The sequence below is a fragment of the Dendrobates tinctorius genome, unplaced genomic scaffold (genome assembly GCF_039654945.1).
Source record: "Dendrobates tinctorius isolate UK_male_01 unplaced genomic scaffold, ASM3965494v1 ptg000026l, whole genome shotgun sequence".
In the NCBI taxonomy this organism is placed as follows: Eukaryota; Metazoa; Chordata; class Amphibia; order Anura; family Dendrobatidae; genus Dendrobates; species Dendrobates tinctorius.
Window position 1 is genome coordinate 8,631,724 of NW_027361694.1, and position 132,265 is coordinate 8,763,988.

General features: G+C 43.9%; 2 protein-coding genes across 2 annotated transcripts; one reads left to right on the forward strand and one right to left on the reverse strand.

Annotated features, from left to right (window-relative positions):
• Positions 1 to 47,880: 47,880 nt before the first annotated feature.
• LOC141084657 (ileal sodium/bile acid cotransporter-like) lies at positions 47,881 to 87,909 on the forward strand. The gene is made up of 6 exons (XM_073569479.1): positions 47,881 to 48,278; positions 58,281 to 58,399; positions 64,726 to 64,814; positions 76,315 to 76,490; positions 79,537 to 79,694; positions 85,704 to 87,909. The coding sequence occupies exons 1-6, from the start codon at positions 47,881 to 47,883 to the stop codon at positions 85,835 to 85,837; spliced, it is 1,074 nt and encodes a 357-aa protein (XP_073425580.1). The 3' UTR covers positions 85,838 to 87,909.
• A 3,727-nt stretch (positions 87,910 to 91,636) lies between these two features.
• Positions 91,637 to 112,287, reverse strand: RMP64 (ribonuclease MRP subunit p64). The gene is made up of 9 exons (XM_073569477.1): positions 111,860 to 112,287; positions 111,396 to 111,550; positions 106,502 to 106,578; positions 104,560 to 104,691; positions 102,231 to 102,308; positions 100,682 to 101,028; positions 93,858 to 93,919; positions 92,579 to 92,829; positions 91,637 to 92,102 (listed from the first exon to the last, which is right to left on the reverse strand). The coding sequence occupies exons 1-9, from the start codon at positions 111,942 to 111,944 to the stop codon at positions 91,757 to 91,759; spliced, it is 1,533 nt and encodes a 510-aa protein (XP_073425578.1). The 5' UTR covers positions 111,945 to 112,287; the 3' UTR covers positions 91,637 to 91,756.
• Positions 112,288 to 132,265: the final 19,978 nt, after the last annotated feature.

Sequence of the window (132,265 nt, forward strand, 5' to 3'; positions counted from 1 at the left end):
TTCCAGTTAAAATATTGAGTTTGGGATATACTCACCATATAAGAATACCCTTCTTCCAACGCACATACGGTAAAAATTAAAAAAAAAAACATTCACTTGAATGGGGGGCCCGAACATCCAGTGTTTGCTGTGCTCTTATGGGCATGACAGCCAGGCAAACACCACTTCTGATCGGCGGATGAGATGGACCCCACACCGTCTTTTAAAATTGTTTATTCAAATAATAAAAAAATACAGTGTGAGGACGCCTCTATTCTTGATAACCATCCTCGCTGAAGCTGACAGCTGAGGGTTGCAGCCCCCAGCTGTGAGTTTTGCCTGGCTGGTTAGCAAAAATGCAGGGGAACCCACGCCGTTTTTTTTTATTATTTATTTACAGCACAGGAGCGACTAATGAATACTCCAATCCAACGCTCCTGCTCTCACTGTTATTAGCGGCAGCAGGTGTCAGATGATGGGAGCTGTAGTCCCATCAGCTCACACCAGTGACCGGAGGTAAACTTTAGTCCTCCGGTCACAGCTGAGCGCTCACGCTGTCTTTTTACAGCATGGGAACCGCGGCTCTGACTGGCAGGGATGATTTCACCACCGATCAGAAGTGGTGTTTTCCACGCTGTCATGCACATGATAGCACAACAAACACCCAGTGTTTGGGCAGCCAAACATGAACAGTACGGAATTTTACTGTTCGGGTTTGCCCATCTCTACTCCTGAGAACTGCAGTGAAGCGGCGCAGGCACGCTTGTGCGAGATCTGAGAGGCAGAGAAGGAGGTAATAGGATACAAGGGTGGGCCAGACAAGTGAAACAGGTGTATTTTTCTGAGCACAGCGTCACTCTCTCTCTTTTTTACATACACCAGGCGTCCCGGACGCCTGTACTTGTTTCACTCACACCTTCACGGTGAGGTGCCCCCTCACCTCGTCATTGGGACCGCTCCCCCAACCATATGCGATGACCGCAGATTGCTCTGCACCCACCCTATAAGACGACCCCCGACTTTTGAGAAAATTTTCAGGGGTTAAAAATTTGTCTTATAAGCAGGAAAATACGGTATATGTATGTAAAGTGGCTGCGGGCAGTGGCCATCACCTAGCTGTTGCTTCACATCACCCCGGCACTTTTGCAGGAAGACAGTGTCCCAGTCCCAGTCTGCTGTCAGGGGTGAGGTGCATCATACTCACTTGTAGGCCGCAGGCCTCTGCTGTCTCCAGGCCTCAGTCTTCAGAAGCCACCACATACAACTCAGGGGACACCAAGTTCATTGCAGCAAGCAAACATTTACTGGTCAGTTCAAGTTCATCAGGTTAACAGCACTCCATATCCCTTACTTTCTTATCATGACATTACTTCAGTGATACCATTCATTCCTCCTGGACTATACCTAAGTCCACTGACTCCGCTGACCCCAGGAATATCCCATTTAGTTATGCAGTGCACCCAGGATCACCCACCTGTCTTTCACACGTTACTGTGTCTATCTTTCCCTGTGGGTCAGAGGACATGATACGCATATCAGCCCCCACGCTGGGCCTTGGGCTTCTGACGTAGCCAGAATGTTGGCAAATCAGTACAGCATTCCATTGCCTTGAACGATTGGCACATGCTAGCCCCCGCAGCCCACTACACTTGAACTTGACCTTGTTACTTTACTTCCCTATCTGATCACTATCAAGAATTGAGTGCCTTTTATAACCTTACTAACCACCTCCCACTGTTTGCTAGCCACAAACAATAAAAGTATCTTATCTTATATCAGTATGTAATAAACCTATTGTTCTTATCTTATGCCTTAAGCCCCCGTCACACATAGCGATCTCGCTAGCGAGATCGCTGCTGAGTCACAATTTTTGTGACGCAACAGCGATCTCACCAGCGAGATCGCTGTGTGTGACACTGACCAGCGACCGGCCCCCCTGCCGGTTATCGCTGATCGCCTGGAATAGCCAGGACATTTTTTTGATTGCTGGTCTCCCGCTGGCCAGCACGCATCGCTGCGTGTGACAGGCGGGAGACCAGCGATCATCGCGCTGGTAACTAGGGTGAACGCAGGGTTTCTAAGCACCGTGCGGTGCTTAGAAACCCGATGTGTACCTTAGTTACCAGCGTGCTGATGCAGGGAGCTGGTAACCAAGGTACACATCGGGTTTGTAAGTGAAGCGCGCTGCTTAGAAACCCGATGTGTACCTTAGTTACCAGCTCCCTGCATCAGCGCGCTGGTAACTAACGTACACAACGACGCCGGGCACTCGGCATCGCTGGTGTTGATCGTATGGTAAAGCTGTCTGTTTGACAGCTCACCAGCGATCATGTAGTGACTCACCAGCGATTCTGACAAGTTGATATTGTTGTCGGGATCGCTGGTGAGCCGCTATGTGTGACAGGGCCCTTAGGTTCTAGATTTACCCTATGCTGTACACGGTCAACATCATACATTGATACACATCATGCATATTATATTTTACATTACCATATTAACAGTACTTATATTACACCGCATCATATTGCACACAAGAAGCATAGAGACAGATGACCCTATTCACTTTACACGATTGTTGTCTTCAGGGATAAGAACAGGACAATTCACACCCTTACATTCCTTCCCTCTTTGAGCATGATTTTCCTCAACCATCCTAGAACATATTAGACAACAACGCATTCCTCAACACATAAAATACGCATAAGATTAATCGTCTGTCTTTCCCAAGTTGTATAATGTTCATTGCTTGAATGCTTGGGAGTATACCAAATCCTTCTCCTGCACAATACTTTAATTAGTGAGTCCTCTCGGTTAGTACTGCAGAATTAATGTTCATCCAAGCCCATGTTTCCTGTAAAACCATGGCCTTAGACCCACACAACAATGGCTCACCAGTCCATGAGCACAGTGTCTGGAAGTCCCTCATCAGTCCTTTAAGACATGGGTACAGTTCACAGAGTCCTGACCCGGCTCGAACATTTGCAAACAACGATCGCTTTACAATACACAATGCCGACCTGGTGTCAGGCTCGTAGTCCCTTGGTGCAAAGTTCATGGAAAAACATGGGCAAAGTTCATGGAGCAAAGGGAGAGAGTCCATAGGGGCAACGTGCACAGTCCACAGGGACAAAAAGAGTTTCGGAATCTTGACAGTCCAAAGTCCTTCCATCCATCAGGAGAATACACAAACATCCGTAAAATAAACTGGGAAGTTGGGGGACACAAAACTTTAGCCGTCATGGCTAACACCGAGGGTTCCCAGTACTTCTAGGGCCTCCTGCCCTTAGGAACACGGAACAGTTTCTTTCCGTGCAACAAGCACAACAGAGTTTACAAATTAGATTTCCCTTCTCTCTCTCCAGTTCAGACATTCGCATTTTCTTCTCCTTCTTCAGAGGCATCTGGGGACTACCTTCACTTGCTTCCTGGAGTTTGGTTCCCAGGTGCCTGGGTTGCAAGTGATCCAGCCTCTGGTAATGCTGGAGCTCCTGACATAATAAATGGGCTACAGCTACCTGCATCACCTGTTCTGTTGCTTGTTCTAGATTATGAGGTGGAGACCCCCCCAGGGACCATTCGATGTCCCGGACGTAGGAGGCCCAACTCAACTTGCCTCCATGGTTCTCGCTCAGGCCCTTTCATTCCACAGTAAGGGTTCATCCAGCTCTCTGCCTTCCTGGAGCATGTCAATGGCGTGCCACCGCTGACGTTCCTCCATCTTCAAGAAGGTGATCTTCGTACCAGCCATCAATTTTTGCAGACTTTGGAGTATATGTTCCGTCTCAACTGCCCTTTGGTCAAAAAGTATATGGTGGTGGGTCCCACATTCTTCTTTAAACCACATTTTATGCTGTGGGTCATAGGTGACAACTTCTCCTAGGGAGTGCAGCTCATGATACCTTGTAGCTAGCGGACCCACTAGCAGGTCCTTGGCTCTGGGTCTGGCCTGTCTCCTCCCTTCTGTCCAGCCCAGCCCACTTAAGTTGCTCACCAACTGCTTAATACGGGCTCTCCCATCCTCAGTCTTCGAGAACCCCAGCGGTGAAGGCAACATCCTCACTTCAGGCCTTGATAGCCCAGTGAAATCTCCCAGTCCCTGTTCGCAAGCTCCTGCCCCTTCTAGTGCTGATCTAACCTGCTCCAGTTCGTCCAGTCTTCTGACCACAATCTCGGAAGTGTCGCTTAATGCCATCATTGTCTCTCCTGTTGCTCCTTTGTTGGCTCACTACCCATGAATGGTGTAGTCTATTCCGGCTTCTGGTCCCCATCATGGTTCCACATCTTCCTGGGTGGAGCTACTTCATGCTCACCTTCCCATTTCTTGTGAGTGCCCACCTACTCGCCAATTATTCACTGTAATGGGTGGGGAGAACTCACCCCAGGCTGGCCTCTTAACGCTTTTTTGATCTCTCGACGCCCACGATGGGTGGAGCTTCTTCCTGGTGCACCACTGTCTGCCATCTTAAACTAAGCTGCAGGTGTCATCTGCAGGTTGTGAAGGTCTTGAGACAGATTGTCATAAGATGTTTTTTGTGTTGGTAATGAGACACCTTTTCATAGGCCATCAGTTGAACCAGCTGATATTGTTTTTCACTAAGTAGCAGGATTGCTTTACAACTACTGATATATTTCAGCTGGTGTCATGACTTTCCATGTCTTTTTGCACCTCTTTCTTCATATGATCAATACTTTTCCCTGTGTAATTTCTCATTCTTACACATAACTTAAAGGGTATATCCAGGACTTTATGAAAAACAAAAAAAGTGCCTAAGCAATCACAGGCAGGTAGTTGCTACCTACCTGCTTGTTGTGCTCAACGCTGTATTTCTGTGACTGCTCTGTGCAGGCGATTTGGCTGCCTCTGCTAACATCACGTTGATAGAGCAGAGGCTTCTTTTCCGCTCCTCGGTTGACAGGGCAGGATTTCTGACGTCATACCGATTAACTATGTTCTGAAAGATCCTAAAAAGGAATATTTATACAAGGAATTTTGACTTATTGCTCTATTTGCAGTGGCTTTAGAAAGTATTTACAGCCCCTAGGCTTTTTTTTACTTATTTTGCTAAATTACTACCCATATTTAAATATTTTTGTAGTTCAATTTGTGTGTGATCAGCACTAGTCTAAGTTGTTAAAGTGAAGTGAAGTGAGAAAGATACATGCATAATTTAAATGTATGGGCTCATATAACTAAAAATTGGCATGTGCATATGTATTCACCCATTTTGCCATGAAGCCCCTAAAAAATTTTGATGCAAGCAATTACCTTCGTAAGTCACATGCTTAGTGAAAGGAAGTCCACTAAGTGTAACAAGGTCTGTCAGTACATACACCTTTTCTGAAAAGTCACAGAGGCTGCAACACCATTAAGCAAGAGGTACCATTAACCAAATAACTCCATTAAACTAAGAAGATCTCCAAACAAGTCAGGGACAAAGTGGTTGAGAAGTACAAGTCAGGGTTGGGTAGTAAAAAAATTTCCCAATCTCTGATGATCCCCTGGAGCAATATCAAATGCATTATTATCAAATGGAAAGAACATGGTACCATAACAAACCTCCTGAGAGAGGCCCAGCAAAACTCTCAGCCTGGGCAAGGAGGGCATTAATCAGAGAGGCAGCACAGAGAGCGAAGTTAACCCTGAATGAGCTGCAGTTTCCAAGCAGAGACTGGAGTATGTGTCCATATGACCACAATAAGCATTGCACTCCATAGAGGTAGCCTTTCTGAAAGAGTGGGCAAAAAAGCCTTGTTTTGAGTTTGTCAAAAGACATGTGGGAGACTCCTCAAATGTATGGAGGAAGGTGCTGTGATCAGATGAGACCAAAATGTACTGTTTGGCCACCAAGGTAAACGCAATGTTTGGTGCCAAACCAACACAGCTCAGCACCCCAAAAACACCATCACCACAGCCTGATCCTGCAACCACCATGTTTCACTGTGGGGACGTTTTTCAGCAGCAGAAACAGGGAAAATGGTCTGAGTCAAGGGGAAGATGGCTGGTGTGAAATACAACGATATTCTTGAGCAAAACCTGTTTTAGCCTGTCAGTGATTTGAGACTGGGATAGAGGTTCACCTTCTGACAAGACAATGACCCAAAGTATACTGCTAAAGCAACACTCGAGTGGTGTAAGGGGAAACGTGTAAATGTTTTGCAGTGGCCTAATCAAAGCCCAGATCATAATCCAATAGAGAATCTGTGGTCAGACTGTTCACTAGAGGAAACAATCTAAATTGAACGAGATGGAACAGTTTTGCCTTGAAGAATGGTCAAAAATGCCAGTGGCAAGATGGGGAAAGCTCGTAGAGACTTATCAAAAGCGACTTGCAGTGGTAATTACCACAAAAAGAGGCTCTACAAAATAATGGGTGGGTGAACAGTTATGAACACTGAAGTTTTCAGTTATTTTGTCCTATTCGCTGTTTGCCTCATAATAAAAAGAAAACTAAATGTTCATAGTTCTAGGCATGTTCTTTACATAAACTGATGCAAGCCTTCAAAAACAGTGAAATTCCAGGTTGTAAGGTAGCAAAACACAAAAATGCCAAGGGGGTGAATATGTTTGCAAGCCACTGTACCCTATATATTCTGAATTGCACCAGTAAATTGTACAGAACAATGGCAGCTTTTCTGCAAACTGAAAATCAACAAAATATTGGTCTTGCAGCAAAACAACAACTCCAAACAGAGAAGATGCAAAATACCCAAGTCCTTATATCTAAAATAGGTGAAGCTGAAGACATGTCTTGGCTGTTCTGCATCTAATGTTCCAGCCTTATGTCATCAGAACAGGTTCACATGTGAAATCTCATAAGAATCCGTAAGTAATAGTAGTTCTGTATTGTAAAGTGAAATGTAAAGTGGGAATAGTCAAAGTTAACATAATTCTTTATCTGCAGTAATTAATGCCTGAAGAGGTCCCACCAGCTACAGCAAGCATTGCTTCACATACATTTAAGGTGTTTAATGCTGAAGCATTTGATTAGTAAAGATTGGAACGTATGCATTTTTCTCTTATTTGATTTACTGGGCTCTCTTCATATTTGTCATGCCTCTGTCTACATTCATATTGCCCTATTATGGCTGTGTGGAAGAGCTCTATATTTATCACCAAAAATGGTAAATGATCTGATTGTGGGAATGAAGGAAAATGTTTCCTAGTTTTTTTTTGCAGAGAGAGGATTTATTGCTTTCCCGTTATTGTATTCCATCCCATTAATATATAGCTTAAGATGAAATGACTCCGTGTGGAAAGCGAATTTTCACCCCTTGAATACCATTTTGATTTTATAAATGTTTATAAGATATTGCGCCACATATATATTTCTTATATATATTTCTTACGTTTCAAAGGGGGTGCACTCATTTATGCAGAAAAGTAAGATTTCAATCAATATCTCACTAAATACAAGAATAATTTCTAAAATTTTGACAAGCCTGTTTCATAGAATACTTTTTTAACCCATGACATAAAAGTAAGCTAAATAATGTAACGTTTATTACAAAATCTTCAATTTTATGAAAATTAGTGGATGCAAAAATGAAAATATCCCACATCAAAAATTATTGCATCTAGTATTGTGTGTGAATTTCTCATTGAACATAAAGCAGCCCTCTGCAAATTCATGATGCCATCAGTGAAATGTAGCTCCCCGGCACCAGTAGCCCTCGTGCAGCTCCACATAAGGACACTCAGGGCTGCCACTAGGAATTTAGGGGCCCCATACTGGCAAAATTTTCGGGCCCCTGATAGACTCTGCCCAGGCTCCACCCCAGCTCCGTCTCCACCCTCTGAACCTTTCACAGTCTCATCGTTAACTCAAATTCTCTACCACGTCCTCACCAAATAGATATTTACAGTTTCCACCGAACACCAGATCATATTCATAACCAGCAGCTTTTGTTCTGGCCATAAGAATTTTTAAGCCGACACCATGACACGGTAGACTCTTTTTGCCGGAACGTACTCTACTCTAACCTATTAAATATAAATATAGTTGTATGTATTTTTCTTCAAGGGAATGAGTCGCATACTTTTTTTAAAATGACCATTAATACCACATACAAGGGACAAATACCATCACCATCATGACCATACCACATATTACCGCCACATAGTGACCAAATAATACCACATACAAGGAACAAATACCACCACATCAAGACCAGATCACATATTACCACCACATAGTGACATTATACACAGGAGTTCTGTATATAGTGTATAGTTCACAGGTACTATAGGCAGGGTTCCCCAACTCCAGTCCTCAAGGCCCACCAACAGATCATGATACCAAAAATTCTACTTAAGAAGAAATTTTTTCAAAAATAAATGATTATTAAATATATGATTTTTTATTAAGTCACAAAGACACCAACATGATTCCAAATTAAAACGATAAAAAAATTCCTACAGAGGAGGCAGATCAACATGCACAGTAGACAATACTGTATATAAAGTTTCAATCCAAAAAAGGAAAATTTGAAAAGCAGAGAAAAAAAAATACAATTTTATAGATGTTCTATTTAATATACTATGCAATGCATTATTGTATGTAATCAATTATCCCGCTGCTTTTTATCATACTACCAAAAATCCATTCGTTATTATACGGCCAAATTTATCATGATTAATATAAAGAAGCATAAAGTGCATAGTGCATTTTCAACATGAAGTAACTAGGCCATAAAAGTATAGGGTTAATCAAAGACTACCAACCTGGATTCATACTGTGCATGTGAACACCGCCGCCTCACACTCCAACGCACGTTTCACACGTGGTTTCTTCAGGGAGTGATGAGATGGGTGGGCTACATGCTACATTTTATAGTGCAATAGTTTGGCAAGATACCAATCACAAGCGTTCTGCCATACTGATGGCGATCCCGCCGCAAGTCTCGCGGCAGCGTCACCAGAAAGCGCGATAGCGCTGTCCGTGACGTCACAGGCGAGGCTCCTGACTGGACATGCGCCAACAACGGAGGCAGACGATGCGCACAACACTAGTGTAGCCGTTATATTTAAGGGCAAATTTGTGGGCATACACCGTCCAAATGTAAAACGTGAACATAAGTGCAAATTAGTGCTGTGACATGAGGAGGTAATGCAATAAAGTGACGCCTTCAAAAAACAAAGCCATGCTATTGACAATGTGTGACTCAATTAAGTATAATGTATACAATATGTAAATGAGTGATATAATAAGTGACATTTACAAACAGGACTATCCTGTTATTAAATCTAGCACGAATTAGTGAGCATATAAAATGGTGTGTAGTAATAATGAAAAGTGAATATCCAAATCTAATGAGACAAAATAACACAAAAATGTGTTTAAGTGATAAAAAAATAATACATATATATACAAAAGTATATTATATTCCTCAATAAAAAAGTGAAAAAAGTTTATTATTACATATTTTTCTTCCTCAGACTTGAATGATGAATGTCCTCATAATGGCAAAAAAGTTTTTTTTACATCAGGAGAAAAAAAATATATATGATTTTTATAGTTATATATTTTCTTTTGTTCTTAATACTGCAGATTTCTCCACCCATATCAAAGGGAACCATAACGAGCCATTGGAACACTAAATAATAAGAGAGACATATATTATAATATATCATAAAATGTACATTACTCCATAAGAGGAACCCATATCCATTCTAAAAAGACTCACAAGCCCACCATAAAAATTGGAATTAAAATGAAAAAATAAAAAATTATTAAAAACATATTTAATACCAACAGATCATGTTTTCAGGATTTCCTTAGTATTGCTCAGGTGGTAATTGCTTCACTTGTGCAATACAAAGGAAATCCTGAAAACATGACCTGTTGGTGGGCCTTGAGGAGTGGAGTTGGGGAACCCTGCAATAGGGATCACCAGTGACATTATATACTGGAGCTCTGTATATAGTGTATAGTTTACAGGTAATACAAGGATCAGCAGTGACGTTATACACAGAAGCTCTGTATAAAGTGCGTATAGTGTACAGGTAATGCAGGGATCATCGGTGACATTATACACAGGAGCTCTGTATACAGTCTCAGTGTACAGATAATATAGTGATTAGTGATGGGTGAGTAGCATCGCTGCTCGGGTGATGACTGACTATTTTGGCATGCTTGGAGATTTAGTTTTCCTCGTCTCAGCTGCATAATTTGCAGCTGCTAGACAAGCTGAATACATGTGGGAATTCCCTAACAAACAGGCATTCCACACATGTAATCAGCCTGTCTAGCAGTCGCAAATCATGCAGCTGAGACGACAAAAACTAAATCTCTGAGCACGCCAAAATACTTGGAGACCTCCCGAGCATGCTCGGGGAAACCCGAGCAACGAGAATACATGCTCATCACTAATAGTGATCACTGGTGACATTATACAAAGGACCTCTGCATATAGTATAAAGTGTATAATGTCAGTGTACAGGCAGGGTCGGACTGGGGTGTCTAGGGCCCACCAAGGGAATTAATTTTAGGGGCCCACCTACAGTAATGTACAACTCAACATTTAGGCTTTGAGACCGCGGAATTACACCATGGGTTCTTTTGCCGTATATCCCACGCCAAATCTGCATCATTTCAGCATCCTAATTCTACTAAAAGCTGCACTGTTGTTCATATGCTGCAGATCTTTCCGCACTACGATTCATTTAATCCTTTAGGGCCGCAGGCCTGTTTTCACCTTAATGCCCAGGCCATTTTTTGCAAATCTGACCTGTGTTACTTTGAAGTTAAAAAGTGACCCCATTTTGGAATCTACACCCCCAAGGATTGACGTAGGGGGTATAGTGATCACTTTGTCCCAACAAGCGTTCCATGGTAGATGCTACACAGCCCAGCCAATCGAAGCCAATCGAATCTGCAGGGGGGCTAAAATTCGCCCGGACCAGCCAGGCAGCGTTGCTGCCTGCCGGTCTTAGCGGCGAAAGCCTCCCGGTACCCATGCGATTAGCTGCCCCAATAGGCAGCACAGGTCCCCAATAGGCAGCATTGGTCCCTATAGGCAGCACAGGTTCCCAATAGGCAGCACAACTCCCCAATAGGCAGCACAGGTCCCCAAAAGGCAGCACAGGTCCCCAAAAGGCAGCACACATCCCCAATAGGCAGCACACATCCCCAATAGGCAGCACAGGTCCCCAATAGGCAGCATTGGTCCCTATCGGCAGCACAGGTTCCCAATAGGCAGCACAACTCCCCAATAGGCAGCACAACTCCCCAATAGGCAGCACAGGTCCCCAAAAGGCAGCACAGGTCCCCAAAAGGCAGCACACATCCCCAATAGGCAGCACAGGTCCCCAATAGGCAGCACAGGTCCCCAATAGGCAGCATTGGTCCCAAATAGGGAGCAAAGGTCCCCAATAGGCAGCACAGGTCCCCAATAGGCAGCACAGGTCCCCAATAGGCAGCATTGGTCCCCAATAGGCAGCATTGGTCCCCAATAGGGAGCACAGGTCCCCAATAGGCAGCACAGGTCCCAATAGGCAGCACAGGTCCCCAATAGGTAGCATTGTACCCAATAGGCAACACAGGTCCCCAATAGGTAGCATTGTACCCAATAGGCAGCACAGGTCCCCAATAGGTAGCATTGTACCCAATAGGCAGCACAGGTCCCAATAGGCAGCACAGGTCCCCAATAGGCAGCATTGTTCCCTATAGGCAGCATTGGTTCCCAATAGGCAGCACAGGTCCCCAATAGACAGCACAGGTCCCTATACGCAGCACAGGTCCCCAATAGGCAGCACAGGTCCCCAATAGGCAGGCACAGGTCCCTAATAGGCAGCATTGTTCCCTAATAGGCAGCACAGGTCCCCAATAGGCAGGCACAGGTCCCTAGTAGGCAGCACAGGTCCCCAATAGGCAGGCACAGGTCCCTAGTAGGCAGCACAGGTCCCTAATAGGCAGCACAGGTCCCCAATAGGCAGGCACAGGTCCCTAGTAGGCAGCACAGGTCCCCAATACGCAGCACATACAGACAGTAACTCACTGACCTGGCGTTGGCCTGTGTACCAGATACACAGGCGACAGGCTGCGACGCGTCTGACTCTGAAGAAGAAGAAGACTGTCACTGTAATCCCACGGCCGCGGTTGAGGCCTCCTGGATGGCCAGGCCCCGCACCGCCCGTCCTGCTCCTCCGGCCTCCTGGTGTGCGCAAATCACCGGTCTGTCACGCTGCCTGGGCTCAGCTCACATTGACTTGACAAGTCTGGGCAGTGGCGGTGACTCCTCCAGCGAGCTCCAGTTACCCGCCAATGCCGCACTGCGCGCAGGAATCAGTGCGCGGGGCGGGGGCCTCGGGGGTGTGCTGTGCTCTGTCCAGTAGTCAGAGACAGAGCAGAGAACGACCCGACGTATCAATGCGCGGTATCCGGCGTGGCGGGCGGGACTAGGAAGCAGAGCAAGAGTCCTCCTCTGCTCCTGCTCCTTGCCGGCTGCACTGCAGGAACATCAAAGTACCGGATCGCAGCTGTGAATCTCCCCGGTTCGGGGAACTGGCTGCTTTTTTAACAACCGGTTCCACCGAACCGGGGAGAACCCGCTGAATCCCACCCCTGGGCAGGGCCGGCTCCAGGTTTTTGAGGGCCCCGGGCGAAAAAGTCTCAGTTGGCCCCCCCTTAACACATACCACGACTCATGCCGTGTGACATCCGTGGTGACGGCCAAAAACGGACTTCTCTCTGTGTGGATCACACGGACACGCATGTGATCCACACGGACACTCGCTCTGTGGCAAAACACGTTCATGTGATGGAGGCTACTGATTAGTAGTGTACGCATGAAAGAAAGAAGAGAGGGGAAATAAAGAACAGAGAAAGAAAGAGAAAGAATGGAAGGAAGAACAGAGAAAGATACAGAGAGAGAAAGAAAGAAAGAACATAGAAAGAACGAATAGAGAAAGAAAGAAAGAAAGAAAATAAAGAACAGAGAGAAAGAAAGGAAGAACAGAGAGAGAAAGATAAGAACAGAGAGAAAGAGAAAGAAAGAGGGTAAAGAAAGAAAGAACAGATAGAGAAAGAAAAAAGAAAGAAAAAGAACAAAGGGAAAGAAAGAGTGGACAGAAAAAAAGAACAGAGAGAAAGAAAGAAAGAAAGAAAGAAAGAACAGAGAGGGAGAGAAAAAAGGGGAAAGAAAGAACGGAGAGAGAAAAAGAGTTGACAGAAAAAAAGAACAGGGAGAGAGAAAAAGAAGGAGGGGAAAGAAAGAACAGAGAGGTAGAGAGCAAAAGAAAGAGGGGAAAGAACAGAGAGGAAGAGGGGAAAGAAAGAACAGAGAGAGAGAAAGAGAGGAAAGAGAGAACAGACAGAGAGAAAGAACAGAAAGAAAGAAAGAGAACAGAGAGCGAAAGAACAGGGAGAGAGAAAAAAAGATTAGAGAGAAAGAACAGAGAGAGAAAGAAACAGAGAAAGAAAAATTCTATAAAGATACTATAGCAGCCCAGCTCCCATTGTAGTGCCCACCTGAGCCGCCTGGTGCAGGACATATCATGATCCGCTCACATCGCCGACATCCCCGATTCCAAGGCAATCTCGCTGTCCGCTGTCAGAGGAGGACACGGTGATGGATCTGAAGCATTCCCTGAAGTGCCTCCATGGTTCTGTCACAATCTCCTACTGAAATGACCTAATTTCTGGTCAGCTTCCAGCACGTCACTTCCGGTAGAACGTTACGTGCAAGTTTTAAATTGCTCCTTGGGGCTCCGCTGTGTACTCCTGTGTCCCGCGGGGAAAGTAAGCTCCCGGCTGGGGCAGTCTCTCTCTAAAAATCGGGACTGTCTCGCTGGATCCGGGACAGTTGGGACTCGGGAGGTATAAATGCTCCCCACCATACACCTCGTACACGCACGGCTCCGCTTTGTATGCCTCGTACACACACGGCTCCGCTCCGTACACCTTGTACACACGCAGCTTCACTCCGTTCACCCCCGGCTCTGCTCCGCTCCATAAACACACGGCTCAGCTCCGTACACACAGGGCTCCGTTCCGTACATCTCGTACACACACGGCTCTGCTCCATACACCTCGTACACACACGGCTTCGCTCCGTACACCTCATACACACACGGCTCTGCTCCGTACACCTCGTACACACACGGCTCTGCTCCGTACAACTTGTAAACCCCTCCTGACCCCACCCAAGAACACACACGGCTCTGCTACATCCACCTTGTTAAACCCCTCCCTGACCCCACACAAGTACACACACGGCTCTGCTACATCCACCTTGTAAAACCCCTCCCTGACCCCACACAAGTACACACACAGCTCTGCTACATCCACCTTGTAAACCCCTCCTGACCCCACACAAGTACACACACGGCTCTGCTACATCCACCTTGTTAAACCCCTCCCTGACCCCACACAAGTACACACACGGCTCTGCTACATCCACCTTGTAAAACCCCTCCCTGACCCCACACAAGTACACACACGGCTCTGCTACATCCACCTTGTAAAACCCCTCCTGACCCTACACAAGTACACACACGGCTTTGCTACATCCACCTTGTAAAACCCCTCCCTGACCCCACACAAGTACACACACGGCTCTGCTACATCCACCTTGTAAACCCCTCCTGACCCCACACAAGTACACACACGGCTCTGCTACATCCACCTTGTAAACCCCTCCTGACCCCACACAAGTACACACACGGCTCTGCTACATCCACCTTGTAAAACCCCTCCCTGACCCCACGCAAGTACACACATGGCTCTGCTACATCCACCTTGTAAACCCCTCTTGACCCCACACAAGTACACACACAGCTCTGCTACATCCACCTTGTAAACCCCTCCTGACCCCACACAAGTACACACATGGCTCTGCTACATCCACCTTGTAAAACCCCTCCCTGACCCCACACAAGTACACACACGGCTCTGCTACATCCACCTTGTAAAACCCCTCCTGACCCTACACAAGTACACACACGACTCTGCTACATCCACCTTGTAAAACCCCTCCCTGACCCCACACAAGTACACACACGGCTCTGCTACATCCACCTTGTAAACCCCTCCTGACCCCACACAAGTACACACACGGCTCTGCTACATCCACCTTGTAAACCCCTCCTGACCCCACACAAGTACACACACGGCTCTGCTATATCCACCTTGTAAAACCCCTCCCTGACCCCACGCAAGTACACACACGGCTCTGCTACATCCACCTTGTAAACCCCTCCTGACCCCACACAAGTACACACACGGCTCTGCTACATCCACCTTGTAAACCCCTCCTGACCCCACACAAGTACACACACGGCTCTGCTACATCCACCTTGTAAACCCCTCCTGACCCCACACAAGTACACACACGGCTCTGCTACATCCACCTTGTAAAACCCCTCCCTGACCCCACACAAGTACACACACGGCTCTGCTACATCCACCTTGTTAAATCCCTCCCTGACCCCACACAAGTACACACACGGCTCTGCTACATCCACCTTGTAAAACCCCTCCTGACCCCACACAAGTACACACACGGCTCTGCTACATCCACCTTGTTAAACCCCTCCCTGACCCCACACAAGTACACACACGGCTCTGCTACATCCACCTTGTAAACCCCTCCTGACCCCACACAAGTACACAAACGGCTCTGCTACATCCACCTTGTAAACCCCTCCTGACCCCACACAAGTACACACACGGCTCTGCTACATCCACCTTGTTAAATCCCTCCCTGACCCCACACAAGTACACACACGGCTCTGCTACATCCACCTTGTAAAACCCCTCCTGACCCCACACAAGTACACACACGGCTCTGCTACATCCACCTTGTTAAACCCCTCCCTGACCCCACACAAATACACACACGGCTCTGCTACATCCACCTTGTAAACCCCTCCTGACCCCACACAAGTACACACACGACTCTGCTACATCCACCTTGTAAACCCCTCCTGACCCCACACAAGTACACACATGGCTCTGCTACATCCACCTTGTAAAACCCCTCCCTGACCCCACACAAGTACACACATGGCTCTGCTACATCCACCTTGTAAACCCCTCCTGATCCCACACAAGTACACACACGGCTCTGCTGCATCCACCTTGTAAACCCCTCCTGACCCCACACAAGTACACACGGCTCTGCTACATCCACCTTGTTAAATCCCTCCCTGACCCCACACAAGTACACACACGGCTCTGCTACATCCACCTTGTAAACACCTCCTGACCCCACACAAGTACACACACGGCTCTGCTACATCCACCTTGTAAACCCCTCCTGACCCACACACAAGTACACACACAGCTCTGCTACATCCACCTTGTAAACCCCTCCTGACCCCACACAAGTACACACACGGCTCTGCTACATCCACCTTGTAAACCCCTCCTGACCCCACACAAATACACACACGGCTCTGCTACATCCACCTTGTAAACCCCTCCTGACCCCACACAAGTACACACACGGCTCTGCTACATCCACCTTGTAAACCCCTCCTGACCCCACACAAGTACACACATGGCTCTGCTACATCCACCTTGTAAAACCCCTCCCTGACCCCACACAAGTACACACACGGCTCTGCTACATCCACCTTGTAAACCCCTCCTGACCCCACACAAGTACACACACGGCTCTGCTGCATCCACCTTGTAAACCCCTCCTGACCCCACACAAGTACACACGGCTCTGCTACATCCACCTTGTTAAATCCCTCCCTGACCCCACACAAGTACACACACGGCTCTACTACATCCACCTTGTAAAACCCCTCCTGACCCCACACAAGTACACACACGGCTCTGCTACATCCACCTTGTTAAACCCCTCCCTGACCCCACACAAGTACACACACGGCTCTGCTACATCCACCTTGTAAACACCTCCTGACCCCACACAAGTACACACACGGCTCTGCTACATCCACCTTGTAAACCCCTCCTGACCCACACACAAGTACACACACGGCTCTGCTACATCCACCTTGTAAACCCCTCCTGACCCCACACAAGTACACACACGGCTCTGCTACATCCACCTTGTAAAACCCCTCCCTGACCCCACACAAGTACACACACGGCTCTGCTACATCCACCTTGTTAAATCCCTCCCTGACCCCACACAAGTACACATACGGCTCTGCTACATCCACCTTGTAAAACCCCTCCTGACCCCACACAAGTACACACACGGCTCTGCTACATCCACCTTGTTAAACCCCCCCTGATCCCACACAAGTACACACACGGCTCTGCTACATCCACCTTGTAAACCCCTCCTGACCCCACACAAGTACACACATGGCTCTGCTACATCCACCTTGTAAAACCCCTCCCTGACCCCACACAAGTACACACACGGCTCTGCTACATCCACCTTGTAAACCCCTCCTGACCCCACACAAGTACACACACGGCTCTGCTACATCCACCTTGTAAAACCCCTCCCTGACCCCACACAAGTACACACACGGCTCTGCTACATCCACCTTGTAAACCCCTCCTGACCCCACACAAGTACACACACGGCTCTGCTACATCCACCTTGTAAACCCCTCCTGACCCCACACAAGTACACACACGGCTCTGCTGCATCCACCTTGTAAACCCCTCCTGACCCCACACAAGTACACACACGGCTCTGCTACATCCACCTTGTAAAACCCCTCCCTGACCCCACACAAGTACACACACGGCTCTGCTACATCCACCTTGTTAAATCCCTCCCTGACCCCACACAATTACACACATGGCTCTACTACATCCACCTTGTAAAACCCCTCCTGACCCCACACAAGTACACAAACGGCTCTGCTACATCCACCTTGTTAAACCCCTCCCTGACCCCACACAAGTACACACACGGCTCTGCTACATCCACCTTGTAAACCCCTCCCTGACCCCACACAAGTACACACACGGCTCTGCTACATCCACCTTGTAAACCCCTCCTCACCCCACACAAGTACACACATGGCTCTGCTACATCCACCTTGTTAAATCCCTCCCTGACCCCACACAAGTACACACACGGCTCTGCTACATCCACCTTGTAAAACCCCTCCTCACCCCACACAAGTACACACATGGCTCTGCTACATCCACCTTGTTAAACCCCTCCCTGACCCCACACAAGTACACACACGGCTCTGCTACTTCCACCTTGTAAACCCCTCCTGACCCCACACAAGTACACACACGGCTCTGCTACATCCACCTTGTAAACCCCTCCTGACCCTACACAAGTACACACACGGCTCTGCTACATCCACCTTGTTAAACCCCTCCCTGACCCTACACAAGTACACACACGGCTCTACTACATCCACCTTGTTAAACCCCTCCCTGACCCCACACAAGTACATACACGGCTCTGCTACATCCACCTTGTAAAACCCCTCCCTGACCCCACACAAGTACACACACGGCTCTGCTACATCCACCTTGTAAAACCCCTCCTGACCCCACACAAGTACACACACGGCTCTGCTACATCCACCTTGTTAAACCCCTCCTGACCCCACACAAAGTACACACACGGCTCTGCTACATCCACCTTGTAAACCCCTCCCTGACCCCACTGTCCCACACATAAACGTTACCTCATCCATCCAGACCAGTACCATAAAGCGACCAGCACAGCAGAGTCCTGCAGCCGCCCTGATCATGTGACCCCTGACTCCTCCCCTCCTGTGACCTCATCACAGGTCCTGTGCTGACACCGCACACAAGATTACAGCCGAAGGAAGCGATGATCATTGCTGGCTGTAAGGGGCTGCGTCACTGCGTGGGTCCCTCGCGGAGGGCGCAGGATGGGGTAAGTACATGGGGACGTGACGGCGGCCGGCGGGTATCCCAGACAGTGTGAGTGGGCCCTCCCATCTCGCCAGGGCCCTCCCATCTCACCGGGTGCTGACGCCGGCCCTGCCCCTGGGTACGAGCGACCAGTGAGTGACAGTGACATTCGGGGGCGGGGCCCACCGAGGGATCCAACGGTTCCTCGGTGGGCCAGTCCGAGCCTGTGTACAGGTAACACACTGACTCACCAGTGACATCTCTAGTTGAAGTCCTTTATCTTTGCTTTTCTTTTTCATGAAGCACAGACTGCCATCACTTCTTCCTGCCAGGACCTGTTTCTGCATACAATAATACATAGCTACCTAGAGCTTCCAGAGCACATTCCCCACTTTTCCCTTTCTTCTACACTACACATCTGAATACAGATATGCACCCACCATTAATATATAATTGGTTATTATGCAACTCACCATTCCAAATATAAATTATAATCCCCCACTGTGCCCCCACTAACTATACATAGCCACTTTCCCCACCTAATATATACCATATATACTCGTATTTAAGCCGACCCGATTATAAGCTGACCCCCCTAATTTTGCCACAAAAAAACTGGGAAAACTTATTGACTCGCATATAAGCCGAGGGTGGAAAATGCAGCAGCTACTGGTAAATTTCAAAATTAAAAATAGATACTAATAAAAGTAAAATTAATTGAGACATCAGTAGGCTAAATGTTTTTGAATATCCATATTGAATCAGGAGCCCCACATATTGCTCCATACAGTTCATGATGGGCCCCTTAAGATGCTCCATACAAAATATACACCATATAATGCTGCACAAAGGTTAATAATGGCACCATAAGATGCTCCATAGAATAATATGCCCCATATGCTGCTCCATAAAGGTTATGGCCCCATAAGATGCTCCATAGATTTTGCCCCCATAAGATGCTCCATAGATTATGCCCCATATGCTGCCCCATAGATTATTCCCCCATAAGATACTCCATAGATTATGTCCACATAAGATGCTCCATAAATTATGCCCCCATAAAATGCCCCATAGATTATGCCCCCATAATATGCTCCATAGAATATGCCCCCATGAGATGCTCCATAGATTATGCCCCCATAAGATGCTTCATAGATTATGCCCCCATAAGATGCTCCATAGATTATGCCCCCATAAGATGCTCCATAGAATATGCCCCCATAAGCTGCTCCATAGATTATGTCCCCATAAAATGCTCCATAGATTATGCCCCCATAAGATGCTCCATAGATTGTGCCCCTTATTGCTGCTGCAAAAAAAACTGACATACTCACCTCTCATCCCTGGGGGCCAGGTGTCGGGTCCTGAGCAGGCGGAGACACCGGCGCGCTATGGGGGACTGGTGCTGGTGTCGCCACTGGCTCAGGACCTGGCACCTGAGATATTCACCTGTCCTTGGTCCATCGCTGCTGTCTGCCGTGTCCTCTGTCAGTGACTGTTGAGGCAGCAGAGGGCGCGGCGCGCACTAACCACATCATTGCGCCTTCTGCTGCCTAAACGTCACTGACAGAGGACGCGACAGAGCAGCGAGCAGCGATGGACCGGGGACAGGTGAATATTGGATATACTTACCCCCTCCTGGCGTGGTCTCTGCAGCCCCCCCGCTTCTCCCACAGTCTCCCTTCCTTCCTTTCTTCAGCGGTCACGTGGTACCGCTCATTAAAGTCATGAATATGCGCATATTTATGACTTTAATGAGCGGTACCACGTGACCGCTGAAGGAAGGGAGACTGTGGGAGTAGTGGGGAGACTGTGGGAGTAGCGGGGAGGCTGCAGAGACGCATCAGAGGGGTCAGTATGATCCCTGACACCCCCGCTCCCCCGTCGACCCCCAGGTATATGACTCGTGTATAAGCCGAGAGGGGGACATTCAGCCCCAAAAAATGTCTTCTCGGCTTATACACAAGTATATACGGTAAATTAATTAGCACCTGTACTCTTTCCCCCAATTAATTACCAGTCACTGCATTCTCAACGCACCATACAATGTACCTTTCACTCCCACAATTCATTATATTTACATGTTCCTTCCACCCCAATTCATTGTTATGTCTTCTCTCTCTCCCACCCTCTATTCATTATCAATTTCTCTCCCTCCATATTCAATACATCATTTACTCCCCCACCCTCAAAATGTATCATTTGCTTTTTCCCTGATTATCTTTTGCTCTCCCCACCCCCACCTTCAATTCAATTGCTATCCCCAATCCCTCACTCTCAATTCATCATTTGCAGTCCCCCTCACCCCCCCACTTCATCATTTGCAGTTACCCGTCCATTCCCCCACTTTAATTTGCATTTGCAGTCCCCTATTCCCCTCACTTCATCTGCAGTCCCCCTTACTTCATAATTTGCAGCCCCCTATCCCCCCTTATTTCATCATTTGCAGCCCTCCCAGACACACTTCATCATGTGCAGTCCCCCTCACCCCCCACTTCATCATGTGCAGTTCTGTTCCCCCCACTTCATCATATGCAGTCCCCTTCCCCCCACTTCATCATGTGCAGTCCCCTTTAACCCCCACTTCTTCATGTGCAGTCCCCCTCCCCCCACTTCATCATGTGCAGTCCCCCTTACCCCCTCATTTCATGTGCAGTCCCCCTTACCCCTCCACTTCATTATTTGCAACCCCCCTTCCTCCCCACTTCATCATATGCAGTCCTCTTTAACCCCCCACTTCATCATGTGCAGTTCCCCTTACCCCCTACTTCATCATGTGCAGTCCCCCTTTCCCCACTTCACTATGTGCAGTCCCCTTTCCCCCACTTCATCATGTGCAATCCCCCTTACCCCTCACCTAGTGGTGGACAACCCCTTAAGCATCACTCTCCATCCAGCATCCAGGATCTAAAAGAGGTCATTCTTGTAGAATGGATAGATGGACATTGCAATAAGTCCCTAATTTGTTCTTTCCATGCCTAGAACAATTGGTACTGTCCTTAAAAATAATGGAGGTCATACAAAACACTAGATGTAGTAGTTTTTGATTTGGGGTGTATTAATTTTTGCATCAACTAATTTGAGTAAAACTGAAGATTTTGTAATAAAAGTGATATCATTAATCTTACTTTCATGCAATGGTTTAAAAAATGTTCTATAAAATGTAGTCTTGTCAAAATTTTGGAATTTGTTCTTGTATTCCGTGAGATATTGATTAAATTCTTACTTTTCAAAGGGGGTGTACTCATTTATACTGAGTCATATTTTCTGATCAGAGCCTCACATTCCTTGTACAGACTAATATTTAGAGGATGACATTCTACCTGCTAGTCACCACTCCAGGGAGCTCAGTACACTCTATGCAGTTTGTGGTTGGTGCAGGTTTATGTAACTTAATGCTATGTTCACATGTTGCGTTTTTGCAGCTTTTTTTCTGCTTTTTTTAAATTCAAAATTTACGCTGTGTTTTACAGTACCAGCAAAGTCTATGAGATTTCAAAAATCTCATGCACACACATTGGTTTTATTTCCCTGACCTATTTGGAAAACTGCTGGGTTTTTTCAAACTGCATCACATCACTTCTTTCAGCATTTTTTCTGCATATTTGCAGTGTTTTTTCACCCATAGGAAACAATGGGAAAGTGTAAAAGCGCAGCAAAAACACAGCAAGAAGTGCATGTATCAGTTTTTGCTGCGTTTTTGGTGCAAAAACCTAAGGAAGTTAAATCAGGCTTGTTTTGGGCCACTAAACTTTCTCAACATGCACAAGAGACAACAAAAACAGCCATACAAATGCAGCAAAACCTGCTTTTTGTAAGAGACTTAAAGGCGGCTTAAAATTTGCATTAAAAATGCGGCAAAAATGCAACGTAAAAACATAGACTAAAGAGGATTTTGAAAAAAATTTGGGCGAAAGGAAATGTGATCGTTTAAGAAAACAAAAATCACCTATTCAATCCACTGTCACTCTAAGGGGTACTTCATACTAAGCGAGATCGCTGATGCATCACCGATTTTGTGACGCATCTGCGATCTCGCCAGCGATCTCGCTGTGTGTGGCACACATCAGCAACCGCCCCCCCCCCCCCCCGCCGGGTATCGTTGATCGTGAAGGAATGTCCTGGGCCATTTTTTGATCGTTGTTGTCCCGCTGGCCAGCAAGCCGGTCAGCACGTTCAGCCAGCTCCCAGCGCTGTAAGCAGACATTGGGAGCTGGTATCCAGGGTAAACAGCAGGTAACTAAGCGCCGCGCACGCTTAGTTACCCGCTCCCAGCCCGAGCACGCTGGTATCCTAACAGCAGGTAACTAAGCGACGCGCGCGCTTAGTTACCCGCTATTTACCCTGGATACCAGCGTCCTCGCTGGTCCTGATCGCTGGTGAGTCTGCCTGTGTGGCAGCTCACCAGCGATCATGTAGCGATGCAACAGCGATCCTGACCAGGTCGTATCATTGTCGGGATCGCTGGTGCGTTGTTTAGTGTAACGGGACCCTAATTCCAAAGCTTCAATGATCCCAGGCCAGGATAATATTTACTTTCCTTTCTAGTGATAATGTCCCGTACATCACAGTGACTGCTGCAGTTTGGAACATGTGAGTATTGTTATTATATCACATTTCCTGCCATAGTTTTTAAAAGCCCTCTAATGTAATGTAGATATGCAGCTCTTAAGAAAGTTTCAGAAAATCAAACATCCAGCCACTATCAAGATACTAATCAGCACGGAATTGTAGAGCTAAGTATGGGATGGTGCTAAGAGGTGGGCATTTACGAGGTCTGCTGCCATTTCAGGTGTTTGTACACATACTATATGAGATGGATTAATGGGAAGCCAAAGGTTCGAATTCTCGCTCTACATCTGAAAGACAGTGCCCTCTGCATACCTGTATATGTCAGAGATAGAATAGATGGATATAAAACTCAGAACCAGTATCATTGCTGTTCGGTTTATTCTTTAGGTGGTAACCTTAGCACAAAGATAATAAATTAGAAACAATATGCAAACAAGATAAGTGCAAATGTCTTCCAATAAGATCTGTAAACCTTTTACGGCTGGAAATGCCTGCAAAAGTGTATGGATTAAAGGGATAAAGGGAAAACTTATGTGATGCGGAAGTCAGTGTAAATAAACCGAATCCACCTGACATTCAGTTGAAAGGTGAATCACAATATTATATTTACCCATTGCTTACGCCGGATGATTGTCATCTCCTCTGTGTCAGGAGAAGATTACAGAAATATATATATACGTAAACATCTGCACATGAGGCCCGGCCGCTCTATTCTGATTTCTATGCCTGAATCTTCCGAAATTAAGCCCTGCAGGTAACAAAAATAACAGGATTGATTTCTGTTTTTCATTATTTTTTTTTTTTTTTGCAAATTAAATGTAGAAAAAAGAAATGTAAATACCTGGCAATATTCCAGATATCCGGTAAGTCTCTGCCTCTACTCTTGTAGCAGATGTTGGTCCCTCACACAATTTTGCTGTAAAGTATCACTATGTAACATTGTTCAGATAAGTTTATTATTGAAGAACTCATCCAATGAACTTTTTTTTCTCTAAATCTGTGTGCATGTGTGATAATATACTCGCCTATCACATCTTCTCCGGTATCCATCTCTAGTCTGCTTCTAAGTAATGTCACCGCTCTTCAGCTTCTCCAGGTCATGCTGCGTCCCATGTGACCCAGAATTGGCTTTTACAATGTAAGCCTATAGAGCATTAAAACGAGATTCTGTAGACTAACATTGTAAAAGAGACTTCCAGCTCACGCATAGAAGAGTGAGGCCGGGATCACACATGCGAGAAATACGGACGGGTCTCGCATGTTAATACCCGACACTGCCGCCGGCATTCGGATCGGAGCATGCGGCTGCATAGAAATACATGGAGCCACACACTCCGCTCCCGAGTGATGGCGGCAGTGCCGGGTATTAACATGCGATACTCGGCCGTATTCCTCGCATGTGTGAACATACCCATTATTTCACTAAAACCCCATCTAAATGCACAATACCTTCTCTGAAGCCATAGTTCAGTAGGACAGTGTTCAGAAACTATGAGCAGATATATAAATGTTAAGGGCAATTCAAATGTAGCCATAATCGCCAGAACAAACTATTTTTACAAATTATTAATTCCCGATAATTGCCTTTCATAATCCCGCACAAGGGTCAAATGACAACATGCTTACTTGTCGCTGGCCGATCAAATGTTTTATGATAGACTAAAAACTACTGCTTGTCGGCAGCACCTAAGCTCAGGTAAGGAGGTGATGTACTGCTGATAATAATGAGAAGTATAAGACAGAAGGCGGAAACAAATGACCATTGGAACAAACTCATTTCACAATCATTAAACAAAAATGAATGTAAGTGAAAATCATCACTCAATTTTTATGCCCATGTTAGATGAACCTACGGTGGAATGCTCTACATGCTCAGCATTTACATATGAGATACACTATGATGAATCTCAAGCTTGAGATGGATATAAAACAAGGTAAAGAATCAGTGAACTCAAAAGATAAGAATATAAAACATCAAGTCATAGATAGCACTTCATCACCAAAGGGGGTTTTACACATAGCGATATCGCTATCAATATCGCTAAAACGTCACTGGTTTTGTGATGTTATAGCGATATCGCTAGCGATATCGCTATGTGTGATACTTACCTCCGACCTGCTCCCCCGTTGTCCATCGCTGATCGCGCGAGATCGGGCGGCTCCATTTCTCATCGTCAGCTTCCTGCTGGGCTTCCTGCTGTGACGACGAGTGACGCGTGGAGGCGGGCGGGAGGACGTCTGGATCGCTGTGTGTGAAAGGTGAGTATCGTGCGCTGCGTCGCTGCTGCATCGCTGTGAGATCTTTCTGTGTGAAAGCTCACTAGCGATCATTTAGCGATGCACCAGCGATCCTGACCGGGTCGGATCGCTGGTGCATCGCTAAATGTAAAAGGGCCTCAAGTATCATATATTGATTGTCTTCAAGGTACAATGTGATTTTCTGGATTTTATTTTTGATATTCTATCGTTCAATGTTAAAATTAACATACCCTTAAAATTATAGACTGTTCATGCCTTTGTCAATAGGCAAACTTACAAATTCAGCAAGGGATCAAATAATTATTTCTTTCACTGTATTCATGTAATCCCATACAGTCTTGATAATGTTGAGATTCGGGTTATTAGGGAGATCATATTATCACTTCCAGAACTTCTTGTTTTTCTTAACGATGAAAATAATTCTTAATGCCGTTGAATGTACGTTTCGAGTTGTTGTCCTGCTGCAGAATACATTTCAGATGCCTCCCCGATGGTATTGCATGATGGATAAGTATCTCCCTTTATTTCTCAGTAGAAATCAATTCAAGTCGGCACTCAAAATCCGTAGTGCTTGTGTCTAGGGTTGGCATCCCATTGCAAATAAGATAAGAAGACTGGCACTCACTTGTAACTTTGCAGAATTTGTAGATTTTATTCCATGCTCTTCAAAAAACAAACGTCTTCCGCGTTGCGACTTGAACACAAGCTTTTCTCAAGGAGTCTCAAGTCAACAAGAAAAGAGCAACATTGAAAACCATAGATGCAGTGATAGGCCAAGTAAATGTAGAACAGCAGAGGAAATACACATCATGCTTACCGTATATACTCGCGTATAAGCCGAGATTTTCAGCCCATTTTTGGGGGCTGAAAGTCCCCCTCATATGGGGTGTATTTTGCATGGAGCATCTTATGGGGCCATCTTAGACTGTATGGAGCATTATACTGTATGGGGTTCCTGATTCAATACGGATATTCAAAAACATTTAACCTACTGATGTCTCAATTAATTTTACTTTATTGGTATCTATTTTTATTTTTGAAATTTACCAGTAGCTGCTGCATTTTCCACCCTAGGCTTATACGCGAGTCAATAAGTTTTCCTAGTTTTTTTGTGGCTAATTTAGGGGGAGTCGGCTTATACACGGGTCGGCTTATACACGACTATATACGGTACTTACCTTTGAAATCAGAAGAGGTCAAGCAGTGCCATCAGCTTACAGCTAACAAATAATGTTGCACTCTGTAGTGCTATAGCATGCAAACATGAAATATATGAAATTTGAATTACATTTCTGCTCTAGAAAACATGAAAAAAGAGAATACTTAGGACATAAATTGGCCAATTCATGTATACCCAGCTGCCGCGACAAGGCGTTTCTCTTTGCTAGGACCTAATCTAATGTGCACTCTTCTCGGCTCTAGCTGCAGTCTTGTCCTCTCTGTGGTCCTGGAGGACCTGACCCGGAAGTCCCTGTGCTCCTGCCCTATATCAGGCTACCAGGTCCTCTGCCTTGTGCTCTATTCCTGAAATCTGCCTTGTGCTCCATTCCTGTACTCTGCCTTACCGTGCTTCCCAGCATATACTCTGTGCATACACTCTGCTCTGTGTTCTATCATGCTTCATTGCACACACTCTGCCTCTGCTCTGTGCTCTGTCCAAACTTGCACTCAGACATGCTCTCTGCGCATGCTCTGTCTAACTCTGTACTCAGCCGTGCTCCTTTGCACACACCCTGTTTTGTTCGCACCCGGCCGTGCTTGTCTGTGCACGCCATACATGCTCTCATGTACCCGCCTTGCACTATACTGTATCTAGCACTCTCCCGTGTACATGCCTGTACTCAATCAATGTGTGGATGAAGGACCACCACATCAAATCCCTGTCATGGCCAGCCAAATCTCCAGCCCTGAACCCCACTGAAAACCTCTGGAATGTAATCAAGAGGAAGATGGATAGTCACAAGCCAGGAGTGACATAAGGTCACCCAAAAGCAGTGTAAAAGACGGGTGGAAAGCATGCCAAGACATGTGAAAGCTGTAATTAAAAGTCATGGTTATACCACAAAAAATTGATTTCTGACCTCCTCCTGAGTTAAAACATTAGTATTGTTGCTTCTAAATTATTATGAACTTGTTTTCTTAGCATTATTTGAGGTCTGCAAGCACTGCATTTTTTGTTATTTTGACCATTTCTCATCTTCTGAAAATAAAAACAAAATTTAGTGCTTGGAAATTTGAAGACATGTTGTCAGTAGTTTATAGAATAAAACAGTAATTTACATTTTACTCAAAAATATACCTATAAAGAGAAAAATCAGACAAACTGAAAATTTTGCAGTGGTCTCTTAATTTTTGTCAGAGCTGTATATATATATACATATATATATATATATACACTCACTGGCCACTTTATTAGGTACACCTGTCCAACTGTGTGTTAAGACTTAATTTCTAATCAGCCAATCACATGGCGGCAACTCAGTGCATTTAGGCATGTAGACATGGTCAAGACAATCTCCTGCAGTTCAAACCGAGCATCAGTATGGGGAAGAAAGGTGATTTGAGTGCCTTTGAACGTGGCATGATTGTTGGTGCCAGAAGGGCTGGTCTGAGAATTTCAGAAACTGCTGATCTACTGGGATTTTCACGCACAACCATCTCTAGCGTTTACAGAGAATGGTCCGAAAAAGAAAAAAAATCCAGTGAGCGGCAGTTCTGTGGCCGGAAATGCCATGTTGATGCCAGAGGTCAGAGGAGAATGGGCAGACTGGTTCGAGATGATAGAAAGGCAACAGTGACTCAAATTGCCACCCGTTACAACCAAGGTAGGCAGAAGAGCATCTCTGAACGCACAGTGCGTCGAACTTTGAGGCAGATGGGCTACAGCAGCAGAAGACCACACTGGGTACCACTCCTCTCAGCTAAGAACAGGAAACTGAGGCTACAATTTGCACAAGCTCATCGAAATTGGACAGTAGAAGATTGGAAAAACGTTGCCTGGTCTGATGAGTCTCGATTTCTGCTGCGACATTCGGATGGTAGGGTCAGAATTTGGCGTAAACAACATGAAAGCATGGATCCATCCTGCCTTGTATCAACGGTTCAGGCTGGTGGTGGTGGTGTCATGGTGTGGGGAATTTTTTCTGGGCACTCTTTGGGCCCCTTGGTACCAATTGAGCATCGTTGCAACGCCACAGCCTACCTGAGTATTGTTGCTGACCATGTCCATCCCTTTATGACCACAATGTACCCAACATCTGATGGCTACTTTCAGCAGGATAATGCGCCATGTCATAAAGCTCGAATCATCTCAGATTGGTTTCTTGAACATGACAATGAGTTTACTGTACTCAAATGGCCTCCTCAGTCACCAGATCTCAATCCAATAGAGCATCTTTGGGATGTGGTGGAACGGGAGATTCGCATCAGGGATGTGCAGCCGACAAATCTGCGCCAACTGTGTGATGCCATCATGTCAATATGGTCCAAAATCTCTGAGGAATGCTTCCAGCACCTTGTTGAATCTCTGCCACGAAGAATTGAGGCAGTTCTGAAGGCAAAAGGGGGTCCAACCCCTTACTAGCATGGTGTACCTAATAAAGTGGCCAGTGAGTGTATATATATATATATATATATATTATCTTTGTAACAAAGCAGGTAATTTAGAAAAGTAGATCAGCTGTAAAATAAGCAGCAGGTGAGTAAGCAGTCAATTATTATTATCTTCTTCTAGAAGAAAGGCAGAATAGCCTCCAGATGGTCCTTTATCAAGTCAATAATCTGATGTTTACTCCTGTATTACATTGTCATGAAGACAGTATAATAATTCTCTTGGAGAAGACAGTATACATGAATTGACCAATGTATTCTCATTTTTTCTATTTTCTAAAGCAGTAATGCAATTCATATTTCATATATTTCTTGTTTGTATGCTATAGAGATACAGAGTGTAACTTTATTTTTAGTTATATATGGAGATGGCTACTCTTAGTATGCACCTGTACACACCTGTTTTCTGTTTGGAAGTGATGGTCAGTCTTTAGTTAATCAGCTTAGAACTGACAACAACCAGGTGGGACCCAGCTACACCCTCTTACTCTTCGAAAAAGTTTGGTCGAACGTGATCTTTATGGAAGAATTTCAGCCAAAAAGCCGTAGATTTGCCATGGAAAATAGTCAACAATCTCCACTATTCATGAAAATATAGGAAACAGGTAGCAGAGATATGTCAGCGGGTGTACTGGACTGATGAATCAAAATGTGAAATATTTGACGGTAACAGGAAGCAGCTTGTTGGCTGGAGAGTGATAAATGAAAGAAGCTCTCCTCCCATCAAAGTTTTTATTCTCTTTATATACTGCAACCATTACATTATATAGCACTGTGCACCTCCAATTGCTCATTTTGCCTTTCTAACCAGTAAATTCTTCTCTTTTCTCTGCTCTGTGTAGAAACAGGAAGTCTCTAGTCCCTGCAAAAATCATTCCCTTCTTCAACTCCTGACCCTTCCTCCTGCGAGGGACTTTTGCAGTGACTCATGACTCGTGTAGAGAAAATTGACCTCTTGTTTCTACATAGAGCTTAGAAGGATTCAGCTAGTCAGGTTTTAATCACGTTATGTCATAGACCTAATGGAAAAGAGAAGAATTAGATGGGTAGAAAGGTAAAACTGACAATTGTAAGTACACAGTGCTATATAATATGATGATTGCAATATAGTTAGAGAATAAAAAGTTTGATGGGAGGAAGGCTTCTTTAATCAGTGTATGCAGGCAACAGTGGATTTGGTAAAGGATGGATCAGACTGACTCCAATTTTATTCTGCAGCAAGACTATAACTCTAAACAGCGAATATCAATAGGAACTATCTTCAGTATAAAGCAAGCATTCTGTGCCAGTTTTGCAAAGCATGGTGTGTGTGTGCGTGTGTGTGTGTGTGTGTATGTGTGTGTGTGTGTGTATGGGTGTGTGTGTATGTGTGTGTGTGTGTGTGTGTATGTGTGTGTGTGTGTGTGTGTGTGTGTGTGTGTGTGTGTGTGTGTGTGTGTGTGTGTGTGTGTATGTTGTCTTTATAACAAAACAGGTAAATTAGAAAAATAGATTAGCTGGAAAATAAGCAGCAGGTGAGTAAGGAGTCACTTATTATTTTTCTCCTTCTAGAAGAAAAGCAGAATGGGCCCCAGATGGTCCTTTATCAAGTCAATAATCTAATGTTTACTCCTGTATTACATTGTCATGAAGACAGTATAATAATTCTCTTGGAGAGCGCCTTCTATTAAAAAAATAGATTGTCCTGAATGTCGAGAAGAAAACAGAATGACAAATAATCTATCTCTGTTACTTTGGATTCTTTCCATGGCAACATTACAGCAGAAACACACTGAAGAGGCAGAGCTGCGGAGCACGGCTTATACAGTTGTGTTGCTGCCACCTACTGTTTTTTTCCTGCTCAAAGAAGAAGGAATAAAGAAAAATAAACTTTCTAAAAGCCAAAAATCACATTGTTACAATGATTACATATTTGGCAAAAGTTGAAGTCAATCAACTCTGCGGTGATTTGGATTTTTATAAGTATTTCTAAAAAATGTTTAACACAGTTGGCTTTCAACACATTTCTAATCCATTTCTAGTTGGCCTAGATGTTTCCTATTAAGCTCTGGGACGTGGAGAAGGAAAAAGGGCAGTTACCTGGCAGTAAAACATCACTTGTATCCATAGAAATAAGATTTCCACAACAGTGATTTTCCTGCTACATTGGGTCATGATTTACAGATGACCGTGCTGTTTGATCGTAGTGAATGTTGGTTCATATTTTACAAGCTATTCTTCATTCTTCTTCTGGCCCATTGGAAAATAAAATTGGTAATTTTTTTTTTTATATATATATATATATATATATATATATATATATGGACACAAACTAATTAATTTTACCATTACATCCAATTGGCAAAATGTAAAATGCACAAGTAACACATTCTACAAAAATAAAATAATGTAGGAAGTAGGTCATACACATTAGATTTTGACTGGACCAACTAAAAAACTATATCAGCATTACCCAGCAGGATAAAGCAGGCTGCATTTGAATCTTTCCGACTTTACATGTCCCGGGAAGATAAGGACCATCAAAGATACATATCTTCTTCTTCTATTGAAAAATCATGTAAACTTGGCTAAACATTTATTTATTGGGTAAACTGGGATGAATAACAAAAGACTGATCGTCACTTCCAAACAGAAAACTGGTGTGTACAGGTGCAAACTAAGAGTAGCCATCTCTATACCTAATTAACAAATAAAGTTGCACTCTGTAGTGCTATAGCATGTAAACATGAAATAAATGAAATTTGAATTCCATTACTGCTCTACCTAATAAGGAAAAATGGATATTCTTAGCACATAATTTCGCCAATTTATTCCGGCCCAGCAGCCAACGACAAGGCGACCTCCTGTTGCTGAGGACCTTTCTAATGTGAATCCTCTCCTATATTTCATGTTTACGTGCTATACCTCTCCAGGGTGAAACTTTATTTGTTAATAAACTGGGATGAGTCAGTCCTCATAAATCTTGGCCACCTTTCCTCAAAGGGAATGTATCGCGTATTTTCAATTATACTTCAAGAGGACCTTTCCCCAGGTCAAAAGTCACTTTTTCCTCTTGTTTCATTCATATTACTTCCCTAAGTATTTAACATTTTTCTTTTGATTTAGTGCTAGTCATTTTGTCTTTTACTTGTTCATTACGGTTAAACAAAAAGTCATATTCACCCCAAATTAGTACCACTGACAATGTTAACTCGCATGACAGCAAAATAAGCTACAATGAAGATCCAACAACAGAAACAATAAATTAAATTATGCATCTAGTATTGCCATCGTGTAAAGACAAATTATATAGCAACAAAATGTTTTTAATATATACAAAAATTGAAAAATAAAAAAAATCCCATAAATTTGGTATAACCGACTAAATAAAGCAAGCATGGTATTTGTACCACACAGTACATGCTAATAAAACATTGTAATGATTGCTGTAATTTAGTATTGACCCCTTGAAAAATTAATATTATTACCATAATTATATGGATCTAGTGATGAGCGAGTATACTCGTTGCTCGGGTTTTCCCGCGCATGTCCGGGTGTCCTCTGAGTATTTTGGCGTGCTCGGAGATTTAGTTTCTGCATGACTTGCGACTTGTAGACAGACTGAATACATGTGGGAATTCCCTAACAAACAGGCATTTCACGCATGTATTCAAGCTGTCTAGCAGTTGCAAATCATGCAACTGAGGCAATGAAAACTAAATCTCCGAGCAAGCCAAAATACTCGGAGGACACCCGAGCATGCTCGGGAAAACCCGAGCAACAAGTATACTCGCTCATCACTATATGGATCCAAAATGGTGTCACTAAAAAAAAATACTCATACCCCACAAAAAAAACCTTATTAAACACCATAAAATAAAGGGATGGCTTTTTTTCAGCACTGTGATATTGCATTCTACTTTCATTGTCCTATAACTATATCATAACCAGAGTCATGAGATGAGGATTTAATTGTTTTTAAATGTCTTACCTTTTTATCTGGTTTGATAACCTAATAAAATATTGATCTATTTGAGTGTAAGGGCCCGGTCACACATAGCGATCTCGCTAGCGAGATCGCTGCTGAGTCACAAGTTTTGTGACGCAACAGCGATCTCACCAGCGAGATCGCTGTGTGTGACAGCGATCAGTGACTGGCCCCCCCTGCCGGTATCGCTGATCGCTCTTGGAAAGCCCTGGACATTTCTTTGATCGCTGGTCTCCCGCTGGCCCTCACGCATCGCTACGTGTGACAGGCGGGAGACCAGCGATCAGCTGATAACTAAGGTAAACGCAGGGTTTCTAAGCACCGTGCGGTGCCTAGAAACCCTTTGGGCACCTTAGTTACCAGCGCGCTGATGCAGGGAGCTGGTAACTAAGGTACACATCGGGTTTCTAAGTGACGCACATCCCTTAGAAACCCGATGTGTACCTTAGTTACCAGCTCCCTGCATCAGTGCGCTGGTAACTAAAGTACACAGCGACGTCGGGCGACGTCGGGCGCTCGGCGTCGCTGGTGCTGATCGCTGGTGAAGCTGTCTGCTCACTAGCGATCACATAGCGACTCACCAGCAATCCTGACACGTTGATATCGTTGTCGGGATCGCTGGTGAGTCGCTATGTGTGACGGTACCCTAATTGTGTAGTTGCCATCTGATCTATGGTTCTTATCTTATCCCCGGGACCTTCAACTATCTCATGAAAGTGTGATCTCGCACCATTGTGATTGTGGAGGGCCCTGGGCATGCATGTTTCTCTTTTCACTTCTGTGGTAGTACCAGAAATTGTTGAGAGAGTGTTGGATGATTTTCGGTATTTCTTCTCCATTCATAGTTGAATAGGGCAAGGCCTATTCATGAGATAGACTTCAGTCTCAAATGTAAGACCCACCTATCAGATATTTATTCTAGATCTTCTTTTAATTTTAACATACAAGATAACTAAAGAATCATATAAAGATATATTTAAGCCAGTTTTAAATTATCTAGGTGTGACCCAGTTTAAGCTGCTAGCGTGATTGTTACTATTCATTCATTCAGATGTCTGGTTTTTTCACATAGGAGAAAATGGTCCTAGTTTCATACGTGATTTTGTTTAGAGCTTCATTACATTTTCATCAGGGTATCATCTGTGTTTTATCCTGATTTTGTTACATTTTCATCATTTTTTTCAGATGAGAAAAAAAAGTACTCGACCGTCTCCTATTTAGCAGTCTATATATACAAATAAAGTCCGTGGAGCCTCAGTTAAGAGTCTCAAACACAGGACTAGCCAGATCTTCCTCCAGGGAAGGACCCAGCCAAATGGTGGCTCCTTTCAGAAACCACCATTACCACCATATTAAGTGGCCCTTTAAGTCAATATCCAGCTCTTTACGAGTTTACAGATATGACAAGGGAAATACCAAGGCCAGGTATCCATCCACAGACAGCTGTTTCAGGGTGCTGCCCCTCATCAGTGTGGAGTAGGATTCTGGCTAGGTGGGAGCAATGCCTAGTAGACCAACATCACGAAACAATCACTGACCTCAGGGAGACCAGTCAAAGAAAACACTGCGGCAGCCGGCAAAGGCACTCAATCAGTGAAATCCTAGGTGCAATGCTCCCTGGGAAATACAAATGTGCAAATAAAGTCAGTGGAATCTCATTTAAGAGTCTCAAACACGGGACTAGCCAGATCTTCCTCCAGGGAAGGACCCAGCCAAGGGGTGGCTCCTTTCGGAAACCACCATTACCACCATATTAAGTGGCCCTTTAAGTCAATATCCAGCTCTTTACGAGTTTACAGATACGACAATGGAAATACCAAGGCCAGGTATCCACAGACAGCTGTTTCGGGGTGTTGCCCCTCATCAGTGTGGAGTAGGATTCTGGCTAGGTGGGAGCAATGCCTAGTAGACCAACATCACGAAACAATCACTGACCTCAGGGAGACCAGTCAAAGAAAACACTGCGGCAGCCGGCAAAGGCGCTCAATCAGTGAAATCCTAGATTCAATGCTCCATGGGAAATACGAATATGCAAATAAAGTCCGTGGAGCCTCATTTAAGAGTCTCAAACACGGGACTAGCCAGATCTTCCTCCAGGGAAGGACCCAGCCAAGGGGTGGCTCCTTTCGGAAACCACCATTACCACCATATTAAGTGGCGCTTTAAGTCAATATCCAGCTCTTTTCAGGTTTACAGATATGACAAGGGAAATACCAAGGCCAGGTATCCATCCACAGACAGCTGTTTCGGGGTGTTGCCCCTCATCAGTGTGGAGTAGGATTCTGGCTAGGTGGGAGCAATGCCTAGTAGACCAACATCACGAAACAATCACTGACCTCAGGGAGACCAGTCAAAGAAAACACTGCGGCAGCCGGCAAAGGCGCTCAATCAGTGAAATCCTAGGTGCAATGCTCCATGGGAAATACGAATATGCAAATAAAGTCCGTGGAGCCTCATTTAAGAGTCTCAAACACGGGACTAGCCAGATCTTCCCCCAGGGAAGGACCCAGCCAAGGGGTGGCTCCTTTCAGAAACCACCTTTACCACCATATTAAGTGGTCCTTTAAGTCAATATCCAGCTCTTTACGATTTTACAGATATGACAATGGAAATACCAAGGCCAGGTATCCATCCACAGACAGCTGTTTCGGGGTGTTGCCCTTCATCAGTGTGGAGTAGGATTCGGGCGCTCGGCGTCGCTGGTGCTGATCGCTGGTGAAGCTGTCTGTTTGACAGTTCACTAGCGATCACATAGCGACTCACCAGCGATCCTGACACGTTGATATCGTTGTCTGGATCGCTGGTGAGTCGCTATGTGTGACGGTACCCTAATTGTGTAGTTGCCATCTGATCTATGGTTCTTATCTTATCCCCAGGACCTTCAACTATCTCATGAAAGTGTGATCTCGCACCATTGTGATTGTGGAGGGCCCTGGGCATGCATGTTTTCTGTGGTAGTACCAGAAATTGTTGAGAGAGTGTTGGATGATTTTCGGTATTTCTTCTCCATTCATAGTTGAATAGGGCAAAGCCTATTCATGAGATAACCTTCAGTCTCAAATGTAAGACCCACCTATCAGATATTTATTCTAGATCTTCTTTTAATCTTAACATACAAGATAACTAAAGAATCATATAAAAATATATTAAAGCCAGTTTTAAACTATCTAGCTGTGACCCAGCTGCTAGCGTGATTGTTACTATTCATTCATTCAGATGTCTGGTTTTTTTCACATAGGAGGAAGGATGGGAAATCTTGAAAAATGAAATTCTCAAAGCACAATTGTTAACAATTCCGAAAAGAGGGAAGAATAGGAAGCATTTAAGGAAGCCAGGATGGATGAACACAGAACTTAAGCACATGCTAAAAAGAAGAAAAAAAGTTTATAAAATGGAAAGAGGGAGGCATATCTAAAGAAGAATATAATGCTGTCTGCCGAACCTGCAGGGCACAAATCAGATTATCTAAAGCTGACAATGAATCGAGGCTTGCAAGAGATGTCAAAAGCAATAATAAAGGATTTTGGGGATATGTCAAAAGTAAAAGAAAAGTCAAAGATGCTATAGGATTTTTACAGGATGAAAATGATGAAATGGTAAGACAGGATGTTGAGAAGGCCGAACTTTTAAATTCCTATTTTGCATCTGTTTTCTCTCAGAAAGGAAATGTAACATCAACTGTTCTTCACTGTCCTATTAAGGGAATAGAAGAATCCAGGATATCTATAAACAGAAAGATAGTGAGGAAACACTTAGCTAACCTAAATGAATTCAAGTCTCCAGGTCCAGATGAATTACACCCTAGAGTACTGAAGGAGATAGCAGAAGAAATTTTTGAACCCCTCTCCATAATCTTTGAAAATTCTTGGAGAACAGGAGAAGTCCCAGAAGACTGGAGAAGAGCAAATGTTGTTCCTGTCTTCAAAAAGGGGAAGAAGGTGGACCCAGGCAACTATAGGCCGGTGAGTCTGACTTCTATACCAGGAAAGATCTTTGAACAAATTATTAAACAACATGTATGTCAGTACCTGGATAAGAATGAAGTGATTAAACAGAGTCAGCATGGGTTTGTAACTAATAAGTCATGTCAGACTAACTTAATTTCCTTCTATGACGGAATCACTGATTGGGTGGATCAAGGAAATGCTGTAGATATAGTATATCTTGACTTCAGCAAAGCATTTGACAAAGTATCTCATACAATCCTTATTGAAAAAATGACTAAGTATGGAATGGACAAGGCAACTGTTAGGTGGATTCATAACTGGCTTAGTGATCGGACCCAAAGAGTGGTCGTAAATGGCTGCACATCCAGTTGGAAGAATGTCTCTAGTGGGGTACCACAGGGCTCTGTCCTGGGCCCTGTATTGTTCAACATCTTTATCAACGATTTAGATGAAGGAATTGAGGGTAAACTGATTAAATTTGCTGATGACACAAAGCTAGGAGGGATAGCTAATACTAGAGAAGAGAGAGGATCAAAAAGATATAAATAAACTGGAGAAGTGGGCAGCAACTAACAGAATGGTTTTTAACAGGGAAAAATGCAAAGTACTACATCTGGGCAATAAAAATGAAAAAAGCATATACAGAATGGGAGGAATAGGGCTAAGCAACAGCACATGTGAAAAAGACTTGGGTATACTAATAGATCACAGACTGAATATGAGTCAACAGTGTGATGCAGCAGCAAAAAAGGCAAATGCAATTCTAGGATGTATTAACAGAAGCATACAGTCTAGATCACGTGAAGTCATTATTTCCCTCTACTCCTCTTTGGTCAGACCTCATCTGGAATATTGTGTCCAGTTTTGGGCACCACATTTTAAAAAAGACATAAACAAACTGGAGCAAGTTCAGAAAAGAGCGACCAGAATGGTGACCGGTCTGCAATCCCTGTCTTATGAGGAAAGGTTGAAGGATTTGGGAATGTTTAGTTTGCAAAAGAGAAGACTGAGAGGAGACTTAATAGCTGTCTACAAATATCTAAAGGGCTGTCACATTGTAGAAGGATCAACTTTATTCTCATTTGCACAAGGAAAGACTAGAAGCAATGGGATGAAACTGAATGGGAGGAGACACAGATTAGATATTAGAAAAAACTTTTTGACAGTTAGAGTGATCAATGAGTGGAACAAGCTGCCACGAGAAGTGGTGAGTTCTCCTTCAATGGAAGTCTTCAAACAGAGGCTGGACAGACATCTGACTGGGATGATTTAGCGAATCCTGCTTTGAGCAGGGGGTTGGACCAGATGGCCCAGGAGGTCCCTTCCAACTCTACGATTCTATGATTCTATGAAAATGGTCCTAGTTTCATCAGTGATTTTGTTTAGAGCTTCATTACATTTTCATCAGGGTATCATCTGTGTTTTATCCTGATTTTGTTACATTTTCATCATTTTTTTCAGATGAGAAAAAAAAGTACTCGACCGTCTCCTATTTAGCCGTCTGTGAAAAATGTATTCACGAACCCCCAGATTTGTATTGCCGATTTTTGGCCTGATACTTGGAACAATTTTGGTGATGTCAAGTGTTGAGCGTTCCGATACTGCAAATATCGGGTATCGGCCGATATTCGCTGTATCGGAATTCCGATGCCGAGTACCGATATTTTTACAATATCAGATACCGGAATCAGAAGTTCCCATAATGCAATGAGCCAGTGTTGTGGCTGTGATTGGCTGCTGAAATGATGTCATCATGATGCGCGGTCTGTGTGCATCATGATGCGCGGTCTGTGCGGGTCTGCCGGGGGTCTGTGCGGGCCTGCCGGGGGTCTGTGCGGGCCTGCCGGGGGACTACAAGTCCCATCAGGCTATGCCTGCTACAATGACAGTGATTGACACATTAGCCAATGATGGGACAGTAGTAGTCCCATCATCCGGCTAATGTGTTGAATGTAAAAAAAAAACCATACATACATACTACGTACATACTACATACATACTACATATATACAACATTCATACAACATACATACTGTGGGGATGTGGCTCGCTTAGGTGCAGCGGGAGACAAATGTGAGACAGGTTCTTCAACAGTGCTTGCGGTTTATTCACGGCATAAACGCACAAGGCAACGTAATACCAAACAAATAGCCTTTTAGCTCAGGCAAAATAACACAAAATGTGCGTAGTTGTAGACTCAGAGCAGGAGTCTCAGCACACATGGGAGGCTTAGTCCTCCCCACACACAACTCCCTGGTTCAGGAGCAGGCCACATTATAAGGCTGTAGCCACACCCACAAACTCAGCAGCTGACTGGTCACCTGACTGTGACCTCACCACAGGTCCTTCAAACAACCACAATAATAATATCTGGTACGCTTTACTTATGCCTTACATTATAGAGACAAGCCATTTATGAGGCACATATCTCCCATCAATTACACGACCCTTAGCCCTGCCACATACCTCCCCCCTCTGCCTAAAGCCGTGGGGCTTGGCACTTTCACCTACCAGGCAAGGGATTCTGGAGAGGGCATCGGCATTCCCATGTAGCTTCCCGGCCCTATGCTCTACATGGAAGCTGAAGTCTTGTAGGGCTAAGAACCAGCGAGTGACCCTAGCATTCTTGCCCTTTGTTTCCCTCATCCACCTGAGTGGGGCATGGTCGGATATTAATCTAAACTTCCGTCCCACCAGGTAGTACCGTAATGTGTCCACTGCCCATTTTATGGCCAAACACTCCTTCTCTACAACTGAGTAATTTCTCTCACAAGGAGTCAACTTCCTACTCAAGTAGAGAACAGGATGCTCCTCCCCACGTATCTCTTGGGAGAGGACTGCTCCTGTCCCGACATCTGAGGCATCTGTCTGGAGGACAAATTCACGTTTAAAGTCTGGGGCTACCAAAACGGGTTGCTTGCAAAGAGCTCCCTTCATTTCTTGGAAGGCTGACTCTGCTTCTTCGGACCAGCTGACCATCACTGACTTCGTCCCCTTAAGCAGATCAGTTAGAGGTGCAGCCATTGTGGCGAAGTTTGGGATGAACCTCCTGTAATATCCCACAATCCCCAGGAAAGCTTTAACTTGCTTCTTTGACAGAGGTCTCGGCCATGTCTGAATTGCTTCCACTTTATTGATTTGGGGTTTGATCTCGCCACGCCCCACTACATATCCGAGGTACTTGGCTTCTTCTCTCCCCAAGGCACACTTCTTCGGGTTTATTGTAAACCCCGCCTCTCTTAGAGCATCAAACACTGCTTGGACCTTCTCCAGGTGAGTCTCCCAGTCCGGGGTAAAGATGACGATATCATCTAGATATGCGGCAGCATATAGCTTATGAGGCGCAAGGATTCTATCCATCGCCCTCTGGAAGGTTGCTGGAGCTCCCTGTAGGCCAAACGGCATCCGGACATACTGGAAGCACCCGTCTGGTGTGGAGAATGCCGTCTTCTCCTTGGCTTCCTGTGCCATGGGAATCTGCCAATATCCCTTTGTCAGATCCAAAGTGGTTATGTATCTGGCCGGTCCAAGTCTCTCGATGAGCTCATCAACGCGTGGCATGGGATAAGCGTCGAACTTGGAGACCTCATTCAGCTTTCGGTAATCATTGCAGAACCTCCATTCACCATCAGGTTTTGGGACCAGGACAATCGGGCTCGACCAGCCGCTCTTGGATTCCTCAATGACCCCGAGCTTCAACATACGCTGCACAACCTTGGAGATTACCTCTCGCCGGGACTCAGGAATACGATAGGGTTTCACGTTCACCCGCACATGTGGCTCGGTCAGAATTTCGTGCTCCACCACCTTCGTGCTCCCCGGCAACTCTGAGAACAGGTCGCGGTTTTTCTGGAGTAACTCCCGGCACTGCTGTTTCTGGGCCTTCGACAGAGTCTCCGCTATGGTAACGGCTCCAACCTCCCCTTCTAGGTTGCCCAGCAAGCACGGAGTTACCCCTGGCTCTCTATCTTGCCATGGCTTGATAAGGTTAATATGGTAAACCTGGTATGGCTTCCGTCTTCCGGGTTGGTGGATCTTGTAGTTTACGTCTCCCAGCTTCTCCACCACCTCATATGGCCCTTGCCACTTGGCCAAGAACTTACTTTCCACCGTCGGGATTAGCACGAGAACTCGGTCTCCCGGATTGAACTGCCTCACTCTGGCTGACCGGTTGTAGACCCTGGCCTGAGCCTCTTGTGCCTGGCGGAGATATTCTTTAACAATGGGCATCACCTTCGCAACCCTCTGCTGCATCAGTGCCACATGCTCAATGACGCTTCTGTGGGGCGTGACTTCGGCTTCCCAGGTTTCCTTGGCTATATCTAGGAGACCTCGTGGATGCCGGCTGTATAGAAGCTCGAAGGGGGAGAACCCCGTGGAGGCCTGGGGAACTTCACGGATAGAAAACAGTAAATACGGTAGGAGACAATCCCAGTCTCTACCATCTTCCTCTATGACTTTTCTCAGCATGCTCTTCAGTGTCTTGTTAAACCTCTCAACAAGGCCATCTGACTGCGGATGGTACACTGAAGTCCTTAACTGGGAAATTTGCAAGACTCTGCACAATTCTCTCATCACTTTGCTCATAAAAGGTGTCCCCTGGTCGGTCAGGATCTCCTTCGGCAAACCCGTCCGGGAAAACACATGGACCAGCTCACGGGCTATACTCTTCGCGGAGGAGTTTCTCAGGGGAATGGCCTCAGGATAGCGTGTGGCATAGTCCAGGATGACTAATATATACTGATGCCCCCGAGCTGATTTAACTAAGGGACCGACCAAGTCCATGGCAATTCTCTCAAATGGCACCTCAATAATGGGCAGTGGCACAAGAGGGTTCCGAAAATGAGATGTGGGGGCAGTTAACTGACATGTCGGGCAGAACCTGCAATAGTTTACTATTTCCCGGTGACACCAAGGCCAATAGAACCTCTGTACAACCCGTTCCTGGGTTTTTTCCACCCCCAGGTGTCCCCCCAAGATGTGTGAATGGGCCATGTCCAACACTTTTCGTCTATAGGGGCCTGGTACTATTAACTGCTCTGCCACCTCCTCCCTTATTTTCGTGACCCGGTACAACAATTCCCCACTCAACATAAAATGGGGAAACCTTGTGTCTGCTCCTGGCTCTTGTGCAACCCCATTAATGACGGTGACATTGTTAAAGGCTTCCCTTAGTGTGGGGTCCCTATGTTGGGCAGTCCCAAAATTCTCCCCGGCCACCCCTAACTCCGGGATGTCAGGTACAGGGGACCCTTCCTCTTCATCCCCAACAAGGACACATAAAGGAAAGTCGTCTGCCTCTGGTGGTGGCGATACCTCAGTGGGTTGGATTGGTTCCCTGCTCTTGCTAGCACACTCAGAACCCCTCCCCCACAGATCCCAAAACAGACAGAAATCCCGGCCAATAATTATGGGATGCAACAAGTCTCGAACAACACCAACTTCATGCGACTCGGTGCCATGCGCCGTTTCAATCTTCACCCTAGCCATAGGGTAGTCCTTTGCATCGCCATGTATGCACCGAACACCAATCTTTTTACCCGGGAGTATGTTTAGAGGAAAACTGGCCCTCACAAGGGTCACCAAGCTCCAGGAGTCCAGAAGCGCCATTGCTGCTCGACCGTTCACCGTTCAGTAAAAAGTAGTTAGGAGTGTTCAAATCAAGAAAATGATAAGGGTGCCCATACTTTTGCACCGGTCAAATTTTGTTTAAATGCAGATTGCACATTTTCTGTTAGTACAATAAACCTCATTTGAATCCAGAAATATAACTGAGTCCATCAGTTATTAGATATATGAAACTGAAATAGCTGTTGCAAAAACCAAAATTGTTATAAAGAAAAAAGGTTAACATTAATAGGGGTGCCCAAACTTTTACATATGACTGTACATTCATACAACATACATACATACTACATATATACTACATACATACATACTACATACAATACATTCATACATTCATACAACACATACATATAGACATACAGTACATATAACATAGAGTACATACTCACCATCACTTGTCACTTTGATCCCAGAAGCCAGTGTCATCTCACAGTAAAAAATATTAAAATAACAAACAAGCGATATACTCCCTGATCCGCAGAAATCCATGAGTGTCCCACGACGATCTCCTGCACTGCATCACTGAGAGGTTACTATAGTTCACTGGTCTCACTTTATGCAAAAGCTGCGTGGGAACTTTCTCACACAGCAATGCCAAAAGTGAGACTAGGGACTATTTTTTTAACAGTGGTGGAGGAATACAGTGCGGAAGGATACCTACCTCCCGTCATTGTATTCCTGGGGCCCCTAGAGAGCGGTTGCATCAGCTAATGCTGCTGTTCTCCACAGGAGATCGTCGTGGGACACTCGTGGATTTCTGCGGATCAGGGAGTATATCGGTTGTTTGATATTTTAATATTTTTTAAAGATGACACTGGCTTCGGGGATCAAAGTGACACGTGATGGTGAGTATGTACTCTATGTTATATGTGCTGTATGTCTACATGTATGTATTGCATGAATGTATGAATGTATTGTATGTAGTATGTATGTTGTATGTCTGTAGCATGTTTTATGTATGTTGTATGTATGTAGTATGTATGTTGTATGTACTATGTATGTATGTTGTATGAATGTAGTATATATGTAGTATGTATGTTGTATATATGTTGTATGAATGTAGTATATATGTAGTATGTATGTAGCATTTAGTATGTATGCTGTATGAATGTAGTATATATGTAGTATGTATGTTGTATGTATGTTGTATGAATGTAGTATATATGTAGTATGTATGTAGCATGTAGTATGTATGTTGTATGAATGTAGTATATATGAAGTATGTATGTAGTATGTATGTATGTTGTATGAATGTAGTATATATGAAGTATGTATGTAGTATGTATGTACAGTGGGGAAAAAAAGTATTTAGTCAGTCAGCAATAGTGCAAGTTCCACCACTTAAAAAGATGAGAGGCGTCTGTAATTTACATCATAGGTAGACCTCAACTATGGGAGACAAACTGAGAAAAAAAAATCCAGAAAATCACATTGTCTGTTTTTTTTTCATTTTATTTGCATATTATGGTGGAAAATAAGTATTTGGTCAGAAACAAGCAATCAAGATTTCTGGCTCTCACAGACCTGTAACTTCTTCTTTAAGAGTCTCCTCTTTCCTCCACTCATTACCTGTAGTAATGGCACCTGTTTAAACTTGTTATCAGTATAAAAAGACACCTGTGCACACCCTCAAACAGTCTGACTCCAAACTCCACTATGGTGAAGACCAAAGAGCTGTCAAAGGACACCAGAAACAAAATTGCAGCCCTGCACCAGGCTGGGAAGACTGAATCTGCAATAGCCAACCAGCTTGGAGTGAAGAAATCAACTGTGGGAGCAATAATTAGAAAATGGAAGACATACAAGACCACTGATAATCTCCCTCGATCTGGTGCTCCACGCAAAATCCCACCCCGTGGGGTCAGAATGATCACAAGAACGGTGAGCAGAAATCCCAGAAACACGCGGGGGGACCTAGTGAATGAACTGCAGAGAGCTGGGACCAATGTAACAAGGCCTACCATAAGTAACACACTACGCCACCATGGACTCAGATCCTGCAGTGCCAGACGTGTCCCACTGCTTAAGCCTGTACATGTCCGGGCCCGTCTGAAGTTTGCTAGAGAGCATTTGGATGATCCAGAGGAGTTTTGGGAGAATGTCCTATGGTCTGATGAAACCAAACTGGAACTGTTTGGTAGAAACACAACTTGTCGTGTTTGGAGGAAAAAGAATACTGAGTTGCATCCATCAAACACCATACCTACTGTAAAGCATGGTGGTGGAAACATCATGCTTTGGGGCTGTTTCTCTGCAAAGGGTCCAGGACGACTGATCCGGGTACATGAAAGAATGAATGGGGCCATGTATCGTGAGATTTTGAGTGCAAACCTCCTTCCATCAGCAAGGGCATTGAAGATGAAACGTGGCTGGGTCTTTCAACATGACAATGATCCAAAGCACACCACCAGGGCAACGAAGGAGTGGCTTCGTAAGAAGCATTTCAAGGTCCTGGAGTGGCCTAGCCAGTCTCCAGATCTCAACCCTATAGAAAACCTTTGGAGGGAGTTGAAAGTCCGTGTTGCCAAGCGAAAAGCCAAAAACATCATTGCTCTAGAGGAGATCTGCATGGAGGAATGGGCCAACATACCAACAACAGTGTGTGGCAACCTTGTGAAGACTTACAGAAAACGTTTGACCTCTGTCATTGCCAACAAAGGATATATCACAAAGTATTGAGATGAAATTTTGTTTCTGACCAAATACTTATTTTCCACCATAATATGCAAATAAAATGAAAAAAAAACAGACAATGTGATTTTCTGGATTTTTTTTTCTCAGTTTGTCTCCCATAGTTGAGGTCTACCTATGATGTAAATTACAGAGGCCTCTCATCTTTTTAAGTGGTGGAACTTGCACTATTGCTGACTGACTAAATACTTTTTTTCCCCACTGTATGTTGTATGAATGTAGTATATATGTATTGTTGTGAGTTCATTCTCTGGTTTACCAGTTGTGAGTTCTCCTTCCAGACTCCCTCCGAGGCTGATTTGATCGGTGGAGATCAAACACCTGAGAATGAGGATGACGATTGGACCTCAGGAGGCTCAGATTGGATTTAAGACAGCCGACACACTATTCAGTTGCTGGTGATTCCTTCTGATTGTCAGGTCTTGGTTCTCAGCTCAGTTCCAGTCAGCTCAAGCTAAGTTCTCTTCTAATGTTCACACTTGACTTTGTTGTTCTATTCAGTTTTTTGTGTGGTCAGCCAGCCCCGCCTTGGGCTGTGCAGAATTTCCACTCTTATTTATCTGTATTTGCCAATTTGCTTTTTGTCCCTTATTAGATGGGCCTCTTTTTGCTCTGTCTCAGAATATTTCAGAGTGCTGATAGAGTGAGAGAAGTCTAGTGACTTCAGGGTTAATTTTGCTATTAGAAGTGTTGGACATTATTTTGTAGGGTTTTGGGCAGATTGCAGACAGTGTCTTTCCTTTCCTATCCTCTCTAGTTAGTTTGGGCCCCATCATTTGCCTAGCCTATTTTCCTACCTGTGTTTGTGTTTTCATCTTGTTTCACCGTCATTACATGTGTGGGGGCTGTCTATTCCTTTGGGGTCTGCTCTGGGGCAGTTAGTTTTCCCTTTTCTTGCTTTAGGCTTATTTAGTCCTCCGGCCGTGACGAGGCGTCTAGGTTCATCATAGGCACGCTCTACGACTGCTGCTAGTTGTGTGGTAGGATCAGGGATATGCAATCTGCATAGTTACCAACCTCTCTGGTTTTTCTGGGCTTAGCATGTTTAGGTTTTTTCCTCCTCACTGACCCATTCATAACAATGTAGTATGTATGTAGTATGTATGTATGTTGTATGAATGTAGTATATATGAAGTATGTATGTAGTATGTATGTATGTTGTATGAATGTAGTATATATGTAGTATGTATGTTTTTGTTTTTTTTTACATTCGACACATTAGCCGGATGATGGGACTACTACTGTCCCATCATTGGCTAATGTGTCAATCACTATCATTGTAGCAGGCATAGCCCGATGGGACTTGTAGTCCCATCGGACGATGCCTGCACTTACACAACCCCCGGCAGGCCCGTACAGACCCCCGGCAGGCCCGTACAGACCCCCGGCAGGCCTGCACAGACCCCCGACAGCCCGCACAGACCCCCGGCAGGCCCGCACAGACCCCCGACAGCCCGCACAGACCCCCGGCAGGCCCGCACACACCCCCGGCAGCCCGCACAGACCCCCGGCAGGCCCGTACAGACCCCTGACAGCCCGCACAGACCCCCGACAGCCTGCACAGACCCCCGGCAGGCCCGCACAGACCCCCGGCAGCCCGCACAGACCCCTGGCAGGCCCACACAGACCACCGAGAGGCCCGTACAGACCCCACCCGCACACACAGACACGCACAGTGTCCGCCCATGCACCACCCACACTCTTCCCCCCTCCCAAACTGGATGTGCAAGTAAAGAAAGGGTTTTTTTTAATTCCGATATTTCTGTCCCATTGACTTGAATGGGGTTTCCGGTATCGGAATCAGCAATACCCGATACTCTTTGGGTATCGGTCCGATCCAATCCGATACGATACTTCACGATATCGGATGGTATCGCTCAGCATTAGTCATGTCTCAACGATTTTTCACAGACGGCTTGGTCCACAAAAGAAATCAGACATGTGAACAGCCCCATAGATTATCAGAGGCACGAGTGTCATCTTTGAAAAACATGGATAGAACTCATAAGCGAAAAATAGATGTCTGAATGGCCCCAAACATTCAGTTTCAGCAGCCCTCATAGGCTTACTGGGGAAACAAGGACAGCTGGTATGTGTATTATCATTTGTGGAGCCTACAAAGAAAAACATTATGGGAATGGAATTAGTTTGTGACAAAACATTAGCTTGAAGTACAACTCTTTAACCAGCAAAGGTTTCATAAATAATTAAGCTCGAGGTTTCTTGTAAAATTTTACATCAAATATATCTCAAGAAGCTTACCTCTTGGCTCTGGTCTTTCCTGTTCTTCCTGATGCCCCACAGAGAGCTGATCTCATAATACATTTTTGTCACATTTTATTGGATGTAACATGTATATATACACAGGTGATCGGTGATCATGTACGACATGGCTCAGAATTTAGATATGAGCAGTTTCTTGTTCAATAGGTGGAAACTGAATTAAAAAGCCATGGATCTCCTAACATCAGGCAATGACAACATGTCTTATTGTCCAGAAAATGCTACCATTTGCAATGGCACCAGCTGTCTGATGCCCCCTGACAACTTTAATAAGATTCTTAACACTGTATTGTCTACAACAATCACAACATTGCTGGCTCTTGTCATGTTCTCCCTGGGCTGCAGTGTGGAATTTATGAAGTTTTGGAGCCATATTAGATGGCCATGGGGTATCATAGTGGGTTTTCTTTGTCAGTTTGGAATTATGCCAATTGCTGGTTTTGTGCTATCACTTGTATTTAATGTCCATCCTCTTCAAGCTATTGTTATTCTCATCATGGGATGTTGTCCGGGGGGCACTGGTTCCAATATCTTGTCTTACTGGGTGGACGGGGACATGGATTTAAGGTAAGATTGCATTATCTATTATATTTAACTATTTTTGTATGTATTTGTTTGTTCTTTCTTTTTTAACCTGCATTATTCAATTGTTTTCCCTGAGATAAGTGGTAGAGATAACTGATACTATAGCTATATTTTATAGGGGAATCTGGGCTGTAAAACTAGGAAAATAAAATGTTTGTTATTGAATAAGGTCTTTAAATTTAGTTAGAAAGGTAAAAAAAACAACAACATAGATTATAAAAAGAAATACTTTGTGTTTTTCTCCTTTTTGAGTAATGCAAACATTCTTGCTATGAAAATGTAAATCTCAAATTGAGATCAAAGTAATCAGCGGAGCACGGTCATTTTTTACACATGCATGTCCTCATTGCTGTACTCTTTAGAACTACTGTAAATCTACTGGTATGGAGTTTTAAACCTTTTTGTACATCTAATTTTAAGTATTTCCCCCTGTAGGTAGCTCATTATGAAAGGATTTACTGCTGGAATTGCTGTTATCAACTTTTTGTGTTTAGCTGGGAAGTAACTGGGCAGTTGAAAATTTAATTAGCAAAATTGCATTTTTTTTGTTTTTCATTGAAATAGTGGACATTCAATGAATCCATAGAGTCCACCAGTCCTCCAGAGCTGAAACCATCCTGCAGTCTCTCCTCTATGACCAATATTGGGAATCCCTGAATAAGTAAAATAGATAACCTTGTTAAAAAATCTATTAGGGTATGTGCACACGTTAAGTATTTGGTGTAGACATTTCTACACCATTTCTGCATCTTTTGGCAGGAAAAACAGAGTAAAATATGTGCATTTCTGTTGTATTTTTATGCATTTTTTACTTGCGTTTCTCGTGCAGATTTTTCCCCACTCATTATTATGAGTGAAATCTGCAGCAAAAATGCTGAAAGAATTGACAATTCCGCAGATTTAAATCTGCACCCACATCTGAATCAAATCTAGAAATCAAAAACAAGCAACATGTGCATGTCTCCTTCATTTTGCTAGCGTCAGGTTTTGTACCAAACCTGTGGAGTTAAAAAAGTCACAAAATGCAACAAAACTGCAACGTGTGCACAGGCCCGTATACTGCTGCAGCAGTTGGTGACATGATGTCAAGTACCTAAAAAAATTTTAAAAAAATAAAAAGTCGCACTCCATTATTTAAAATTTGCACAAGCAAAATACTTTTGATTTAGTGCATAGTACATAGTTATTAAGGTTGAAGGAAGACTTTAAGTCCATCTAGTTCAACCCATATCTTATCTTAACTTGCCCTAACATGTTGATCCAGAGGAAGGCAAAAAAAACCCATGTGGCAAACAGTAAGCTTCACATTGGGGAAAAAAATTCCATCCCGACTCCACATACGGCAATCAGACTAGCTCCCTGGATCAACACAATATTAAGGAAACTAGTGTATATACCCTTTAATATTATACTTTTCAAGAAAGGCATCCAGTCCCTTCTTAAATTTTATTAGGGAATCACTCCTTACAACATCATATGGCAGAGAGTTCCATAGTCTCACTGCTCTTACAGTAAAGAATCCGCGTTTGTGAGTATGCTTAAACCTTCTTTCCTCCAGAAGTAGAGGATGCCCCCTTGTCCCCGTCACAGGTCTAAGAGTAAAAAGATCACTAGAAAGGTCTTTGTACTGTCCCCGCATATATTTATACATTGTAATAAGATCACCCCTAAGTCTTCGATTTTCCAATCTAAATAACCCCGAGTGTAATAACCTGTCTTGGTATCGCAGACTTCCTAGTTCCCTAATAACCTTGGTCGCTCTTCTCTGCACCCGCTCCAGTTCAGCTATGTCTTTCTTATACACTGGAGACCAGAACTGTACACAGTATTCTAAGTGTGGTCGCACTAGTGACTTATATAGAGGTAAAATTATGTTCTCCTCATGAGCATCTATGCCTCTCTTAATGCATCCCATTATTTTATTTGCCTTTGCAGCAGCTGCCTGACACTGTACACTAAATGTGAGTTTGTCATCCACCCATACACCCAGGTCTTTTTCACTGACAGTTTTGCCCAGTGTTTTACAATTAAGCACATAATTATACATCTTGTTTGTTCCACCCAAGTGCATGACCTTACATTTATCCCCATTAAAGCTCATTTGCCATTTATCAGCCCAAGCTTCTAGTTTACATAAATCCTCCTGTAATATAAAATTGTCCTCCTCTGTATTGATTACCCTGCAGAGTTTAATGTCATCTGCAAATATTGAATTTCTACTCTCTATGCCCCCTACAAGGTCATTAATAAATATGTTAAAAAGAAGCGGGCCCAAAACTGACCCCTGTGGTACCCCACTGCTAACCGTGACCCAGTCCGTGAACCACCCTTTGCTTCCTATCCCTGAACCAGCTCTTAACCCACCTACACATATTTTCCCCTATCCCCATTGTTCTCATTTTATGTATTAACCTTTTGTGTGGCTCCGTATCAAAAGCTTTTGAAAAGTCCATGTACACCACGTCCACTGCATTCCCTTGGTCCAGTCCTGAACTTACCTCTTCATAAAAGCTTATCAGATTAGTCTGACAGGAACGGTCCCTTGTAAACCCATGTTGATATTGGGTCATGAGGTTATTCTTCTCCAGATACTCCAGTATAGTATCTCTTAGAAAACCCTCCAGGATTTTACCCACAGTTGAGGTTAAACTTTCTGGCCTATAATTTCCAAGTTCAGTTTTTGTCCCCTTTTTGAATATTTGCACCACATTTGCTATACGCCAGTCATGTGGTACAGACCCTGCTATTATGGAATCTTTAAAGATTAAAAATAATGGTCTATCTATGACTGTGCTTAATTCCTGCAGTACTCGGGGGTGTATCCCATCCGGGCCCGGGGATTTGTCAATTTTAGTGATTTTTAGATGCCGCCGTACTTCCTGCTGGGTTAAGCAGGTGACATTTAATGGAGAACTTTTATCCCTGATCATGTTATCCGTCATGGGATTTTCTTGTGTAAATACTGTTGAAAAAAAAGTCATTTAGCATATTGGCTTTTTCCTCATCCTCATCCACCATTTCACCCAGACTATTTTTAAGGGGCCCAACACTATCATTTTTTAGCTTCTTACTATTTATGTAGTTAAAGAATATTTTGGGATTATTTTTACTTTCTCTGGCAATGAGTCTCTGTCTCAATCTTTGCTGTCTTGATTTGCTTTTTACAGAATTTATTTAATTTTCTGTATTTAGTTAATGACTCATCACTACCTACTTGCTTTAATTCTCTAAATGCTTTATTTTTATCTCTTATTGCACCCCTTACAGCTCTATTTAGCCATAGTGGTCTCCTCCTATTTCTAGCATGTTTATTCCCATATGGTACAGTGGGGAAAAAAGTATTTAGTCAGTCAGCAATAGTGCAAGTTCCACCACTTAAAAAAGATGAGAGGCGTCTGTAATTTACATCATAGGTAGACCTCAACTATGGGAGACAAACTGAGAAAAAAAAATCCAGAAAATCACATTGTCTGTTTTTTTTTTCATTTTATTTGCATATTATGGTGGAAAATAAGTATTTGGTCAGAAACAAGCAATCAAGATTTCTGGCTCTCACAGACCTGTAACTTCTTCTTTAAGAGTCTCCTCTTTCCTCCACTCATTACCTGTAGTAATGGCACCTGTTTAAACTTGTTATCAGTATAAAAAGACACCTGTGCACACCCTCAAACAGTCTGACTCCAAACTCCACTATGGTGAAGACCAAAGAGCTGTCAAAGGACACCAGAAACAAAATTGTCGCCCTGCACCAGGCTGGGAAGACTAAATCTGCAATAGCCAACCAGCTTGGAGTGAAGAAATCAACTGTGGGAGCAATAATTAGAAAATGGAAGACATACAAGACCACTGATAATCTCCCTCGATCTGGTGCTCCACGCAAAATCCCACCCCGTGGGGTCAGAATGATCACAAGAACGGTGAGCAAAAATCCCTGAACCACGCGGGGGGGACCTAGTGAATGAACTGCAGAGAGCTGGGACCAATGTAACAAGGCCTACCATAAGTAACACACTACGCCACCATGGACTCAGATCCTGCAGTGCCAGATGTGTCCCACTGCTTAAGCCTGTACATGTCCGGGCCCGTCTGAAGTTTGCTAGAGAGCATTTGGATGATCCAGAGGAGTTTTGGGAGAATGTCCTATGGTCTGATGAAACCAAACTGGAACTGTTTGGTAGAAACACAACTTGTCGTGTTTGGAGGAAAAAGAATACTGAGTTGCATCCATCAAACACCATACCTACTGTAAAGCATGGTGGTGGAAACATCATGCTTTGGGGCTGTTTCTCTGCAAAGGGGCCAGGACGACTGATCCGGGTACATGAAAGAATGAATGGGGCCATGTATCGTGAGATTTTGAGTGCAAACCTCCTTCCATCAGCAAGGGCATTGAAGATGAAATGTGGCTGGGTCTTTCAACATGACAATGATCCAAAGCACACCGCCAGGGCAACGAAGGAGTGGCTTCGTAAGAAGCATTTCAAGGTCCTGGAGTGGCCTAGCCAGTCTCCAGATCTCAACCCTATAGAAAACCTTTGGAGGGAGTTGAAAGTCCGTGTTGCCAAGCGAAAAGCCAAAAACATCACTGCTCTAGAGGAGATCTGCATGGAGGAATGGGCCAACATACCAACAACAGTGTGTGGCAACCTTGTGAAGACTTACAGAAAACGTTTGACCTCTGTCATTGCCAACAAAGGATATATCACAAAGTATTGAGATGAAATTTTGTTTCTGACCAAATACTTATTTTCCACCATAATATGCAAATAAAATGAAAAAAAAACAGACAATGTGATTTTCTGGATTTTTTTTCTCAGTTTGTCTCCCATAGTTGAGGTCTACCTATGATGTAAATTACAGACGCCTCTCATCTTTTTAAATGGTGGAACTTGCACTATTGCTGACTGACTAAATACTTTTTTCCCCACTGTATATATTGTGCACAGGTCCTATTCAGGATGCTAATAAACGTCTCCCATTTTCTTTGTGTATTTTTATGTCTCAGGAAATCGTCCCAGTTAATTGCACCAAGATCATCTCTCATCCGTTGGAAATTTGCCTTCCTGAAGTTTAGTGTCCTTGTAACCCCTCTACTACACATCTTATTAAAGGATACATGAAAACATATTAATTTGTGATCACTATTACCCAAGTGACCCTCAACCCTTACTGTTGTGAGTTCATTTTCCCCTCCGTCACTGAGGCCTGGTGAACTCCCTATTCTAGTGAAGGAAGGTAGTGAGCCTGATTATCAGGCACCTGGGACTAATGAAGACGATTGGCTGAGTGGAGTCACTGACTGGATTTAAGGCAGCCTACGCCCTTTCTGCCCTGCGGGTGATTTCTCTGTGGACACTTGGAGACCAGTCTGATTCCTGCTCTCCTAAAGCTAAGTTTTCTGTTTTGCCTTTTGCATCTAAGATTTGTTTTTGTTTTTCTTGCTTTTTGGATTCTGCCACTCCCTGCTGGAGTGTGCAGTGTTCCGTGAGCTCTGTCTTCTGAAAGTACCTGAGTGCTGATTTAGTTTTTGAAGCTTAGTTGCTTCAAGGCCATTTTTATATCAGCTTGTTGGCTTTTGTCTCTGATAGGGTTTTGGCAGATTGCAAACAGCAGCCTTCCTATCCGTTCCTATCTAGGTAGTTTTTGGGCCCCGTCTTTGCTCAGCCTGTCTTTCTGTCTGTGTAAGTGTTTTCATCTTGCTTCACAGTCATTATATGTGGGGGCTGCCATTGCTTTGGGGTCTGCTCTGGGGCAGTTAGATTTCCCCTTTCCTTCTTTAGGCCTATGTATCTCTCCGGCTGTGATCGAGGGGTCTAGGTCATCGTAGGAACCCCCCTCGGCTACTGCTAGTTGTGTTGATAGGTTCAGGGGTCTGCAATCTGATAGTTGCCAACTTCTCTGGTTTTCAGGACTTCGCTAGCATTTCTGTTTTTGCCTCCTATGGTGACTCAATCATAACACCTTACATTTGATATGCGGTCTGGCCTGTTGGTTAATATTAGGTCTAGCAGTGCCCCCCCTCTTGTTGGGTCCTGAACCAGTTGTGAAAGGTAATTGTCTCTCATAGTTGTCAAAAACCTATTACCTTTGCTGGAACTGCAGGTTTCGGTTCCCCAATGTATTTCAGGGTAGTTGAAGTCCTCCTTAATAATGACTTATCCTTGAGTCGCAGCTTCATCTATTTGCTTTATGAGGATATTCTCTGTTGCTTCCATTATTTTTGGAGACTTATAACAAACCCCTATCAGTAATTTATTATTTTCCCCCCTCCCCTTATCTCTACCCACAGGGACTCTACAATTTCATTAGATTCATATATATTATCATGAAGGATGGGTTTTAAGGATGATTTTACATATAACACACGCCTCCCCCTCGTTTATTTGTTCGGTCATTTCTGAAAAGACTATAGCCCTGTAAATTAACCGCCCAGTCATGGCTCTCGTCCAGCCATGTCTCAGATATCCCCACCATGTCATAATTATGTTCCAACAACATTAACTCCAATTCCTCCATTTTGTTGGCGAGGCTTCTGTCATTAGTATACATGCACTTTATGTATCTCTCTGTACCTCTATTCTTTCTAAATTATTAACTGTTCTAACCCCACCCCCCATGCCACCCCCACCCCCAATTTCATTATTTGCGCCCAGGTCTCTATCTGCACTGTATTCCCCTCCTATAAAAGGAATACCCTCCCCCCCGTCCCTAGTTTAAACACTCCTCCAACCTTCTAGCCATTTTCTCCCCCAGCACAGCTGCACCCTCCCCATTTGACTGAAAAATAAATTTAGCTAATAAATGTGGGTATAACTATCAGGATAGTAGGAATAGTAGCTACAATGAATCCGAGAAATTAAGGCGGAATATCGTAACTGTAGATTATAGAAGGTGAGAGTGTCTTTCAGTGATTTGCATTCACTTTAACAAAGGAAAGGAAGAGAATACAGAGCAATTTGAATTTTCATGTTGCACCCATATTTGAAGGTTTTGGGAAAAAATTACACAACAAGGCTGTTTGCCCAATTTGCGCTTTTTAAGCGTTTCTGCCGCGTTTTTGCTGCTGCGGAAATGCTTAAAAAACACATTCCCATGCAATCCTATGGGATTCCGCAGTTGCTGTGCCCATGCTGCGTATTTTCCCGCTGCAGAATCGCATAGTGGTAAAATTCAAAGCATGTCCATTAATTCTGCGGAATCATGGCGATTCCGCCGACATAGGAATGCATTGAAACGCGCACTTTACACATGTGGCTATGCCCACCATGCATAAAGTAAGCGCTTAATTTGAGACTCTCCTTCATGCCCTGGGTACCATATTCCTGTAAAAAATAGAATTAAAATAAAAAATAGAGATATACTCACCCTCTGTCGGCCTCTGGAGTCCTTCCCGCCCTCAGCGACGCTGCCAGCAACTTCCATTCCCAGGGATGCATTGCGTAAATCACCTCTGATGACGTAGCGGTCTCGCGAGACTGCTACATCATCAGAGGTTATTCACGCAATGCATCCCTGGGAAAGTAAGTTGCCGCCAGCGCCGATGAAGACCGGGATCGCCGCTGAGGAGATCGGGGGTCGGCAGGAGGTGAGTATACCCCTATTTTTTATTTTTTTTATTATTTTTAACATTCTATCTTTTACTATTGATGCTGCATTCATTTATATGTGTCCCATCTGCCAAACTCATAGCTAATAAAGCAGGAAAATGGGACACTAGATAAAAGAGAGATGACTTCATAGAGAGAAATATGAAAAAAGCTTAGTTTTCATTAACTTTTATCCCATTTATGTTTTTTTTCCTAAAAAGATTTGCAGTTATATAAAATAAATATATTCAAAGAATTGAAGTGAAATATAAACTTTACATTGAAAAAAATAAAAAATCAATTCAGTTTACATTTTTTAGAGGAATGTATCTATCATAGAAAAATGTGGTAATTGTGCCTAGATTACTGATTTGAGGATTCAATCCATGTTGGGAGTAAATGTTTAACACCTTAAGGTTATATATCTACAACGCAGAACCAACAGTTTTTCAACATTAATACATTTTGCTTTTGAGATATTTAAATATTACTAGGTTTACTAATTTGACTTAGAGGCCTAATCATTCATTTATAGACCTCAGTGGAAAAATGGAACCATTACAAATGGAGGAATTCTGGTTTTTTTTTTTAAAGTACAATATTTGCTCTGAAAATGAGCAATAAGCATTCTGAGACAAGATCTTATCAGAGAAAGTATCTTCTTAGCTGGTATGAGATAAGGCTTGAGATAAGTCCATTTTACCTTATCTACTGCATACATTTAAATCTTCTCATATCTCAGGAGATATGGCGATAAGTGCGCAGGAAGCTTCTCTTCTTCTATCTGTCGTGAATTCACCAGAGAGCAATGGTGCAAACAGAATGGGGATGTCAGAGCCATTGACATGCACTAGATGGGCAAAATTAATGAAAACATCTCTTAAATTCAGGTTTTTTCATTCAGTCCCATCCCGACAACTGTATAAAAGCAGCTAGCCATGCAGGCTGCCTTTACAAACATGTGTAAAAGAATTAATATTATGCCTGCTTATATAGTGGTAACATATTTTTTTTAATTATTTTTTTCTTATTCCAGAGGGTGCTGCCATATGTATTTGATTATTTGGAATGTCTAATAGAAGTACATTTAAACAAAGTAAATGTGGCATACAAAGGGCAGAGGAGTGTAGGGGTGGTCACCCATACTTTGGCCATAATAGTTGTGCACTGCGCACACTCACTGGCATACGCAGATCACAGCTTTTACTTTCCTGGAAGGGAAGCCTGATCATGCTGACCCTATGGTGGCAAGGATTGGTAACAGCAATATAGTTTGTCAGCGCCTGCTTCGAGCAATATGGGTCTTGGTCGGCGCGGATATGGTAGAACCAGAGGATTGTGTTGCTGCTCAAAGGAGCTTGTGAGAAAACTGACCGTCTGGAGGAAATCTCTTGTGTCTGAACACTAAAAAAGGTAGTGGTGGGGTAGAAATCCAGCGGGAAACAAAGTGGTTGTTCCATGAAGCAACAACTGCCAGGGTTCTCCCAAGCTTCAATGAGCAATGTCTCTATCTACAATGCAGGGGAAATCATGGCACTTTGAGTCCAAGCTATATCCTATCCCCTCCTTTTGCCTAGCCAGAAGTCCAGAGGAAACGAGACGTCATATTACAGGGAGCTCAGGGGCGAACATAGACATTAGAGGGTCTGTGCAAGAACAGTATGTTGGCTCTTTGCAGTCCATGTGTCTGCTGCTTTGGAGATGGAATTGGCCTCCCTTGCCTCTCGGTTCCCTGAGCAGCTGCACAGTTTACAATGTTACGTCCACCCCTGAGTGATCTGCCCCGGCCCACGTTTGCAGCAATCATAATGATAGTTTACATCACTATTGCTTTTCTAGGCAAATGTGAGCAGCTGCTCTCAATAGTGGCTAACAATGGATATATTAAATACAAAAAAAAATAATTTTCCAAATTATCTCCAATTTTAAAAATAAAACAACATATTACAAAAAGTGAAAAAAAGGTCTAAAATATAATTAATAATACGTATGTTTATTGTTTTACAACACTTCTGACAGCAGACACTACTACTACTATTTGCTGACAGCTCACTTAAAAACTAATACCGTAATGCTGCGATAAGGAAGCACTGTGACCCTTCAGCATTGACATTGTTTAGGGACAGAAAAACTAATATATCTGTGGCATACCGTTGTGTAAGGGTGGTGGGTTAACCCCTTGCATACAGCCAGACTTGAAGCTACTAGATGATTATCATTTTACTGTATTCAACTTTTAGTAAACATTGACAATTACATTATTGTGAAAGTGACAATAGTTTATTTTTTCAAAACATTTTGTACTAGTCAAAGAATCAAGAAATTTTTAAAGCTAGTATATTTTACTTACTATTACTATTTTATTCACTATCTTACCTGGTATTTGTATTTTTTGCAGTTTAAGCATGACCACTTGTTCAACATTATTTGCACTTGGTATGATGCCACTATGCCTATTTATATACACCAAAAAATGGGTTGATTCCAATGCCATCGTTATACCATACGATAGTATAGGTAAGTAAGAAAATAAAAACTAAAATCTTTTATTTTTCACCTACTCCTGATTTATTCTTTAAAATTGCATTCAATGCTTTGAACAATCAAATTTTTTAGAAGAGTTGCCCAATGAAAACCTGAACACAGGTTTTCCTGTGGGTGAGGTCGAGGCAAAAAAGTGTTCTTTTTTCCTTCAGCACCACTAGAGGAGAAACGAGGCATTACACATTGTCCAATTTTCCAGAGCAGAAATATTTTGGTAACTAATCTGAGTTCTAGGTAATGCATTAGGGTCCAAAGGGAAATCCTCTACTAACTATCCTAATGTAGTATTTAAAATGAGTTTTCTAAACCAATTACTTCCATTTCATGATTCTACCAGGGGCTTCAGGATCAGCAGAGGGAGCAGTAAAATATTTACTAATTCATTCCTTACTGTTTTATCTTTTCTTTGACACGTAAACTCATTGGCTTGGAATTTATTATTTTAAAGTCTTTCCTTGAAAAGTGCAGAGTAATCAGATAACACACTTACATTATTCACATAGTGATTTTTGAGGGCACTGGGATATTGACTTTAGGAAATAGTAGAAGCAAATCAAGCTCAGGTGATAAATAGAATAGATAAAGGTATGTATTATTACAACTGATTAACGCCGGCTTGAGGTTATTGGACAAGGAAAATTAAGTGAGTTGAGAGGTAAGGATACTTTCTCAGCATACTGATCAGTTTCATCTGAAACACAATGTAATGTAAGGTCAAACTTACCAATATAGCAAACATGATGTAAACATTTTTAGCAAATGTGTTAAATCCCATCAATATCAGTAGGGCTTACCCTTGTATATGTGTATGGTGGCCTCCTGACATATGATATCAGGACAGAGAGAAAGAACTAGCTTTTGGAATTTCAAAGACTGACTCTTTTGCTCCAAGTGGAGTTAAGCTGTTGTCAGAGGTGTGGGGGAGGGTGGAGGAGGACAGAAGAGTCTGAAGGACCAAGAAGTCTGAAGGAGGAAAAAGGAGATTGGAGGACAAAAGAGTCTGAAGGAAGATAGAGAAGTCTGTAGAGGCCCCTTTACATTTAGCGATGTACCAGCGATCCGACCACTATACGACCCGGTCAGGATCGCTGGTGCAATGCTAAATGGTCGCTAGTGAGCTGCCAAACAGGCAGATCTCACTAGCGATGTAGCAACGCAGCAGCGGTCGTTACTTACCTTTCACACGCAGCGATGCTGACGTCCTCCCGCCCGAGTCCACAAGTCGCTCGTCGGCACCAGCAGGAAGCGCCCAACGAGAAATGGACCCGGCCGATCTCGCGCGATCAGCGACAGACAGCGGGGGAGCCGGTCGGAGGTAAGTATCACACATAGCGATATTGCTAGCGATACTGCTATGTGTAAAGCCCCCTTAAGAGGACAGAAAACTCTACAAGGACTGAGGGGTCTGGAGAATAAAGGAGTCTAGAAGAGGTTAGAGGAGTCTGGAGGACACAGGAGGTTGGAGGAAGATAGAGGAATCTCAAGGAAGACAGAGGAGTCTGGACGATGAGAGAGGAATTTCTATGACAGAAGAGCCTGACGGAGAAAAGATAAGTCTCTAGGAAAACAAAGGAGTCTGGAGGAGGACAGAGGAGCCTGTATGGGAACAGAGAAGTCTCTAAGGGGACAGAAGAGTCTGAAGGAGGATAGAGGAGTCTGGCAGCATCTCTCTCATAGAGAATACAGGAGAGCTCAGTTGAGCTCTCCTGTGACGCAGATTCTTTACTGTAAGAACAGTGAGGCTATGGAACTCTCTGCCGTATGATGTTGTAATGACTGATTCACTACTAAAAGTTAAGAAGGGACTGAATTCCTTTCTTGAAAAGTATAATGTTACAGGGTATGTATACTAGATTCCTTGATAGGGCGTTGATCCAGGGAACTAGTCTGATTGCCGTATGTGGAGTCGGGAAGGAATTTTTTTCCCCAATTAGGAGATAAGTATTTGCCGCATGTTTTTTTTTTTGCCTTCCTCTGGATCAAAAGGTTAGGCTATGGGTTGAACTAGATGGACTTAAAGTCTCCCTTCTACCTTAAATAATATATGTTACTATGTTACTATGTAATGTGCATAACCAACCTAATGTGCATAACTGGCTTAAGCCCCTGCATGCAATAATTGCCCCACTGAAGATGTAAATACTGAACTATATTGCCGAACAAGCTGCCTTTTAGTCCACGGTGGCATTTTAGCAGATTTTAATTGTATATGGACTGACTTTGTATATTAACATTGCTGTGCAGTGTGGGACTTTCCAACTGTTTTGAAGATATGAGTCTTTATTTTCCAACATGCTTTCATGGCTTCTTGGACCCTATTGCTTAATAACAGCTGGAGAGTGAGATGGTACTGACCATTTTTGTAACGTCATATTCATTTCTACACTTATAATTAGTACTTCAAGTTAGTGCAAAAAAGGTTCAACTTTTACTTTTTGACTATGGCAAGCATTAAAGCACAGGTTTCTCTTGGATTAAGTAATGGTGAAACGACACTTCAATTCTGTTTACAAGTGGGTCCTAAAGGACAGCATTTGTAGTAATCCAAGCATAATAAAGGAGTTGTCTCATAAAGACCACTTGTTTTCAGACTACTGGCCAGTTGCTGGTCAACTTTCATTCAGATTAAGAAATCCTTGGCAATGGGTCGTTATAACCAAAGTAAACTCTATGATGTCCAAATGCCTACTAGGACAACATTCTATCTAAGTGTTGCAAAAGAGACGCGTTTAACCCTTTCCCATTTGACGTACCTATACCTCATGGTCAGAAAGGAGTTCCCAACCGATGACATACAGGTACGTCAAGGCGATCATGCACGTCACAGGAACTATGCCCCCAAAATCAGCTTATTTGATATTTGAGCCCCAGCTCTCACAGCCAGAAGCGGTGTCCGCACCAGGATGTTTAAACCCCTAAATGCTGTGATCGATATCAATCACAACATTTAGGAGGATGGGATAGGACTCCCTCTCCTATCATGACGACCTCTGGGTGTGCCAGATACAGCAAGTCTGTTGAACCATGCTGAGAGCATGGTCTAAGAAGCTTCTGTCAGTTTAACACTGACTGGTATAAAGCATTGGAATGCATTATACCAGCAGTCAGAGTGATAAAAGTTAAAGTCCCATAGAGGGATAAAGTAAAAAAGTAAAAAAAAATTGTAAAAATATATTGCCCTGTTTTTTTATTTGCCTTTTATTTGCAATGCTGTTAATGACCAGAGATGCTTTTCTGCCTTCCGAAAATAATCCTTTGTTGCGGCCTTCAGGAAGCGAGATCATGTTCCCCTCTGATAAATGATGTAAGCCACCATTGTTCGATTGTCCAACAGCATACAAACATGACTACTTTGGGGAGATGCTAGATATTTCTCAGTCGACATTTCACTGCTAGAAGTTCTTCAAGATGGATTAACTTCTCTTCTCATGTTCTGAATAAACACCCTGGAATGCACAGTTTCTCAGATGCGCTGCCCATCAACTTATACTTGCATCTGTAGTTATAACATCCGTAATCTGGTATACCAATAGGACCCCTACTGACAGATTCTCTACACTTAGCCACCTTAAGAGAGCATTGGTTATCACTGAAGAAAGACTTAGCTTTCCTTCCAAGCACCCTCTGGGCTGTCTGTCGCCTATCAGAATCTCTTGCTGCAATTGTCTGGTATGAAATTTGGCCCATAGTACTGCTGGGACACATGAGGTCAAGGTCCTTAACAAAGACATTGCCTTTTTGAGTGTCACGGTAGGATTGTTAACTGCCGCGGATACCAAGGCTACCACACCCTGTATTTTCTTATCTGGTTGGAAATAAATCTGACTTACTGAAGCTAAGATTAGATCTAAAAAGAATGATTTTTTTATTTAGCTTTGATTTTTTTTTTAGGTTTAGAGGCTAACCCAATTCCTCCAAGATGGCTCTGACCCTTGCTAGCTGTAAGTTGCAGTGTCCTACTGATCAGCCAACAATTAGCAAATCACCCAAGTATGGAATTATTAGTGTCCTGCTGCTGAAGATGCGCTGTAATTTCCACTATGATTTTCGAAAATACTGTCGTGGCCATGAGCAGACCGAAGGGCAAGGCCCTGAACTGAAAATTTCTGACTTTTTTGTTTATGAATAGGGCCACCCTTAGGAATTTCTGGTCTCTTCCATGGATCGGGACATTGTGGTATGCATCTTTCAGGTCCAGCACACTCATGTAACAATCTGTAAAGAGATGTTTTATAGCCAATTTTATTGACTCCATCTGGCCTCTTTATAGAAAAGGGGAAATAGAATGCCTTTTTTCCTTCTTCCATTGGTACCTCTATGAGAACTTGTTTCTGAACTAGATTCAAAATTTCTGCATCCAGGGCTCAGATTCCTGGGTTATATTACTGTGACTGTTCACAGAGGAACAGTCTGAAATTCCAACCTCAGGCCTGATTCCACTACACCTAGAATCCAACCATTGGATGAAATTCTTGCTCAGGCAGGGAGGAAGAAGGAAGGCCTTCCCCCTACAGGGGGGAATGGTGTCACTGAGAAAGACTTCCTTCCCCCTATGGAGGGACACCCAACCATGAATCCTCTATTTTTTCCTTTTTTGTCTTCCCATTTTCCTTGATCCCTAGGAGGTCTTTTCCAGCCGTACCTTCTCCTCTGAAAGGACCTTTTATACTCTGGGATGGACAGATTAGGAAATCTCTTCTTTCAATCATCAGCTTTGTCCAGGATGTCAAAGAGATACTCTCCATCATTCAGAATGGAACATGGCTTAGTTTTAGACTGGACATCCTCCAGCCTAAATTTGAGCTATAGTGCCTTACGAGAGGCGTTAAAGAGGCCCGCTGACTTGGCTGCCAGCCTTACCGAGTCTGCTGAGACATATGCAAGAAAGGCTGCTGCTCTCTGCATCAATGGTAGATTGGCCAGAATCTTTTCTCTCTAAACATTATCCATTAGTTTGACATCCAGTTTTTCATCCAGATCATCATAGATCTGGCTGTACAGTTCACCGAGATATCCGGTTTCTGGAGGATTCCCAGGCCTTAGGCATCCATTAACCTTCCTAACCAGTGAGTCTTTCAGGATACTCAAGTCTTCAAAGGGCAACATAGATTTTCTGGACTATTTGGCCACTACTATGTCTATCAGGGCCTTCTCCTCCTCACTAAAGGGGTACCTTTTTCCATTTGAAGACGAGGATAGCGAACGTTTCTTTTCCGTTTTTTTACATTCTTTTTTAATGAGAGCTTGAATTTTCTCATTTATTGGAAATGTACGCATCTTCTTCTGCTCTAATCCCCCAAACATAATATCCTGTACCGATTTGAGGGTTTTAGCATGATACCCATGGTAGACCTTACAGCCTTGTCTGACCTGTCTGTGTCTTCTAAAGGGAAGCACGGTCTACCCCCTATACCGACATCAGAGAATGAAGAAGAAGAATCAGATGCACATTCACATTCTGACATCACTGATTCATCCAAATCAGATTATAATATTCTGGGTTTTTTCTCCCCTCCGTAAGAAGCATTTCAAGTTCTTGGAGTGGCCTAGCCAGTCTCCAGACCTGAACCCAATAGAATGTTGCCCAGCGACAGTCCCATAACCTGAAAGATCTGGAGAAGATCTGTATGGAGGAGTGGGACAAAATCCCTGCTGCAGTGTCAAGAACTACAGGAAACATCGGACCTCTGTAACTGCAAACAAAGTTTCTGCACCAAATATTAAGTTCTGTTTTGCTATTGTATTAAATACTTATTTCATGCAATAAAATGCTAATTAATTATGTAAAAATCATACAATGTGATTTTCTGGGTTTTTTTTAAGATTCAGTCTCTCACAGTTGAAGTGTACCTATGATAAAAATTAGAGAATTCTCCATTCTTTGTAGAGGGGAAAACTTGTACAATCAGCAGTGTATCAAATACTTATTTTCTCCACTGTATGTTGAAGCATTCCAGAGTTATTACCTCATAATGTGACACTGGTCAGAATTGTAAAATTTGGCCTGGTAAGGAGGTGAAAACAGGCTTGGGAGTTGAAGAGGTTAATTAAAATGAGTTTCTGCCATTTATAAATTATCTCATTGAACTCAACTCTATTCTGTTTATTATTTAGCTATTTCTACAACTTTTCTCTGTTAATCAAGCATTTTTCAAAATCATCAATATTGAAAGTTGACCAATGGTATGACAGAGAAAATTACTACTGTACATTTACATATAGAATATCAAGATTTATGCCTGGCAGGGTGAATCTCTCTGACTGTTAATACTTACAACATGATTTTCTCTTTATATTAGGTATTTCTTTGGTAACGCTAGTAGTCCCTGTTGGAATTGGAATGTTTGTAAACTATAAGTGGCCCAAACAAGCAAAGATAATATTAAAGGTATGGAAAGCAATTTTGAAGAATATTGGATGCATACACATACTGTACACCACATACAAGTGGATCCTACATGAGTTAACCTGTTCAGCTGGAACAAGGTCTTTTGATAGAGGTGTGAACACTGCTTGAAAGTGCCCATCATCAGTGGTGTGAATATAGAAATCACATCCTTCAAATTTCCAACAAGCCCAAATACCTGAGGCCCACAGTGCCAAATATCACATCCGTTACTGGAGTAACTACCGGTAGAATAGCTATGAAAATATGGTTTCCATTAGATGAGGCTCCTCCATATAATTGTGCAGTAGGGTCCATTTGACTAGATCCTTATGCAATTCAAAATCAAGACACTTGAGAGTGAATGTAAAATTAAATGTAGGTTTTGGATTTGGGGTCTCTATTAATTTATGGGTCTTTCATGTTATATACAGGATATATTAAGGGGCCAGTTTTATTAATGGGTGGATTTATTACAGAGGATTCAATTGGGAGCCTAAACCACGTTTGAGGATTAAATTTTGATAGTTTGGTCATTTTGGGATCTTTCCGAGTAAACCTTGTCACTCGTGGGATGGCTTTTACACATTTTTTTAATTAAGTACTCAATGTTATTTATGTTCACTATTGCTTTTTACTTACTTACAGCAGGGTATATATTCATTTTATTTCTATCATAGGTTTTGTCTGTTCAATGGCCTGTGTGAACATGCTCCTACATGTTGCATGAATGCCAGCTTGTACTCCAGTTCATTTCTTTTGATTTTGCTTTAGGTTCTTTCACTCAGTGCACACAAGGTCATGGCCTCCCTTTCTTTGAGGTGGGCATTACGTTTATAAAGCTTCCCATGGCTGGGTACCATAATTAGACCCTGGACCCGATCGGCCCTTATTCACATTGAGGTCAATTTTAACACACGGTAAAGTTTTAATACTGAAGGTTAGGACTGTCCAGATTGGGTGCACCTTGGCACTGGTGGGATGGCTTATGCGTGTGACGAGCGTCAGCTTACACTGAGTCGTTTCTTCTTTGTATGAGTGAACCCTCTGGGCCGTGGCACCCACCCACCTAGGGCGAGCTAACCTAGTGAGAACCACCCCCAATACAGGGAGTGTGAGGGGCAAGACCAAGGGGGTGAGCCACCACAGCAGCTGGACCAGACGGCCGGCTCAGGGAAACAAGACAAGGCGAGACGAGACGTTAGTTCAAAGAAACTTCATTTAAGGAAGGCTTCAGGGATAACATCAGGTACAAACATAACCAGAACAGGGACAACATAGCAAAGAGCAAAGGCACGCCAAAGTCCAAGCATGGTACGTGCAGATGGCAGGCGGAGCACGATGACATCAGACTCCGGACAGCAAGCGAAGATCAACCGGGACATCAGGTTCTGAAGCTCTGTAGGCAATCATCAGGATCCGGACATCCGAAAGTCAGCCAGTGTTCCATGCAAGAAAACAAGACAGGGTTAACCACATGATGCGTGTCAACGGACACACCAGGTTCGGGTTCACAGGACGGAGGCCTGCGCATGCCAAGGGACATGCCAGGGACGGGTACAAGGACGGAGACCTGCGTGTGCGAGGGCACGCCAGGGACGGGTTCAATGGCATCGGAATCCGGGGTGCTGGCATCGACCGACAGGGTCCAGGAAGCAGGCTACGGACATCAGCTCCGGACATCAGGCCGCAGTCATCTAAGTCCGGACCTCTGGCAGCGGTTGGCAGGTTACGGAATCCGACAGGCAAACTAGGGTTCAGAGCAGAGCAAAGAGAGCAAAAGACTTTGTGCAAGAGTAGCACGAAAAGGCACAGTGCGAGAACCAGCCTGCGTGCAAGGGAGCACGGACACCACAGCTGGGGGCACCGGCAGATGGTACCAACGATGGCATAAGCAGGCGGGCTCGACTAGAGGCGGCACCGCTGCGGCCACGCAGCCGGAAACCACTATAGCACTGGACGGAGGCACGGCTGAGGCACACAGGCGAGCACGGCTAGAGGCGGCATGGCTGAGGCACACCAGGCAGGCACAAGCGACCAGGCACGTGCACAGAGGCACGGAGCCACAAGACAGGGCTAGGCAAAGGTACAGGACAGAGACGTGTGCGATACCGCACGGCAAAGCCTAGTACCAAAAATGCAAGAGCGCACAAAACATCAAAGGCAAGGCATAGAGTAGTAGACAGGACCCTACGCATGCAAAGGACATGCCAGGGGCAAAGTACAAGGCGAGGCCTGCGCGTACCGAGGGGCACGCCAGTGACAGGGCACAGAACGGAGGTCTGCACGTGTAGACAGACACATCAGGGACAGGGACAGAGTCTAGCAGCGGAGCGTAGGCCGAAGCCCAGAGCCGGGCCAAGGGAGAATCTTGGGACTAGACAGGGTACAGAGCGGAGGCCTGTACGTGCAGAGAGGCATGCCAGGGACAGGGTACAGAGACAAGGCCTGTACATGTAGGCAGACACATCAGGGACAGAGTCTAGCAGCGGAGCGTAGGCCGAAGCCCAGAGCCGGGCCAAGGGAGAACCTTGGGACTAGACAGGGTACAGAGCGGAGGCCTGCACGTGCAGAGAGCCACGCCAGGGACAGGGTACAGAGACGAGGCCTGCACGTGTAGGGAGACACGTCAGGGACAGGGAACGGAGACTGAGGCCTGCACGTGTAGGGAGACACGTCAGGGACAGGGTACAGAGACTGAGGCCTGCACGTGTAGGGAAACACGTCAGGGACAGGGTACAGAGACTGAGGCCTGCACGTGTAGGGAGACACGTCAGGGACAGGGTACAGAGACGAGGCCTGCACGTGTAGGGAGACACGTCAGGGACAGGGTACAGAGACTGAGGCCTGCACGTGTAGGGAGACACGTCAGGGACAGGGTACAGAGAGGGGTACCTGAAGCCACAAAGCAAAGCGAGACAGGAAACATGGAAAGAAACACGGAACAGAATCAGAGCAAGCAAGGACTACAAGGCAAAGCAGGGCAAAGACAAAACATAACAGGGCAAAGACAAAACATAACACGAAGGACAAACACTAGACAAGGCACGAGACAAGAGACGGAATACGAGCACAGAGCGTGTGCAGAGACGCACTACAGAACAGAGTGCAAGGGCACAGAATAGAGGGAGCAACCCCACAGACCAAGCGGCCATGCAGAGAAGCAACACAATACTCAGGCCCTGAGCATAAGATGGGGCGGTCTGATATAGGGCATAGCACCACCACTTCCGGGTCAGGACCAGGGAAGAGCTTCCAGTTCAGATCCTCTAGGATCACAGAGCACAGTCACATGATCAGGATTCCAGACATGCAGGGATGATTGCAGAACCGGACAGTGCAGGATCCCAGGAAAGGTCACATGATCAGGGTTTCAGACATGCAGAAACGATTGCAGAACCGGACAGTGCAGGATCCTAGGAAAGGTCACATGATCAGGGTTTCAGACATGCAGAGACGAATGCAGAACCAGCCTATACTGGAACATACGAAGGACACATGATCAGGGATTCTAGACATGACGATCACAGAAGGCAGAGCAGAAACGCAGGCATCCTGCAGCTCAACAGACATGAGGTGAGTGTGCACACTGCTATAGGGAACATGCAGGATAGCAGACACGAGATGCGCGTGCACACCGCTCCAGGGGTTCTTGAGGCAAAACAGACAAGGCAGACATGGCGGACATGACAATGCGCTTTTTTTTAATCAAATATTAATATGTACTATTGCTTTTTTACTTAGTTTCAGCAGGGTGTATCTTCAGTTTGCTTCTATCATATGCATTGTTTAATTTTGGGATCTAGTCTGGGGTCTGAATACATTTTGACATCTAGAATGGTGTGTTAATTGATTTAGGGGTCTTGAGTTCATTAATTTAGTTTGGTGCGCCTGTATTGTGGCTATCCTAGAATGTCAAAAGAAATCCAAAGCAACCTTTTAATCTCTGATATGTACGACATTATATTAAATAGGAATTTTCTTCTAGAATACATCCACCATCATTGAAGGAGCTGTAAGTTTTTACTACTGGATTTATACATCAGTAGGTAGATAAATTCTCTGCATGCCTCCCTATGAAATCTGTGGCATCTCATGTTATATAGGGCCACATAACATGCTGTGGAAGCTTAGTCTTCTACAACTTGATGTTCACATCTTTATTGGTGGCTCAGTTTGGATTATGTCACTATTTTTCATTGCAAAATAAATGTAATCTTTAGGGAGCACTGGTGTCCATTGTGTGACATATTGTTAGAGCTTAAGCTATAAATACAAAACAACAATCCAAATGTGAACAAAGCCTAATTTATCTATAGTCATGAATTTTTGTTCGTCGGCCCATGGGCCTTTGACAACATGAAATACCAAGTCAATCTATGGCAAGAGAGTTCTGTTAAGCTGTGTTCACAAGTTACTAAAAATGCTATGGATTTGCGAGCTCCATTTCTTGGCAAAAAAAATGCAGCATTTTACAGTAGCAGCAAATTTGATAAGAATTTAAAATTGATAAGATTTTTATATCCACAGAATCTCAATATATGTTGAGAAAAAATGTGAAGTCAAAACCTGAAATAGTCAATGTTTTTAGGGGATTTTGCTAGGGATTTCAACAACAAAATCCTTACGATGTACAATACAAAATAATATTGTGGTATCGTGTTAGCCAGAAAAATAGATGTAAATACTTATGTCCCCCCAAAAAACTGCTTTCAAATATAATTTCTCTGGTTAGCCAATAAATGTATCACTCCTTGAATACTTTTCTCAATTTTTTGGGGGGGACATAAGTATTTACAGCAACAACAAAATCCAAAAGTCCTGAATTTTAAAAAAAAATAATGAAAAGTTAAAAATAATAATAAATAAAACAGAAAAAAACATGTGACTTTTGTCTGCTGATGATGCATCGACTCCTATTTGGCTGTAGCAGTCACATGGGATGCAACATGACTAAAGGAGGCTAGGAAGAACTAAGACGGGCATCAAAACCCTGCAACAAGCAAAGAAATCAGGAGCAGAGGTTCGATACTCAACTAAACAGAAAACAAAAATATAGGTTAGACTACAGTCAAGCCTTCTCACTAGAAGTGTAGCTGGAATTAAAACACATCTAATTTTACTAGTTCATATAAAAAATATTAATAATTCACAATATAATTTAAACGAACCACAACCTACTGAACAGTAAGTTTCCAACTTTTCTGGCGATTAAATGCACAAAATACAAGGAATAATTTATATATAAATCTCAATTATACTCAGAGTAACTATATACAGGTGCTTCTCACAAAATTAGAAATATCATCAAAAAGCTAATTTTAGTTATTCAATACAAAAAGTGAAACTCATATTATATAGAGTCATTATAAACAGAGAGATCGATTTCAAGTGTTTATTTCTGTTAATGTTGATGATTATGGCTTACAGCCAATGAAAACCCAAAAGTCATTATGACGGAGTCAGCTTACGCTGAGTCGTTTTCTTTAGAGTGGACCCTCTGGGTCATGGCACCCACCCACCTAGGGCGAGCTGACCTTGTGAGGAACCACCCCCTATACAGGGAGTGTCAGGGGCAAGACCAAGGGGGTGAGCCACCAAGACAGCTGGACCAAACGGCCAGCTCAGGTAGACACTAAATACGAGTGTCTGATGACAAAGGACGTGCAGGAAACAAGACAAGACGTGAATTCAAGGTATCTTCATTAAGGCAAATTCAGGATAACATTAAGTGCAAAAACCTGATAACAGGCAAACACTGCAAGGTGCGTGCGTGGCACGCCAAGGTCCATGGCTTGGTACGTGCCAGAAGGTAAGCCCGGTTACCGGCAAGGACACGATGGCATCGGACTCCAGACAGCTGGCAAGGATCAGGGCATCAGGCTGCGGACACCAGCTCCGGACATCAGGCCATAGTCTTCATGCTTACGATCTCTGGCAGTGATGGCAGGTTCCGGGAGTCCAGCAGGCAAACCAGGGTACAGGCAAGGAGGCACGACAGATCTCCAGACATGGTGTGTGTTAGGGAATATGCCGAGGTCCAAGGCAAGATTCCAGGCAGGGTGGGTGCTAGGGCACACCAGGTTCCAGGGCAAGGTGCAAGGCAAGGTACGTGTGTAGGGGACACGCCAGGTTCAATGTGCAAAGTACAAGACATGGTGCACGTGTAGGGGACACACCAGGGTTCAAGGTCCAAGATACAAGACAAGGTGCGTGTGTAGAGACACGCCAGGGTCCAAGGCAAGGTCCTGCGTGTGCCGAGGAACACGTCAGGGTCAGGGTTCAAGGCAGAGTCCTGCGCGTGCAGAGGAGCACGCCAGGCTCACGGTTCAAGGCAAGGTCCTGCGCATGCCGAGGGACACGCCAGGGTCAGGTTCGAGTCGGGTGCATGCTAAGAGACACGCCAGGGTTCAGGCTAAGGCAAGGGCCTGCGCGTGCTAGGAGGCATGCCAGGGATCAGGCTAGGGCCGGTGCGTGCAAGAGGGCACGACAGGATACAAGCTAGGGTCTGTGCATGCAAGAGGGCATGACAGGGTATGGGCTAGGGCCTGTGTGTGCTAGAGGGCACGACAGGATACATGGCAAGACCTGCGCGTACTTTTACAGAAGCACGAGGAGGTATGCCAAGGAGCAGGCTAGGACCTGCGTGTGCTATTAGAAAAGTACGCAACGCACAGTGCAGAGACAGCGTGGGTGCAAGGAAGCACAGAGAGCACGGCTGGGGCACTGGCTAGCTGGTCGAGCTGCGGCACAGAAAGACAGGCAAGACTCCAGCGAACCCGGCTGAGGCATAACAGGCGACACAGCTGTCACTGGATGACGAGCACGGCTGAGGCACAAGCAGGCGGGCACGGCTGAGGCACAGGCAGGAGGCTAGGAAGGCCAGGCGCATGTAAAGGGCACATGAAGAAATAAGGCAAAGAATGGCGAGAAACAAGGTAAGACAAGGTACAGGGCAAGGAGCAGACCATAGGCAGAAACACAGAGCCAGGTCAGAGCGGGAACAGAGCTAGCAGCGGAGCGTAGGCCGAAGCCCAGAGCCGGGTCAAGACAGAGCCTTGAGACTAGCCTAGAAATGTGCAAGAGAGCACCTAGGGTCAGAGAGCAGGAATGGTGCGTGTGCCAGGAGGCACAACAGAGCACCATAGGTCAGAGAGGAGGAATGGTGCGTGTGCCAGGAGGCACAACAGAACACCATAGGTCAGAGGAGGAATGGTGCATGTGCCAGGAGGCACAACAGAGCACCATAGGTCAGAACAAGGAAGACCAGGCAAAAACAGGGAAGCGGAAGCAGTACAAGGAAAGCATAGCATAGACAATACCTGGCAAAGCAGGCAAAGGCAGAGACCACAGGAAGGACTACAAGTCCAAGGATAGAAGAGACAAAACATGGCACAAAAGACAACACAAGACATGGCATGAGACAGAAGGCAGAATACAAGCACAGAGCGTGTGCAGAGAAGCACTACAGGGCAGAGTGCAGGGGCACAGAATACAGGGAGTGACCGAGCAGACCAAGCAGCCATGCAGGGAAGCAACACGATACTCAGGCCCCGACCATAGGAAGGGGTGGTCTGATATAGCGCATTAGCACCTGCACTTCCGGGTCAGGACCAGGAGAGGACTTCAGGTTTAGATCCTCCAGGATCATAGAGAGGGTCACATTGGCGAGTCCTCCAAGACCATAGAGAGCATTGCTGGATCAGGCTGTGCTGGAACATAGGAAAGGTCACATGATCAGGGGATCCAGGATCACAGAGAGAATAGCTGGATCAGACAGTGCTGGAACATTGGAAAGGTCACATGATCAGGGGCTCCAGGATCACAGAGAGGATTGCTGCAGGCAGAGCAGAGACGGCTGGTCACACAGCAACGGCGTATAGCCATGAGGTAAAACACACATGAGCACTGGCAATGGCAGGCAGCCATGAGATGAGGCACGTGCGTGCACACTGCTCCAGGCATCTTGCAGCACAACAATCACGAGGTGCGTGCGCACACTGCTTCCAGGGATCTTGCAGCACAAGACATAACGGGCATGAGAGTTCAGTGCACATGCACACTGCTCCAGGAGTCATGCGGCACACCAGACATGGCGGGCATGACAGTTCGGTGCGTGTGCACACTGCTCCAGGGGTCATGCGGCATATAATACATGGCGGACATGACAGTCATTATCTCAGTACATTATAATAATTTAACGAAAAACACCTGCAAAGGCTTTCTAAGCATTTAGAAATGTCTCTTAGTCTGTTTCAGTACATCCACAATCATGGGGAAGACTGCTGACTTGACCAATGTCCAGAAGGCAGTCATTGACACACTCCACAAGGAGGGTAAGCCACAAAAGGTTATTGCTAAATAAGCTGGCTGTTCGCAGAGTGCTGTATCCAAGCATATTAATGGAGAGTTGAGTGTAAGGAAAAAGTGTGGTAGAAAAAAGGTGCATGAGCAATCGGGATAACCACAGCCTTGAAAGGATTGTTAAGAAAATGTCATTCAAAAAATTGAGGGAGATTCACAAGGAGTGGACTGCTGCTGGAGTCATTGCTTCAAGAGCCACCACACACAGACGTTTCCAGGACATAGGCTACAAGTGTCGCATTTCTTGTGTCAAGCCACTCATGACCAATAGACAACGCCAGAAGCGTCTCACCTGTGCCAAGGAGAAAAAGAACTGGACTGTTGCTCAGTGGTCCTAGGTGTTGTTTTCAGATGAAAGTAAATTTTGCATTTCATTTGGAAATCAAGGTCCCAGAGTCTGGAGGAAGAGTAGAGAGACAGATAATTCAAGCTGTGAGGTCTAGTGTGAATTTTCCCCAATCAGTGATGGTTTGAGGAGCCATGTCATCTGCTGGTGTATGTCGACTGTGTTTTGTCAAGACCAAAGTCAGCGGAAATTTTAGAGTACTTCTGCCAACAAGCTTTTTGGAGATGGAAATTTCATTCTCCAGCAGGACTTGGCACCTGTCCACACTGCTAAAAGTACCCATATCTGGTTGAAAAACAACAGTATCACTATGCTTGATTGGCCAGCAAACTCACCTGACCTTAACCCCATTGAGAATCTATGGGATAATGTCAAGAGGAAGATGAGAGACACCAGGCCCAACAATGCAGACGAGCTGAAGGCTGCTCTCAAAGCAACCTGGGCTTCCATAACACCTCAGCAGAGCCACATGCTGATCGCCTCCATGTTATGCTGCATTGATGCAGTAATTGATGCAAAAGGAGCCCGACCAAGTATTGAGTGCATTTACTGAACATGCATTTCAGTAGGCCAACATTTCAGATTTTAAAATCATTTTCAAGCTGGTATTATAAAGTACCGTATATACTCGAGTATAAGCCGACCCGTGTATAAGCCACCTCCCCTAATTTTGCCACAAAAAACTGGGAAAACGTATTGACTCAAGTATAAGCCTAGGGTAGAAAATGCAGCAGCTACTGGTAAATTTAAAAAATAAAAATAGATACCAATAAAAGTAAAATTAATTGAGACATCAGTAGGTTAAATGTTTTTGAATGTCCATATTGAATCGGGAGCCCCACATAATGCTCCATACAGTTCATGATGGCCCCATAAGATGCTCCATACAAAATACGCCCCATATAATGCTGCACAAAGGTTAATAATGCCCCCATAAGATGCTCCATAGAATAATATGCCCCATATGCTGCTCAATAAAGGTTATGGTCCCATAAGATGTTCCATAGATTATGCCCCCATAAGATGCTCCATAGATTATGCCCCCATATGCTGCCCCATAGACTATGCCCCCATAAGATGCTCCATAGATTATGCCCCCATATGCTGTACACATAAGTTGCTCCATAGATTATGCCCCATATGCTGCCCCCATAAGATGCTTCATAGATTATGCCCCCATGTGCTGCCATTGCTGCTGCATTTAAAAATAAAAAATGACATACTCACCTCTCCGTAGCTGGGTGTCAGGTGCCGGTGTCACTGCTGGCACCTGAGATATTCACCTGTCCCCCGGTCCATCGCTGCTTGCTGCTGTCTGGCACGTCATCTGTCAGTGACGTTCAGACTGCAGGGGGCGCGGCGCACACTAACCACGTCACCGTGCCCTCTGCTGTCTGAACGTTGCTGACAGATGACGTGCCAGACAGCAGCAAGCAGCGATGGACCGGGGGACAGGTGAATATCGCTATACTTACCCATCCTGGCACTGTCTCTGCAGCCCCCAGCTTCTCCGCAATCTCCCTTCCTGCCTTCAGCGGTCACGTGGTACCGCTCATTAAACTCATGAATATGCGCATATTCATGAGTTTAATGAGCGGTACCATGTGACCGCTGAAGGCAGGAAGGGAGATTACGGAAAAGCTGGGGGCTGCAGAGACCGTGCCAGGATGGGTAAGTATGACCTGACACCCCCGCCCCCTTCCCCTCCGACCGCCTGGTTTATATGACTCGAATATAAGCCGAGAGGGGGACTTTCAGCCCAAAAAATGGGCAGAAAATCTCGGCTTATATTCGAGTATATACAGTATTCTAATTTACTGAGATAATGACTTTTGGGTTTTCATTGGTTGTAAGCCATAATCATCAACAGAAATAATCACTTGAAATAGATCACTCTGTTTATAATCACTATATATAATATATGAGTTTCACTTTTTGTACTGAAGAACTAAAGCACCTGTATGATGCATTAATCGGCTGTCCATACATTTAAACTGTGTAAATTAGGGATGAGCGAGTATACTCGTTAGGATTCAGTACTCGGCGAGTAATGCGGTACTCGCCGTACTCGAATCCCAGCAAGTAAATTTCACTACTCGCCTTGCAATATTCGGCACAGCCCGCACAGTCCCCACACAGCCCGGCCAGTCCCCGCACAGTCCCACACAGCCCGGCATAGTCCCCGCATAGCCCGGCCAGTCTCCGCACAGCCCAGCACAGTCCCGCACAGCCCGGCACAGTCCCCGCACAGCCCGTCCAGTCCCCGCAGAGCCCAGCACAATCCTGCACAGCCCGGTACAGTCCCGCACAGCCTCTCCAGATGCCTGCGCACTGCAGGACTCTGCTCTGCCCTCAACAGGGCAGAGCAGTGCACTTGCGCCGCAGCCATTACAGGACGGGAGTAGAGGACGTCATCGCATGAAGAAGGGAGGCGTCGGACCGGACCGCAACGCCCACCGGACCGCCCACCCCGGTGAGTATAATATAACGTGTTTTTCTTATCTTTCAGGTTACATCGGAGGCCTATCTACAGCATTACAGAATGCTGTAGATAAGCCCCTGATGTCTATGCCGGCAGCTGCAAGCCGAAAAAAAGGGTGACAGATTCCCTTTAATCCCTTTCTGAGAATTGCAGTGGCTAAGACAATTTTGTTGTCAGGAGACAAGCGACCGAGACCTACAAGCCACATCTACTTTTCAAGCAAAACTGTGGCGACCTCGGTTACAATTGTCATATTTTACATGAAAAAATGATGGCTGAACTTTGAGAATGAGATTTTTTTTCTGTTCTAGGTGGGATCAATAACAGGAGGCATTCTCATTGTCACTGTAGCGGTGATTGGAGGAGTATTGTACAAAGGATCCTGGGTCATCGATCCAAAACTGTGGATTGTAGGAACCATATTCCCTGCTATAGGATTCACAATGGGCTTTTTACTAGCGGTGATGGCAAATTTATCATGGCAAAGGTATGTATTCCTCCCTTATGTGTAATAAATAGAATGTGGCCCATGTGTGATTGGACACCGGTATTGTAGAGAATAATGCTGAACAGTGATATTAAAGGGAATCTGTCAGCAGGTTTTTGAGATTTAATCTGATGGCAGCATAATATAGGGACAGAGACCCTGATTCCAGTGATGTATCACTTAGTTTACTTGGTGAAACAGTTGTGATAAAGTCACATTTTTTTCTGCTGCACATGGAGTCGTCCTCTGAATGCTGGGCTCTGTATAACCCCATCCACACCATGGACTGATATCTTAATGTACACTGTACATTAACAGAAATCTGCTAATCAGTCCAAAGGGTGTCTTTTTACTGAAAGGCACAAGACACCTAGTTCTGTAGTGATAATCTCCTACTGATGAAATAATGATTTAATTGAAACAACACACAGCCTAGTGACACATCACTGGAATCAGTGTGTCAACCTTTCATCATGCTGCACTCAGATAACATAGCAAAAAAAACAAAAGCCTCCTGACAGATAAATGAGGTTTTTGCTATGCAATCTAATAGCACAATAATGTAGGAGCAGAGTCACTGATTACAGTGATTGGTCACTTATTGTTCTGTGTTTTACTGTTTCAATATAATCAACTTAATCAGCAGTACATTATCATTACAGGAAAACTGGCCTCGTGCATTTTAGTCCAACCATGCCCCCAGCAATGGTGATCACTGTATTACCTGTACACTAACCCTATACACTATATACTACGTACAGTTCTCCTGTGTATAATGACACGTATGGTAATATTAGTATTATGTTTTTTATTAATCATCAGTATTGTAGTATTCAGTCACTATGTGGTGGTAAGATGTGATCTGGTCATGGTGTGACGGTATTTGTTCCTTGTATGTGGTATTATTGGTAATTTTAAAAAATGTATGTGATGCATTGCTTTAAAGAAAAAATAAATACTTTAAAGAGTATTGGATATTTTAAGAAATGTTTACAAGGTTAGAGTAGACTAGGGCCCGGCCAAAAGAGGTTACATTTTCATGGTGGTAGCTTACATTTTTTTTGGGCCAAAACAAAAGCTGATAGTGACGTATGTGATATGGTGTTTGATGGGAACTGTTAATGTGTGATTGGTGAAGACATGGTGCAGAAATGGAGTTTTCCCAAGAGTGTGAAGAGGGACTGTGAAAGGCAGAGCTGGGGTGGAGCCTGGGCGGAGTCTTAAGAGGGACCAAAAATTTTACCTCTATGGGGCCCTGAAACTCCTTGTGACAGCTCTGGCCAATGGAATAGGACGAGAGTATAAATTCACACCAACCCTACTTGCGAGACATATCTGCTAATAGCTTACACTTTAGGGTAGGTTTTCATACCCGAACTTGGATCATGATGACCAGCTATTGGTCTCCTCACCCAAACTCGACAGCTTCATAGGTATATACTGTATATACAGCGTGAGGCTACCGAGTTTGGATCAGGAGAGTCACATATCATCTGTGCATCAGTGACCGTAATCTGACCCAGAAACACTGATGTGTGAATATGGCCTACAAACAAAAATATTGTGCATTGAAATCCAACATGCCTGAACCTTTCTTCTCCCTATCGGATGATGAGAGCCAAAACTTCCCCATACACATAAGATAGTCAGCGCGTTCAGCCTGTTTGTGCTGTGTATGAGCACCTATATACTAAAACTAAATAATTAGACTTTAACATGCAAACATGGGGCCCAATAATGGCACAGGCCTCAATTAGTCAACTTCCCCCCTTCTGACGGACCCACCCAGGCTCGGACTGACAAACAGGAGAACAGGAGAATCCTCAACTCGGCCCTTGTCAAGGAGTGCCAATAAGTAGTGCTGTTACACTTGATTCAGAATTTACAGGAAAAGGTATAATGTAGCCATTCATTAAACATACTAGCCAACGCTAAAACTGACCTGCCATTATGATTCTCCAGGACATTACGAATTCATAGACACCAAACATGTCTAGGTTCTTTTTTATTTAAGTGGTGAAAAATAAATTCCAAAGTTTGTTAAAAAAAAAAAAATTATGCCATTTCCTGATACCCGTAGCATCTACATTTTTCGTGATCTCAGCTTGGGTGAGGGCTTATTTTTTGCACACCGAGCTGACGTTTTTAATGATCAAATTTTGGTGCAGATATGATCTTTTGATCGCCCGTTATTGCATTTTAATGCAATGTTGTGGCAACTAAAAAAACAATTCTGGCATTTTGACTTTTTTTTCTCGTTACGCCGTTCAGCGATCAGGTTAATTTTTATCATATTCATAGATTGGGCAATTCTGAAGGCAGTGATACCAAATATGTGTATGTTTAATTTTTTTATTGTTTTATTCTGAATGGGGCGAAAGGGGGTTGATTTGCACGTTTTTATTTTTTATCATTTTTTTAATATTTTTAAAAACAATTTTTTTTACCTGTGGCATACTTCAGTAGTCTCCATGGGAGACCAGAAGCTGCCATAACCTGAATGGCTCTGCTACGTACAGGCGATGATCAATGGGCGGCGCTCATAGCAATCCAGCAGTGACAACCATAGAGGTCTGCTGGAGACCTCTGGTGGTCATGCCAACCCATCGGTGACATGTGATCACGTGCCGGGGTCACCGATGGGTAGGATTTCCGGTGCTCTTGCTGGAGGTGCGAGTTAAATGCTGCTGTTAGAGTTTAATAGCGGCATTTAATGGGCTAACAGCCGCGGGTGGAACGCAATTAGTGGCACATGTCAGCTGTTCAAAACAGCTGAGATGTGCCGGAAAAGATGTTGGCTCACCGCTGGAGCCCACATCAAAGAGAGGGAGTCCAACATCGTCGTACATTTACACCCAATGTCGGAAAGGGGTTAAAGATATTATTCCTTGTTACTTTACTGCATCATAGATAAAAAAATATTTACAATCTTTGCACAGAGGGGAATGCAAAATCATGAAACAGTGGGTTCTATACTGTGTATCATGTATTTCACTTACGTATTACTTGTGTCTCATTTATAACTAATAGTAAATTAAATATTTAGGTGTCGCACTGTGGCGCTAGAGACCGGCCTGCAGAACACGCAGCTATGCTCTACTATTGTGCAGCTCTCATTCACTCCTGAGCAGCTGGGACTGATCTTCACATTTCCCTTAATATACAGTATTTTCCAAATCCTGATTGCCATCCTTTTCCTGATAGGTAAGTCTACCTCTTATTTTTTATTCTTAGAGCGAGATATGAGGATACAGAAGTAGAAATGGAGAATGACAACTACACTGACAATAAAATATCCACTATTAAAGGGAACCTGTCAGCACTTTTTTGGGCTACCTGCTAAAAATATCATTTAATTTAGTGTCACCTATGCATTACGCAACTATTTCTGTTCCCGCCTGACTCCCCATGTATCATCCATGAATACCTTTTTATTCCTCCCGCGCTGTATGTTAATACGTTCTGTCCGGTCCGATGGACGTGTCTTAGTTTCCGTCTCCCCCCCCCCACCTCGCTTGCTCTACGCATTCCTTGCGATGAATTTTGGCGATCGCGTAGAGTTTTTGTGCGTGCGTATTCGAAAGGCATCTTGCGCCGGCAGGGATCACAGAAATGGCAGCAAAATACTTCCAGGCCACATAAAGCAAGCGCGTATGCCAGCGCATGTGCAATACTGCTTTTCTGCTTTGCCCAGTTGGGCAAAGCATATTACAAACGCGCGAGATGCCATTTGAATGCGCACACACAAAAACTGTACGCAATTTGTGATATTCACAGCAAGAAATATGTACAGCAAGCAGAGGGGGGGTGGACACTAAGCCACGCCCATCGGACCGGACAGAATAGATTACCATACAGCGCAGGAGGAATTAAAAAAAAAGGTATTTATGGATGATACATGGGAAGTCAGGGGGTAACAGAAGTAGTTGCGTAATGCATAGGTGACACTAAATTAAATGATATTTTTAGCTGGTAGCCCAAAAAAGTGCTGACAAGTTCCCTTTAACAACTTAATGGTTTATATCAAAGTTAGGCCGGCGTCACACTACCGTAGAATACGGCCGAGTGCTATGTGAGAAAACATCAGACATCAGTGCCATCTGACAGGTCCTGCGAGTTCACAGCCAATGAACTTACTTCAACTTTCTGACATCAGCATGAGCGACACAGGAAAATTTCCCATGGTACTCGTGCCAACATCACATACAATGAGTGCATTGCCCGTGAACTCGCAGGACCTGTCAGATGGCACCATGAGCAGGAGAACTTTCCCACTCTCACAGTGCCCTCAGACAGGGAATAACAGTTCACAGGCAGACACTGAACACACGGTGCTCAGTGTCTGCTGGATGACAGGCTGTATGGAAGCATGATGCATTCATGCAGCCTGCCATCTAGATGTAGCAGAGCTAGACCCGTTGTGGGACAAATGGATTGAAAGCATCTCTGCCGAAAGATGAGGAAAATTGTTGTTGGTCTTTTTACCTCTTTTGCAGATGACGAGGGCATCGGGTGAATAGGCGAGGTCGTAAATATGGTTTAATTAAGACTATTAAAGGAGTCTGTGTCTTTCTTTCAATTAAGGGACTTTTTCTGGGTGTCTGCATTTTCTTACAATGTGACTATGGGGGCATCTTATTGACGCCTCTCCATTACTAACCTCTGGCCTTGATGTCACCTGACAATAAAAAGGTGACATCAACCCAACTATCACCCCACTTACCACCGCTACAAGGCAAGTGGGAAGAGTGAGGCTAAGTGCCAGAATTGGCACATCTCAGAGATGCGTCTTTTCTGGGGCGGCTGAGAGCTGATGTTTTTAGCCTGGGGAGCCAGTATCCATGGCCCCTTCCTAAGCTATTAATATCAGCCTGCAGCTGTCTGTATAGCCTTTGCTGGTTATTAATTATAGGGGGCCTCACATAATTTTTTTAGGTCCCCCATTTAAATAGCCAGTAAAGGCTAATTATACAGCTGTGAGCTGATATTAATAGCCTGGGAAGCTCCATGGCTATTACCACCTTCCCAAGCTATAAACATTGGCCCCCAGCCATCAGCTATTCCTCTGCTGGTTACGAAAATTGCGAGGGAGCCCACGCCATTTTTTTCAGAAAAATAACCTTTTATTAATTAAATACATGTACAGTAAGTTGCACACGCACTGTACTAATTGTATTTGTCACAGACATCTATATGTCTACCTATTCTATTTGTACTTTGTGCATGTATTCCATCTCTTCTATCCTGTCGGCTCCTGCAGTGATTTTACCATACACGGCACATGAATTGCTGGCTTTTCTTCTATGTAATACAGTGTGTTCGTAAAGTCATGGTGCACTTTTGACCAGTCACAGGAAAGTATACAATAACAAAGTCCATAAAAGTCAGGGAGGGTGGGCAGGAACTTAAAAAATTCTTCAGCTGCTCAGCAGTGTGCTCGACAATTACACCTAAGCAAGACTACAGTTCATAAAATGTTAAAGAAATGTCTTACGGGGTACAAATTGCGGCTGTTGCATGCTATCAAACCGGCGGATAGACCCAAATGATGTGCATTTGCTACAGATATGCTGCAAGAGATCAACAATGATGCAAGATTATTGTAGAAGATTGTGTTAAGCGATGAGGCGACCTTCCATATCGGTGGACATGTTCATCGCCATAACGTCCAAATATGGGCTGCTGAACATCCTCAGGCCTACGTTGAGTATGAACATACCACCCCTAAAGTGAGCGTGTGATGTGGCCTGATAAATGATAAGGTGATTGGCCCATTTTTTTTCACGGAGCAGTCAGTGGCGGCAAACACGTATCTTGACATGTTGGAATTGTACGCAGTGCAAACAATTTCCAGATGTCATCTTTCAACAGGACGGCGTTCCTCCACACTACGCCACCATTGTTCGTGAGTTTCTGGATAGAACATTCCCCCGGCGGTAGATTGGCAGGAGTTCTGGAAAACCATGGCCATCACGATCCCCGCATCTGACGCCCTTAGACTTTTGGGGTTATGTGAAGCAACATGTGTACATTGAACGTATAAACAACATTAATCACTTAAAACAGAGAATCAGAGACGTTATTCACTCTGTTAAACCAGACGTCCTTACCCGTGTGTGGCAAGAACTTCACTATCGTTTGGATGTGTGTAGGGCAACACATGGAGCCCACCTCGAACTTCACTGAATATGTATGAAACTGGGAGAGTTTCACTTTTATTTGGAGCAGATTTCACATTTCTATCATTTTTTTGTTGCTTTCCCATGACTGGTCAAAAGTGTACAATGACCTAACGGACACACTGTGTGTGTGTGTGTGTGTGTCACTGACATCTATATATACACTGCTCAAAAAAAAAAAGGGGGAACACTTAAACAACACAATATAACTCCAAGTCAATTACAGTTCTGTGAAATTAACCTGTCCAGTTATGAAGCAACACCGATTGTGAATCTATTTTTCCTGCTGTTGTGCAAATGGAACAGACAACAGGAGGAAATGATCAGCAATTAGGAAGACACCCCCAATAAAGGAGTGGTTCTGCAGGTGGGGACCACAGACCATTTCTCTTTTCTCATCCTTTTTGGCTGTTGCTTTGGTTACTTTTGCATTTTGTCATTGCTCTCATCCTTAGAGGTACTGTACAGTACCATGAGGCAGTGTCTACAACCTACAGAAGTTGCTCAGTTAGTGTAGCTTATCCAGGATGGAACATTAATGCAAGCTGTGGCAAGAAGGGTAGCTATGTCTGTCAGCGTAGTGTCCAGAGGATGGAGGCGCTACCAGGAAACAGGCCAGTACACCAGGAGACGTGGAGGGGGCTGTAGGAGGGCAACAACCCAGCATCAGGACTGCTACCTCTGCCTTTGTGCAAGGAGGAACAGGAGGAGCACTGCCAGAGCCCTACAAAATGGCCTCCAGCAGGCCACAAATGTGCATGTGTCTGTACAAACAGATAGAAACCGACTCCATGAGGATGGCCTGAGCGCCCGATGTCCACAGATGGGGGTTGTGCTTACAGCCCAACACCGTGCAGGACACTTGGCATTTGCCAGAGAACACCAGAATTGGCAAATTCGCTACTGTCGCCCTGTGCTCTTCACAGATGAGCGCAGGTTCACACTCAGAACATGTGACAGAAGTGACAGAGTCTGGAGACTCCGTGAAGAGCGATCCGCTGCCTGCAACATCCTTCATCATGATCGGTTTGGCAGTGGATCAGTAATGGTGTGGGGGTGGCATTTCTTTGAAGGGCCGCATAGCCCTCCATGTGCTTGCCAGAGGTAGCCTGACTGCCATTAGGTACCGAGATGAGATCCTCAGACCCCTTGTGGGACCATATGCTGGTGCGGTTGGCCCTGGGTTCCTCCTAATGCAGGACAATGCCAGACCTCATGTGTCTGGAGTGTGACAGCAGTTCCTTCAAGATGAAGGCATTGAAGCTATGGACTGGCCTGCCCGTTCCCCAGACCTGAATCCGATTGAGCACATCTGGGATATCAAGTCTAACTCCATCCACCAATGTCATGTTGCACCACAAACTTTCCAGGAGTTGACGGATGCTTTAGCACAGGTTTGGGAGATCTCTCAGGAGAACATCTGCAACCTCATCAGGAGCATGCCCAGGCATTGTAGGGAGGTCATACAGGCATGTGGAGGCCACACACAATACTGAGCATCATTTTGACTTGTTTCCACTTTAATTTTGTCTTTTGATTTTCATTTTGACTTGTTTCCACTTCCATTTTGGAGGTCTCTCCAAATCCAGGCCTCCATTGGTTCAAAAAAAATTTGATTTCCATTGGTGATTTTTGTGTGACAGCACATTCAACTTTGTACAGAACAAAGTATTCAATGAGAATATTTCATTCATTTAGAGCTAGGATGTGTTATTTGAGAGTTCCCTTTATTTTTTTGAGCAGTGTATATATGTATTCTATGTGTTTTATATCTATTCTAACCTGTCACGCTGTGATTATACTGTACGCAGCACATGAATTTCCAGCTTTTATTCTACCTATCTAATGTGTGATTTTTGACGAATATTTTGTTTGAAAATGATGTGTAAACGACAGAGAATTGCTGTATGTAAAAGCTCATGTTAAAATCGCATTGCCATTGGATAGCAATTGCACAGCATTCAGATGTATATCGGAAGCTAGGTGTGAAAAATCGGATTGTACCCGCACGACACTCGCATTACACTCCTGCGACTCTCGGCAGGGAGACGTGGACTGATTTTCCATACATGTAGTGTGACTCCAGCCTTACACCGTGTTTTTAACGTTTTATTCATCATAAATCAGTAGTACACAAAAACATTATTTGACAGTGAGGGTGATCAATGAATGCAACAGGCTACCACAGGAGGTGGTGCGTTCTCCTCCATTGGAAGTCTTCAGAGTCTGGACAGGCATCTGTCTGAGATGGTTTCTAGGAATCTTGCATTGGAGCAGGGGGTTGGAGATGATGACCCTGAAGGTCTCTTCCTACTCGAACACTAGGATTCTATAAAAAATAAACTTTGCAACATATTTTACTAGAGAAGTCCATTTCTTACTCCTCTTGAACTGACCATTCAGACTAAAAATTATCAATTGATAGGTAAAAAAAAATCTGTCTTTAGGGAATACAGAATTTCCCATTACTGCGCTAGACAACAGCTAGTGAACATAAAGTTCTATGGAGAATAGCAAATGTTCATATGGCTGTTACTGTTTGCTCTATAAATGTAATTTTAATGCTTTCGATATGTTGCCATTGAAAGGAAGTGACTAATATTTTTATGCTATTTTACCAACTAATTTGGCAAAAACACAACAAAGAAATCAGTTTCAATTGATTTCTGTAGCTTTAATGCGCCTTCTGGCTTTAGTCATTTTTTCTTATACAGACACAATAATCTGCCCCACCGGACTACACACGTCATGCACAACTGCACAGTTTCTTTCATTTACTGTATGAGCAGGGAAGAATACCAGATCCACAATGGATTTTTTTCAGCATTCGTTCTGAGATCCAATTTATCTGAGCCACGATTTCTAGTCCCACTGGCGGTCTCATGTCCTGACCTAACAGCCTTATCGCCATATGATGGTGTCCGTTTGGGTCAGTAGATTCACAGGTCAGGAATCGAGGCACAAACATGGACCATAAAACAAAGATGTGTGACTTAGGTATTTTATCACTAACTTTTTTGCTTTATTCGCCCAGGTTACCAAATTTATAAAAGGCTATGTGGCAAAAAGCTTCAAGTGGATGATTTCCCCGTATCTCCCTATGGACAGACAAATGATGGCTTTGTTCTCGATGAAAAACCAAATCTTGATGAAAAAACAAAGATCTGATACTCAGCATCATGAAAAGAAGAGGAAATATACCTGGCACATCATGGACTACAGCCAGGACGCAAAAATTCATTCAGGATGTTGGATAAAATTGGTTGCTGAAAGCGATAATTCACTTGGGATTGGGATCTATAAGAGAAATCCAACATCAAGAACCAAGAAAAACCCCAAAAACTGAGCTACTTGTGTAATGAAATACAGTAGATCCTCAGGCTTTCTTATATACCGATAAGATATCGAGGTGCCTTATTATAATGGGGAATATTGAAATGTAATATATTGGTCAACTAGTCTTTCTCACAATACTCTGCACAGCTAATTTCTTTATACTGGAACACGATAATACACATGACTTTCAAGCAGGAGTCATCAAGGCATGAGCAAATTTCCACTGCTGAAGTCTACAGGAACAAGAACTTCAATACTCATTCGCTATTCCACTGGATCTCTGCCACCACCGAAGAGCAGAGGATTGCTATTTGCAATCACTGATCACCATCGCATCTATTGCGTAGTGCACAGATGCAGCAGAATGAGTCATCCTAGGGAGGTACTTCTAGTTTCTCCATCTGCAATTTTTTAAGTCATATACGTGGCAGAGCTCAATGTGTAACTCCTTAAAGGGAAGTGGTCACCAAAAAAAAACACAACCTGTAGAGATGGAGTTAATACTGTTATTCATCTGCCCAGCACACGCACTTACCCGAATGCTTCGAGGAGAAAATTAACTTTATTCCCCACTGCAGTGTTCCAGTTTCAGTCATGAGGCGGCGCTGGCGCATGCTCATGACGGACACTGGATACACATTAGGGCTGGCAGTCAGTCAGAACCGGGGACATGCTTACAGCCATCACACTCTATACTCAGAGCTTTGACTGGACCGGCGCCGCTGCTGGGGAGGGAGGAATAAAGTTGATTTTCTCCCTGCTGAGTTCGAGTAAGTGCAGGCACCAAGCATATTAATAACGCTATTTACCTGCAGATTATTCCCACATCTCCAGGTTAATAGCAATTTGTTCTGGTGACAGTTTCCCTTTAAGAACCCACTTAATTTGCACTTTAAGGACCAGGCAATGTTTTTAGCCTTGTTTTATTTTTCTGTCAGTGAATCTACAGTGTATAGGGTATAAGAGTTTGCTTTTTTGCGGCACAAGTATTTATGCTGCCAATTTAGGGTATATATAATTTATTCATTAGCTGAAATACATTTTTAAGGATGAGGGTGAGGAAGAAAAACTTAAATTCAAAGTCATCCTAAAAATATGCTGTTAAGGCATTACATTTATTCTGTAGGTCAGCACGATTAAGGCGATATCAAAATTTATATTTTTACATTACATTTGCACGTTACAATCGCTTAAAAAAAAATATATATATATATTACAAACTTCCGTAGATGGAGCTTGCCTTTTGCAGGAAGAGCTAATGTTTTTAATGGCATCATTTTGGCGTACATATTACTTTTGATTGATGTTCCATGGTTCTTCTTTTGATTAGCAGGCCTTGCATTAAGCGTATCTAGCTAATCAGAAGAGCCATGGATGCCGATAGGTAGGAGTTAGCTCTCAGGTCTGTGTCCAATGACCACAGGTTACTGACAAGGTTGATGGATAGGCTTCTGTAAACAGATTAGCACCAACTCTATCAATGATATAAACTTTGTTCTTACTTTTTATATAATAAAGCAATCTGTATAGAGGAAATGTTGATTTCCATTTTATTTTTTCAAACTTTTTTTTCAGCGTCACTTTTGTACATGTGGAGCCTGATTACTCATAGTACAATGTAATGTAATACATAGCAGTGCAAAACTAATGAGGTCTACGAAGATCACAGCCATGGGGGTCAATGTTAGACCCTCACCTTCCATAGCAACCCATCATTAACCCACAATCCAGTCGTAGGAGAGGCATATGAGGTAGCACAGAGAGTCCCCTCCTTCTTTCCAATCACCTAGAGGTCATGGCCGCTTTGATCACAGAATCTGAGGGATTAAACCGCTAGGATAGAAACTAGCATTGCAGTCTCACTCCTCCTGCTGATCTTGCAGGTGCACTGACTGCACTGTGAGATCAAAGTGATGAAAATGTAAGTCATAATATAGCAATCTGCATCTGATCATTACACATTAAAAGGGTTCTCCTCTGATCAAACTGGCCTCCTGCAAAGACTCCCAATGAATAGTTATAATATGTGCAGAAAATAAATATTCAATTTCACCGCAGAGCCACCACACTAGCAGGCATTAAGTGCTGATCGCCCACTTATATCAGTGGCTTGTCTGTGTAATGCAGGCCGGGATTAGATGAAAGGGCAGAGTGTAACCACTCTCCAATCAGGAGAATAAATGGGGAGCCCACCTATTAGGAGGGTTGATCCTACTGACATTCCCTTTAAGTCGTTTATATGTGAATGTAGGTCATAGAACTATGAATAAAATAATACCTTGATATCTGAGATACAATGTCTTATTCAAGAATAATCCACATTATTTTTATATGTAAATCAGCTGTTAAAGCCTATGGGTTAGGCCAGGTTCACATTGCGTCTCGGCTGTCCGTTAGACGGACTGCGTTACACCGCGGCATAACACGGTGTAACGCAGTCCATTAACGCTGCGCCATTGACCAACAGGTGGCGCTATAGAATTCAAGTCCTCTTTCTCTCTGAAGAGGCAATTTGCATATTGAGAAGGCTTTAGAAAGTTTCTGCTCAGTTTCTGTTGCAAGAAGAAATTCAGTGTGCAGACACACCAACTTAAACAGAGTTCTCTAGAGCAGAAACTTGCCAAATCCTCCTCAATCTCAAATCTTAAGTGTCAAAACTTGTAAGTTTTAACATAGCCATGAAACACATTATGAATTGCTACATGTGTACAAGATCAGAACCACTGTAACCACAAATGCACCACCAGAATCACCATCAGTAAATGAATGCAGCGCCAAGCTTAGATCAAGTGTAATGTCTGGTCAACCCCATATACATTTCTTTTGCACAAACCTACAATTCCCAGTATATCCTTAACAATGGTAAGGAGATTCTGGGAGTGGTTACCAGCCATCATCAGACTGCGGACCATACAGGAACCACAGCCCTGATGAGACAGGTGCAGTATCACAAATCAACATTTACATCCAGGCACTTTATAATGTGACATCTTCTCTGAATGGAGTCTTTCCCATCCCTTTTGTCTAAACGTAGCACAAACACCATGAGGAGATTCCACTCCCAATGCTCCTCACACCAGACTTGCCTCTTCTTTGCCTTTTGCAGAACATCCTGACTTGGTGCACTTAAATAAAAGCATCATTATATTGCTCCATAAATAAAAATATCTCCCATGCTCTGTCTCTGCATAAATAAATGCCACTCACTGTGCTTCCAGCACAAAATATATTTAATCTTTGGCTCCTCCATGGAGCACTTACTAGTGACCGAAGACTCCTCTGCCCTGAAGAGCTGGCAGTAGTTTGAGGACATCATCCCGCCGCTGCCCGCTGGGGAGGAGGCTGAAGAGCGCTCATCTGCCCCAGTCCCAGCCTCGCATTGTTTAAATGTTTTTGCATCTGAAAGAAGCAAATACATATAAATATGGGGAGATGTGTGGGCCACAGGTCCTTCATCAGGCCAAAGGTTGTGTCTTCACTGGATTTTTTAATTTTATAATTAAACCAACCAAGTACCTCCTATTGCTGCTGCTCTACTAATGCTGGAATTTTTCTTTATATTTTGTGCCATTTCCTTCCAAAGTTATGCCCCATGGTAAGAATTGTGCAGATTTTCCCTTCAACCAACTGGGTGTGCAGCAGAGAACTTCTCTCGGTGTTTGCTTTTTATCCTCTGATGCTGGCCAATCAAAACACTGTTAATTGCCATGGTACACACCCAGTTGGTAGAAGGGAAATTTTGCATATTTATTGCCAAGAGGCATAACTTTAAAAGCACTTCTGAAAAGTGTTTATAAAAGCTCAGGTGCCCCTCAGAATTAAAACAATGCCATTTATAATTGTTTTACTCTGTATGCTAATCGGCGTTGTTCAGTCCAATGTGTCTTCGGACTGTGTCCAGCGCCTTCTCTGTCCCCACAAATGCTGTCCTTCGTATCTTTGCCGTCATTCACACAGCCTGTTGTGCCTGGGCAGCTCCTGTTCCCTAATGTGCAGGAGTGAGAATTGAACAGACTGTGAATGACCGAGGCAATATAACAAGGTATGGAAGACTGTGGCTGCAGGTAGAGATGAGCGACTGCCTTTTTTAGGGTCAAGTCGGGTTTCATGAAACCCGACTTTCTCAAAAGTCGAGTTGAACGAAATCGGCCGACTGTAGGGAAAAGTCGTGAAACACGAAACCCAATGCAAGTCAATGGGGAGAAAAGTCGGCAGTGAGTGGAGGACTGTAAACACACCTGGCATGAATTTTAACCCCAGAGGCGGCAAAATCTCTCTCTCTCTTCTCCCTCCCGCTACGCTACGCTTCTCTCATTGGCTGAAAAAAGTCACGTGCAAGCATTTGGCGAAACCAGACTTTGGCACTTGGGTCGCCGACCGTATGGCCAATTTCACACTGTGGCCGGGTTTCGTTTCATGAAACCCGACTTTGGCGAAAGTCGGCGACTTTTGAATCTGACCCACCTGTTTCGCTCAACTCTAGCTGCAGGGATACAGAAGGTGGTGAGCACAATTCAGGGACACTCATCCGACTGCTCAGCCTAGATTAGAATATGGCATTAAACAAGAATACAAGAGCTGGGCTCTAAAGAAGCTGTTGTAGAAGTGCTTTTAAAGAGGACTGGAAGTTTGTGGATATAGTTTACATATGGAAACCCTGGTTATAGATTTCTTTTAAAGAGATATTCAGAACTACATAAACAATCACCTAGCTACTCGACTGATTTTGTTCTTCCATGGCTTGAAGACGGCAATTGATTGGATTACATTGGTTTCCCAGTAGAGGTAGAATAAAAGACTTAAGGGCGTTCAAAAACAATTTTTGAAGCAGAAACCAATTTTGAAAAATTTCCACCTTTGGGAGTTTTTATTTTCCTGAATGGGGTTTGAAGTTTTGGAAAATATTTTTTTCTTAAGAGTTCTTTGCAGCCTTTTGATTTCACATTGGCAAGCTTGGGAGCAGATTCCTTGAGCATCTGCTTCAAAAGAAGCAACATGCACTCCCTGCTCTCCCACATCATATATTTTTTTAAAAGCTCTTCAAAAAAAGGGGGGGGGGGGGGGGAATGCTCAAAGCCCACCTCAAATGAACAGCAAACTAGACAAATGACTAGAAGGTTAACACAACCTGTGTGAATATAGCCTTACAGCAACAGAAGAGGAGCAGCTCAATAATTGCTTGTGACTTTATATATATCTTATGCTGAGTGTCATCCTAAAGTTAGGTTAGGACAAGGTTGAGAAGGACGTTCGTCCATCTTGTTTGTACTGGTCTCTTGCGATGATCATCCACGGGGAGCCAAGAACAAATTGCCTTTCGAGACTGTCAGACAAGTGCAGTCCACAATTTACGGTGGCTTTACTTTGCCTATAAGGAGGAGCAGTGGATAACGAAATGCTGTAATATTTTACACCAGATAACTCTACTTACAGTTACACTGGTTTACATTTACATTCTCCAGAAGAATTGTTATTATGATGCTGTAAACCACTGTGTATATTGATTTTTAACTAATTGCACACCTTTAGTAAGAAACAATATTTGGTTTTAGTGTATTTACAATTATTATGCACCAGGTCAATACAGCCAGAGGCTAATATGCAGAATGGGAGCATATAAAAAAAGGAACATTGGAGACGTAAAGCTTATTTATCAGTCTACACAACATTAAATGAGCACTGCCAAAAAAGACATTAAGCACAGAATACTGTGCATTTATTGCTTCCCATAACAATCCATTCCATCTTCTGCTAGATTCCAATCGATGAGAATATATCATCAATGTCATCTGTGTCAGAAAGACATTGGTCTGTTTCTTTAGTGCTGGACTCCTGAAGCTTGGATGTCAGAGGCTTCAAAGCAGCCTTAGTGTCTGCAGAAGGAAACTGCTCTCCAGGAAACGACTCCAGACAGTGCGGCGATCTTAAACTCTTCCTTTTAACTCTTCTGTGCCTTTGTGAGCCAGTGACCGTGTGTTTCCAACTTCGTTGAAACCTTTGTATTCTTAAACATTTATTTAGATAATCACTTCTAAAGGTCTGCTCGCGCAAGCTGTGACACATGGACTTTTTCCAACATTGCAGCTTCTTTTTTAAACTAACAAAAAATTGGAGAAAAAAGAAATGCAATAAGTTAGCCAGATACCAATGAGGCCAAGATGCAAGAAAGACAAAAATCAGCAAAAACATTCCAATCAAACCTTATTGCTGTCATGGAATGGGAGCAATCTGAAAACATAGGGAAGACATCCTCAATACAGGTGCTAGCCAAGTTCTCACTTATAGAGTCTTTAACATTTCTCACTTGTCCTCAAGATAAGTTTGGCCCACCTTCCCTTGACCCCATAAACTTGTATGGAGCATCAGCCTTATTTCTAGACCTCTGTTCCATAGAACTCCTTTCCATTGCAGATGTGTAGAGGATCCCATTCTATCAACCATGGGGTCCCTGCATATTATATCTTTACTTCCAAAAATAAAATTTTCATCTCAGTATACAGGCAAGTACTAAAAGTACTACAGAATTGTGATTTCATGCATATACCTGCACAGCTTTCACCTAAGCAAACATACCTGTATCCTAAGGCTTCAGCATATTGCAGTCTGTGGCATCGCAGATGTCTATTCCTGAAGAACACCATCTCTGTTTTCAGTTCCCTTTCTTTACACCATTTTACTGCATACAGCAGTTGTTTTGAAAGACCTTTAAAATCATCTGCTTCCTGAATTTTAGGCACCAAGTGTTTCACACATTTCTTTCGGTTCTTGAGTTTTGATAGACTGAGGCTTTTATTGGATTCATTTAACAACTTACTGTCAAGACTCTGCATGCAAAAAACAAACAAAAAACAAACGAACAAACTTTTATATAAAAGAATTACAGGTAGTTTTACCTGTAACAATGTTTCAGGGTCTCTTGAGGGTTTTCGCACTAAAATCCGCTTACATCCTTCAGCCAACGCAAATGCATAGAGTGAACAATACCCCATCACCATGCAACAAGACAACTCTCAGAACAATGAGCGTGTGGATTCCACATGATCAGGCCTCAAAAAACTCACTCAATGAGGCCAAATCATTCAGCACATGCACCAGAACATTTGCTGCAAAACCACAACAAAAATTCAAGTCGGCAGCCTTGTACTTCTGCTATAGATCCCTTACATATACTCCGTGCAAAATTACTCTTAATGTTGTACTTATTGTGTCTCACAAGTGACAACTAGACCAGAAACTGGGTTACGGCAGAATACAAAAGTGACTGCAGAACTTCATCAGCTACAATCACACATGGTCACCCTAGTCATTGCCCAGGAGCATGCCAGCAATGGTCAACAATATTATAAGGGCAGGCTCATGTGACAATTAAACGTTCTTCAAAATGCCTGCCAGCAACTAAAACTTGAGAATGACACTGGGCAAGGGAACTTAGGCAAGAAACTCAGGACACAATAGCCACTGTTCAAGTTGTGTGTCCCAGTGAATAAAAATTATACATATTATGGGCTTAAGACTAAAACCCATCCTACCAGAGATGCCATCATTAGCCCCTAATTAGTGCCTCAGGAGCCATTTGCAAGCGTCTGATCTACTGTTGGTGGCAACAGGAATTGCAAGAACTGGGTACATACCTGGGTATAAGCTAAAACCCAGAGTCATGTTGTAGTTATACTTCTAGCAGCATTTTTTTTTCCCCCAATACCTAGAATGGCTCTGTGAAATTTATAAGGAGACTTACAAAACGATGGAGACCTCATGTCCCTTTCCAATTACTGAAGGGTGCATATTTTTTCCAAAATTATTTGAGATTTGTTGCCAACAATCCAGTCCATTTACACCAGGTGAAACTTACTTGTAGCCTGCTTGCTTTTACCGGTTGTAACAAGGCTTTAACATCAAACGTCTTCAAGATGCCTGCACAACACAGAGTAGTATAGATTAAGCTCATGTTGGTACACAAATAAAAAGATTGTACAGTCTAAAACTACAAGTCTGCAGACACAGTGACTGCAGACTTGTGAATCCTCACCCTGTGCACGCTCTGAGGATTCTCCAGTACAGGAGATGGGAGCAGCAGGTGTGTGGCTAAGTATGCGCTGTGCATACTCCGGGTCACATTCCAACCAGACTGTTCTACCACTATGACTGCAGCTAGGTTTCCCAGATGACAGGGCGACTGTGACTCCTTCCCTGCCTTATTGACTGGACTGTGGTGAAGTATTTGGGCATTCATTTCTGCTCTTGAGCCATCAGCTCTTTGGTAAAACATGAGCTTCCTTTACCTTAGGACCTCTGGGAATATTTTCGTCAGGGGCTTACTGAAGGATTGCAATATTCACTAATTTTGTGTCTCTACTCATATCTAACTTGTGCCCCTGTTTTACCATGTATATGAGTTTGTGACACTGGAACTAGAGGTCCAATGGGAGATTTTGAGTGGCTCAAGTGATTTTCTTGCCTGTTATTAATCAGACCTATGTTGTATGTCTGTTCACTGGGTCACATTAGCAGTTTGACTATATGATATCTTTCTCTCATCATTTTTTGAGTGCTTAAATATTATTACCTTGCAGCTAGTGGTTATCTAAATTTGATCACCTTTGATGCATTTTTGGGGAACATGCTAGTCTCCAATTACTGTTTTTTAACTGTTTTTAAAATTGTGTGGTGTCTTGGTGTTTTTGTAACCAATAAAATTAACTTTCATATCATCAGTATTTTGTGTGGTGATCCTATATATATATATGCATGTTCTTTTTCTCTTTAATCATCTAGTCGGAATGAGGTAGGGAGGAAGCATACTTGCGGTCACACATCTGCCGTGACCAACCCGGAAAAATCTTCACAGTGCGCACGATGTGAGGATTCAGAAGTCTTCGGTCACATAAAGAGACCGCAGACTTGAAGTTTTAGACTGGACAACTCCTTTAATACCTGCAGTATTATTACAATATTACTACCAGTACCCCATATACACTGTGGTTAATATGGCATATGGGAAGTTGTATCTGTATTTCTAAAGGAGTTAAAGACAATTTATATAAAAAATAAACCATATCCTAAAACTATAATACACAAAGCACTTTGTGGAATTAAGAAAAATGCTACAGACTATGCTGGGCCATATTTAATTTCCGTTGTGGAACAGGACAGGAAATATGAGTAAAAAAATCCACCAAGTGTGAACATAGCCTTAGGCTACACCGCTGTTATACTGTTAAGCATCTGAATTTGTTCCCAGTGAATCCATCATCAGCAGGTCTGTGCAGAAAACAGCTGAGCAGCAGTAGCAAATATAGGACTGGAGGAATGTGTGACATAAGCGAACACACAAAACCAGAAAAACTAAAATGATTGCCTGCAACAATCTGCATCTTACTGGACACAAACAATATCTTCAAGAGCTCAGGAGGAGCTACTGACAACCCCTTGTAAAAGGAGGACTTATCACAAGGTCCAAAGTGTCCAGTTTCTGCTCTTAAAGGGAACCTGTCAGCAGGACTGTGCACAGTAACCTACAGTGTCAGATTGGCACCGTTATACTGATTAAAATGATACCTGGGTGACGAAATCCAGCTTGTGGTTGTCTAATCTTTATTTTCAGTTTTGAGTTAATGATATGCTCGTGTCTCGGGGCGGCCTGTGGGGTCTTCATGTGGTGCTCTGATTAAGTATTCTTGTGATTGGCTTCTGAAAGGTCACTGATCCCTCAGCGACCTGCCCCCTAGTTTACATAATGAATATATCTCTAGCTTGGAAAAAACCCTTCTGCAGGCAGGCACTGGCGCCTGCAGCATCATCACATATAATGTGCATATAGTTAATTTGTTTGATGCAATCCTGATATTCAGAAAAAAAAAAAAAGGAGTTAGCTTGAAAATGGCTAGAGGAAGAAAATTTCCTCCTCCAAGATGGTGCCACTTGCGCAGTAGCAGCTATCGGATCAACGATGGCTACTACTGCACAGGTGCCATTTTCAGATGGATTTTTTTTTTTTTTTTTAAATGAATATCATGATGACATCAAGCTATTTAACTATATGCACATTACATATGCGATTATGCCGCATATGTATGCTGCTGACAGGTTCCCTTTAACCCCTTTCCGACATTGTGCATAATAGTACAACCACATCAGAATTCCTCCCTTTGACGTGGGGTTCAGCGCTAAGCCCGCATCTTTTCTGGCACATGTCAACTGTTTTGAACAGCTGACATGTGCCTCTAACGGCCGCAGATGGAATTGCGATCCACCCGCAGATATAAATACCGCTATTAATCTGATAGTGGCATTTAACTTGCACTTATCATAAGCATGCCAGAAATCCCACCCATTGGTGACCCGATGTATGGGCATGACAACGAGAGGTCTCCAGCAGACCTCTATGGTTGTCATAGCTGGATTGATAGGTTGGTGCTCATAGTTGGTCGGCACTCATAGCAAGTGAGCATTTCTGCTACAGACAGGCGATCTGATCATCGCTTGTGCATAGCAGAGTCGATCGGACAACTGCAGCTTCTAGTCTCCAATGGAGACTATTGATGCATGAAAAAAGTAAAAATGTTCCTATCAATTTTGAAAAAATAAAATATATATAAAAGTTCAAATCACCTCTCTTTTGTCCCATTCAAAAATTTATATTATATATATATATATATATATATATATATATATATATATATATATATATATATATATATATATATATATATATATTTATTTGCTTTAAATTGTCCATCATCCACTTCCGTCTGGATGTCCCCGAATCCCACAAACCACCGCGCCGGACCGGAAGTACGCCGACTGCCATTTTGGAACACCCAAGTGATGCCGCTCGGATCCAGAATGCAGCTGCGATCGCGAACGCCGCTACGATCTCAACCGCCGCTGGGATCCCGGCTGCTGCTCGAATCCAGGCCACTGCTGCAATCCCAACCAACGCTGGGATCCCAGCTGCCACTCAGATCCAGGCTGCCGCTGCGATCCCAACCCCCGCTTAGATCCCAGCCGCCGCTGCGATCATGAAGCTGTGAAAGGGGTTACAACAAGGGGGCATAACGAGAGGCGTATAATGAAGGGGGTATAATGAGAGGGTGTAATGTGAGGGTTTAATGAGGGGGAGAGTAATGAGAGGGATGCCACCGCCGGCCCCTGCCAGGACCCACTGCCTGACTACTCGCGCTGGATCCCGCCGCTGTCTGCCCACCCACCTCCGTGCAGTCACAGCCGGCAGGAAAGACCGCGGCTTGAGGCCTGTGCTGGTGGCGCCGCACACCATCTCCAGCACCGTCTTTCCTGCGGTTGTATAATACAGCACAAGTAGGTTACCCAAACCAAAGTAAATAGTGGAAATAAATTGGCACTCAACTTAAGATGTCCTTATTCAGAAGACAAATTTTTATTAATGCAGTCTGTACAACGCTTCGGCCTATATGGCCTTCCTCAGTCCACGGCTTCAAAATTGGTGGATAAGCAATGAAGCTTTGTATCGGCTCTTAGTATAAATTCTGTAGTATGGAGTATAGAAAGTGTGTCGGCTCTCTGTACTAAGACGGTTTCTGTGAATAGGCTTTGTGGGTATGGGCACGCAGGACGCGGCTTCCACCGCGTGACAGGCGGTGGAAGCCGCGTCCTGCGTGCCCATACCCACGAATCACCAATGTATTACAGGGGCTATATATATATATATATATATATATATATATATATATATATAAGCACACCAACCTAACATTGGCAGGGACCTGATATGTAGCAACAAAGCCTATTCACAGAAACTGTCTTAATACAGAGAGCCGACAAACTTTCAATACTCCATACTACAGAATTTATACTAAGAGCCGATACAAAGCTTCATTGCTTATCCACCAATTTTTAAGCAGTAGGACTGAAGAAGGCCATATAGGCCGAAACGTTGTACAGACTACACACTGCATTAATTTAAATTTGTCTTTTGATTAAGGACATCTTAAGTTGAGTGCCAAGTTATTTTCACTATTTCCTGCCAGTTGTGACTGCACGGAAGTGGGTGGGCCGCCACCCCCAGCGCCACAAAGCTGCACCCATCGTGATGTTACCGCCCTCCCTATACGATAGCATAGGGCACTAATATAAAATATATATATATATATATATATACACACACACCGCACAGACCAAAAGTTTGGGCACACCTTCTCATTCAAAGAGTTTTCTTTATTTTCATGACTATGAAAATTGTAGATTCACTCTGAGGGCATCAAAACTATGAATTAACATGTGTGGAGACATATAATTAACAAAAAGGTGTGAAACAACTGAGAATATGTCTTATATTCTAGGTTCTTCAAAGTAGACACCTTTTGCTTTGATTACTGCTTTGCATACTCTTGGCATTCTCTTGAGCTTCAAGAGGTAGTCACCGGAAATGGTCTTCCAACAGTCTTGAAGGAGTTCCCAGAGATGCTTAGCACTTGTTGGCCCTTTTGCCTTCACTCTGCAGTCCAGCTCACCCCAAACCATCTCAATTGGGTTCAGGTCTGGTGACTGTGGAGGCCAGGTTATCTGGCGTAGCACCCCATCACTCTCCCTCTTGGTCAAACAGCCCTTACACAGCCTGGAGGTGTGTTTTGGGTCATTGTCCTGTTGAAAAATAAATGATGGTCCAACTAAACGCAAACCTGATGGAATAGCATGCCGCTGCAAGATGCTGTGGTAGCCATGCTGGTTCAGTATGCCTTCAATTTTGGATAAATCTCCAATAGTGTCACAAGCATAGCACCCCCACACCATTACACCTCCTCCTCCATGCTTCTCGGTGGGAACCAGGCATGTAGAGTCCATCCGTTCACCTTTTCTGCGTCGCACAAAGACACGGTCTTTGGAACCAAAGATCTCAAATTTGGACTCATCAGACCAAAGCACAGATTTCCAATAGTCTAATGCCCATTCCTTATGTTCTTTAGCCCAAACAAGTGTCTTCTGCTTGTTGCCTGTCCTTAGCAGTGGTTTTCTAGCAGCTATTTTACCATGAAGGCCAGCTGCACAAAGTTTCCTCTTAACAGTTGTTGTAGAGATGTGTCTGCTGCTAGAACTCTGTGTGGCATTGACCTGGTCTCTAATCTGAGCTGCTGTTAACCTGTGATTTCTGAGGCTGGTGACTCGGATGAACTTATCCTCCGCAGCAGAGGTGACTTTTGGTCTTCCTTTCCTGGGGCGGTCCTCATGTGAGTCAGTTTCTTTGTAGCTCTTAATGGTTTTTGCCACTGCACTTGGGGACACTTTCAAAGTTTTCCCAATTTTTCGGACTGACTGACCTTCATTTCTTAAAGTAATGATAGCCATTTATTTTTCTTTGCTTAGCTGCTTTTTTCTTGCCATAATACAAATTCTAACAGTCTATTCAGTAGGACTATCAGCTGTGTATCCACCAGACTTGTGCACAACACAACTGATGGTCCCAACCCCATTTATAAGGCAAGAAATACCACTTATTAAACCTGACAGGGCACACCTGTGAAGTGAAAATCATTTCCGGTGACTACCTCTTGAAGCTCATCAAGAGAATGCCAAGAGTGTGCAAAGCAGTAATCAAAGCAAAAGGTGGCTACTTTGAAGAACCTAGAATATAAGACATTTTCAGTTGTTTCACACCTTTTTGCTAATTATATAATTCCACATGTGTTAATTCATAATTTTGATGCCTTCAGAGTGAATCTACAATTTTCATAGTCATGAAAATAAAGAAAACTCTTTGAATGAGAAGGTGTGTCCAAACTTTTGGTCTGTACATTATAATATATATATATATATATATATATATATATATATATATATATATATATATATATATATATATTATACACATATATACATACACAGTATATGTCTCAAATATACACATTTGGTATCGCCATGCCCAGAGTCACCTGGTGACTATAAGGAATTAACCAGATTGCTAAACGGCGAAATGATTAAAAAAAAAAAAAAAAAAAAAAAAAAAAAAAAAAGTAAAAACACCAGAATTATGTTTTTTTGGTCGCCGCTACATGGCAATAAAATGCATTAACGGGCGATAAAAAGTTTGTATCTACACCAAAATGGTATCAATAAAAACCATCAGCTCGGTGTGCAAAAAATAAGCCCTCACCCAGCCCCAGATCATGAAAAATTAGCTATGGAACTGCCCTCACATGGCCATTTTGACAGAAAAATAAAAAAGTTATGGCTCTGAAGGGGAGCAAAAAGCAAAAACGAAAAATACCTCTGGTCATGAAGGGGTTTTAAGAATGTTCCTTATTTTTTTTTCTGAAATGCTATAATATGTACGCATTGAATATATGAAATTGAAGCTGCATTACCACTGTAGGAAACATGTTTTAAAAAAATGAAGGTACTTAGAGCAAAAATTGGCCAATTCATGTGAACCCAACAGTCAGACAGGTAAAAGCCCCTCTTCTCCTCCCCAAACTACAAATGGGCATGTGGGTCTTTGAAATGTAAAATAATCAAGCAGAGAGTAAATAACTAATTTGCATATTAACCAAAACATTAATATAGGTTTTGATGGATTACATTTCAAAGGCCTGCATGCCATACATGCTGGTTGGATATTTATATTTCAGAATGGTGAACCACCTTTAAAACAATTATAAAAATTCACCACATCATGTGGAACAAAGCCCCTAAATTTCTCACCTTTATTCAATCTCGGCAATTGTATTGGCTGTCCCAAATCAACAAGTGTCCTTTTTGGCTCTTTTGCCTCACCGTCTCGGACTTTTGTTTTCTTTTCCCCTTTAGTCAGGTTACTGGTGTCAAACATATGGCTTAGAAATTGTGCTTTGTCTTTTTGGGAAAACAGGTTTGGAAGTTTATTTGTAATAAAGTCACTGAAAACAGAACCGAGGTGGTCATGAATGGTAGCAGGATACACAAAGTCTTTAAAGTAGGGCATGTTCTGAAAGTCTGACACCTCTTTCTGCAGTCGTATGTGTGTGCTGTATAAGGCAATGAGACGTTTTAATAGTCCTCTGTACAGAACCCTAAACGGAAAAAGAAACACATTACTGAATAATTTCTACATAACAAAGTGCAATCAGTTAGTGAGTGAGAAAAAAACTGGTATTAGATCTGGATGGTGCCATGCCTTCCATGGAGCCCATCAGCTGACCAGCCGTGCCACGGACATAAATGGTACCTTCTGTCCTGCTGACGGACTCCTGAGGCCTGTGTATGGGGACTCATTCTGATATGTCACTTTATGTAATGAGTGTGTTTACACCAACGTCCACAAAGATGAGCCACCTACTTTATTCATTGCACAATACTAGATGGAGGTCCGATGCTGTCGCATCGGGAGGGCACAGTGCTCTGCACGCGGAGATATACTCACCTTCCAACAGCCCCCGATCTCCTCTCCACGCTCCCGGCATCTTCCGGTCCCAGTAATGCTTAGCGTGAAGGACCGGAGATGATGTCACTCTCGCGAGAGCACTACATCATCAGCAGTCTTTCTCGCAAAGCATTACTGGGACCCGAAGAAGCGGGGCGCGTGGTGAGAGGAGGGAAAGAGTCTGGGGGCTGTTGGAAGGCGAGTATATCATTATTTTAAGTCTATTTTTTACAGGTTTATGGTACCCAGGGCCTGGAGGAGAGTCTCCTCTCCTCCGGACCCTGGGTACCATCCGCACATTGAGCAATGCGCCGGTCATCTCCCGGCTGCGTCGCTGCGGACCTCCGTGCAGCAGATGAGCAATGGCAACCGTCGGGAGATCAGCAGCTAGCGCAGCAGATCTCCCGACGGTAGCGGTGGCGTGCGTCGTTCGAATGCCGCGCCGATACGCGGGCACGACCAATCAGCGATGTGGGATTTCCGTTAGACAGACAGAATTAGACGATTATATAGTAGATTAGGAACATTTTATTTCCAATTGTGGCACTCATTTCCATACATTTTGAAACAAATCCATCTTACATGGTGTCGGACAATCTTTCCACCTTCTGGAAGAAACATACTACCCGAGCGAACGAAGCATTAGCTGCAGACAAACATATAGACTGATAGAATATGAAAAACAATATATGTACTGTTATATAATGTGTGAATACACACACCCCCCTTTACTATTTTCTATAGATATAATAGAAATTATATAGATACAAGTGCATTAATAGCGCTGAAGAGCAGGTGACATAGGACAGCACAACCTGAACGTCACCACAGTAAAGTGATATGAATACAGACCATAGGCGGCTCAGCAGTCCCAGTAGCACGATGTACATGACGACAAATTCCCTCAACTTCACGTTCTGTAAACATAAGCTGTTTAAGGTAGTAAAGGAAAATCATGCAGAATATTACAATTAGCTTAAGTGTAAATATATGATGACACGGCCACACGGAACTGTGGCAGATTTTCCACAGATTTATGCAAGTCATGGGAAAATGATGTTCTTATGCGGATGCCATTGGCAGGACTGTTTGAACCCAGTTATGAGTGATACAAAGGCGGGCGATTTTTAGGCATCACGTGTCAGCATACACGGCCCAGCTGTTCTCCATAGATTCTTCCACTTCACAACAGTAACTTACATTTGACAGTTCACAAGGCTGGTATAAAACTTGGGCCAGTAACAAGCGCAAACTGCAGACATGTGTGCCCATCCAGGGATCGGAGATACTTGCCATTTACCACAAGTCACACCAGCTGACAGCATCCTGCAATGGCTTTCCACAGAGACCTGAGATTTGTGAGGAAAGTCACCCATGTGCACTAGCACTGCACACAGGCTAACGTTTGGGCAGCGTGCTGTCCACATGGAACGAAAACACGCTCATCGAGGGCTCTCTTTAAGATGAACACACACATGCAGTTTTTGATGCATGTCAAGGGCTTTTCTGTCTGTTGGTTTTTTCTAAGTCAGTCAGAACTGAATCCACTTGGGGAGACACATCTTAAAGCTCAAAAAAGTAAGGTACTTACTGTACATATTCCTACAGGGCTGAAGACCACCCACTATTTCAGAAGTGACCTCCTAGTAGAAATCAGGGGAACTACCATATGTTCGGCAGCAGAGTAAAGCTTTAGGTAGACAGAGCACCTTGTCTTTGAGCAGGAATGTGTCAGTTTTTCCTCCATATTGCACTTTCACATTGGAATCACACATGCCGTTTTCGATGCTGTTTTTATACCAAAGCCCTGGCGTTTTGTGTATTTCACCACAGGAGTGATAACATTAAATGTCTTTTCCCCCACACCTAATAAAATTCTTACCATCCACCGCCTTCAGCTGTTCCCGGTGCCACTCCGGTCCAGTCCCAGCATCTTGTGACTGAAGCTCCTGACTGACCGGAAGTCAGAGGTAACGGCCACAAGCTCTTTCTGTACGTCTATGAGAACCTCGTTCTGGCTCTCATTTACATTGAGAAGTGACTTCTGGTTCACCAAGAAAACAATGCATCAATCTGACCAGTCACAACTAGTAGAAGATGACTGGAGTGGTGCCGAGGACAGCAGAAGACGGTGGCTGGTAAGTATTTTACTACAATCAGGGAACAGACAGTAGAAACACCACTCCGGGAGGGAAATAATTAAAAAAACATCGGAGTAGTGATTTAAAATAAAGCGATGAAATTACTCAACAGGAATAGGAGATAAAGTTAAGGACTAAAACATCTTGCTGGATCCACTCTTGGCTTTGGTTTAAAAGAAAATCTAGCTGGGTGTCCACATTCAGTTACAGCCTTATGTCATCTAATGTTACACAATGGGATGGAAGGAGGACGGTACTTCATAGGCACATTAAATCAAGTGTTCACATCACCTGATGGTGCAATATGCACTTATTACTGCCATTCATGACCCCCTTATGCAACTTGAAGCATTCTTTTGGAATATTGGTGCTAGGTAAAGGACCTTGACCTTTGTATACAGAAACAGGAAGTTTGAGTATCTGGTGAAAGGCAAAGCTGTAACTGCTGTAAATCATGCTGTATCCATGAAAACCTGGTGTGTACATGTATATTATATACACACTTTTTCCAGCATAGTAACTTTTGTCTTTTTTATAAACTCTGTGTGCGCAGCCATCTTTTTTTAGAGCTGTGAACAGCCAGACAATGAGCACAGGGCAGAAAAGGACAGGTGGCAACTATTTTTTTTTCCTTAAAGCTTGTTCACATGTGATGCACTTACAGCAGATTTTTACAATACCAGTGTGGTGTTTGACATGAATAGAAGAATGGCGGATGAATTATGAAATCTTAGCCACATGCTGCTGAAAGAAAAACAACACATTATTGATTGCCCAACGGTGAACTCCTAGTGGGAACATGTATACCAATAGGTGATTCTGAGATTTTCACAGAGGTTCTTTGGAAGCCATGAGGTATCAGAAAATTACTGCAGCTCAAGTCTCTCTAACTAGGTGAAGCAATCTGTGAAGTTTCAGACTGTCCATTTAATGGATGTGCCAATCCACTTATACTAGGACATCAAATCAAAAGTAAAATGTGCATCATCACACCGTCTATCATAACGCTCTACCATTAGCTTTTAATAATAAAAGGATACTGAAATGCCTTGCAGCAGCAATCCATGAGGCGAACTAATAAGGTGCAGGAACCCAGAATTTTCATAGACACCAGCTCCAAAATCGGCTGACTTGGGACAGAGCAGTACTGTGCATCTTCAAGGTCTGTTTCCCTAAACAAATTAAACCTGAAGGTTAGATGTCACATTGCACTGTCCTTACCAAACAGATACGATGCTACCATAATCATAAAATTAACAGAACATATCTCAGAGCGTAAAAACAAACCTCCCATACAAACTGATACCCACTGTACAGGCTGATGATATGGACACCAGGATATAACTTTGCTTTATGAGCATATTAGCGGTGTAATAACAGCTTCCACTTTTTTTTTTTTTTAGTAACTTTCAACTAGTTTTCCAAATAGCACTATGAGACTGTCAGTTCAGTCCCATAGATAGGTAGGTTCAATGATTACGGTCTGGCTTCCAGCTCACTGCATTCAGTGACCCACAGTTTAGGGCGGATGCATGTATCACTGTTTTAGGCTGTGTGCCCACGTTGCGTTTATGCATTTGTCGTGTTTTTGCCACAGCGGAAACGCTTAAAAAAACGCATCCCCATGCAATCATATGGGATTCCGCAGTTGCTGTGCCTATGCTGCAGATTTTACCGCTGCGGAATCGCATAGCGGTAAAATCCGCAGCATGTCCATTACTTCTGCGGAATCACAGCGATTCCGCCGCCATAGGATTGCACTGAAACGTTCACTTTACGCATGTGGCTATGCCCACCATGCGTAAAGTGAGCGCTTCATGTGCGGATGGTAACCAGGGTCTGGAGGAGAGGAGACTCTCCTCCATGCCCTTGGAACCATATCCCTGTAAAAAACAGAATTTAAAAAATTCCGGAGTCCTCCCGCCTCTCAGCCACGCTGCCAGCACCTTCCGTTCCCAGGGGTGAATTGCGCAAATGACCTCTGATGACATAGAGCTCTCGCATGATGCTACGTCACCACAGGTCATTGTCGCAAGGCATCCCTGGGAACGGAAGTTGCCGCCAGCGCCAATGAGAAGCGGGATGATTCCGGGGGCTGGCGGAGGGTAAGTAAATCCCTATTTTTTATTTTTAACATTCTTTTACTATTGACGCTGCATAGGCAGCATCAATAGTAAAAAGTTGGTCACACTTGTCAAGCACTATGCTTAACAAGTGTGACCAACCTGTCAATCACTTTTCCAAGAGATGCTTCAAATCGCTTGGAAAAGCGCAAGCATTCTGCAAGCTAAAAACGCTTGCAAAATGCTTGTGTTTTGAGGGAAACACATGCGAATTCCGCATGCGTTTTATCCACGGCAGGGAGTTGCGGAAATGCTGCGGACATTTCCGCATCATTTCTGCAACGTGGACACATAGCCTTACAGTCTGAGTAGTGACCTCAATGCATGGACTGTTCTCTTGTCTCCTGACCCAAACTTAAAAGCCTCATAGGCCTCTGCCTGTGTGTGAATATCAGAGACCTGTCAGTCACTGGGGAGAATTTGCTGGGGATCCATCTGTCTAAGTCTGCAGCATTTCAAAGTCAAGCATACCTAGCCAGTGTCTGATACATGCTGCCATGGATTGGGCAACACATATCAGATTTCAGGTTCTCTTTAAGTCATTGTGACCTATTCTACTGCTAATGTTTGTCCAAGTAGATTGAAGTTAATAGCGACAATATAGGTCACACGTCACTTTCAGATGCTCTGTGAGCTGCACTACAACCCCAATTTTATTTATGGGCATCCAGATGCCAAGAGGTAAACACTATCAGCAGTAACAGAGCAATCAAAAAGATAATAGATAAAGCAAATTTCTTGGAACCAAAAGTTCTCAGCAGCTAGCCAGGTGTAACCAACATAGAAACTCATAAAAGGCTGATGAATCTGTTTTGGCACAAAAAATGTTTTATGCTATAAACTTGGCGTAATAACATACCTTGGGCACAAATCCATCATCTCTTTTAAGGAGCCTTCTAAGCCCATTGACTTTATCCGTTTTGTACATTGTTGCACCTGAAGGAGGAATATAAAAAAGGTTAGGATTAGTTTTTAATAATGCAATGAATTCAATGGAAATATGCAGAAGGGGGATTTCTAGTATTTTAAGAAATTACGAGTATACTCGGTTGTTATCTGAGTATCTTGGGCGTGCTCAGATAATATGTTTGATTCCCTGTGGCTGCAGGTTTTGCCGCCACAAAACCTGCAGCCGCAGGAACTTGAACATATTACCCGAGCACGCCCAAGATACTCAGATAACACCTTATCAGAGAATGTTCGCTCATCACTAGTTATAACCATAACTCATTTTAAATTCTCCTGTTCTGTGTCAGTTACATGCCTCACACTGGCAACTCCCCCTTTTTAGTTAAAATAAGCTCTGGAGGCAGATTCTCATACAGATCAGTGTCCGCCCCTTAGCCTAAACAGCTCATTTATATATAAGAAAAACGTGGATTTCTCTGGAATAAAACCTTAGATTGCAGATATCAAGGTGTCACTATATTCAGCTTCCTATGAACTACATGCTCATACAGATGGCTTCGTTGGGCTGATCCTACCGACAGATTCTGTTTAAAGAGGTGGTCTGAAGTGCAAAGTAATTTTCATCCTAAATCCCTATCAATTTAATGCCATAATCTAAACAATTTTTGAAGATACTTAAATTCCCTATTCTTCCCTAACCACACTTACTGTTTTTCTATTTTTTTTCCCTGCTTTCTTTTTTCTAAAGATTCATTTGGGATACTCAAATGAAGCATCAGTGATGCCTGTTTCAGGGGCTGGTCCTTGTCCTATCACGGTGCAATGTGCATAGTAACACTGCGCTCTGTCCCCTGCTCTGATCAGCAGTAACGAGGCGGCACCACAGCACACCGTTATTGTGTGTTGTAAGACTACCTAGCGTTCAGAGACCAACGCTAAGCCCGCAAATTAGGTCAATGATGTCTGCATGCCAAGTATTCTAACAACACACTCTGTTGTCAGCATTTTACACTCCCTGACAGAAGTTGTCGCTTATCCATGTTATGTAAATAAAAGCTTATAACCTGACGTTAAATTCATCCATTGGTTGTATAAATTATTCTTTTGAAAGCTGAAACCCTCCGAAATGTGATTTAGGTTAAGAAAATAAATTGGCATCAATGCAGAAATATTGATCATTTAATGGACACAGAAAGGTCAGATTTTGGAAAGCAAAAGTTTAGTCGGCCACAGAAAGTAATGTGATATTCAAACAAATAATTAACTTAAAATACAAATATATGTTGCATAACATTGGTGAATGAAGTTGCGGTGCTATTGGAGTCATATTTAATATTTTGTGTGACTTCCATGAGCTTGAAGGACTGTATCCATGGGGTTCAACAATGATTCATACAATTTATTAATGAAGTCATCAGGAATAGCAAAGAATGCAGTCTTACATGCCTCCCAGAGTTCATCTAGATTCTCTGGTTTTGTCTTCCAAGCTTCCTCTTTCATCCTACCCCAAACATGCTCAATGATGTTCATGTCTGGTGACAGGGCTGTCCAGTCCTTGAGCACCTTGAACTTTTTTTTGCCTGGAGGAACTTTGTTGTAGAGATGAATGTATGAGATGGAGCACCATCCTGCTGCAGAATTTGACCCCTTTTATGATTTGGAAAATAAGAGGTAGCTAATACTTCTTGACATTTTAGGCTATCGATATTGCCTTTGACCTTGCAAATGTTTTGCACGCCCCCATACTGAATGTAACCCCAGACGATGATCTTTCCACCACCAAATTTAACTGTTTTCTGGGTGCATTTTGGATCCATATGTGCTCCAGTAGGTCTCCTGCAGTATTTGCGGCAGCTGTGGTGTAATTCTACTGAAGATTCATCAGAGAAATCCACCTTCTGCCACTTTTCCAGCGTCCATCTGTTTAGCAGGCTGTGGGACTTTGCAAATGCCACACGGTTTTTTTTATTTGCATTTTGTTTAGTGCTGGCTTCTGGGCACTGATTCGACCATGGAGGCCATTTCGAGACAGAAACCTGCAAACTGTTCTAGTTGACACAGGGACTTGAGGTGACCAGGCCTGTTGGAGCTCTGCTGCAGTGGTGGAAGAGGGGCTTGCTTTGGATGTTCTAACCAACAAACGTTCCTCCTGAGCAGTTGTCTTGCGGGGTCTGCCGGACCTGGGCTTGTCAAACACATCTCCAGTCTCTTTTATCTTTTTTAATTCTTTGTACTTGACGCCGAGACACATTAAAAGGTGCCAGCCACCTCTGCAGTGGATCTGGTCTTCAGCCTCTTGATAATACAGGCTTTGGTCGCAGGGTGGATTTTTGGCATGTTGTCAGAGCTCAAGTGAAGGTCTGGGGTGCTGGGTTTCTTTTTATACACACCCACTAATTAACCGATCATTTACTGAGCACAGGTGAGGATGTAAACTAGGATTGGGTGCATTATATGACCAGGTGACAAAACTTTTGTCTTGCCAAAATCTGACCAGTGTCCATTAAATGATCAATATTTCTGCATTGATGCCAATTTATTTTCTTAACCTAAACCACATTTCGGAGGGTTTTAGCTTTCAAAATAATTTATACAACCAATGGATGAATGTAACGTCCGGTTATAAGCTTTTATTTACATAACATGGATAAGCAAGATAACTTGTCAGGGAGTGTAGTGCCTATCTGAGATGGCAAAAGTGTGTGCACATCACACAGTGCACAGGAACTAGCCCATCACTGATGACACTTCGTTTCAATGAGGGGGCAGGGGCAGTGAACGCAGCCTTTGAACAATGATGACGCTTTGAGTATCCCAGCATGCACTGGTATTCTCAAACGAAGGATAATCAGAGGAAGTAGGGAGAAAAAAAAAAAGAAATCAGTGTAGTGAGGAAAGAAAGGGACATTTTTAATACAAGAATATTAGAAAATAATTTATATTATGGCAATAAATAGGGAATTAGGAGGAAAACTTTGGACTTCAGACCACTCCTTTAAGATTGACGGCTTGGAACAGCAACATGATTGTGCCGCAGATCCGAACTGTGCACTTTTCCATCCTGCAAGCAGATGGAATTTTGACTTTGCGGCATGGTAGATGCATACACACAAACTGACCAGAAAACAACCCGGCCAGCTTCAGAGGGATGCTTGCAAGCTCTAAAGCAAAAAGCAGGCAAACGCCCCTTGCCTAGGAAACCAACCACCTAACCGATCCTGCAGTGATTAGATCATGCGTAAAATTCACATGTCTGCTACTGCCAATCACGAGCCACATTGGTGATGCTGCATGAACAGTAACCTAGGCAACAAGCATTACACAAGATTTAAAAAGGAGTGTTCTTGAAAACAGAGGGGGGGGGGGTTAACCCCTTCGTGACGGAGCCAATTTGGTACTTAATGACCGGGCCAATTTTTACAATTCTGACCACTATCACTTTATGAGGTTATAACTCTGGAACGCTTCAACGGATCTCACTGATTCTGAGAATGTTTTTTTCGTGACATATTGTACATCATGTTAGTTGTAACATTTATTTGATACTAGATTATGGCCCGATGCTATCGCATCGGGAGGATGCGATAGCATCACACCTCTTGCTATGTTAACCCTCAACACACACACTCCTCAACACACACTCCTCTCACCTTTCACCATCTCCACTCACTCTTTCACTCCACATACGACCCCTTCTCTCACTCCGTCTCTCATACTCACGCCGTCATCGCCGCTGCTCCACGATCCCCGACATCTTCCTCCGCCGCCGCGATCCTGGATCCAGACGTTCTCCAGGCCGTCGACATGTTCTTGCGGCGACGCCATCTTGGATTTCGTGAAATCCCGCGATATTCAAGATGGCGTCGCCGCAAGAACATGTCGCCGGCGTGGACGACATCGGGATCCAAAATGGCGTCGGCGTAATCTCGCGAGATTTCGCCGACGCCATCTTTTTGGATCCCGAGTCGTCCACGCCAGCAACATGTTCTTGCGGCGACGCCATCTTGAATCTCGCGGGATTTCACGAAATCCAAGATGGCGTCGCCGCAAGAACATGTCGGCGGCCTGGAGAACGTCTGGATCCAGAATCGCGGCGGCGGAGCAAGATGTCGGGGCAGCGACGATGACGGTGTGAGTATGAGAAACGGAGTGAGAGAAAGGAACGTATGTGGAGTGAAAGAGTGAGTGGACGTGAGTGGAGGTGAAAGGTGAGAGGAGTGTGTGTTGAGGCGGTGTGGTGTGTTGAGGGTTAACATGTGCGTGTGTGTGTGGTGACGTCACCGGTTTACAACTGGACGGAAGTTGTTACAACCGGAAGCTGCTTAGGGCATTTATTATTATAGATAACTTGTGTTAATTTCTGAAAAAACAAACTTGGCAAAAATGTTGAACATTTTATAATAATTTTCAAACTTAGTCTTTGTGCCCTTAAATCAGAGTGGTGTCACAAGATAGTTAATAACATTTCCCACATGTCAACTTAACATCAGCACAATTTTGGAAACATAATTTTTTTTTATTAGGAAGTTATAAAGGTTAAAAGATGACCAGCAATTTCTCATTTTTACAACAAAATTTACAAAACCATTTTTTTTTTTTCTTAGGGACCACCTCACATTTCAAGTGAGATTGGGGGGGGTCAAAATAACAGAAAATACCCGAAAGTATCTGAGTGTTGCCGGCTCTACACAGAAAAATTCAAGGGCCAGAGGAACAAAAATGAGGCCAAAAACACAAGCACTGCAGCTTATCGGGAATCTGCTTGAGGGCAGGACATAATGCTAAGCCATAGACATCCCCCACCCCTGCCATAGATGTTCCATACCCTTTAGCAAGACACTTACCTGTTTTAGGGCTAGATAAGGTTTATGACAGCTCAGCTGATGGTGATACGCATACAGTATCGTATCTAGTGTGGTCACTTCTGTATTTAGTGTCTTGCTGTTCAAAAAGGAATGAGCGGCAGAGCACTGATCAATAAGGGTCTTCATGAATTTTTCTGCAAGAAAAACAAAAAAGTAGTAATGTCTTAAGTGCAACCAAAATACAATCATTTCTACAGCTGGAATATAGAATATATCAGAAACATTGCTGCCAACAGGACAGAAGTAGGACACAGGTATACAGGAACAGTCCGTGCACCGCACAGAACACAGCACTATAGATTGTAGGCAGCAGCCCGGAAACCCAATATGGCAAGCTCTGCTAATGAGAACATTAGGGAACTGTCACATGTGCAATTCCCCAACACACACCGCAGCCATACTGCTAGTCACACACAGGAAGGCAACGTGGCTTCTTCTATCACCTGTGTTGGCTCCGAGGGGCACAGAGAGCTGACACTGGATGGCAGGTCGGGGGATATGGAGCCGATTCCAGGGCTCAGCAGCCATACTGCAGAACAGAAGCCTCCCCAGCACTGGCTCCAGCAGCAGGGTAAATGCTAGACTGTATGGACTCCTTCCAGGCTCAACCTCACGTGCAGCTACAAGGCTCCCGCTGCCCCGGAAGTGGTCTCCTCACACCGCAAGCCACTTCCGGGTCACTATTCTGCTACACTGATACCGGAAGTAGGTTGCGTCACTGCTGCAGTGCTCGGTACCGGGCGCCAGAAAATGTCTGCTCAGCGGTTTTCGACTGATTTGTTGCAGAGTATGTCGTTATAACGACAGTGAAAACCTGCTCCTCAGTGACATGGTCACTCATGGCACTGCTGCAAGTGGCCGGTGGGGGTGACGTCACTGCCCAGTCACGTGACGTCCGCACACTCTCCGGATATGAGCTGCGGAGCGCTCTGTTCACAGCACATTTCAGTGGAATCCGTGTGCGACTTCAGGGTCAAATGGGAGATGGAGACTGATTTGTAACTTGTAGGTGACGCCGCACAGCGTCTCCCCGTGTGATTGCGCATGAAGGAACAAATCACAAAGGCCTTAATCTTTACAAATTGACCCTTATCAAAATCACTCACATTCTTAATGGGATAGGCCAAAACTGAACAAAAAAAAAATATATTGCAACTGGAGTGAGAAAATGAGTGACTTAATAAAGCAAATACTATTTAATTTATCCTTTTCTACTTCATTTAGGAGAAATGCATTCAAGTTGTGTGACCCCGCTGCATGAAATTTCATAACTTCCGCTGATGCTCCATACATACTGCTGGAATACTGCTCCAACTTCCTGTCTGCTGCATATTCAGATTGGCAGGTTGTCAATCAGCGTTAATTAGGATAATTCCGACGCAAATATGGCAATATGTTGCTAAGCAGCATAAATACTTTTTTGCACAGAAAATCTGTGTTCAACATTTCAAGCAAAGTGGATGTGACTTAAAGCACCACTCCAGCATTGTTTTTCATTTTTCACTGTTGGAGTGGTGCCTTAAAAGTAAGTCCCCAGTCCCTGGTTATTTACTCGCCCTCTGACGTCTTCGCCATTCTTCGGCGCCGCTTCAGTCCGGCGGCGCCATCTCGCTAGCAGAACCCTTAAAAGTAAGTCCCCAGCCCCTGGTTATTTACTCGCCCTCTGACGTCTTCGCCGTTCTTCGGCGCCGCTTCAGTCCGGCGGTGCCATCTTGCGAGCAGAACCCTTAAAAGTAAGTCCCCAGCCCCTGGTTATTTACTCGCCCTCTGACGTCTTCGCCATTCTTCGGCGCCGCTTCAGTCCGGCGGCGCCATCTTGCGAGCAGAACCCTTAAAAGTAAGTCCCCAGCCCCTGGTTATTTACTCGCCCTCTGAAGTCTTTGCCATTCTTTGGCGCTTCGGTCCGGCAGCGCCATCTTCCAAGCACAACTTCAAGACTGGCCAGAAGCTACAGTTAGGTCCATATATATTTGGACAGAGACAACATTTTTCTAATTTTGGTTCTAGACATTACCACAATGAATTTTAAACAAAACAATTCAGATGCAGTTGAAGTTCAGACATTCAGCTTTCATTTGAGGGTATCCACATTAAAATTGGATGAAGGGTTTAGGAGTTTCAGCTTCTTAACATGTGCCACCCTGTTTTTAAAGGGACTAAAAGTAATTGGACAGATTAAATAATTGTAAATAAAATGTTCATTTCTAGTACTTGGTTGAAAACCCTTTGTTGGCAATGACTGCCTGAAGTCTTGAACTCATGGACATCACCAGACGCTGTGTTTCTTCCTTTTTGATCTGCCAGGTCTTCACTGCGGTGGTTTTCAGTTGCTGTTTGTTTGTGGGCCTTTCTGTCTGAAGTTTAGTTTTTAACAAGTGAAATGCATGCTCAATTGGGTTGAGATCAGGTGACTGACTTGGCCATGCAAGAATATTCCACTTCTTTGCTTTAATAAACTCCTGGGTTGCTTTGGCTTTATGTTTTAGGTCATTGTCCATCTGTAGTATGAAACGACGACCAATCAGTTTGGCTGGATCTGAGCACAGAGTATGCCTCTGAATACCTCAGAATTCATTTGGCTGCTTCTGTCCTGTGTCACATCATCAATAAACACTAGTGACCCAGTGCCACTGGCAGCCATGCCCAAGCCATCACACTGCCTCCACCGTGTTTTAAAGATGATGTGGTATGCTTTGGATCATGAGCTGTACCACGCCTTCGCCATACTTTTCTCTTTCCATCATTCTAGTAGAGGTTGATCTTGGTTTCATCTGTCCAAAGAATGTTCTTCCGGAACTGTGCTGGCTTTTTTAGATGTTTTTAGCAAAGTCCAGTCTAGCCTTTTTATTCTTGATGCTTATGAGTGGCTTGCACCGTGCAGTGAACCTTCTGTATTTACTTTCATGCAGTCTTCTCTTTATGGTAGATTTGGATATTGATACGCCTACCTCCTGGAGAGTGTTGTTCACTTGGTTGGCTCTTGTGAAGGGGTTTCTCTTCACCATGGAGATTATTCTGCGATCATCCACCACCGTTGTCTTCCGTGGGCGCCCAGGTCTTTTTGCATTGATGAGTTCACCAGTGCTTTCTTTCTCAGGATATACCAAACTGTAGATTTTGCCACTTCTAATGTTGTAGCAATTTCTTAGATGGGTTTTTTCTGTTTTTGCAGCTTAAGGATGGCTTGTTTCACCTGCATGGAGAGCTCCTTTGACCGCATGTTTCATTCACAGCAAAACCTTCCAAATGCTAGCACCACACCTCAAATCAACTCCAGGCCTTTTATCTGCTTAATTGAGAATGACATAACGAAGGGATTGCCCACACCTGTCCATGAAATAGCCTTGGAGTCAATTGTCCAGTTACTTTTGGTCCCTTTAAAAACAGGGTGGCACATGTTAAGGAGCTGAAACTCCTAAACCCCTCATCCAATTTTAATGTGATAAGAACTGAATGAGTTAAATAAAATCTGCTGGACATTATTTTTTCTTCAGGGATATGACTCAGCCATTTTCCCTTGTGAACCAAGGTCAAATATTTCCTGCTTACATGGCAAAGCTGTTGTAGAAGAACAAGTTGTGTAACTATTTTTCTTTTCTTTATTGCGCATGTCTGTAAATATCTAAATTCTTTATCATAAAAGGGGAAAGCTTGACTGAGGGGGCAGAGGCGCTCAGCAGGCATCCCGAGTTGTATCATACAGCTTGTGTCTGTGTAATTCTTCTCGACGGGGCAATCAATTAGAGACATATGATGTCCTACACCCAAGAACATCGGTCCTTTGGATGAAAGAAGTATCTGAGGGATCCCGACAGTTTCCTGGCGCCTGAACAGGGACCTGAAATAGGCACCTCTCCGAGACCACCCGACCTACGGACCACTCCGGTAACTGATGAAATTGTGAACAGCAGACCTAAACACCTGGCCAGGTAAGAGATCATTCTTCTCTTCTCTGCTCTTCATAATATATCATTTTAACTAAGGTCCGTATCAAGGGGACTCTAGTAGAGGAGGGGGCCATAAAATCAGGTCCATATAAGATCTCTGAGGAAATAGGATGTGACATACATATGTAACTTCTGCTCGAATGAGAGGTTATTGTAGATTCTGCCTGTATACTGCTATTTTTAGGAGAAGAGCTGATGCAAATCAAAATGGGTATGGTGCATGGACGTTTGCGGGAACAGTCCCAGGGTTGAATATACAAAAATTTCACCACGTACGTAAGGGAGATGAATGGTGGATATTACTAGCATTAAATACACATATCCCATTGAATGATACGTTGAGAGGTCTAACATTACGGAATCTAAGGCTGGGTGAACAGTTCATACTGCGCAGCCCAGACGGACAAGTTTTTCACAATAGACGATTCCGCGTTAGGAACCAAGGAGGTTGTTGAGTGGCTGCCTTGATTCGAAAGATTGTGGAAAGTGGAAAAATAAGCTGCACAGTAGGTATTCGTTCAAAGAGTGGTGATATTGCCTAACTGGGTTATGTGACAGCGTCCTTTCGGGGAGGTCACCGCCTAAGCTTAAATCAACACCCTTTACGAATAAACCTTGTGACAGATAAGAGTGTGACCGAATGAGCACAGGACCACGAAATGAGCCTGTGACAGGATATGACTGAAGAACCCCCGACAGATGGATACTTTGTTTACAATCCTGTGTGTTGTGGGAGTGTTTCTGTTCGGATGTTACATAGCATATAAGTACACGAAACACGTAGTACAAGGAGGAACAGACACCCCATTTAGCCTGTTAGCACCTTAGGAAGAAGGTAACGAGGTATAGTAGAGCCTAGTCTTGAGCTTACCCAATACACCACCTAAGGCAGAGGACTAACAGGAAGGAACAAGAGAAACAGGATAGAAAGATGGGGAACAGTCAGGGAAAGACACCCGAAGAAGGAGACCGGTTATGTGATATAATTGAGGATAGATATGGAAGAAGTGCAGCAAGGAACCTAGAAAAGGTATTAAAAAAATTCAAGGTAGAAGGGAGAGAGGCTTTGAACGAAGACAAATGGAAAGAGATAAAAGACACAAAATCAGGAAAAATCACAGATGCGGGATGGGGGGAACAAGTTGAAGCATGTTTAAAGTGCTCACAAGTTGCTCAGAAGGAAAAGTGGGAATACAATGAGAAGACAGGGAAATGGGTATATCCAAAGAAGTCCATAATAGGGGACCTAGGAGAGAAAATGCATGAGCCCCCACCCTATCCAGTCCCTTTGCCAGTGCCACCACCAGTACCTGTGGCTCCTCCACCGCCGACTAAACTGTACCCAGAGATGCAGATAGCTACCATGCCACCTAGTGGCAGTAATGAACCTGGATGGGTCTGCAGTAATTGTGGTCAACAAAACCCTAATTGGAGGGATGTTTGCTTTTTTTGTGGTGCACCTCGACACCATGCACCCAATATATTAGCCCCGGTTAGGACCTCCACCAGACCTTTTAGAGAGCCTGGACCAAATGGGGAACCTGTAACAAGGTATATACACACTTCCCATTATCAGCCTTGGACTGCAACTGAATGCATGGCTTTGTTGTCCAACGCCCCTGACCCGATTATCAATCCAGCCCGATTTGCTGCGTATTTAAGACAGGTGTTGGTGGTACACAGGGGTACTTGGAATGATGGAGAGGATATGCTTAGATTGAAGCTACCTTTGCCACTTCAACACGAGCTCTGGCAGGCTCTGATACCTAGAAAACCAGCAGAAAATGCGGAGAACAACCCCTGTACACAAGCATCAGTAGAGATATTTTTAGAGGTTCTTGATACTTTTATGGGAGGTAAACAGAGACAGCGAGGTTCGCAGACGGCTGTTTCACAACAACCTGGACAAACAGTAGCTGATTTTTATCAGACACTAGAAATGGGATTTAGCGATGAAGGACTGGATCTAACAAGTCCGGGGGTACAGAGACTGCTTGCTAAATCCTTTGTAGATGGGTTAACATCAGAGGTAAAATTGAAGTTGAAAAATTGTACTCCTGATTGGAGGTCAGCAGATGACGCCCATGGTCTGAGGCAGAGAGCCATGGGAATTGAAATGGACTTACGGGAAAACAAAAAAGAAAAAGGGAAAGTATTTTTCACACAAGATTCAGAAGGCTCAACAGGGGGAGCAAGGAGAAGGACTTTTACTTGCCATTACTGTAAAAAGCCCGGTCATTTCCAGAGAGATTGCCGCAAGAGAAAAGCAGATAGGGAATCTCAGTCTAGAAGGGAGGAAACAACTGACTGACTAGGTGCAATTAGAATGCAACTTGACTCTAAGGAACCAGTAGTTAAAATTCAAGTCAATGGAAAAAAGGTGCCCTTTCTAGTAGACACCGGAGCAACCTCTTCGGTGGTCAATGACAAGGTAATAACTCCAGATCTACTTTCAGAATACTCAACCTTTGTCTCAGGATTCAGTGGACAATCTAGCCTAATTCCTTTTAGTAAACCTTTGCCGGTTAAGATAGGAACTAAAATGTTCCTGAATAAGTTTTTATTTGTCAAAAGAGCACCAATTTGCTTATTGGGAGTAGATGTACTAAAGAAACTACATGCAGATATCAAATTTGCTGAAGATGGTACAGTACACCTTACTATCCCAGATGGGGACGAGGACACTCTTGAGGCTTGCATGATAATTCAAGCTCTCGAGTCACAAGGTCCTGATGACACCACATCACAACCATGGGACCCAGCCCTAGACAAATTACCTAATACCTTATGGGCAAAAGGGAATGCGGATATTGGCCTACTTCCCGTATCCCCAGTTGTGGTAGAGGTGCCTATGGATACAAGGTTGCCTCAGCTGCGGCAGTATCCCATTAGTGCCCAACAAGAGGCTGCCATTGAGGCACAAGTCACTGATCTTGTAAGCAATGGAGCATTGGTGTCAATTAAATCACAAGCTAATACACCATTGTTTCCCGTCAAAAAGAAAGGAGGACCAAGTGATGCCCCAAAATACCGCATGGTACATGATCTGAGAGAAATAAATAAAATCCTTGTCCCTCTGACACCAGTGGTGCCTAACCCGCACACGCTATTGGCAAAAATCCCTAGTCAATCGAAATGTTTTTCAGTGATTGATTTGTCGAACGCATTTTTCTCAGTGCCCCTCCACAAAAGCTGTTGGCATTTGTTCGCTTTTACATTTAAGGGCAAACAATATGCCTGGACCAGACCAGACTACCGCAGGGCATGCAGCATTCACCCACATTGTACACGCAAGCATTGCAGTCTGTGTTGGCCGGCTGGCCACACCCACCTGATATTGTGCTCTTACAATATGTGGATGACCTATTGCTTTGTGCACCTGATGAGACTAATTGTAAAATCCATACACTATCACTATTGATGTTTCTATCAGATAACGGATGTAAGGTCAACAGAGAGAAATTACAGTTCTGTCAACCAAAAGTCATATTTTTAGGGCATTGTCTATCTCATGGTACCCGACACCTAACTAATGACAGAATCACAATTGTCACCCAGATAAAAGAACCGACAACTCACAAACAGCTGAGAGCCTTTTTGGGTTTGGTTTCTTCTTGCCGCCAATGGGTCACACATGCTAGTGAACACATGCAGCCACTGTATGATTGCATCAACACAACACCTTTCCAATTGACTGATATTGCACGGACCTCATTTCAGTACCTAAAGAAGTCCATAGTATCAGCCCCAGCATTAGGTATACCCAACTATGATATACCTTTTCAACTAATGGCCGCTGAAATCAGAGGGCATGCTACTGGCATTTTGACACAGAAACATGACAAAAAGAATAGACCTCTTGCATACTATTCTGCCAAATTAGACTCTGTAGCACAAGGAACACCATCCTGCGTTAGAGCAGTTTCTGCAATTGCATTACTACTTGACAAAGTTTCTGATATCGTGTTAGACAATCCACTAACTGTCTGTACCACACATAATATATACGGTATCCTGAATCAGGTTTCTTCTAAACATATTTCTATGGCTCGACAACTCAGATTGCAATGTGCTTTACTCATGCCTCCTAATGTTACGTTTACCAAAACTTAGAATTTGAATCTGGCTACACTGTTGCCAATTGCAGATTCTGAAGGGGGGGATGTAGATGAGAACACATTATCACTTTCTTTTGAGCCTTCATACGAGGTTGAACATGATTGCATAGAACTGATGCAGCAAGAAGTTATTGGCTTGCCCAATGTCACTGACACACCATTGTCAAATCCAGACTTTGTGCTTTTTGTGGATGGCAGCAGATATGCCGATGAGAGTGGAAAATTCCACACAGGATATGCTGTGGTGTCACCACATGAGATTATTGTAGCAAAGGCACTTCCACCCCATATGTCTGCACAAGAAGCTGAACTAACAGCTCTGAATGAGGCATTAAAATTTTCCAAAGGAAAAACAGCAAATATCTACACTGACTCAAGATATGCCTTTGGGATAGTACATGATTTTGGGGTTTTGTGGCGCACAAGGGGTTTTATGACAGCAGCAGGAACACCCATAAAACATGCCACACTGATCAGAGAAATCCTCGAGAATGTGGCCCAGACACAGGGGGTAGCCGTTATGAGGGTGCCAGCACACACCAGAAAGGACAACATGGAAGCAAAAGGCAACGAAAAAGCAGACCAGGCGGCGAAACAAGCTGCCTTGGGGACTCCAGAAAAGGTAAACATAGTGCACCAAGATGCATCAGGATTGTTTACAGACTTACAAAAGTTCCAAGAAGATTCCGCCCAGACGGACAAGGAAACTTGAGAGAAGATGGGTGCCGAAAAAACGAACGGAATATGGAAGAAAGATCAGAAGTACTGCCTGCCTAGGGTTTTGTACCCAAGGATGGCAGAAGCAGTTCATCTTCCAACTCACATGTCCGCCAATGGAATGACACGCCTAGTCACGAACGATTGGATTGCTCCCGGGTTTGGGAAGGTGGCGCAGCTACACTGTACCACCTGTCCCATATGCCTAGCACACAATCCTGGACAAGTGGTAAAGACTCCACGGAAACACAGTCCTAGGCCGTTATATCCTTTTCAGAGACTACAAATCGACTACATTCAACTCCCCAGAAGTGGACCATATGAGTATGTTCTGGTGTGTGTTGACATGTTCTCCGGATGGCCAGAAGCCTACCCGGTGAAAACGGCCACAGCTCGAGCCACTGCAAAGAGACTAGTGATGGAACTAGTACCACGATTCGGTGTACCTGAAACAATCGAATCAGACAGAGGCACACACTTTACTGCTGAGGTAATGCAAAATGTAATGCAAATGATAGGTGTAGAACAGGCGTTCCATACACCCTACCACCCACAGAGTTCAGGGAAGGTAGAAAGAATGAACGGGACACTGAAATTGAAAATACAGAAAACCATGGAACAGACCCGTAGACCATGGCCAGAGTGTCTCCCATTAGCATTATTCTCAGTAAGATACACACCTACGGGGAAACTAAACTGTCACCCTTCGAGATATTGTTTGGAAGACCACCAAACACAGGGTTGTACTACCCACAGGTCTTAACACTTAATGTGGATAATTTGACGAATTATGTGATCCAGTTGCAAAAGCATTTAACTCAAATGCATTCTCTAGTCTTCTCTTCCATTCCAGATCCAGACAGTGTGGAAGGAACTCACTGCTTGCAACCCGGTGATTACGTATATGTCAAGAAACACTCCAGAAAAACGCTTGAACCCCGATACCAAGGACCTTACCAAGTACTCCTAACAACGCCTACTTCTGTTAAGTTGGAAGGACGACCAACCTGGATCCACGCATCACATTATTGCAAACTAGCCACAGGAGTTAGCAATACATAAGAGTGCATAATGCTTTGGTTTGGTTTTTCTGCATTGTCTATATTAATGATAGTAGCTGCGTGGGACAGTTTAAATTCTCCAATGTCCTTGAATAATAAGTTTATACAACATCATGAAAAATTACTGAAAGACTGGTCAAATGACACTCAGTCTCCAGCAGATTGCTGGATCTGCACGTATTCACCAGTATCAGCCACAAGTATTCCGTTTCTGGTTATTCCTGTTCCACCTGAAGAGTTATTTGCCTGGACTAATTGTTCTGATACACTTGCTAATAATGCCACAAATAATGTGAAGTTATGGAATATGACTGTTGGTATACCCATTGTGGGATGGGTAGGATACCCTTGGTGGCAGGGTAACCTTTCAGGAAGTAGTACACACCTTCAATATTTGGCATATAAAGGAGGGGTTTGGGTACCCAGGAATAGAACTCGGTTAACCTACCTGGGGCAAGTTCCAACATATGGTCTACAAGTTAGTTTTAATGTAACTTCTCACTCTACTGATGCCTTCAAACCAATGCTGCTAGAGAGAAGGTTACATAATATGTCATGGGAATATTCCAATTTATTTCCCCAGGGCACTAACGAAACTTGTATTGAAGTTCCCGGTAATATGCCTTGTAACGAGTCCTCTGGATATGAGAAGGGAACCTCTCCTTGTGGAAATCCTGATGCAGGTTATTGTAGTCACTTAGGACAATCTCCACCTTGGTGCATGCTCCAGAATGCATCTGCATTCATCGATTTAGTGCATAGACTGGTATTACAACATTCAGCCCTATGGGACTTACCTAGTGACATGTTCTGGGTATGTGGAGACAATGCATATAAATGGCTGCCAGTAGGGGTAAGAGGTGCTTGTACTCTGGGTCGTTTGACTCCAGCTACTTTTGTTATTCCGAACGACCAGTTGAATACTCAGAGCATACCTAAACACACGTTATACAAAAGAGCCGCTGACAATACACCTCGCATCTCTGGGAGACCACATATAGTGCAGATGAGTGTGGCCAATAAAATTGTCAGCTCTATTTTTATTTATCCTATGATTACTCAAATGTGGGATAAATTGGTTAGGGCTACAGATTATTTGGATGATCAAATCTGGGATATACTGGATATACTGAACACCACTGTTGCTGTCCAAGATCAGCTTATTATAGTCACTAATCAACATACTATAGTACTAGATTATTTAACAGCAGCGCAAGGTGGTATGTGTCAGGTCATCGGACCCGCTTGCTGTCATATAGATCCCAACAGTACTATAAAGTTAAAATTAAAAATAGAGGATGTTCAAAGACTTAGAGATCAGTATGATAAAGACAATGATCGTACTAAAGATAGTTGGTGGTCAGACACTTTCTCCTTTCTTAATCCAGCTAATTGGTTTAAGGGTATTGGAGGCTGGATAGCTGGGATTATACTAAGTTTATTACGTATTGCCGTTTGTCTCCTTATAATATATGTGCTATTGAAACTTGTTTTTTGGTGTATCTCTGTATGCAAGAAAAGATGTAGAAATAGATAAGGAAGTTTAACTGTAAACAACAAGAATTTAACTATTATTCCTTTGAGTCCTAGGTTGACATCTCATTTCTGGCATGAAGGAGCGTACTCTTGCAATGATGGACGTGGCTTCAGTATCTGGGGGATGGAGAAGGTAGAAGACCTGTCTCCCTTGGGCAACCCGTCGGCCTGGGATAGTACCTGGTGTACGAGCCACTATACGCTGTTGTTGCAGGATCCAGTGTTCCAGATTGTGGAAAATGAAGATGTCAAAGGGGGGAATGATAAGAACTGAATGAGTTAAATAAAATCTGCTGGACATTATTTTTTCTTCAGGGATATGACTCAGCCATTTTCCCTTGTGAACCATGGTCAAATATTTCCTGCTTACATGGCAAAGCTGTTGTAGAAGAACATGTTGTGTAACTATTTTTCTTTTCTTTATTGCGCATGTCTGTAAATATCTAAATTCTTTATCATAAAAGGGGAAAGCTTGACTGAGGGGGCAGAGGCGCTCAGCAGGCATCCCGAGTTGTATCATACAGCTTGTGTCTGTGTAATTCTTCTCGACGGGGCAATCAATTAGAGACATATGATGTCCTACACCCAAGAACATCGGTCCTTTGGATGAAAGAAGTATCTGAGGGATCCCGACAGTTTACACCCTCAAATGAAAGCTGAAAGTCTGAACTTCCACTGCTTCTGAATTGTTTTGTTTAAAATTCATTGTGGTAATGTCTAGAACCAAAATTAGAAAAATGATTTCTCTGTCCACATATATATGGACCTAACTGTATGTCATAAGCTCTCGGTGCAAGTCCATGAGACCCAGAACGAGGCTGAAACACTGTAGCAAACAATCCATGAAACACTGGAGCAGCTGGCAGGTCACAAACTGCAGGAGACGAAGCAATGGCTAAAACAGATGAAAATGCTGGAAGGTGAAATGTAAAAAAAAAATGCTGGCATGGCGCTTTGATGAAAACTTCATGCACACTATACATTTACATACGATGTTACATTATTTTTCTCTGTAGGCTTCTATGTTGAGCTTGAAAAAATGCATGTAAACAACGCAGTTTAAGGAAAGGCAGCAGCACTGGCATTTTGAAGGTGGGGATGCATGCCTGTAAGGATTTGATCCAATAGTCAAGATATGTGAGGAATAAGGCAACACATCAAGTGAAATGATCCTTTTATTAATCCATGCGACGATTCAGCTCCAGTGAGCTTTTGATTGTTTCAAAAAAGCTCACAGGAGCTAAAACGTCACATGCACACTGCAGAGCAGAATAAACCTATTTTCATAATTTTGTTTGCAGAAATTTCTGCAAGGTTTCTGCATCTCTTGGCAGAAAAGCACAGCGGAAAATACGCGCTTTTTTATGCATTTTTGTAAGTTCACAAAAATACAGCTCTTGCAAAAATTAAGAGATCACTGCAGTTTTATAAAAATCAGCTTCTCTACATGTCTGACAGCCATTCCATTCTAGTTGAATTCCATCCAGACTACACCTCTTTCTACTTAATGTGCTTCTGATTAGGTGATCACCTGAACCAAATCTTATTTATCGAAGGAAAGTATAAAAAAAACCCTGCTGTGGTGTTCACAATCCTCTTGCAATAGGACAAGATGGATGGCAAAACAAGTGCTAGTAATATCCCAAAAGTAATAGGAATGAAAAAATAACTTTTAACCATGCCAAAGGAGTTGAAAAGAAAAGTCTTGAGTGAGGAAAAGAAGGGTTCAATTCTGGCTTTACTAGCAGAGGGATACAGTGAGTATCATGTTGCCTCCATCCATAAAATATCTAAGGCTACTTTCAGACTTGCGTTACCAGGTGCAGCGCTCGGCCGCCGCTAAGCTCCGCCCCGGCCGCACCCCCTCCGGTCAGCTCCTCCCATGGTCGCATGACGCTGCATGCAAACAGCGTACCCTATATTTAGCGTTGGGTACGTTGGCTGTGCGCTGGTATGTTTTTGCCGGCGCATGCGCCCTTTTTGTGCTGCGCCGAGCGCACAAAAATGCAACAAGGTGCGTTTGGCTAAATATAGGGTATGCTGATCGCATGCATCGTCATGCGACCATAGGAGGAGCTGACCAGAGGAGGTGGAGCTTAGTGGCGACCGAGCGCTGCACCTGGTAACGCAAGTCTGAAAATAGCCTAAGACGGCAGTCCATTGCAACAAGGTCAAGCAACAGACATTGGGGACAACAAAGCTACAGACCGGCAGAGGGCGAAAACAACTCTCCACTGACCAGGATGACCGTCATCTTATTCAAATGTCACTCAGCAACCGCAGGATGACATCAAGTGACCTACAAAAGGAATGGCAAATGGCAGCTGGGGTGAAGTGCACGGCAAGAACAGTTCGTAACAGGCTCCTAGAGGCAGGGCTCAAGTCATGTAAAGGTAGAAAAAAGCATTTCATCAATGAGAAAGGAGAGCCAGGCTGAAGTTTGCTAAAGACCATAAGGATTGGACCGTAGAGGACTGGAGTAAGGTTATCTCTGATGAGTCTAATTTTCAGCTTTGCCCAACACCTGGTCGTCTAATGGTTAGATGGAGACCTGTAGAGGCGTACAAGCCACAGTGTCTTGCACCCACTGTGAAATTTGGTGGAGAATCGGTGATGATCTGGGGATGCTTCAGCAAGGCTGGAATTGGGCAGGTTAATCTTTGCGAAGGACATATGAATCAAGTCGCATACAAGGTTATTCTGGAAAAACAGTTGATTCTTTATGCTCAGGCAATGTTCCCCAACTCTGAGGACTGTTTTTTCCAGCAGGACAATGCGCCATGCCACACAGCTAGGTCAATCAATGTGTGGATGAAGGACCACCACATCAAATCCCTGTCATGGCCAGCCCAATCTCCAGACATGAACCCCATTGAAAGCCTCTGGAATGTAATCAAGAGGAATATGGAAAGTCACAAGCCAACAAAGAACTGCTTAAATTTTTGTACCAGGAGTGGCATAAGGTTACCCAAAAGCAATATGAAAGACTGGTGGAAAGCATGCCAAGACGCATGAAGCTGTGATTAAAAATCATGGTTATTCCACAAAATATTGATTTCTGAACTCTTCCTGAGTTAAAACAGGATTGTTTCTAAATGATTATGAACTTGTTTTCTTAGGATTATTTGAGTTCTGCAAGCACTGTATTTTTTCGTTATTTTGACCATTTCTCATTTTCTGGAAATTTTATACAAAATTTAGTGCTTGGAAATTCAAAGACATGTCAGTAGTTTATAGAATAAAAGAGCAATTTACATTTTACTCAAAAATATACATATACAGAGAAAAATCAGACAAACTGAAAATTTTGCAGTGGTCTCTTAATTTTTGCCAGAGCTGTATATTATTTAAAAAAAAGAATTGTGATGTCATTTCATTGTTCAACCTCTTCTTTTTAATTCTCCATTGAAGACCATAATGTCATTGCATACCATATTCACATATAATTTTTTCACACAAAACAAATATGTGTTCTTATGTATGTGTGTATGTGTGTGTTTATATATATATATATATATATATATATATATATATATATATATATATATATATATATAAATATAGAATGAAATAGGAAAACAGTACGAAAAAAGTGGACTTTAGTGCCCAATGGCGTGGAGATGTTTTGGATATAGTATCCTTTCTCAAGGATATAAATATACATACAATTACCAAACCTGAGGTTTAGTAATGAATCGGTGTTAGTCAGATACCCTCATTAATAAAACGGTACATAAAGAGTTAAATAAACACAGTCACCAGCCTAAGTAGGAGCATTAAAGGAAAGGTGCTGCAATTTTATATAATTTGCAAAAAAAGAGTAACAAAACATGTTGTTAAAGCAAATGTTGTACTAACCAGGATTTATGGTTTGTAATAATGTTTTAATGTAGCCACTGGGCGCTGCCATCTTGATTTGCAGATCTGTGGAGGACTCATACAGTCTGCAAATATGGCCGTCCCTGGACATAGGAGACTGCGGACGGCTCCCGACCCCACCATGCAGCCTCATTAGCAGAGAACTGGGCACGCCCCTGTGGGCTGCACCACTCACTGCTGTAGGTGTGGCTAGGCGCCATTTTACTGTAGCCCAGTGCTATCTGCTGAGCTCCAATTTCTGCACCGTGCTTCCTGCTCAAGCTCCACTGTCCTCCTGCTCTGTCTCCGCCTCCCCACTCACAGCCCCAGTGATCTCCGGTAATCTGACACCTTTGCTTTTATGAGAGATTTTATGGCTGTCTGAGGAGGACAGTGACATATACAGCCCATAGTCTAGTGTATAATTGGGGGGGGCTGGAAGTTTCACCAGTGTGGGCATATCTGTAATACTGTCTCCTGTGATACTGCCTGCTGAGCCGTGTATCTAATCCTCTCCTGTGTGATACTGACTGCTGAGCCGTGTATCTAATCCTATCCTGTGTGATACTGACTGCTGAGCCGTGTATCTAATCCTCCCCTGTGTGATACTGACTGCTGAGCCGTGTATCTAATCCTCTCCTGTGTGATACTGACCGCTGAGCCATGAATCTAATCCTCATGTGTGATACTGACTGCTGAGCCGTGTATCTAATCCTCTGCTGTGTGATACTGCTGAGCCGTGTATCTAATCCTCTCCTGTGTGATACTGACTGCTGAACCGTGTATCTAATCCTCTCCTGTGTGATACTGACTGCTGAGCCGTGTATCCAATCCTCTCCTGTGTGATACTATCTGCTGAACCGTGTATCTAATCCTCTCCAGTGTGATAATGTCTGCTGAGCCGTGTATCTAATCCTCCCCTGTGTGATACTGACTGCTGAACCGTGTATCTAATCCTCTCTTGTGTGATACTGACTGCTGAACCGTGTATCTAATCCTCTCCTGTGTGATACTGCCTGCTGAGCCGTGTATCTAATCCTCTCCTGTGTGATACTGACTGCTGAGCTGTGTATCTAATCCTCCCCTGTGTGATACAGCCTGCTGAGCCGTGTATCTAATCCTCTCCTGTGTGATACTGTCTGCTGAGCCGTGTATCTAATCCTCCCCTGTGTGATACTGACTGCTGAGCTGTGTATCTAATCCTCTCCTGTGTGATACTGCCTGCTGAGCCGTGTATCTAATCCTCTCCTGTGTGATACTGACTGCTGAGCTGTGTATCTAATCCTCCCCTGTGTGATACAGCCTGCTGAGCCGTGTATCTAATCCTCTCCTGTGTGATACTGACTGCTGAGCCGTGTATCCAATCCTCTCCTGTGTGATACTGTCTGCTGAACCGTGTATCTAATCCTCTCCTGTGTGATACTGTCTGCTGAGCCGTGTATCTAATCCTCCCCTGTGTGATACTGACTGCTGAGCCGTGTATCTAATCCTCCCCTGTGTGATACTGACTGCTGAGCTGTGTATCTAATCCTCCCCTGTGTGATACTGCCTGCTGAGCCGTGTATCTAATCCTCCCCTGTGTGATACTGACTGCTGAGCTGTGTATCTAATCCTCTCCTGTGTGATACTGTCTGCTGAACCGTGTATCTAATCCTCTCCTGTGTGATACTGTCTGCTGAACCGTGTATCTAATCCTCTCCTGTGTGATACTGACTGCTGAGCCGTGTATCTAATCCTCTCCTGTGTGATACTGACTGCTGAGCTGTGTATCTAATTCTCTGCCGTGTGATACTGCTCTCCTGAAATACTCTGTGCTGCTGTCACCCTGCTGGTTTTATGTGTGATCTACATGGTGGTATTGTGTATGATCTATATGGCGGCATTGTGTGTGAAGTATATGGCGGTATTATTTGTGATCTGCTAAAAGGGGACCCATTCTAGGGTGGTTCTGGCTGAGCACCTGCACACGGGTCAGGGGGGGTAATAGTCAGGTGCAGTCAGGGGAGGGCTGGTGAAGCAGCTGAAGAGAGGGGTCTCATTTTTATTGTTACTGTATGGCTCCATTCTCCCCCAGCCTGCTTCCCAGCGTCACCCCGGACTGCGCCTGTCGCCTCGCTTTCACACATCGCCAGGACAGGATCTGAGGAGGGGAATGGGGTCTCTGCATGCAAAGTCTGGATCAGAACAGGCCATCAATCAGCAGAAATGTTTCCTGGATTTCTGTGCTGCTGTCACTCTGCTCCCTCTGCCATATATCTCCCTCTGTGCCCCCCATAGACCAGCACACTGCTCTCCTGAAATACTCTGTGCTGCTGTCACCCTGCTCCCAGAATCCTTGCTGCCTGCCATCCTCGGTGACCGAAGACCCCATTCCTCTCCTCAGATCCCATCCTGGCGATGTGTGAAAGCGAGGTGACAGGGGCCTGATATATGGAGGAAGGAGCAGGGTGACAGCAGCACAGAGTATTTCAGGAGAGCAGTGTGCTGGTCTGTGGGGGGCACCCTGTTCAGTGCCAGGGATTGTACATAGAGCGCTGTGTTTTATACACATGGATGGACCGTCTTCTTGTCTGCTCCACAGAAATCCAGGAAACATTTCTGCTGATTGATGGCCTGTTCTGATCCAGACTTTACATGCAAAGACAGTCAGTAACTTTGCAGGCCCCATCAAAATGGCTGCTCACTGTGTTCCTAAATGTCATCCTCTCTTTTCCCTTAGCAAGCACCCAGTAGGGGAGGAGAGGAGTGACACCACACCCATGTCAGCAGATTCCGCCCATACAGTGTCCATTTTAGGGCATGATCATATATCAAAATCAAACATCATGGACACTGTACACCCATAATTACTGCAGGACAGTAATGTGAGCTAGTTGTACACTAGGTTTTTGTGCCAAATTTCAGTATCTGCTCCCCCTAGTGTTAACAAGTGGAAATGCCAAACTTTTTAAAATTATTTTTCATATTTCACAAAATTAAAAACAAATGATAATATTTTTTAAGAAAATGTAAACATTAATTCTTTACATTTTTTCAATTGCTGAAAATTTTTTTTGGGGATGGCACCTTCCCTTTAACATAATTAACCTACATATGCTGTAACAAAACAGCAACTGTCAAAAATCTGCGTGAAACGCAATATCTGTTTATTTTTCAAAAAAGAAAAAAAAATTGTGTGGTCTCCCGCATAATTTTCATAATCAGCAGAAAGAAAGCCGACGGACAATGTTAATATTCTGAGAAGTAGCCAATAGCCTCCCTCCCTCATACCAAACTCTCCCCTCTCCAATCTGTCCTGAATGCTGCAGCTAGGATCATGTTCCTCACCAATCGTTATACCGGTGCCTCTAGGTTGTGCCAGTCCTTACACTGGTTACCTTACCCATCCACTCCAGAATTCAGTATAAACTTATTACCCTCGCCCACAAAGCACTCCATGGCTCAGCACCACCCTACATCTCCCTCATCTCAGCCTACCATCCTACCCATGCCCTCCATTCTGGAAATGACCTGAGGTTAACATCCTCAATAATCAGAACCCCATATCCAAGGCTTTTTACGTGCTGCGCCAATTCTTTGGAATGCACTACCTAGGTTAATATGATTAATCCCCAATCCCCACAGTTTTAAATGTGCCCTAAAAATGCATTTGTTCAGACTGGCTTATCACCTCAATGCATTAACCTAAATATCCCTGTGTGGCTCATTCAAAATTTTTTACCATAACCAGGTTCCTTGCATCATGTTCTCACATGCTTTATGCATTCAGTAGCCCTCTGTCTTTACTGTTACATATTTAGACTGTTAACTGGTTCATGCAGCATCACAGGAACACCCGATTCTTACACAATGGCTGGTCCGAACAATAAAAGCAATTAACATCCACCTTTCGTGTCTCCCATTTTTCCTTACAGATTGTAAGCTTGCAAGCAGGGCCCTCATTCCTCTTGGTATCTGTTTTGAGCTATGTGTTTATTGGTATACTGTAATGTCTATAGTCTGTAGAAGTCCCCTCTATAATGTAAAGTGCTGCAGAATATGTTGGCGCTATAGAAATAAAATTATTAATAGCCATAAAGGTTTTCAGGCTATTAATATCAGCTCACAGCTGCTTGCTTATCCTTTACTGGCTAGTTTACAAGGGAACCCCAGAAAAAAATTAACATGAAGTCCCCCCTATAAAATCGAACCAGCAAAGGCTAGGCAGACACCTGTGGGCTGATATTAATAGCCTGGGAAGGGGCCATGAATATTGGCACATAGATGCACCAATTCTGGCACTTAGCCTCACTTTTCCCACTTGCCCTTTAGTGGTGGCAAGTGGGGTTCATATTTGTGGGGTGTCATGCTCGCGCCTTGGCTGAATTGCGCGTGCCGGGGGGTTGTGGCCCCACTGTGCCACAAACCAGACTACCCTGGAAGGGGCGTGACTACAACAGCTACCTCGGTCTTCACTGGAGCCTCTGATGGTGAGGTCAGGCTTGTGCGGCAAGTAGCTGTCGGGTGCCACTCCAGGGTGTTGTCTGACTGTGGCTGCTGATCCCACTCGGAGACAAGTCACTTGGACAGGTGTGACTAACAGGCAGGCTGAGACACTGGGCAAGCAGACATGGCTGAGACACAGGGCAGCAAGGCACGGCTTGGAAACAGGGCAAGCAGGCACGGCTTGGAGACACAGGGCAAGCAGGAACGGCTTGGTACACTGGCAAGCAGGCACGGCTTGGAGTCAGAGCAAGCAGACACGGCTTAGAGACACAGGGCAAGCAGGCACGGCTTGGAGACACAGGGCAAGCAGGCACGGCTTGGAGACAAAGGGCAAGCAGGCACGGCTTGGAGACACAGGGCAAGCAGGCACGGCTTGGAGACACAGGGCAAGCAGGCACGGCTTGGAGACACAGGGCAAGCAGGCACGGCTTGGAGACACAGGGCAAGCAGGCACGGCTTGGAGACACAGGGCAAGCAGGCACGGCTTGGAGACACAGGGCAAGCAGGCACGGCTTGGAGACAGGGCAAGCAGGGCTGGTATATGAAGGAACAGGTTGGGACCTGTTCACACAGGAGGTGCAGGTATGGATACAGGCAGGAAGGAGTGAAATATGAAGGAACAGGTTTGGACCTGTTCACACAGGAGGTGCAGGTATGGATACAGGCAGGAAGGAGTGGAATATGTTGGAACAGGTTAGGAACTGAGCCGCAGGAATGCGAAGTAGGTGGAGCCTCAGGAGTTTGGAGTAGGCGGAGCCTCAGGAGTGCGGAGTAGGCTGGGCTGCAAGGGAGTCGAGCAGGCAGAGCAGCTAGGGAGCCGAGCAGGCAGAGCGGCTAGGGAGCCGAGCAGGCAGAGCGGCAAGGGAGCCGTGCAGGCAGAGCGGCAAGGGAGCCGAGCAGGCAGAGGGGCTAGGGAGCCGAGCAGGCAGAGGGGCTAGGGAGCCGAGCAGGCAGAGGGGCTAGGGAGCCGAGCAGGCAGAGGGGCTAGGGAGCCGAGCAGGCAGAGGGGCTAGGGAGCCGAGCAGGCAGAGGGGCTAGGGAGCCGAGCAGGCAGAGGGGCTAGGGAGCCGAGCAGGCAGAGGGGCTAGGGAGCCGAGCAGGCAGAGGGGCTAGGGAGCCGAGCAGGC

Coding starts and splice junctions, on each gene's coding strand:
- LOC141084657 (XM_073569479.1), top strand. CDS start 47,881: ATGGATCTCCTAACATCAGGCAATGACAACATGTCTTATTGTCCAGAA. Junction 76,491..79,536: donor GCAAATTTATCATGGCAAAG/GTATGTATTCCT, acceptor TTAAATATTTAG/GTGTCGCACTGTGGCGCTAG. Junction 79,695..85,703: donor TGCCATCCTTTTCCTGATAG/GTAAGTCTACCT, acceptor TTATTCGCCCAG/GTTACCAAATTTATAAAAGG.
- RMP64 (XM_073569477.1), bottom strand. CDS start 111,944: ATGGCTGCTGAGCCCTGGAATCGGCTCCATATCCCCCGACCTGCCATC. Junction 106,579..111,395: donor CTTATCTAGCCCTAAAACAG/GTAAGTGTCTTG, acceptor TTCCTCCTTCAG/GTGCAACAATGTACAAAACG. Junction 93,920..100,681: donor ATTGCCGAGATTGAATAAAG/GTGAGAAATTTA, acceptor TGTGTTGTGCAG/GCATCTTGAAGACGTTTGAT.